General features: G+C 33.8%; 1 protein-coding gene across 2 annotated transcripts; it reads left to right on the top strand.

Moving 5' to 3' along the window:
* The first annotated feature begins 49,175 nt into the window (after positions 1–49,175).
* LOC149426868 (protein lozenge-like) lies at positions 49,176–141,022 on the top strand. Of its 2 annotated transcripts, none has more exons than XM_089638907.1 (7): positions 49,176–49,474; positions 55,807–56,274; positions 64,378–64,617; positions 81,977–82,090; positions 90,091–90,291; positions 135,815–135,946; positions 140,188–141,022. In XM_089638907.1, exons 2-7 carry the CDS (start codon positions 56,115–56,117, stop codon positions 140,763–140,765), a joined length of 1,425 nt encoding a protein of 474 aa, XP_089495033.1. In that variant the 5' UTR covers positions 49,176–49,474; positions 55,807–56,114; the 3' UTR covers positions 140,766–141,022. The 2 variants fall into 2 exon arrangements, with proteins under 2 accessions (XP_089495033.1, XP_089495041.1); XM_089638915.1 differs by having other exon boundaries at positions 49,176–49,510.
* Positions 141,023–144,179: the final 3,157 nt, after the last annotated feature.

Below are 144,179 nucleotides of genomic sequence, written 5' to 3'. Positions count from 1 at the left end.
GGTAAAAAAATAATATAAAATTTTTTCGGTTATTTGATTATAACATGTGTTAATCACCAGTAATACATTCTGGTTACGGGTATTGATTGTATTACCTATTATTTATTTTGGAACCACACAGAAAAAAATTCCCAATAATATCTAGCATAACTAGTATAACTCAATAGAATCATTTTATGCACGTACGGCGTTACAAAAATGATGCAACTATTAAATATTCGTGCCTGATGTGAGGCTTCAGCAAAAAACATATTTTTACACCGACGCAGCGTGCGTCCGAAAACTGACAAATCTGCAAACCATCTCTAATACTGATTTTTTTAACGCTTGACGTATGGTCGACTGACTAAATCCTGTAAACGTCACACTGATACGTCAAATTTGATAAATACTCGTGCAGCGGCCGACGGATAATCCCCGCACCGGAAATCGGCCGCTGACGTTCAACAGTTTATTCTCCCCTTCCTGCCCCCTTCCACTCTACGACTCTTCCGACCGGACGCGCTGAAACTTGAGTTGCATTTTCGAATTCGTTCCACATTAAAGATTGTTTATCTATCGAACTATTTATGAGATTAGCTTCGATATTCCGAACATCACCAGTGCGGCCGTGTCATTAATGATGAAAGATTTTAAAAAGAATATAATATGATTAATTGAAATCAAAGATAGACATTAAATAATTAATTACAAATGATGCACAACAGATGGAATGGATCATTTTAAGAGATGATTCATTAGGGTGTTTATTTCCATCATCGTATCTTTGCAAGTTGAAATGGTTGATAATGTGATTATGATTTAGATTAATAGTTTTCTAAAATTCTACGGAACTAGTACATAAAATTCAATAAAAAATTTCGTGCAAAGCCAGTCATATCACAGCAATAGGAAAACAAAACCCCCCAAATTGTTTTTCGCTCTAGATAGTGAGAAAAAATTCTTAAATCTATGTACTTTCAAATATACGCATGGTCGGAAAAGGTTAAGAAGGAGGTGCAATAATGTGGAATAAAATCGGAATAGCTTTACTCATACCTATACTTAAATACAATACATTTAGTTAGAAGAGGTTATCATATTCCTTACTCAATAAAAACAGCCCAACTTAGATATTCGTTATTAATATTAATCACACCATGCAACATAATTATTCTACCGTATATTTAAGAAAATCATTTTAAACAATAAATAAAATTCTTAATTCAAACATTGTACGTAATGACTATTTTTAATTTATTCATTTAATACAGTTCGTTTGTGTTTCACAGAATTTGAATAATTCGTCAAAGTAAGGTCATTTCCAAGTTCTGTAAAAGTTTTATTATTATTTCAGTTCTGTGAAACAACTGGCCAATAATAATATTTAAAAAAAAAACAAAACAAAACTTGAAAAGAACCGTTAAAGAACTCGAAAATTAGCTTTGAAATTTGATGAGTTGTTCAAATTCTGCGTGAAAAAACCCGTCACAATTGTACGGCAGATTTTTTATCCATTTATAATAATGATTTCTTATTTTGAAAGATAGTTATACAACCAAATTTTAAAGGTTATTCAAAGAGTAATTAAACATTGTATCCACTTTTTTTTATAAATATCATTCTCGGCTATGCTGTACAACTTGTAGAAGAATCAAAGTAAGATAGAGCTAAGAGAGGAGGAATTGTTATTATGTTGGTACTTTATTTTTAAAATTGTTGGTAGTTTATGACTAACTAATTCTCTATAATATGCCTCTCATCGTGTGAACAGCTTGCTATCTTTTTGTCAAAAAGCACTATCTCCGTATGGTGTTGAAAAATCAGCATTATCATTAAATTTTTATCTGCTACGTTAAATCTCCCGGTCTTAATTATTAGAGGTCCGTTTTATCTTGTTAGGATTTTTGGGTCATTTCTCAGTGTCTTCTCGGAGACAGGTTTGTCATCTCGGGTCGGCGTCAGCTGCGCTCAGTTCTTCAGCAATTTGCTATAATTAATGGTGACAAACATGCTCACCGCAAACTGTGGACCAAATTCTCCACAAAATTGCACAACAATCTTCTCTGCTTGTCTACAATAGGTATAAAAGAGACAGTAGCATTAAACCTAATTAGACCAAAACGGGACGGAGAGAGCAGACCTTAAATATCTACATCAATATTTCAATATATTTTTATGTTTTTTTTTAAATACGGAAGCCATCAATCTAATGCTTGAAACATGTCCTTTTCGCCGTCTACTTTTCCATTGTGCTATTTTTTGCACCGTTTGGGGACTTACAGGGTAGCCTGAAAATAAATCCATAATTTCGAAAGTACAAATAATGAATTATTGTTGTTAGCTAATGTCCACAATTGGCCAGTCGGATAAATAAAACATCAGGGCGTGGATAAATCATGGCAGAAAATAAATAAATGTTTGGGAGGCTGAAGGTAGTGGGGAGGGGAAGTAGATGGAGAAAAGAAGGAGGAGAAGTACCTGGCTATTCAGATATGGTCACCATACACGGCCAAAGCCATTTCAAGCAATGTTTCAATTCTGAATGGTGGTCTTACATCAGTGCGATACTATATATTATTTTGAATGAGTAATTCGTGGAATAACACAAATTAATCAAATAAAATTTACTTGCTATGGTATATGTACTTTTTTTTCAGGGTTATCTTGTTCTTATATTGAAAAATTCTTTTAAAATATTTTGTTATGTTGCTGGTCCATTAATGGAGGACTGAACGCAGTTGGCGCTAGCAAAAAATTGTCCAAAGAAGCGAAGCTAGCAGTCCACAATGGAGTGCTGGTACCTACCCTGAAGTGCGGAAGTGAGGCATGGAACTGGCAGATAAAGAATGAAAGTAGGCTGAATGCTGTATAAATAAGATCCCTGAGGGGTATGTGTGGTAAAAACCATGTACGTGTGAGAAATGTGGAGATCCCCAAAGAGTGCTAGTCTGATTTAAGCGTAATGAGTAAGATCAAGAAAGGGACGCTAAGATGGTTTGGGTATGTGTAGAGCGAATGAGCGAAGAAAGGAGTGTAAGGAGTATATACGGTGCAAATGTGAACGGAAGCAAAAGTCGGGGACGCCCGAGGAAGACATGGCACGACCAAGTGAATCAGATACTTGAGTCGGGTCATTTCAAGAGTCAGAATAATAGAAGAGTATGTATGAGACGATGTATGAATGTGAATGAGGCAAGGAGTGTGTGCCAAGACCGAGTTGTTTGGCGGGCCGTCATCTCTGCCTACCCCTGCGGGGAAACGGCGTGATGGTTAGTTAGTTGTTATGTGAGTAGTTCAAATGAGTAATTTGTAATTTACGTTCATTCGCCTACTATGCACCACTTATGAAATATTTGAACCACAATATTTTTTATGTAGGTAGTTAGTTACCTAGTGAGGTTTCACGATAATACTGATAGATGTGTAACTACTGCCAATAATTATTTATTAATTTATTTTACTTTAGAGAAAACAATACTTTACAATATGATTGGTTTATACATATGCAATTTACTTAACAGAAAAACCGATTATAGATTTTCTCATCTTCTAATTAATTATCCCTCACACATTACATAACTGATAAACAATCATTTGCCATACACTAATAATAATTATAATTATTGTGGAAATTTTTGTTTATCACGTGGTTATAATAGCTACGCAAGTTAGGATCACCCTGTAGGATTGAGAGAAAAATTCTATGTTTCGGTATCCTGTACCCACAAAACCGACACCCTGACAACTGACATCTTACTTCGGACTGTTCATTTGTTGGGCAATGCCGGACCTTTTTTTATTTGTCAACCATAATAAAATTATAATATTACCAAATGGCTAGTAATTATTTAAAAATCGTAAAAATTGAAACTAAGGCAGTCTTATCATCTCTGATTATAGCAGTGACACGTTTCTTCGATTAGGTTAATTATATAAATATAAAACACGAATGAAATGAAAATTAAACATAGGGTACATTGAATTAAAACATAATATTCATTAAACTATTTCCACTTTTGTTAGGTACAATCACAATAATAATATTTTATATAGCGCTGTTTTCGTGAAAATTCACTTCAAGGGCGGTGTGCAAATATATACATTCCAAAATAAATATTACTGGCTTACAACTAAGATTTATCATAATAACTAGTGATTTACATCTAAGACTTATGTCTAGTGACTTACGATCAAGACTTATAAGTACTAACTAAAACTAGTGACTTACATCTAATACTTATATCTGGTAACTTTCGACTAACGCTTATAACCACTGACTTAAACCTAATGACTTAATGACATACATGTTTACAACTGTGGCATAGTTAGAGACTTAAAACTAATATACTTACATTTAAAAATACATTTTTGGGTTGTCAGTGATAAGATTGATAGGTTAATAATAATAAAATAAATGCATAACGGTTAAGTTTACGCAACTGATGAACAACGGTTTACCATTAATATTAATTCATTTGTCAGTTGTGTAAAATTTTTATTTTAATTAAAATGTTTATTATTAAGATGTAAATGACTCGAATTGCACTTTGGAACTTTTGAACCATTTATGTGTAGGTAAGAGTAAACAAGTCATGCAACACTCTGACAAAACGTATTATTAAACCTTAGCAGAATACAATATTCCAGGTAACTAGGCGGTTTACTTACAGAAATCAAAGTGCTCCTCCCTTTTGTACAGATATCCACAATCCATACAAAACGCACTCACTCTATTGTTGGAATGATCTTTACCTGTTGTGCAGTCATTAATCTTGTTCAGTGTCCCCGTTCCTTTCTATGCGAATATGTAAGTAATAGCTTTAACTGTATTTAGTAACCAGATCAGTATAGCCAGGTTTCCCAGGTTCCCATTCAATTTATAAAATTGGAATATACTTGTTTAATTTCTACGCACAATATTTTTTTAACCGCAGTGTATTCATAACTAAAAATAATAATAATGTAAAAAGTTTAAACTTCCAGCTTAGATCCCCAGCGTTTTCCCGAGCTTTATGCAAAGTTTTTGAAAATAAGATGTAAACAGTGATATTTAGTTGTCTTGTTGTGAAGGTATGCAAAATTTTATCAACCTCGGAGTAAAACTGTAGATTTGTGTAGAAATCAAATATACCCCTTCTCCAGACATTCTTCTTTATATATATTAGAAAAAGAAGAAGAGAAAATTTATTGGTGATTTTTTCCATAAATATCAATTATTCAAACAATATTCAATATCCCTACGCCTTTTAGGTAGGAACTTATTAGGTGCCTATGCAATATAAAACTGTTTTATCACAAGTACCTACTTTAGTGTGTAGGTACCATATCCAAGGTTTACCGGCATTATATAAAATTATAAAGGAAGTAAAAAACGGGATAAATAGTACCTACCTTTACAAAAACTGTAATTATACCGTTAAAAAAATGTAATCTGTTCTGGCTCATAAAGTTTACGGTATTATGACGTGTATACTGAAAATTATCCAAAATTTCCCGTTTTTTACAACTCTGAATAAAGACTTTTGTAACAATTCACGAACCCTTTCCTTTTACTTCCCAATACTTTCGTTTTGAAAGTGACAGTGCTTTTGTCCAAGTCCATCCTACGTGAAGAGAGCTTTTTAAATATATGTCGTCATTATTGCATTATGTTTTGTTATGTTTTAGAACGGGATTTTTTATTAGGAGTCCCCGGATACACTTTCACCACTTCAAGGTTAATAGTTTTACTGAAATGTACTAAGAGAGAAATACCTACACAAATATTTTAAACCTTAATTTTTCCAGATTGTTCAGAAAATAAAATTTGTAAGATATTAGCTAAAAAATTTTACATTTAAAGAATAATACCTTGTTGTTCATTAGAAATAAATTATGGCACCTAAGATACCTAAACCTGTTAATCAAAAAAAAAATGCATCTTACGCAATAATATTATTATTATTTATTTATTAACGCCTTACTGGGCTTTTACATAAAGATTATAAATTAAATTAAAAATAACAGTATGACATAAACAAATTTGTTTAAAATTAAGTATAAAATATTTATTATTATCACAGTAACTTTAAAGAACACTTGAAATTTACCTACGATAATTTAATATTTTACCATCTAATAAATTAAAAAATTAATAAGATATTGTAAATAAGCCTTCAAAATATCTTTTCGTATTTATGCTGTAAGCATATGCATAGAATTGTGATTACTCTTTATTTACATTAACTAAAAGGTGCTGAACTAATTTTGCTTTGAATGTGTGAAAATTTAAATTCGTAAATATCTACAATATCTATTAGTTCATTTCCCAGTATATGTAATTTGTACAAATATATACTAGGTATAATTCAATAGTCGCTCAAGTATTATAGGTACGATAAGGACTAACGATATAAAGAAACAGTCAACTTCAATTTGGTGAGAGACGACAATATTCGCGATAACTGGGAGCTAGACCTAGAGTTACATTTAGAGGCGCTTCTTCCTACTAATATCTCGTGTAAACTTGTTAAACTATTAGAACGCGATAAGCGGTGCGCGTAGAATGGATTCTGTAGTTTTAGTTAGAGCGTTGGGAAAGGTCATTAAAAGGCGGAACCAATTTTTTCGCTTCATGTGTCATCTAAATATGATGTATCAATGTAGCCAGAAGGTTTGTGGAGAAGGTGAAGTTAATATTAATAATAAATTGATAATTTACATAGTGCGTTTTTGTGAAAAATTAACTCAAGGGCGCTAAGTTACTATGTAGGTATATATTATGTATTTTTCAGTCGTGAGTTCTTATTGATAGGGGTGAAAGTGAGTTATCCGAACCTGCCACCAATATTTTTTTTACGTTATTACATTATTTTGCATAACATAATATTTTTTACTTAAATGATTAGTTTATCTATGTTAAACATAGAGGTGTACCTACCTATTACCTACATATTTGAAATTATTTTACTATCATAAGAGTTAATCATATTTCAGGTTAGTTTCGTAAAATCAATTTGAATGCATTCACCTATTTCGTAACTAAACTGGTCATAGTATAATATTTCTATTTCGCAGTTTATAATAATAATAAACCTCAAAATAATTCAAATTTCTCCTACAGAGCTCTTTATGAAAGTGGGTTTGTAGAGTTTAGTTGTTTGGTTTAGAGTTTGTATGGAGGCTTTTTATCCACAAATGTTGTATTTGTTGTTTCTCGTTGAATATTTTTGGAAAATAAGAGTTTCATGGATGCACGCACAGAGGGCAGTGCTTACTTCTTTGACTTTACTGAACCCCTTTCACTGTTCTGAATAATAGTAGCAGAAGCTGATAGCTGACTCCACGTCTAGAGAGAGAATCGACATCATGCCTTTATAAGAGCTAGTCTGAGGTAATGCTCAGGGATAGAACTCCTTATGCCATCTATGTCGATCGACTTGTCTTGACTGTCTCTAAATCCTACGTATAGTACACAGTATTGTTGCAGTACCCATAACTTAAAACAGGTCTAAGTTACCCAATATGTGTGATTGCGCATTTATTTCAAATCGCCCTTCTTTCAGCAGTCGTAAAGCGAACAGTGAACACCTTCCGCGGGGTGCCCGCCAATAAAGCGAAATAAACTATTCTTGGGTCGAACAAATATCCCAACTCCAACCAATTTTCAATTTCCTACAAAATCCTCTTTATTGCCCATACGATAGAGATCGCGGCCTGCCGAAGGGGGGCGGTATACCGAGCCGGGGGGGCGGTCCACAGACGGGCCCACCGCCCCTACGAATACTGAGCCCATCGTCTCCATATTTAGCCCTGATCGAATGCAATATGTAGTAAGCGGGAATAATTACCACAATAAACTTTAACTGGTGAAATTCGTTTTGAAGACTTTAACTGCAGTAATGGTTAGTACCTAACCTAATCTACTGCTTTTTCCTGAGGAAACATTTAAAACCTAACCTTCCACAGAGAGTGATACTTACTATTCACTAAGAATTAAGTATGCTATTTTCTTGCTCTTATGTATGCTAAAATTACGATTGTAGGTATGTACATTTCGGTTGTATTTTTGCCCGCCATTCATGGGATGTCCCATGTTATGGAGAAACAAATTGCAATTTATGTTGTAAGATATATTAAGATAAATATGAATCTCACAACATGTCGTCTTGTCTTATGTTTTGGCAGTTAAATAGGTATTTCAAAGCTCTGTACTTGATGATGGAATCAGTGTTGCAAGATAAAATAGTATTTTTTTAAATATTATTTCAGGATAGATTTGATGTTCTAAATGGTTTAAATCACCAATTTAATACAAAATACACAGACTTGGTAATAAGTGTATTTCAATTTAATACATAATACACAGACTTGGTAATAAGTGTATTTCAATTGAATACATAATTCACAGACTGGGTAATAAGTATATTTCAAGTTAATACAAAATATACAGGCTTGGTTTTTAAATTTATTTCAATTTAATACATAATACACAGACTTGGTAATAAGTGTATTTCAATCGATGTTTACCGCCACCACTCAGTGTACAAAATAAAATTCAGTGTATTAAAATATTTGTAACAGATCGTTAATTTTTTTTTCGTGTGCACATTTTATATGTATCTATATTAATTTTTTTATGTTCTGTAAAACACCCAATCCGGCGTAATAAAGGTTTGTTAATTGTAATCGTGCTTTACAAAAAACAGTTAATTTTATTATTATTATGTAATAAATTTATTTTAACTACGTATTATATTACCATAATAAACTTCATTGTTTAACTTTCAATATAAATATCTTTCATTCTACTTCATGAGCACCTGTTATCGCTGTATTAATTTAGCTGTGTTCTGTAAATCTGGTGTAGGTTTGCTAAATACAAACATGCTTTACAACAAACTATTCATGTTTGTTTTTATAAATATCAACAAAGTTACTACACATTGCTCTGTGACTATTTTCATAGTACCTTAAGTACTTATTTTGAACGCTTGTTATTATATACAATAATTATTGAACTATTTGTACAAAAAACTCATTATGATTACTTGTATTGTACCTGCTTATATCGTTCATACTCAGTTTATTATTGTTATCTACTTATTGCACTCCAAACAACTTACCTATAACAATGTATACATGTAAAAGCCTTCATGGCATTAATAAATAAATAAAATCGAAACAAACCAATAGTGAACCTGTTAGTGGTATTGATCGGTTATATTACTGGTTTCAAGTAGAGAGCACTTTGGATTCAAAATTTGAAGATTGCGCAGTAGGTACCTACATACATACAAATGTGTATGTAGGACGAGTCTACGAGGTATGAGTCTCGGAGTAATAAGTATTACCTAACGTGTTATCAAATAATTGATTTATTCTAATGAGTAGTAATAATGAAGTGATTGATCCTCGGAGGGTCGACTGAGAAGTTAGGTAGCGACGTGACCCCGAGCTTATCTGGAGCTTATACCGTATCGGGACATAAAACTGTGTTACTTTATTTAACAACCGCCCGGCAAGGCGCCCGGTACAGGGCAGAGTTGGCACCGGGCAGTGAGCAGTGGGCAGCCCTAACTCCTGAAGCTATATCTACCTTTTACCACGGATGAAATAACCTACCCCTACTGAACTTTTAATACTCTCGGCAGCGACGGATAATTCCAGCGCGGATATATTTATTTAACTTTCAAAATATTGCTATTGTTGATACGTTTGATTGATAGATGAGATGGAATTGTAGATGCCGTGAAGAATCGACAAATATGGAGACATTTTAGAGAGGTCTGTGTCTAAAGCTGAACACTTGGAGGTAAATGAAGTAGAATGTCATAGACGATTTTTTTTTGTCTTAAGTGAATACCTTACAAAAGGTCCCGACTGTCCGGAGCCAGTGAGACTAAGGCATCACCAATTATGAGGCTGAAGAGAGTGGGTTTTGTGAATGTATGATGGGTGGATTTGTATTATAAACTCTTACTTATTGTCTACTATTGTCTTATTGTCTACTACTTATCAACGTATCTCACGTAGTCTCATGTCTCGATTACTGCAACGGCATTTATGTCAGCCTTCCAAAATATCTAATTGACAAACTTCAATCAGTGTTTAATGCAGCAGCACGTCTCATAACCGGCGTTTCAAAATATTCGCACATTTCGGAACACCTTCGTAACCTTCACTGGCTCAAGTGCCCTGAAAGAATCCAGTACAAATTTTGCTGGATGGTGTTTAAATCCATCAATCAAATGGCCACTCTACATCTCTGAACTATGCGTCCCGCAAAACACTGGTCTGAGGCAGTCAACTCTTAGATCAGCAACATCAACAGCTGTAGGCAGACTGATGGAACCTAAGCGCAAGCTTACTATGTTTGGTGATCGCGTTTTCGGAGTATCAAGGCCGAAGGCTTGGAATAAATTCCCTCCGGAATTAAGATCCATAACAAGTCTAAAAGAATCAGGTCTAAACTAAAAACTTACCTTTTTAAGCTGTCATACCCTTAAATTAAATCTACCCTTCCTGAGAGAAAGTCCAGTTATATCCAATTATGTCCTAAATCCCGTATCTAAATTCCGCTAATAAACAATTATTTAATGTTATTTAAGTGTTAATCTCAAGTGACCTACCAGGTAAGTTTTGTACTGTATATTATCTCCATATATAGTTAGTAATAACATATATCATTGTAGAAATGTATTATATATTTGTACAGCGCCCTTGAGGTGATTTTGCACAAAAACGGCGCTATACAAATCATCCAAATATTATTATTATTAAAAATGATATAGGAGACGCTTTACGTAATGTTGTGATCACTTAGGCCATAGGAACATTGTGCTATTTCCCATTTTACCTCATTCCTTTATCAGAAATCCTGTCCCTTTTATAAAGTTCACCAGGGTTGTCATTGGATATGTGGCTATGTCTTCTGATTCTTCGACAGAGCTGGACATTGCACCAAAGTTAAATTGGAGTGTCTTCATCCTCTTCACATTTCCTGCATCTGTTGGTGTTTTCCACTCCCAACAACTGCATGTGTCTCCTGTGATGGCAGTGTCCCGTTAGTAGTGAAAAATTATTAGTAGCATTTCTTGCGTTAGCATGTTAGCAGACTATAGTGGGAATATTTTTGGGTGATTTAATTTTTATATGTCTAAAACTGATATAAAATATTGCTAATTTATTAAGAAGATCTTCAAATTATTCGTAATCCGTACTACAGGCCCTTAAAAAGTGGATTGGTAGGTTTCCGGTTTCCTTTCAGTAAAACAATAATGAATTATCGCGATGTCGGAACACGTGTTCATAAAAAATATATATTATCAGGTCGGGAACCATTGGACAACCAACACCTGTGCCATAGGTCACCCCAAGTGGTTCGCTACGTTTGGTGAATTAGCAGGGGTGCTCGAGTTCATGAGGTTAGGATTGTCTAGGTCTTGGCAGTGGATGCGTCCGCCCACCTACTGTGTAGCTGACTGGATTTGGAGAGACTGGTTGAGGGAGATCTTATTACCTTTCCATCAGGACTCCCTCGACCCATCGATGACATGACATAGGCCTTGATGGAAATCATTTTCTGTGTGGAGCTAATTTAAAAAAAGTTAAATGCAGGTGTATGAACACGTGTTCCGATATATTAGGAATGTACTAAAAGTTTCACCCGTTTTTAACCGGATTTTAATAAATCAGCAATACTCATTTTTCTCGGCGTAGGTACATTTTAGTTATATTTTCACAGTTAAATTATATTTTCACGGTAAAAAGATATATTTTTCATATTGTGAAATTATTGTCTTATTATTATTCATTATTGTTAGTGTGCTCATAAGACAACAAAACAGCCGACTCGCGGTTTAGTATTGTAAAGCGATTCAACAGAATGATATTTTTCATACATTGTGTTCTTAATTCAGAGAATTTTTCGGCTATTCCCCGAGACAAACCCTTGACGACGATATGTCTGCCAGGACCAGAAACCACCGCTTCTCAAACATTCAATTATCTGAACGCCCATATTCTAAGATTTTGTACGAACCCACTTCACATTTAACGTCAAAATCGATTTGATATTTTTGATAATTCAAACAACGACCCACGTTAACTTCAGATTATCGGCCTTGTTATAACTCCCTTGTCAGCGTTTGATAGAATTATCACCAGCCTTTCAAGTATAATCGACCGGTCCAAAGTGTCGGGTTCCTGCCCAGGAGGCGTCGCGATTTTCGTCATTGCCTAGGCAACTAACAGCAGGGGTAGGCAAAGGGGATGGACCAAGCAACTCAGTCTTGGCACAAACTCGATGCTTCTTTCAGACTCATACATAATCAACAATTTGGGAGGCAGGTATGCGTACCGCCGCCCCGGATACCATTTATTGGATAACCAACACCCCTGCCATAGGTCACACCTGGACAAATTCACCTCCAGATTCCTACCCACCCCTTATACTTTTTTACTTTCTCTACTTCTTTTCCGAAAAGACCCTCCACACGACATCCCTAAAGATGTTAAAGGCCTACAAGAATAGGTCCTGAGGGAGTTTTTTTCCTCAGGGCTTCTTTTGTGGAGTTGATATAAAAATATATTCTGTTATTCTGACTCTTGATATGGCCCGAATCTGTCAAGCATCTGGTTCACTTGATCGTACCATGCCTTCCTCGGGCGTGCCCGCCTTCTATCATTCACATTCGCGTCCTCAGCCTAGACTAGAAGAATTCCTCCACAATCGCACAAGCAACATATCCCGCAGATTATGATGGTAGCAGGAGGAATATAAATATTGTCAGGTTAATCGTAACCCTCCAAATGTTTGTTTTCCTTTTTTAATTAAAAATAAATTGAAGCCCTATGCTCCGCGAATTGCGATAAACTTGGTAATTTTAAATTAATTCTCTGGGAAAAAATTCGCTCAGCTAAACGTAGAATAGTTCAATGTTTTCAGAATTTTGCTAAAATGAGAAGCACTGATGTTTTAAAAAGGCCGATCGAGAATAAAGCTATTTTTTCACTATACTCGAAGGTGACTTTATATATTTGGCACCATTCTTTGTGTTTATCAATGGAATCTCAACGCCCTTTCATGTTGGCGCAATATAGAAGTCACAGTAAAGACATCACATTAAATGTTCTCTTTTATTGCGCTCTGTGATAGAATCTATGGAGTCAGTGATTAATATCTTCGAGGCGAAATCCGCCCACCGAAACATCCATAAAGTCATTATTCTTATTTATACTTTTCTATACACTGTTTACTTTAAACATTTCGTGTATTCCTCAAAATAATTATTTTTATTTTACCGACTACCTTGGTATATCGATATACACTGAAAATTATTATTCGTTTGTTCACAAGAAATATTTTATATTTTTTCCTACAAGTAATATCTAACATTATAGAAAAGGAATTCTATCCGAATTGTTCCCTACAACAACCCTGGAGCTATTTTTGAAAGATCTGTTAAAATCACAAAGTGCAATAATAATGTACAGTTTACATCCTACGAAAAAAAATGTTTTCATGTAATCCCGCAATATCATAGTCAAATGTGTAGATCCAACGATATTACATTATTTTTTTATTCGGACATTTGCAATAATTTTACTACAAGATATAAGGTATTAAATTATGCATAGTTAATGTATCTATTACATATGTCCTTAATGCATAGTTAATGTATCTATTGCGTATGTCCTTAATGCATTGTTAATGTATCTATTACGAAAGTCCTTACATATGCCCTTAATGCATAGTATAGTGATTTAATGTATCATATATAAATAAATGTTGTAATGTATTATCATGTATTTTATCAATAAAATAAAATTAAAATATTTATTTTCTAATACGTATGTCCTTATTGCATAGTTAATGTACGAGTATCTAGTACGTATGTCCTTAAAATTTCAAGGTAATTTCGTCCGCTATGAAAATAATTGTTCTTAATCCTTACCTATGATTTAGTTATGAGTAATAATAACAAAAAAATACTAAATGAGAAGAAAGTATGTGGAGAGATGAAGAGAAAAAAAATTAAATCAATAAGTACACGAAGCTCACGAATTTTAATCGACTATTTTTTGATAGGTTGATACTTGCCATTTGTTGCGAGTGGTTAACAATGTTTAAGGTTTTTATTAGTTAAATAGGTTGTATCTACATACATTATTATATTTCTCTCAGCCCTTTAGGTGACTTCCCACAAAATGTATCGAAAAATAGCTATTATAATAAGGGCGCTGTATACATGTATTACTTAAATAGTTAATACTAGAACTACTGACTTAAAACTAGTGACCTACCTCTAAAACTTATATCTAGTGACTTACGACTAAGGCCATAACTACTACCTTAATGATATATATATATTTACATATGTAGAAACTTACAACTAAGATTAACATGTTGATAATTTCTTCAATTCTCTCATCCGAAGAAAAATAATCCATTCTGTTTTGTTTTGGCCAGCATAGTACGTCGCTACCACCTTGATTTTGAAACGTGTATATTTTAAGTATCAAAGATGGCAGGTTTTCGTGGCAAGTTTTTTACACCACCAGGTGTGATTTTGACAGTTGAACTTCATCTAGTGAGTAGTGAGGCATTGTTGGCTAAGGAACTGATAGTGGGGATCGACGATTATCCCGCGGCGATGGGTGCAAACCTTCCAACCAAGGAAATGCCTCTCCATTATTCATACAGAATTATTCTTTGATTTTTGCAGCGGTGAATGCTGGCCATTTTTTTATATTTAAGGTGCAAAGCAACACGTGGATGAAAAGACTAAAAAACGAAAAAGGTGGTGGGTAGGTTGATTGATTTATCAAGGTTTAGTTGTTTATACCATTACCTATGTAGTTTGTTCATGAAACGGCTGTCGGATTCATGTTCGAATTTAAATCGATGATGCCAACATCCGACTATAACCAAAACAGTTTGAAGTTGCATTAATAACGTTTATTAATGCAACTTCAGAAGCAGTTGTATTTATTCTAGAGATTTAAATTGAAGTTGGTAAAGAGTAGATATGTGTTTGTTTTCTAGCATTCAGGAAGTGTAGGCACGTGGGAATGTTCTAAAAGAAAAATACAGGGTGTCTGGGGTAAATTGCACAAACTTTGGGAGGTGATTCCAGATGACGGTAGAAGTAAAAAAGACGTAACTTTTTTCGAAATTCAATTGTTTTTTGTCCGAACTTTTTTTTTCCATAGTAGAATATAATTTTATCCATGCAAAAAATTCATGGTTTGTACCAGAAAACTATCTTAAAATACTGAAATTTCACAAGTTTTTCATCTTCTTCACTTGAACTATCATGTTCAGGTGAAGAAGATGAAAAGTTTTTGCACTTTACCCCGGATACCCTGTATAATAAAATTCTACAGTGTCTGTCACTTTCCCATAATATTCTTTTGTACATCTTGGCATAGGTGAGAATGTGTGAGAGATTGTAAACCATCCAAAGATCTTCAATAAATCAAGAATTCATTATTTTTATGCTTTGGACAAACGGACAAGGCTCCTTGAATTGGGTATCGGCAATTTTTCAGATTTCGTCAGATCCATAAAGACCTATTCATTACAAGAAACTCGTGGAGAGCTTATTGTGATGCTGTGATTAACTGCTGGACCAGAGATAACATCTTTATATTATTCCGAAATGGAAGCGTAATGTACTGATAGATAACAATCTACCACCAAAGTTTGGTAAAACTGGGATTATTGAATCATTGATGATTCAATAATCCCATACATTAGTTATATTTTTTTGATAAATTAAAAATACAAACATAATATAAAAATTATTAAAACATAAATGTACAATGTGCATTTTTCTGATTACCGTGTTTAATGCTCCTATACATAGATTTTTTAAATCTTTAACATGTAACTGTGTAAATAATGAAGACGATGTATTCATTAAAAATAAAATTACCTATAATATATAATTGGTCTTGCAATTTTAACAATTATTGGAATTCTGGCCGAGCGTATCAAAAGAAATAATTCGTTGATTTATGTGGCAAGAATGTTCTCAAGCGGCACATTTGTGTTTACAAAACATTTCTCACCGAAATCGGCCATGAATGAAGAATGAATGAAACATCCATAAAGAGGTGTTAGCACAATAAAACCAAGCCCATGGAAGATGATTCTGACTTCACTTTCCATCGAATAATGAAAAAAATGTATATCTTTATGAAAGAAACGAGATGGCTTTGTTCAGCGGTCACAGAAGATGGACCAAAGTCAATATTAGGAATAGGTAGCTTTGGAAATTCCCGGGTCCCGCACGCCCACCAAATGTAACAATCGGTGCATTCAGCAAACTCCATTAATATTTCACCTCGGCGTGTAGTTGCGTGATCCGGGAAAATTTATCTTTTATTATTAAAGGACCTTGACAGAATCGCAGGAACACGCATTCACACTCTAACAAACATTATTTTCTTTGCTTATTAAATTTCTTTGAATTTCTAACTTAAATTTTTTTTAAATTATTTCTAACTTATAGCTAAAAGTGAGTAGCTATAATCTTTCGATAATGAAACCATGGGCCATGAAAAATTTATAAAATACTTTTTTATTTATGGTTTCAAATATATGCACAATGAGTTATGGTAAGCCCTAAGATGGGTTGAAAACCGGTAATTGATACCCAACTTATACAAATAATATCTACCCAACCCCTCTGCCCCATCATAAAGGCATTAAAATTATAACTAGTACCTACCTACAGATGATTTTTTTGTGTTAATCCTCAATGCAATAATATCTGAAATGTATTCAGAAAATATTAAATATTTATACGAGCCGTCGAGAGTACCAACTAAAAATATAATTTTAAAAATGGTTATCCTTAGACAAATTTGTAATTTGTGCAAAAAATAAAAAATGTGTTTTACTAGGTATTAAAACATTTAAATGTAAGGTACACTTTCTTATTTTATAATTAAGTACCTGTGTATGTAATTTTTAAAGCGCATAAAATAATACGTGTACTTTATAGAGAAACGTTATTTATTTATTTTCTGGATGTCAGCAGTTTACATTGAATCTTGAATCTACAGCTTGTACATTGTTCGTACATGTACAAGCTACCTAGTATGAATAACAAAAATAACAATCGTTAACTCTAATAAGATAAAATACAAAAATAAATTAAATTTATTACAAAATAAACATTATTTTATGAGTTCTCGTTGAGATGGTAATTGCATATACCCACATAATATGTTACAATAATAATACAGTATTCAAAATATATTTAATTAAGAATAAATATAAGGAATTGATTATAAAACAACATTTTTATGAAGAATACAAGTACACAATAGCATTATAATAATAATAACGAAATATATCATTACGTAGAATTAATTAGAGGTGGCCACTAATTCTACGAACTTCCAGGTATATTCATTTTATCATTATGAGGCATGCATTTAATATAAAAGTATATGGCACATGTCGAGTGTCACATGTCGCCGCCAAATTCAGCGGACCGGTCGCTCTTGCATTTATGATTACCCATATGATTTAAAACCGGACTAAATCCTTCCATTAATCACTATTATCTATGAAATGGAGCATAAAAACACACATCATTTGTCAACGGCGAGCTTTAATATTTTATTCCGATCGGGCTTCAGCGTGTTGCAGTATGCAGTGTGCAGTGCCTAGGTGCCAGTAATGTGCAGTGTATGCAGTTTGCACTTTTATAGTAGGGCTATTAGTAATGGTAGATACAGGTACCTACTGACTGCTGGCGGTGGTATTATTTGTGACTGCGGATCGTGATTACCGGCGACAGCTTAGCGCTTTCATTATTATTTTATAAATCGCATATCGATACATTTCGTAAAATATCACAAAGCGCATTGCGCATATTATTCGCGCTAATCGGACAAGACACGTGGGGATTTTTATTGATTACGTGACACGATGGATTCCGATGACATCGGGATCACTTCTTTTGATGATAATTCATTTTCGATTTTCTCCCTAACTTCCAAAATACTCTTTCGATTTTGGTCAACACGAAAAACAACGAGTGGCAGCAAGCTGGAGTCTTTTCTCAACGGTGTGGACTTTTTCTTTTAATACTGTGGAGATTCACAAGGCACACTATGAGCATAGTTGTTTATTGACGCCATTTAGAACTTCATAAAAAGTATTTTAAGTATATTTATTTTTGAATATATAAACCTATTATGAAGTCCAGTGAGAATAAAAGTTTATGTAATAATGAGAGAGGAGAAAGAACTTTGTAAATTTGTGTTACAAATGAAGAGTACACGATAAAAACCGGCTCATCGACAAAATGATATTTTTAAGGAGAGTAAAAAAAACCGTTATTGATTGCAAAATCGGTTTAATATTAATTAGAATAATTTAGAGATATGATGCGAATGCGAATGGTAGCCGAAGTCGGGGACGCCCGAGGAAGACACGGTACGATCAAGTGAAACAGATACTCGAGTCGGGCCATGTCAATTCAGAATATTAGAAGAGTATGTATTAGACGATGTATGAATGTGAATGAGGAAAGGAGTGTGTGCCAATAACGAGTTGCTTTGTGGTCCGTCCTCTCTGCGTACCCCCGCGGTTCATCCCGGTTTTGTATTTTGTTTACATGGTTTCATTTACATCTAGAGATGTGGAATGCTTCTCGAATAATGTGCCGCTTAACGTGCAAGTTCTAACTGTGCAAGTTCTCTGATATATACTTTTAACTAATAATACTTTTCTTTAGATACTTATTTAGATCTCCGGTAAAATAAATTCTACAGAAAAATATTGACATAATTATGGTTTTTGGTTACATTTAGTACCTTTAAGGGCCTTGAAGGGAAGCTTAAATTAACAGAATAAAGTGTGCTAAGATGTTTTGTCCTACTCAGAAAAAACTTCTCGGCTTTTTGTTCTTAGTTATTTGCTACAAATCTATAAAATACATTTTGTGAAATCAGTGTAGGTACTCCAAGATTGAGAATAATAAAATAATAATAATTGGATGACTTGTATAGCGCCGTTTTTGTGCAAAATCACCTCAAGGGCGCTGTACAAACTTATAATCTATGTTCTTACTTAACTACTTATGGAGAAAATATACAGTACAATACTTACCTGGTAGGTCACTTGAGATTAACACTATTAACATTATCGAATTGTTTATTGGCGGAATTTAGATACAGGATTTAGGACTTTATTGAAAAATTGAATACAACTGGACTTTCTCTTAGGAATGGTATATTTAATTTAAGGGTACGACAGCTCAAAAAGGTAAGTTTTCAGTTTAGACCTGAATTCTGTTGGACTTGTTATGGATCTTAGTTCCGGAGGGAGTTTATTCCAAGCCTTCGGCCCAGATACTCCGAAAGCGCGATCACCAAACTTAGTATTTGGCTTGCGCTTAGGTTCTATCAGTCTGCCTACAGCTGATGATGTTGCTGATCTAAGCGTTGACTGCCTCAGACCAGTGTTTTCCGGGACGCATAGTTCAGAGATGTAGGGTGGGGCCATTTCATTGATGGATTTAAACACCACCCAGCACAGTTTGTACTGGATTCTTTCAGGGCACTTGAGCCAGTGAAGGTTACGAAGGTGTTCTGAAATGTGTGAATATTTTGAAACCCCGGTTATGAGCCGTGCTGCTGCATTAAACACTGATTGAAGTTTGTCAATTTGATATTTTGGAAGGCTGGCATAAATGCCGTTGCAGTAATCGAGACGTGAGACTACGTAAGAGTTGACAAGTAGTTTTGTTGCTTCTGTAGGAAGGTTTCTTCGGACAGACTTGAGTTGTCTTAGGTGAAAAAAACCGGTGCTTACAGTCCTATTTATTTGACTTTTAAACGAAAAGTCTGAATCTAAATTGACACCGAGAAGTTTAACTGTTGTTTTTGGGATGATATCGCTGCCGGAAATAGTAATAGGTGAATTGTCTATGAAATGTTGACGTTTGTTTGTGGCTGCCCAGAGAAACTCAGTCTTAGATGGATTGAGCTTCAGCTTGTTTGAAGACATCCAACGAGTTATTGCTTCTAGACATTCAGTTATACGGATCTTGAGACTATTGATTTCATTTGGAGCACAGTAAAAATAAACTTCCTGATCGTCAGCGTAGCAGTGAGACAAGAGATCAAATGACTCGATTATTTTGGCGACATCATTTGTAAAAAGGATGAAGAGAAGTGGACCCAAAACGGATCCCTGGGGTACCCCTGAAGAAAGTGTTGCGAAGTTGGAGAGTTTATTTCCAACCCTCACGGCTTGTAAGCGATTGGATAAATAGGATACCAGCCAATTTTTTATGTCGGATTTCAAACCAAATGTTTCCTCTAATCTCCTTATGAGGAATTCATGATCAATCGTGTCAAACGCTGCACTCATGTCTAGGAGTGAGATAAGTGATAACTTACCTGACTCTACGGCAAGAGTTATGTCTGATAGCATACGAAGTAGTCCGGTTTCAGTTGAGTGGAACTTTCTGTACGCAGATTGACGTTTTGTGAATAATTTATTTGAATTCAAGTGACTGGTTATTTGTGCGGCAGCAATTTTCTCCAGGATTTTTGAAATAAATGGTAGATTTGAAACGGGTCGATAATTACCTAAGTTATCGGCGTCTAGTTTTGAATTTTTCAGGATTGGTGTAACTACAGCTGACTTGAGTGGTTCAGGAAAGTCACCCGTGCTAAGTGATTTATTGAAAACGTGAACTAGGAATGGCGCTAAAACAGTAGAACATTGTTTTAATAACCATGTCGGTATGGGATCAAGACTGCACTGTTTGGAGAACCGTTGGGATTCTGAGCAAGCAAAACACGCGAAGTTAAACACAAGGGAAATTTGTAACTGATAGTTCGAATGTCGCATTGTCAATGCTTATTTATGTAGAAAATATATGAATAACGCAATGAATTTGTAATCAACTCGTTTTTGTTTAGTTTATGGTGGAATGAGCCTATTTTTGTACAGTTTTATACACAATGAGCTGATTTTTGTCTTCACTACATTTTCTTCTCCCTTCATTTCTTAAGCAATTAAATGTTTTTTGCTAGTTTTAATGTTATCATTCTTCAGCCCCTTTTCTGTAAAACAAATTGGCATTTAAATCACCAAAATGAAAAAAATTGCAGTGTACTGTTTTTGCTGTGCACCATTCAAATGGTAATGTTACAATAAATATCTTAAGAAAGTGTCCCCTAAAGTCACGGTCGGTATATATATCGACATATATATCGATTTATATATCGACCGTTACTTTAGTTATATATAATGAATAACGAATGGAACATCACACTCCACGCGATTAAAACGCGTAAAACGATTCTGTTCTGTGATAGCATGCCAATTTCCCGATAAAATATTAGTCATTCAGAATATGTGGAGAACACGTGTTCTTTTCCTAATAAATATCATGACGGAATACGACAATATCAGTATGTTAATATCAATATCAGTATTTGTATGAACACATGGTCCGCCGTCCTCATAAAACTCACGCTTTTAACTGATACTTTGTTAGAAACTCTTGTCAATTAATTCGCCAAAGGCCTGCATTTCCGTTCGTACAAATAATTTAAGGTGATTTTAAATAAATTAACAGTATTTTATATCAGTAAGTTTTCTCCGTGCACTTTGACTTCTATCCCAATTAGACCACGTCTACCTACTATCGTAACAAATACTTACATATGTCTATGACCTATCATAACAAACTCTTACCTATATCTATGACCTATCGTTATAAACACTTGCCAATTTCTACGACCTATCTTAACAAACACTTACCTATGTCTATGACCTATCGTAACAAACACTTACCTATGTATATGACCTATCGTAACAACAACTTACATATGGCTATGACCTATCGTAACAAATACTTACCTATATATCTATATGTTTGCCGGGTAGTATGTAACATACCTTCAATAATTCCGACTCTTACAAGACCTTCCTCAATGTATACACATATTCAATCTCTACTTTTCCCGAATCGTGTTAGATAAGGTACCAACATACTTTGTTAACAACGTTTTCCGTAACAAGGGGCTTATTTAAACAGATGGAATTGTTATATGTACAGCTCAGGGTTTTTTTTAATTAAAAAAATATATATTGTATTAAATTCATTTACAACATTGAAAAACGTTATGAAAAGTCCATAAAAGCACAAAAACTGATACAACCCATAAATGTATTATTGTGTAACCTACTTCGTCCTTTATTAAAGAAGGGTTTATTTTGATCTCCGCCATTGATTTCCTTTCGAATCCGAAACCGGAATCAGTGTTACCTTTTGATGCAGCCCTTTCAAATAAAAAAATTGAATTGGCCAGATTGAGGCTAGGGCTATCACGCCCCGTTTCTTTCTCAAGTCCTGAATAAATAATGGCAGAATTATTGTTCCTTAGAAGCCATTCACAATTCACCAGGCACCAGGCCACAGGCGCAGGCATAATGCAGGCACAATAAATACCAGGCATAATAATACAGGAGCAGGGGGAATAAACCCTTTAGTTGTTTTGACTTGTGACGAGGAGTGACGGCTCTGATTCACATCCTCTCATCTCATTCACAACAACCAATTTCATTTATCTCAATCACTTTTTAGACATTCGAGGAATGCGATTTTTTTAAACATTCCATAAATGTGTCATTTTCTTCAACGGACCCTTTTAAAAACATCGAATTTAGGATAGGTTGATATGTCTTCTCAAGTTTGTGACATATTTCTGAATTTAAAATTAATCTCAGACAAAAAGGGCGGCTTTTCCTTTAGATGTTAAGGCTGGCCGCATACATACGTTTTTCGTATTCGATTTCCGAATTCGTTTTCCGTATTCGGACATCCGAATGCACGGAATCAGTAGAAAATACATTAACTGCCGCACACGTTCGTTTTAGTTCCGAACGGAACAAATTCCTTACGCACGTTCCGAATGCGAGCCGGCGCGTTCGGAGAAACCGAATGGAAAAAACCTAATGACGTCATGTGGAACGCAGCTATTGCATAAAGTTTGTTTGTGCCGACGCAAACGTACGGAAATTTCCGTTCGTAATACAGTGTTGCCAACGGATCTTGACCTAATATCGCCGTTTCTCATACATAAGGTAGCGTAAAGTAGCCGAATTTGCTGTTAGGTGGGACATGTTTAAAATTGATGTTTTTACGTGAAAATAAAAATTTCGTGAGGGGGGGGGGGTGGCTAGAGAATTTCGGGACATGTTTAAAATTTATGTTTTTGAAGTAGCTTAATTGGCGACCAGTCGCCTTTTAGATTTTTTCGGCGCCGATTCTCGCTCTGAGTAGCCTAAATGGCGATATATCGCCCTTGTTGGCAACACTGGTACTGACGTTTATACATTCCGAATGAAGAAAAATGAACGTTTGCGCTAGTCTCACGGAATTCCGAATACGGAAAACGAATTCGTAAATCGAATACGGAAAACGTATGTATGCGGCCAGCCTAAAGGGTGTCAAGTTGTGTTTTTTTTTATTTTTTATTGTGCATAATTAATTAAAACCCCACATCAGGTTATTTTATAGAACTAGTGATTCTAACTGAAGTTCAGGTGAAGAAGATTTTGAGTATGTAGTTATGGTTACTATTATTCTTAACGCTTAATGTAAAGAGAAAATAAAATATTTCAAAAGATCTGCATTTAGATACTGTTTTTAAGAAGGTTCTTTCAGTTTGATTCGTTGCTATAGTCCGTTGGTTGATTAGTTACTGTTTCGGCTTTCTGTAAAGTTATCCGTGTCAATAATCACTAATACACTGTGCACAACATTCCAAATAACAACGTTGGTAGAGTTGCTTGAAATGGCTTTAGACGTGTTGGTTGACCATACTTTAAAAGCTCAAAGAAACTATCTCACCAAGCTACGTTTAACACTAGAACAAAGAACCAAAGATGGTGAGATTGGACTCACAATAAAATACAAAAATAATAAACCTGTTATTGTAAATAGTAACTCAAAAAACTAAAACCTATCATGGCTTACTATCAGAATATCAGAGGCTGCCGCACAAAACTTAATGAGCTAAGATCATCGATTCCAATCCATCCCTTTCATATATATTTCCTGACTGAAACTTGGTTGGATCCGTCCTTTAACACAGAAGAACTAGGCTTCACTTCACACAACACCTACCGCTTAGATAGAAGTACCGCCACCAGCACCAAATCAAGAGGAGGAGGTGTATTAATATCAGTCACCAAATCTATAACTTCATCCAGGCTAAAATGCAAACACAAAAATATAGAACAAATTTTCCTACTACTCAAGACGAACCTAGGAAAAATCATTCTTGGATGTGTTTATATTCCTCCCGGATCAATTACACAAATTTACGTAAACCACATTGAAGATGTAGAGGCCCTCAAGCTCAAATATCCGGAAGCTAGAATGCTGCTAATCGGCGACTACAATACTCCCAATACAGACTGGATTACCCATAGCGATAACTCAACAACTCATTTTAATACATCTGCTAATGCTCGTGAAATTATAAATATGTCAAATTTCCTAGGTCTTAAACAAATTAATAACGTATACAACTCTAATCACCATTTACTAGATCTTGCATTTAGTAGCGATCCTTCAGTAAAATTATGTAAATCCATAGACCCCCTTCTTCCCGAAGATTCCCACCATCCTCCCTTAAACATCACCATTACTAACAACTTCCTAAACATTTACTCTAATAGTGTTCCTAAATATTCATACAATTTTGCAAGGGCAGATTATCCACTCATAACAAAATACTTAGAAAGTACAGACTGGTCCTTTTTAGACAAAAACACAAATGTTAACCAAAATCTTGAATCTTTTTACTCCATCATCAACACGGCTATTGAAAAATATGTTCCCTTAATTCAATTCAAACCATCAAAGTTCCCCAAATGGTTTAATAATGACTTAAAACACTTAATAATTAACAAAAAAATCTGGCACAAAAATTTCAAAGAGAGCAACTCTATCTCAGACTACAAAATATTTCATAAATATAGAACTGACTGTAAAAAGCTCTCCAAAAAATTATATCAAACATACATACTCAACACAGAAAAGTCTATTCCTTCAAATACCAAAAACTTTTTTACACATGTAAACTCACTAAGAAAAAACAAACCTAGCCTACCAACATACATGTATTTCGAAGGGAAAAGTAGTAGTGATACTAATGACATCGTTAATTTGTTTGCCGACTTCTTCAAAAATGTTTACGATAATGATATCCCAAATTTCAACTTCCACCCTTTCATCCAAAGGAATCGGTCCACATTCCCGCTTTACATATAAATGTTCCTGATGTTATACGCAAAATAAAAACACTCGACTTAAAGAAAAAAGCGGGTCCTGACAAAATTAGTCCTGCCTTTCTAATTAACTGTGCATCAATAATAGCCAATCCACTATGTCATATATTTAACCAATCATTAAATTCTGGCTGCTTCCCCGACCTATGGAAAAATTGCTATCTAACACCTGTATTTAAAAAAGGCGATATTCATGATGTCACTAATTACCGACCCATCTGCATGCTCTCAACTATCCCCAAACTGTTTGAAAAACTTATCCTCGATAAAATCTCCATACATATTAACAACATCATTTTAACTAATCAAAATGGATTTATGCCAGGCAGATCCACACTAACAAATCTCTCCTTATATGAAAATTTTATAGCATGTTCACTCGAAAACAAAACCCAAGTCGACTCAATATATACAGACTTTGTAAAAGCGTTTGACAAAGTTAACCATAAAATTCTTCTCAATAAACATAGTCAAATCGGAATTGAGGGTAAACTATTGGAATGGATAAAAAGCTACTTAACAAATAGAAATCTACAAGTAAAAAATAATTCTAACCTTTCACACAAATTCATAGCTACTAGCGGTGTACCCCAAGGGTCACATTTAGGCCCAATACTGTTTCTCCTTTAAAATAAACCAAACGATATTGTTACTGTATTTGATAAAAATGTTGAAACGATATTGTTACTGTATTTGATAAAAATGTTGAAGTGCTACTTTTTGCCGATGACCTTAAACTATTTAAAATTATAAAAACAATAAATGACTGTATTCAAATTCAATTAAATTTAAATAAACTTCAAGATTGGTGCAAAACTAATAAACTTTATCTCAATATTAGTAAATGCCACATTATAAGATTTTTTAGAACAACACAACCCCTTAACTATCAATACAAAATTAATAATGTTTCTCTCGCCTCTGTAAGTGAAATTAACGATCTCGGCATTATTTTCGATTCAAAATTTAACTTTCTTTCACATGTAGAAACAAAGGATTAAAAATGCTCGGCTTCATTCTCCGAAATGGCAGAGACTTTAAAAATATTTCAACACTAAAAATCTTATATTCCTCACTTGTTCGAAGTCAAATCGAATATAATTCTCCTATTTGGTGTCCTTACTTTAAAATCCACTCCGACTCTATTGAAAAAATTCAGCATAAATTCCTAAGATACATTAACTATAAACTCGGTCTACCTATAGAATCAATAAATTACAATCACTTGATGAAAGAATTAAACTTACTTAAACTCTCAGATAGAAGACTTATTTCCGATTTGACTTTTATTTTTAAAATTGTCAATGGTATTATAGACAGCCCTGATATATTAAGCCTAATTACCTTCCATATACCCACTAGAACCACTCGATCCAAAATTCTTTTTAATTTCAATAACAATATCAGGACTGAGTCATTTAGAAACTCGCTTATACCTAGATTGCATGCAGTTGGCAATGCTTTCTCAGAAGTAGTAGATGTGTTCAACTGCACGGAATATAGCTATAAGAAGGCTATAATAACATACCTCTCTCGTAATTATCAATGTTATTAGGCATAATACCATTCTATTCATAAGTTATCACAGAACCTAAACTATGCACTTACATCAGATATCAGACAGAAGAGTGTTATCTAATAATTTTATATACTTAATCAAAACTATAATTTTTCCCAAAATTGTTATGAGATGTCTTACTGACAGCCCTGATTCAATAGAGCTAAAAATCGACATAATTCAATCAGTGACATCTATGAAAATATATTCAAAGTATAAATTTGAAAAACTTAAAACAACTGTGTATAGATATCACTTTGGTTTGGAATAAAATTATTAAAATCTTTGTTGTTTCTAGTAAATTTCGCTAATGAACACGAGAAAACACGTCAATAATATAATTTTACATTTACAGACTATAACAAATTATCGTTTATTATCATACAACGCTGTAGGATATAAAAATATAATTTTGCCTGGACCTTTAGGTCATTTTTTACAATATCGACGCTATACACATCATACAAATATTGGTACAATAATTATCTTTTACTATTACAACAAACCAAAACGATAACATTATCACGATAAACTGCAAATTGAATACCGGCTGTAGGTATTATTTTCGAACCGCTCTATTCCCCAATAGATGGCAGTAACTTTTTTTTAGTAAAAATCACAGAAAGCTTTTACGCTACTCGCCAATAGATGGCAGTAACAAATCGTTTTTCTTTTAACCAAAACTTTCTTTAAACGCTACTTGACAATAGATGGCAGTAACGTACTTTTTTTATCATATTTTTCTGCTTATTGTATGTTCACCATGTCAGTAATTGATATAATTTTTTTACATTTTGCCATGATTTAAACAGCAAAATAGGTTTTTATAATTTAATAAGGTGGGTATAATTTCTCTTTGAGTCTCTCAGAACCAATATATATCCTGTGAGATCCTACAGCGACTATGAATTAACTAACTGAAGCCGTTTTGCAGGGGTAGGCAGAGAGAATGGACCTCCAAACATCTCGGTTTCGGCACACACTCCTTCATCATCATGCATCGTCCCATACATATCTATTACTTTTTTTTATTTTTTTTTTATTTAGTTACTTTTTTAAATAATTAGGTACATTTTTGTATGGCACATGAAATAAAATATATATATAAAATTAAAACAGATCATTGAAGTCCTCCTCACTAGGAGATCCTGTGCTGAGGGGGACTATACACGGTGTCCGGAAACTCGTAGTACAAGCGGGAAACTGGAGAATCTACACCACATGGGGAACCCAAAAAAACATAATTTTTTTTGATTTGAGCATTTTCAAAAAAAAAAAAAAACCAAAAAAAAATATTTTTCGGCTATTTTAGGGTTAAAGTTTTTTCTGGTGTTTAGGGTTGAATAACAGATGTTTTAACCCTGCTAGAGCAGAAATATTTTATGATTACACCGGGTTAAATGAAGGGTGATTTCAAAATAATGCTTCAAATCCGAGTTTCTTCATTTGTTTTACTTTCAAATAGTTTTAATTAGTTGGGTACTTTGATCTTCAGTAATAATTTATAAGAATTTGATTAAAAAAAAAAAAAAAATCAACTTCAAACTCGATTTACTCGATAACGAAAGCTCAAATAAAAAAAAAATATACCTACTACAAAATCGACTCCAAATGTGATGTAGATTCACCAATTTCCCGCTTGTACTACGAGTTTCCGGACACCCTGTATATGTTAGTATACGTTTTCAGCAACTAAGATGATGTTTTAAATATATTACCTAGTTCTTCTTCCGATATTTCCTTAAGCCAAGATTTGATGACCTTAATGTAGTTATTTTTCGTTTTCCTTTGTTTGATGTTGAGAGGGAGTTTATTATATAATTTAATTGCTAAAAATTCAGAGTTTCTTTGTCCAAAGGTAGAATTACATTTAGGAATATTTAGCATGTCTGTTTGCTTATTATTATATTATATAATAATAATAAGCAAACAGACATGCATAAGCATTATTTTACTTTATTTTAAGCATATTCACATCGTATAATATAGATCAGTTTTAGAAACATATATTATCACATCGAGAAACGTCTGGACGCGAAACACAAAGCTGGTTGGTCGCTGGGAAGTAAATTATGAACATTTATAAAAGTGTCTTAACTAAATACTTAAACGAAATATTCGACTCTGAAAATAGAACCGAATTTTTTTGCCGAATTTGGACTTCGCAAATTTGTTCATAACGTGGCGAGTAATTTGCGCTCCCATGTAAAAATGTCTATTCATTCAAAAGCAGATTTTACTTTTAAGAAGTAAATGGTGATATTATAATGCGAGATGCCTATTTACTGTCAGATTGATTTATTGACGAATCACAGTCAGCCTTACTCCCTTCGTTCTTCAACCGTTGATTTTTCCCCTCGCCATTATCTTCTCGTCTATTAATTCCTGTCTGTGATAAAATTTCATTTTGGCTGAATCTTCATACAAAAAACCGAAATTTAAAAGAAAAATCTTTTCGGATATAACGTCAGTAATGCAATTTTTTGTAATATTAGCACTCTAGTACACCCAAAAATCATGCCGCCACTCCTACTGACATGACCCAATCCAAGTATCTGGTCATATCTTTCTCGGGCGTCTGAATTTCTTCTACCATACACCTTCGCGTTATAATATTCACCTTACACTCTTTCTTCGTGCTTTCGCTCTACATGCCCAAACCATCTTTGCGTCCGTTTCTTAATCTTACTCATTACGCTTACTACAAATTTATTTTATTTATTGATCGTAAGTTAGCTCACACCTTTAAATGTGGTAATAGTTTTAAAAACATTTATATTTTTTTAAATTAACCCCACTCAGAGGAATAAATTTACCTCCGGGCTTATGTCATCTTTGGGAATGATGTGTGGATGAAAGGAATGAAAAAAGTATGAGGGGTGGTTAGGAATCTGGGGGTCAGTATGTCCAGGAGTTACGTATGAATCCATCCCAGAGCGATACAAGGCGATGGGCCGAGAGAGTCCCACTGAAGACGTCAAAAATATCTCCCTCAACCGATTCCACCTGTCATGCAGTTGGTGGGCAGATGCATCGGCCGTCAATAACTGGACAAACCCCAACCCATTAATCTGGGCACCCCTGCTCACCCAAGTCACCAAACGTAGCGAAACACTTGAGGCGACCTACGGCAAAGTTGTTGGTTATCCAATAAATGGTTCCCGGGCGGCGATACCCATACCCGCCACCTAAATTAATATTTATGTAAATAAAAATTCAACATTATTGGCCAAACATAATGTATCTTTAAATATTTTAAAACTAATATTAATTTTATCCTTAGGAGATAGACATATACCAATGTGAACTTTTCTGTAGCCTTTTTAAGATATACGATTTCGTAGTACATTATTTTGATGTATCTCATAAGGTTTAGACAGCTTTAGCAATGTAAGTGCCCGAAAATATATTTTTACGACTTTACTATAAAACATTGACTTTTCTCTACTTTCTATAAATATAACATACACGTATATATATAATATCCCTAAAGCAAACAAAACTATTTTTCGAAAAGGACCACACTACATGGCCATTAAAGTATATAACAACCTTCCACGTGGCATCAAACAAATAACCGACATACTTAAATTTAAATCAACACTAAAAACATTTCTTTTAAACAAATGTCACTACACCTTAAATGAATACCTTACATAAATTAAATACCTCTGTTTTTTTTATTTTTTATTTACATGTATTTGTTAACATGTAATTGTTGGGTTATGTAATATAATGTGTATTTGTTGGGTTATGTAATATAATGTGTATTTGTTGGGTTAGCGGGAAGAAATAGGATGTAACCTGTAAGCTATACCCTTTGTACTCTTTTTGTGCAATAAATATTTTTTTGAATTTGTATACCTTTCGGAAGAAAATCTCTAAATGATAGTGAAAACCTTATCAAAATCGGGTGCGTAGTTTAGAAGAACTAAGCGCACAAACAGACAGACGCGAATAGCTACTTCATTTTATAGTATTAAGAGATTAAACATATTAAATGTACTAAATGTAATCATATTTTCAAGCTCAATCATTTCATTCGGGATTTTGTAAAGTATTATTCGCGTTGCTTTATTTTACATTCTTTTTCTTTTTCCCTTCTTTGCAGAGAAAAAGAATACTTGAACGGTAATTGAAGTGTGCTACAATGATTGTATTATATATAATCTGACATATTTCTGATTCTGTCAAGGAAATATATACTTTTTGCAATTTTTTAATTCAATCAATATAAACCTTTAGGTCCTCGTGCGTGATTTTTCTGCCCATCTTCATTTATTTTGACTTAGTTTAAATTTATTTTGACACAGTATACAAATCACTGATGACTGATTATATATTTTTTATGCTTTGTCATACGCAATATAAATCAGGGTATCATCTGCAAACAGTCTCATTTTGCATTTTTTAGTATTCTTAATGTATCACTTATAATAATAATAATAGAATTTACTAATAAATTAAATGAGATAAAAAGAATTTGGCATTCTCAGGCTATAAAGATATTACCATTCGTTATTTCGGCTACTGGCATTATACCTAGCTCTCTCATTAAAAATTTAGGCGTATTAGATCTATCAAAAAATGTATACATAAAAATGCAAAAATTAGTCATTTTAAATACGTGTAGGATAACGAAAGATTTTTTTAATATTTATGTTGAGGGATCAATCGGATTTATAGGCTCTGTTAGGAGTTCTACCGAGCCGAACCCTCTGATATGAAAATATCTGGAGTCCTTGAATTATTTTCCCATTTGATCTCTGGTGAGTTGACTTGTTGTTCTTGTATTGTTTTGTATTTATTTTGCTTATATAATGCACTTGCATAATGTTGATTGACTAGATGATCATTTGTGGATAAGTGTGTGGAAGGGTTTAGTTTTTCCTATGGGGAAGATTTAACCCGGACATAAAATAGAAAATGTATTAATTAATAAATTTAAAAATTTATTACATATTTATAGTATATAATATTTTTTTTTATGTAAGAATTTACCTATGTACAGTATAAACAATACGAGTAATAAATAAAACCAGAAGAAAATAACCGAAATGACCTCGTTATTCGAGGATAGCTCAACAATAATTACGAAAGAAACTAAACTAGAAATCTCCAAGAAAATAAATCTATTATGGAAAATATTTCGCATATGGCAAACCGGAAAGAAAAAAATACAATTCTGAAAGAAATGCTAAAAATGAAAGAGTGACCTACGCATCAGCATTAAAAACCAATTCATTCAACCAAACCATTCAAAAGAAGAAAAAACTTCCAAATTATAGTAACATCATTAAATACGAACCTAAATCAAGACTAACTCAAGGAAACAATACAGAATAAAATTAACATATCTACTCTGGGAATCGAAAAAAATAACTACCAACCGATTAATTATAACTTGCCCTAAAGAGAAAGATGCAACAAAACTGAAAAATTAAATTGACATAATATCCTAAAAAAACATTACAGCAGAAGAAATACTTATACATATATATTAATAAAAACCATTTGTAATATTCAAAGGAATACAAACAAATTTCACAAATATCGTATTAAGAGTATGAATATATATTATGTTGAACACAATCTAAGCATTTTGACTGGAATTTGTTAAGCGTTTTTAATTTAAAATAATGCACGAATGCGTGTGCCGCGTATGTAGGTACTTTCAATTCAATTCTATTTAATAATTCAGGACATTCAGTAATGTTATTTACGACTTTTTATAAAACTGCAAACTGTAAACACACAGTCAATGAATCAATTTTTGAGGAACACAGTAGCAACAAGATAATTTAATTATAAGATCGATTGTGCGATTTATAATAAATTTTTTTCATATTTATTACTTTATATCTATGTTAATAGCACATCAGCCTGCATTATTTGCGAATCTCCAAATTTACCGTTCATACATGGTTTTACCACACGTACGCCTCAGGGATCTTATTTCTACAGCATTCACTTTCATCGTTCCTCTGCCAATACACCGGGGTAGGTAACAGCACTCCATTGTGGATTACTAGCTTCGCTTTTTTGTACATTTTTTTTTGTTAGCATTCTCCTGGAGGTTTTGACGAAGATTTAAATAATATCTTGGTGGTGAGAGATATGAGGTAAATAGTTAAGGGGAAGCCCAAAACATTTCTGCCGACCGTGCGAACTAAGAAAGAAATTGAAAAGACCAAATATGTTTTCCATTTGACCAACAATGGTCAAAATTGATAATTAAAAAAAAAAATTATTCAGTTTGTTTTGGTTACTATATTGTATGGGTATGTTAAAACTACCAAACTAGGCACATGCCCGTGTCGTGGTGGTTGATTATATATACTGTACATTAAAATAATAAATCAAGTACAAAATATGGAAAAATTGAAATAAAAAAATATACAATTTAAAGAAAATAAAGATTATATAGTTTAAAATAATATTTGTAGTATAAAATTTAAAAAAAAGATATATTTAAATTCAAATTACGAAAACATGTAATAATAGGAAAAAATTTAACTGTTGATATTTTATTTTTACGAGTTTGTGTTTATGTGAAATGCATTAAAATAAACTGATAGAATATAGGTATCAAAAGATTGAAATATTATAGAATTTGAAAATATTTTAAAAAATGTATAGAATATAAGACATAGTAAAAAAAGTACAGAAAAAAAAATATTTAAGAAGTTATTAAAATTATGTACAAATAGCATCAAAGTGAGTATTTAATACTTGGTAAGCAAATGTAAAACTATGGTAAACTATTGATAAGTACGAGTATGTGCGAGTTACAGTGACATATGTGTATACATTATTCTTCAGTATTTTAAGTATAGATTCTTGTTTGAACTCCAGCTAATAATACTAGAGTGAAAAATTATTGTCAATAAACTAATACTTGTGAATAAACGTAATAATTTAATACTTCTTACTTTTGAATAAATTTAATAATTGAACTCTTCTTACTTGTGAATAAATTGAATAAATTAATACTTCTTACTTATGAATAAATTAAATAATTTAATACTTCTTACTTATGAATAAATTGAATAATTTAATACTTCTTACTTGTGAATAAATTTAATAATATGTGAATTTCGAAAGGTGAAACAATGTAATGAAAAATAAAATCGTTTCACTCTTTTTATTGAGTTATTTTCTATTTATTCATTAGCGGAGCTAGCAGGCCACAATGGAGTACTGGTGCCTACCCTGATGTATGGTAATGAGGCAAACTGGAAGAGGAAGGATGAAAGTAGACTGAATGCTGTAGAAATGAGATCCCTGAGGCGTATGTGTAGTAAAACCAAGCGTAATGAGTAATATTAAGAAAGGAACGCTTAGATGGTTTTGTGCATGTAGAGCGAATGAGCGAGGAAAGGAGTGTAAGGAGAATATATGACGCAAATATGAATGGTAGCAGAAGTCGGGGACGCCCGAGGAATACATAACACGCTCAAACGAATCAGATATGAAATGGAATGGATATCTGATGGTTAGTTAGTTAGTTTATCAACATTATAAAGACTTGTGTTTTACAAACATTCTACCAGTTAACCTATTCCAGTAGTCTCTGCAATATATATCAGTACCCAAATGCCCAAACCTACATAATAATAATTATAAAACATTTATTTGTCAATAGATTAATACGCATTCCTTCAACATACTTGGTTTTAAAACATTGACAAAGTGGTCAAGTTCTATATTACCAGTATGTCCTATATATGTAGATGTGATCCCCTAAAATGATACCAGATTAAAATATAATATGCTCGCTCCAGGGGAGGATGTAGGTACTAGACCAGTATTCTGACTATTTTTGCTGAAATATCGCAATGTGCTGACATTTACCACTCTATTTTATAAAAGGTAAATTATTTTACATATGAAATATAGGGCTACATGTTCTACAGCACGCGAAAATATGTACCTAACAATTAGAATCGAATAACACCAACACAATATATCACACAAAATCCAACGTTGCTCCCAATCGTCTGCTGCCAGAAAGTATGTTTTGGGGCTTAAGGTAGTGGGGAAGGGGAGGAGACAGGGAAGAGGAAGGTGGAGAAGTACTTGGCTCTTCAGATCTGGTCACCAAACAGAGCTAAAGCCATGTCATGCTACGTTATAATTCTGAATGGTGGTCTTACACGATACTGGGAGTATCTTCCACTATGTAACGCAAATATTCTATATATTATTTAAATAAGTAAATTGTGAAATAAATATTTTTTTAAACTGAACCAGCGGCCTCCGCTCCGGCTAAGTCGAGAGCCTTACTCCACATATTACTCCACTTAGGCACATACAATATGTATGAAATGATCATAAATTAATTAATTTAATTGTCAATACGGTCCTGAACATTTTCACCCCATATTGTACGACAATACGCGGTGGGAAGAGGGAGGGGGGGGGGGTTCATGGTTTGTTTCCCGTTTGGCTGTTTATTAAAATCCCTGCTTTCTTGTCGCAACCTTTCCCCTAATACCTTCAAAGTGGAATACCCCCGCTTATTTCAGATTCTGGCATATTTAACTTATGAGAACTTCATTTATTAACTTAATTTAATAACATACAAGCATTTATAGAAGGCTTCGTGTAATTTGGACAGGTAATGAAGTGGAATGAGCGTGCGAGGAATTTCTATAAATTGTCAGCTTTTTGTATTTTCGTAATCTGCTAACGGTAAGTCGGAAATACCTCAAAATACATGTGTTTTAATTAATTCTCGTGGTCACATTCTACTCAATTCATTTTTTTCAAATTAGGTACACGGTGATGGTATAGTGCAATAAAACATTCAAAGATTGTCAGCCTTACATATTTTTCCTTTAAACCGCATTCATTAGGAATTTGGGAGAAATCACACGTACATACTTGTAATTTTATTTGAAAGAAACGCAAAAATAACCACTGAATTTGTGTTCTGCGTAAGACTGTTGGCATTTCATACAGGATCTACTTTTTGGATCAGCATTACATAATTTCATATTCACAAATACCGCATTGTTGCGTTTCCAAAATGTATAAAATGAAGTCTACTTCAAGTAGGTAGGTAAATTTTTTTATAAATAAAGTTTACTTCAAGTAGGTAGGTACGTTTTTATAAATTAAAGTCTACTTTAAGTAGAAAGGTACATTTTTATAAAATGAAGTTTACTTCATGTAGGTAGGTACATTTGAACGCATGTAAAAATGGGTGGTAAACTATTTACTAGGTTTTAGAAATTATTGGAAGGATCAGAACCAATGATATATTATTATCTCTATGAAATATCTGGTGAGTGATAATTATATACATTTTCTACCAACTTAAATATTGTTATCAACAAGTCCCAACGACATGGTAAATTTATCATGGAATTTCGGAATGCTCCTTAGGTATCTAAAATGTGATAGATCTTACTTATTTTTGAAACTGTATAATATCTATGCTAGAAACTGTATAAAATTATCTTTGAAATATTTTCATTTGAAAAAAACATTGATCTTTCTCTAAATTAATTTTTAATATCAAACATGAAAGTGTTACAAGGACATTTTGACTCGGAACATCCGTAAAATTTGAAATAATTCTATATTTATAAAACATATTTCTTTTGTGTAGGTAATAAGTAATTAAACTGTCACTTTACTTTTTATACCGTTCATACACTAAAAAATATAAATATTTTTTTAACTTTCGACTGTCAATGAAAAAATGCCGTTAACATGCACTTTGACAATTTTTTTTTAATTTGTCCTTGTAATAGTGTATAAATATTTTATACAAACTGTGAAGAATAATTATTTATCTTTCCAATGAAGAACTATCAAAAATATCACAAATATACGAATTATACAAAAAAAAAAATTAAAATAGTTTTATAATGTATTGACGCCCGGTCAGATCTGTCCTTGATGTTTGTGGCTAGCAATGTCCTTCCGATCCCTGAAGGGTTAAGATCTAGGGAATGGTTGTATAAGAACCTGTGTATATGTATATGATCAATTGTGTTAAGTAGTGGTGCGCTGTGAGTGCGCATTGATTAAGTTACCAGTAATGTTTTTCATAAATGACTGCAGGGAGTCAATATTTATAATATGATATCTATTATATGTGAAAGAATGATAATGGGTCTTTGTGGATATTAAGCATTAAGCGCCATCATCGGATTCAAAAAGCAGCTAGCGATATTGTGGTCTAGTTGGCTCATTGGCAAAGTTTAAGCCTTCTGTAAAATAATACGAAGAGAAACGTTAGCCCCTTTGGGTCCGCAGCCAGGACAGGGAGGGCTGGACGATATAAGTCGGATTATAAGTTGAACTCGCACAAAGCAACTCAATGGACAAAGCTTTTTACTGTTCATTTAGTGAACGACGTTCGGTGTGAGTTGGGACGAGAGAGGAGGGGAGGGGTCAAGGTTTTAGTGAGGTTCTATTATTATTTTTGCATTTATATTATAAAATTTGAGATATATTTTTAATAATCGTTACGGAGAAAAATGAGTATTCATCTTCAAAATTGAATGTTGTTTGGAGAATTCAAAAAATATTTTTAACAGAACATTATTAAAAATTGGAACAGATTTAAGACTATCCCATTCAGATGAGACACGAAGCAAAAAAAATGGTTTTAATTTTTTAACCTACAATTTGACCTCCAACTCTCTAATACCGAACGACCGGAAACCACTGAATCCAGTCCAGCGCAATGCTACTCGCGTGATAATAGCGTAACACCTTGCGGCGAGATATCAGTACGCAATAGCGCCTTAATGACTATCCCGTGATTTTTCACTGGTCTGCGTTAGTATTTAAAAATTAATAATCATTTACGAAGTATCAGAAGGAATCAAATATGAATGAAAATAATAATATTTTTCTGACATGAACGGGCGCCAATAGAAAATTTCTATTAGTTTTTAATATAATATGGAACGAAGAGTTCTCGGTATCACGTTTTCTTACTGCAATCGGTTTATGTCGACTTCTTACCGACACGTGAGAGAGCGGACTATAATCAAGTCTTCTAAAAACATCTGATTAGCATCTAACTAGAATCATTTTAAATACAAAATCATCAATTTTGCTGTTATTGTTCTAACTCAAAAAATAATAATGAGTTGCTGGGTAGGTAGATATGTGTAGGTTTATATTGATATTGATATTGATAATTTGTTAAGTGAGCAACGTGAGGTACTTTATTAAAAAAACATTTTTTGTCTATTTCTAATACCATATACCTACCTACCATCAGTGGAGGCGTGGATCACCTGTTTTTCGTAGGGAAGGGGGTCTTAGTGAAAATACAGAGATTCACAATTTGATTAGATAGATAAAATATTTCAAAATTTTATAAATATTATTTTCAGAGTTTTCATTTATTGAAAGTGTACTTTAGCAATAATTAGGCAGGCCATATGTTGGCCCCCCTCTATTGACACGAGTGACGGAGTGACCACATGCTGCATGCAATACACGCCACACACTACACATGCAGTAGTCAGTCCACTCGGTCCAGCGGCACTGGGACCGATGGTGTAGGGTTTAGGGTGTGGAGTACAAAGCTCACCTGACCTAACCAACAGGCCGAGAACCAAGGCACCAGAAGGGAGACACTCGCGTGTCCACTTTTGACGTAATTGCTGCGAATTTCGTCATTATTGTTATTGTTGCAAGACTGTCGTTCGACGCTTCATGACTGTGACTGTTTTTGAATTTTCTGAAACGTATGCTTAGAACATTTATTTATATATTTTATAATATAACATTGTAAGGATGGTGTGTTGAAAATTTGAACAGAGCATCTTGCTTGATTGATGGGCGTCGAATATTCAAAGAAATGAACGTCATAATTATGTAAGAATCTATATTTTTTCAAGTTTATGGGGATATTTTAGGTATATGGCAAATTTTCAGAAGATTTCCCTGTCCCGGCATTGGCATCACCATTATGGACCTACAGTGAAAAATATTATGGCAAAAAACATTTTAACATAAATCAACACACGCCGATTCTGAATATTTAAGTTTTAAAATACTGTCCAAAAATCTTTATTTAAAAACGAATAAAACCCATCACATTGGCATCACTGCATCGGCGGTTTGTGTCATATTGAGTGTTCAAGAGTAGCTAGTTCATTCTGGTTTTGCATTCAATTTTACTGGAATAACTTATTTTAATTATTATTTAACTTTTTAATAAACTTTGAAGGATGGAAGAAGATGATACTATTACATCTAAACGAAACATGAAACAGAACAAGACACGGAAAAATGAAAAGGTAACTGTCTCAACTGATAATCGAACCCAGGATGTCTATTTTACCGGGACAATCTAATCACACGGCCATTGGGACCTATTTTTTAACGTCATTATTGTCGATCTTATATTTCAAATTCAGAATAAACAATATTATCTTCAACTAATTTTTCATATATCTTCTTGAAATATCCTCTTAAGAATTTATTTGTAACCTAGATATGTTTCGGATGAAAATATCCGATTTTTCTTTATGTAGGATTCCTATTCACATTTTCTAAAGGCCTATATGAATATTCAATTGTATCGGAATAACCTTTTTAATAACTTTTGAAGGTTATAGTCACAATACAATATATCATTGAATAATAAGATAATAATAATAAGTCTTAACGAAATATGAAACAGAAAAAGACATAAAATAATAAAAGGGTTATGGTTACCTTTACAGTAAGAACACGTTAAGACAGAGATCCTGGATTGATTCCCAGTTGAGACTGTTACCTTTACATATAATAACCTGGTAATATAGAGATCCTGGGTTGATTCCCAGTTGAGACCGTTACCTTTACAGATAAGAACCTGGTAATATAGAGATCCTGGGTTTATTCCCAGTTGAGGCCGTTACCTTTACAGATAAGAACCTGGTAATATAGAGATCCTGAGTTGATTCCCAGTTGAGGCCGTTACCTTTACAGATAAGAACCTGGTAATATAGAGATCCTGGGTTGATTCCCAGTTGAGACTGTTACCTTTACATATAATAACCTGGTAATACAGAGATCCTGGGTTGATTCTCAGTTGAGACCGTTACCTTTACAGATAAGAACCTGGTAATATAGAGATCCTGGGTTGATTCCCAGTTGAGACCGTTACCTTTACAGATAAGAACCAGGTAAGACAGAGATCCTGGGTTGATTCCCAGTTGAGACCGTTACCTTTACAGATAAGAACCAGGTAAGACAGAGATCCTGGATTGATTCCCAGTTGAGACCGTTACCTTTACAGATAAGAACCAGGTAAGACAGAGATCCTGGGTTGATTCCCAGTTGAGACCGTTACCTTTACAGATAAGAACCAGGTAAGACAGAGATCCTGGGTTGATTCCCAGTTGAGACCGTTACCTTTACAGATAAGAACCCGGAAAGACAGAGATCTTAGGTTGATTAAAACTGCCGCGAATCTCATCAAGAGTAGAACAACACTTCAAGATATTTACGAAAAGTTTTAATTTTCATTTTGCAAAACATGACGTTTTTCACTTTATTTAATTTGTTTAATCCGACTGAAATCTTTTTTTCCAGTCAATGAATGAATTGATTAAACGGTCAAACCGATCAGCCGCCATCGTCTGGTTAGTAGAAACCAGTAAACCAATAATCTAGTGGCTTGAAGAACCGCAAGCCGCCGCTGACCGTGACCAAGGCGACCCGAATGACAGCAGCGACCATCGCCGTTTAGCAGCTAATTAATCTGCGTGTTGGGGGTATCTACTCGGTACATACTGCCCACAGAATGTTCGCTGCCTACTGCCTGCTGACCCCGGCTCAGCTGAGGCCGGCTGAACCAAGATTGATTTTTAACCAAGATGTGGTTTGGTGGCAAGAAAGTCGACTGCCACCACCGACCACCGACCACCGTCACCTCCGTATCACCATCACGGTGTTAACTCTCTACTTCAGGCTCTCTTGTGTGTCAGTGATGAAAATGCTGTAGAGGTTATTCTCTAATGGCATTTCAATTATGTATGCAATAGGTAGTAGGTACCTGTTTTAGGCTCATTCGAAAGATTCTGTTTGTATTAAATATTTTTTCTTCCCCGATACGAAAATTAAACATTCGTGAATTTCACGTATGTACCAATATTACTCAGCCAGATATACACCCGGGCGGAATTACTCCTGGATGAAATTACTCATCATAAAACCTACTGGAATTAGGGGTAAAGGGGTAAAAAAAAAAACCTAACATAAGCTTATTTAGTTTTTTTGTGTAATATTGGCACGTGAAATTCACACCTGCATATTTTTGCCACGTACCTTACCATATTTGTGGTCATGTTCTATAATTCTATTCCATTTTTTCGTCGCTATTCCATTTTTCGTCGATATCCCATTTTTTCATCGCTATTCCAGTTTTTCGTCGCTATTCCATTTTTTCGTCACTATTCCATTTTTTGGTCGATATTCCAATTTTTCGTCGTTATTCCATTTTTCGTCGCTATTCCATTTTTTGGTCGATATTCCAATTTTTCGTCGTTATTCCATTTTTCGTCGCTATTCCATTTTTCGTCGCTATTTCATTTTTCTACTGACTTTACTTCCTTCCTCCTCACTTTTTTCGAAATGTTTTTCTAGCTAAGCGATAGATAATTATGGATCAAGCAATTACTTGATCTTGATTCATCTAAACAGATTTTCTACTTAATGTTAAAGAAAAATTTTCCTTTATTTAAATATATTGAAGGATAATTGGTTAACAGGGTTCGAAACAGTTTTCTCTCTGGACTACCTTAAAGTTAACTCCCCTCTTAAAGTCTGATAAGTCCAGTGTCCTTGCCTTCGGTAGTGGGGTCAGCGAGACAATTATGGAAAACTACTATAATATCAAAATTAGTCAGCTTAAGCATTCAAGGTCTAGGAAAATACCAAACCCTAGATAAATATTAAAATAATTATTTAAATAAGGTTCGTAATTCAGAAGGTGACTTTCAAAAATGAGTCACGCGACTGAAAAATTCCATTTACTTTTAATCCATGATACGCTAAGTTATTAGAGCTGTTTTTTTTTTATGTTAAGCCTTACCAAACCTGACCAAAAAGCATTAATAACTATTGGTAAATAGTCAAACAAATCTTTTTCACACTTTGTAATCAAACAAAATCCATATTGACCAATCGAAAAGTACCGTAACGAAAGTTTTCAACCTTATGCTGCATGCTCTTCAATTGTATGTACAATCTCTCGCCATAATATTATAGAGATCTGTTAACACAATTCAAATATAATACTTTATTATCGTTTAAGAAGGTCATGGACGGAAATAAAAGATGGAGGTATGGAGGATCTGTCAACGCAGCCGAGAGTGGCCATGTTCCAGAATGCAGCATTTGGTAAGCGAGTTTTCTTTGTTCAATTGATTACTCACGGCAACTGTTTCGGGCATGGACTTTCGCTGTTGTGCTACGGGCTATGCTAAAATTATATTGAATCACCATAAGTAGGAAGTAGGACCCATATATATATTTAAATATTAATTATGGGGGTAAGGTGCCTTACGCAATATATTATAAGCTACCAAACTTCGCTAAGTAGGCAACTGTGCCAGACTTCCGGGATGGAGTGGTAAGGTCTTCGGTTTTGAACCCTTGAAAGGTTGTGGGTGGGTATATGAGGTTTGTAAACATGTAGACATAAAATAAATATAATTACCTTCCTATAATATATATTCCTATACCTGGCAAGTATAACCTTGGTGAGAGACCACCAGAAAGGAAACGTTGTTTTGCATGAATGACTTTAGTTATGCTTGGTACTTAAAACCCCGCATTCCTAAGTTCTACCAATTTATAACATATTTCCCTTGAACACTTTGTGTTTATAAGATTTTTTTTCGAATTTCATTAATTTTTTAAGATAATTGAATTTGAAAAATAAATATATGAAATTATCCCGATAGAAAAAAATTGCAAAGTATGCTCCAAAAATGATTTAAAACAAATCTGGTTCAGTTATTGAACATGTCAAAGTTATTGAAAAATATGAATTATTTTTTCTTTAAATGCTAAGTACCTAAGACATTTGCCGAGAGATGTTTCCTCTATTTAAAATAAGTCATACTTTATTAAATATTTTTTTCGCCTTACTAATTAAAATCTTTTTGTTCATATATATTATCACGCTCCCTCTAACATTCGTATTTACATATCTCCCTTTCAAACCATCTTCTTCTTTTTTAAAGTTTACTACAGTCTTAACTAAATCTAAGTATTCAGGCAAATCACAACCCTCCATTTCTACCTTTTCCAGACTCAAAGCATTCCCAAAATTGAGATACCATACATAGACCCACTGATTTCGGGCAGTAGCTACAAACTTTCGCACATAAAAATAAAGCATGCCTGAACCTATATTTTAACATAAGGTCTTAAAGCGTACCTTGTGGTAATCCAGATGTTTCCTCAAGGTTTTGAGTTGGTCTTGCGCAAACCACATAACATTCCACATACACAACACATACGTGCCAATTTCAGATAAATTCAACTCTTTATCCCTTTATTTCCAGCTGCCAACAAATGGGCATTATCTTCTTGGGATCACGAAATGTGAAGTAATTCATCAATTTCAGAGATCATTACCATCCCTTCTTTCTTCGCTTGTCTTTTTTTATATTATTAACAAACATTGGACACCGTCCACACAACCAAAGTACCTAATGACTCCAATAAATACCTAACTAGATCCTATCGTTTAATATAATAAGTGTTGCCTGTACAAGTTTTAGCAATTACGCTTAGCCAATGAAATTAACGATTATAAACCACACGAATTTATAAACGGCTGTGGTGGAACTAAACCATGAGGTGAGTTGGTCAGTTTAGGCTGTACCTAGTAAATAGTGAGCTCACTCGTTAAACCTATCTTCATCATGCAACTGCACTCATTCAGACAGATAAGTTATGTATTATTGTACACCGTTTATCTTAAAATACCAAAACGGCTGTAATAAAAAATTTACATATTATGTTAACTGTTTTTCAAATATTATTTTTACATAACTAACTAATAAGTAAATTGTTTTGGAGATGGACATTATTCTAAGTGATACCATTATATTAGTTAAGTCTAGATACCTACCAGCTGTTTTTGTGATAAACTTCTAAAATGAATAACAAATTAAATGGACACGAGCATTACTCTTCTAATTATAATATAAATATATTTATAGCAATGTTCAAATCTGTTGATACGTAAACGGAGAAAAACAAATATTGCTGATTTATTAAGAATCTCTATAAATTATTAGTATTGCGGTTAATAACGGGATTGCACACCTTACGAATGAATTAACTGGTTTCCTGATAAGCTTTTAGTAAATTACAAATGTATTATCACGATGTATGCACGTGGATTTGTAATATATCACGACGAAATGCAAAAATGTTCGGATTTTCATGAACATGTTTTCCAAAAACTTGATATTCGTAATTTAGTAAAAGTTTACTAGGAAACCTGTTAATTCGTTATCCCAGATTAACAATTATATGAAAAGATTCTTAATAAATTAATCAATACTCATTTTTCTCCGTTTATATATATATATTTTTTTTTTCAGCTGTTGTTGATGTTGCATTTGAAAAGTGAAACGCATACCTGGTAAAATAATTTTAAATGACCCAATTCACTAAAAAAATATAAAATGGTTACGTCAACATACAGACTTATTTAGAAGACACCAAAAGGATTCTTGAATGGAACCTTGCTTCCTTATTCGATTACCCTAACCACCAAATTTGCCACTGATTGAAGAGGAACAGGTTGGTTCACAGCCTTCACCAGAAATGCCACAGAAATCCACCAGAAACCTAACCAGTAACCAGTACCTACGTAGTAAGCAGTAACCAGTAAGCAGCCACTGCCTCGACCTGATGATGGAGTGCCACAACCGCAGCAGAGAGGAATGCCACAATCCACGTTCTTTTCACGTTAGTCATTCCATTCATTAAATACTGTGGTTGCTAATTGATGAGGGAGAACTCTTTGTGCCAACACCAACGCGTCTGGTCGCCTTTCCACAGGAATAATAAGTTGTGTGTTCGTTGCTCAAAAATAACCAATATCCATTACTTACCACTAACTAACCAATATTAAATTACGCGAGTAATTAGGTTGGTTTTTATTTTCAAATTGAGCGAAATGTCAATCGTTTCTTGTGTGTTGGTTTAGGCTTGATTCAATCTGTCAGTTTCGTATTTTATTTTTATAATATTTTCAAAGTTGACTGCGGTCAGATTATTCCCAGCCTACTCCTTCCTTACTTTGAAACTGATTGTGTTCATTTTGCCCCGTGTATACGAATCCGTTCAATCTGGATGCCATAGATAAAATTATACGCTAGCTTATCAGATTCCTGTTGACCAGTGATGTAGGTAGAGTCCATAGAAGCTGTAAAACTATGCACTGTACACGCTTCAAGAAAACAAATATGATAAGTTTACAAATAAACGTTATGATAAATAAAACTTGTTTCGTAGGTGGAAGTTCTTCCCTTTCTTTTCTTAGTTCATGCCCAGCTATTCGGAATATTTGAACTGCACGCCCAGCGGATTGACAAAAGAGTGGTAGCATACCAGTGGTACTTACTTATCGTTTAACATGCCATAAATATAGACCTTCTTGACAAAATAAAGGAGTGCTACATCTTTTTTAAAGTAGGTGCTTATTTTTAAGTATTGTGGCATGTGATTCCTCTTAGTGCTGTTATCATAATATTATTATTATATTCAATGGTAGACAAGGCCGATCCTAAGCAGGTTCAATTGGAGCAGTCCAAGAAGCCAAGGAGCCATGGCGTTTATCATACCTAACACCTAATACAGCGCCTTGAAATTTTTACTGGCGCCAGGATCCGTTTGGCCCGCGGCTGATACTGCGCGGATCCCTGGGTAGATACTGCACGGAACATGTTTTATGGAGAGGAAAAAGTGAACCCATGTTACATGAGGAAGGAAACGCAAGCGCCGTGCACGGTTTCTCTGTCAAATCAACGGTTAAAGACAACGATATGAGTGTGAATGCATGCGAACTTCCCGATAAAATATTAGTAATTCAGAATATATCAAGAACACGTGTTCTTTTCCTAATAGATATCATGACGGAACACTACAATATAATTATGTCAGTATATAATATATATTAATATCAATTTTTGTATGAACACGTTTTTCGCCGTCCTCACAAAACATTTGCATCTTGACTGATACTTTGTTAGGAAGTAAATTAACAGTATTTTATACCAGTAAGCGTTTCATAAGCGTTTGGGTGTCTCCCAATAATTCCCTACGTCAAAAGAATCAATGACGATAGTTCATCCAGAGCACCTTAATTTTAAATATTAGTAAAACAGACATATAAATCCAATCGGGCCGTTAAGAGAGTTGTCAGATGGATTTCTTTATTGCGATGAATTAAGTAAAAATAACGAATTATCCAATTCTGAAGAATTTCTCTCAATATTTTTAAGCCTTCGTCAATGTCACCATAAAACAAGATGATATTTATTATTTTGTCTCGGCGTGCTACGATCGTATTTCTCAGTAATTGGATTTTCAGAAAATGCCTTTTTTGAGAACATTTCCACTAATGAATTTATTTCTATAAGAATCTTAAAAACAGACAGAAGGAAAAAAATGAATTCAATTAATTAAATATTAAGTGTACCTATTCGTTTTATCATTTTGTATTAGTTTAATATAAATAACGAAGCACTAATGAAGTCATCGTCAAACAAAAGAATTCTTTATGTTGATAAAGAATTATTCAAAATCGTGGAATTTGACATTTCAGAATCTAACAAATAATCAGGTTCGCGATACGGCGCTTCCTGGAAAGACGCCAGGAAAACACTTGGGACCAATGGAGAAGGAAACCCGCTGTTGCCAGGACGATGCGCTGGGCGGAGGAAGGCGGGGGGGGCGGCGGGGGGCGTGCCGAGCCGAGCTCCGCCCCCGCCGCACCACGCCCCACAAGTGTGCTGGCTTTCTTCAACAAGCACTTCTACACACCTCGATCCTCATCGCCTCAAAGCCTCCTGGGATTGCAAGCAACAAGTATCAGAGATCGAGTAACGTTACTCAATACTCAGTACGTAGGTAGGTACTTGCTGAGATAAGTGCTTGAATAGATGTGCAATAGTGCATATAAGAACAAGATCTTAGCTTCAACTAAGATTTTCTTTTATAGCAACATCTTTTTGCAAACTACGTGACAATAATATAATTTCTAGTTATACGTTAAAAAATGGGAAGGAAGACTTGTACATATCTTCTTATAGGTGTTAAAAAAACGATTCAAAGAGACACAGAAAAAAATAAATTCCAAAATATTTTATTTTTAACACATAACAGAGTGTAGAAACAACTTATTTATAAATGATTATTTATATGAAAAATATTTTCGTGCAAGTATTTTTTTGTGAATCCGCACAAAAGTCCCAACTACTCCCAACCGTTTGAAGCCAGTGAGACTATGGCATGTGAGATTATACATGGGGTATGTTGTGAGGCTGAAAGTAATGGGAAGGGAAGGAGATGGGGTAGAGCAAGGTGGGGAATTACCTTGCTGTTCAGATCTGGTCACCAAACGCAGCCAAAGCCATTTCAAGCTAGGTTTAAATTCTGAATGGTGGCCTCACACCTAGGTGATACTGACAGAATCCCCCACCCTGGAACGTGAGACAAAATACTATTTATTATTTTAGATGAATAAATTGTAAAATAACATAAATTGAACCCACTACCTCTGGCTTGCTAGTCGAAAGCTTTACCCCTCAACCACGGAGACGGTCAAGTTTTTATTTATTTCTCATTAACGTTACAAAAAATTGTCCTGGTTTGAAATTAAATGTTTTAATACATTTGAAGGCGTGTGTATTCATGTAGTGTAATTAAATCTATGTTTGAATTTTGAAGAAATTAATAAATAATTTAATTAAGTTGTGAACATCTTTTTTTAATTTATGTAAGACGTAAATTATAATCTAGCACATAGAAACCAATTACTACATATTTGATACATGAAAGATCTTTGATTGAGATTTTTTTTTGATTCCTGAGATAGCTATGAAATAACAAATAACTCTATTTCTAATTAGAATAATGAAACACCTGCCAATAAATAACCTTTTCCCCGGTTTGTTAGTTACTATTATAGTGCCTATGACCAACGTCAATAACGATTCAGTGCCAGAGGGCACCATTATATGTATAAGTAACTTGTTGATGACCACTAATCATTTACAATCTTTACTTTGCAGGAATTAAAAAAAACGTAGTTTATTAAAAAGTTCGTTACTTCTTTAGTTCCTACTTTCTACTTTAATCGACTGCAAAGTTAAGATTGTCAAACGTTGAGTACCGGTCTGACTAAAATGCAAAGGAATTAAATCTCGTGGATATCCATTTTTTCAACTGTTAAGTTCGTAACGTTCAGAAACAAACAAATGTTATTTTCTGCGGAATTTCTATGGAATTTTTAATAAACCTATGTTTATAGTTATCGTCGTCTCTGTCTAACGTTGTAGAGCTCAACGGCGGTAAGAGGGATTTACTTTTTCCGCGATAATAAATGTTCAAATCCATGACCGATATTAATATTTAAGCGTGAATTCGATATACCTACTCTCAATTCAGCACAATCAACTGGGCGTTAGTCAAAGTGAGAAGGAAAATAGTAGTACTCTTATCAAAAATGTACACAAATATTATACCTAATTAATTTTCAACTTCTAAAATTAGAAGCTAGGAGAGAAAATGAGGTATTTTTATAATTAATAACTTATTTATTACTAGCCATTACCAATTAGAAACATTGTTATTAATCTCAGTTTTTCCAATAATGTTGTTATAAAAATAATCACCGTATTGAAACCAAAAGACTTTTGTGCTTTTTTCTCGTTACAGTGTTTTTTCTTCATGATTAATTTTTTGATCGAGTATTTTTTTCATTGAAATTAAGAGGAACCCTGAAGTCAGTGAATAAGTTAGAACACAAACTTGGCCGAGATGGGTTATGTAAGTTGTGTCTATTTGCATTAGAAGTAGACGGATATTCCGCACAGCTCACGGGCTTTACGTAGTATCGAGTATGGGAAAAGCGCATGACGCTGTGAGCTGAGAGGCTGCCGAGACTTGCTTGGCCGCTGGGAGGAGGCTGTACTGGGCGTCTAGGCTGGCGAGGCTCGGAGGACCGGGTCGGGCGGCAGGCGGCAGGCAGCACCGCTCGCAGCTCGCAGCGTCCCCGGCTCAGTCCACTCAGTACCGCTCGAGCGCTCGGCACGATACTAGCGCCGGAACACTTTCCCGCCAATATCCACGTCACTTTGACAGCGGCCCGCGTCACTCTGACAGCCGGTTTGTTTCCGAGATGTGTTGTCTTCTAAGAACCGAGTAATTGACTCACCGATCCGAACGATTCAGAGGTGCTCGCCGGAATTTAAATATAGACAAATTATTATTATTATTGTGATCGATCCGATCAACATCGTGTGAATAACTTTCCGTGTCTTGTACACAAGTACCATTAGCGGGTACTGTTAACTTATGTGAGTGACATATTATTATTGACAAGTGACAAAACGGTGAGGTATTTTCAGTGACGTTTTTCGATTGTAGATGTACATCTTTTGTTGCCATTTTAGTCATCAATAAACAACGAATCATACCAACTTCTGGATATGAAATACCTACCTGTAATAATGCATTTACTCGAGTATCCATAAGTACAATAATAAAACAATGAAATAACTAGTTCAATGACGTCAATTTGATTGATTCATAAATCTAATATGAAGCCAATTATAAATATATGGGTACGTCGGTATTAATTTTGAGAAATCTAGCAGCATTTTCTTAACGTATCAATTCTGTAACATTGTATTACCTTAATGATTGAATTATTGAACAAATATAGAATACCTATAGTATAAACAAAGCGCAACAATGTAATTTCTATAGAACCTCTATGGAAACAGGACAAACTCCGTGGCCCATTCCGAGAATTGTGCCGGTCTCGGCCCTGAAGTTAGCGCTAATATTTATTAATATGATGAAGCCTTCGTAGACACTATCATAAACAATTCCTTGTTTTTTTTACACACAGCGGTAAAATAAAAACCAATGGTTGGCATATTTAGCATTTAATGAAAAATTACACAAGTAAATAAACTGAAAGCCCAGAAGCACCAAGCCTAGATGAATTTAACAGGAAAATCAATCATTAGAAATAATTATTTTCTTAATTTGTTTTATTTTTTAATTACGCAAATCAGTAATAATCTATAGATTGTTACTTACTTGTTGAACAACTACAGAAATATATTATATTTCTTCCATCGTGTTACTTTGGTACTACATACTTCTTCATAATTCAGATGATGTTATCAAAGGGGTGTGGTTTGCATTGTACTGTTATTAAATATTCAGAAAAAGTTTATGACCATCGAATTTAAAATTATAATAATGAATCTTATAAATAAAAGGAGCGAGGAGTTCTGGCTTTCGATTTCATGTTAAACAAAAATAATAAAACTAACCTACTATAAGTTAAGAGTAATAATCTTCAAACCTACAGCTTGACCGTTTAATGCATGGATATGTTTATATTTTCAAAATCTGTCCACAATTTCGTTAATCCGTATTTCAATCTATATATTAGGGTATTTTCCCCAAAGTTTGTACATTTCGTTAATCCGTATTTCAATCTATATACGAGTATATTAGGGAATTTTCCCCAAAGTTTGTACATTTCGTTAATCCGTATTTCAATCTATATATATTTGGGCACTTTCTCCAAAGTTTGTACATTTCTTTTATCCGTATTTCAATCTGTATATATTAGGGCATGTTCCCCAAAGTTTGTATATTTCGTTAATCCGTATTTCAATCTATATATGTTAGGGCATTTTCCCCAAAGTTTGTACATTTCATTTATGTCATATCCAACGATTTTGATCGTTTTTTTTCATAGTATCGTCTTGTTATAGAATATTGGAAATTTACATATTTTTAAAATGCAAATTTATTCATTTATGTACTTTATTTAGTCAGTTAAACACAACTGTCGAACTTGTATATATTTTTAATTAATTACTTAGATAAAAAAGAAGCGTACTTTTACCAAGTCCCATACCTATCTACGTTCATTTAACCTAAGTCTCATTTCGTATTTGATTTTAGGTATTTAAGATAATTTTTTTTGCGGTTTCTTAAATAGCTTGCATAATATATTTTTGGAAAATGTAGTTTTTTTTTGATTTGCCAACGTTAGAAAAAAATTAAGTTAAAATTTCTGTTAAATAATTTTTTTTCCGTAGGAATAGTTTTTAAAAATAGTAAAATTATATTACTATTAAACTTTTTTCTATACATGACCGAAGGGTCCCAATAACAATATTTTCTATTAATTACTTGATAAATTGAAGATGTTCACTAAAGAATCCACTCCACTCCATTAGTATTCTGGGCAATCAGGAATACATATTATCATGGTAGTTAATCTCGGAGTTTCTGTACTGAAGATATAATCCTAACTTCTAGTAATCTGGTATTAGTGGAAACTCATAAATAAATCTTAAAAGTAACGAAATGAAAAGTCAAAACTTATGAAAACATGTCAGAAGTTTGAGGAAAAAGCTCATTAATATCCTATTTTTCAGTAATTACGTAGACTGTCAATTCCACAAAAAATAATATATTTTATTTAATTGACTAGTATTCAAAATCAGTTGGTTTAGTCTGTCTCCGTTACGACGTAAGTAATCTTGCTTCCTACCTAGAGTTGTATCGAATTACGCCCCGACCGACCCCCTCTGGGTGTTTTTATCTCACTGGTAAGATAATACTCTTACGAAATCCACGGCTTGAGACACCGTGTCACAATATTTATGTCACCTTATAGTGCCAGGATTGCGTTTGGAATATTTACGTTCATAAAGCAGCACTTGAGTAATTTACCATTTACCACACACCAGGAGATCAGCCACCATTTTATTGTCAGGTCCCTTGGCTTACCTAGGACAATAATATATTTAAAAAAAATTGTCATCCAACTTGAATGCTGAGAGTGGGATCGGCAATTTCAAATATTCTTATATTTTATTTTAAATAATACGAGTTGCATTTAACCCTTAAATGCATGATTTATTTATTTTTCTGGAAAAAATATATTTTGTAGATATTTACATGCATATGCAAGGAAATATAAAGAATTTTATTTTTTTGTAATTTTTTAATGATATTTGATTAAAAAATAATTATTGCAGGTTTACAACACCATGTATTTAATAAAAATTAATATGAACAATTTACGTATGAAAAAAAAAAAAACCTAAAAAATATTCTCAAAACTAATAAGTGTACCGGAAAAATACGAGTTAATACATATAAGTATTGTATTATTGTATCTACTTACCTAAGAAAATCAAAATAATAACAGCAAAACAAAACTGTAATTCTAACCTCCAACCAATTTTCGAGAAATCTTCACTTTGTTAAAGAAAAAGTGACATTTGACATTCGCGAAAGAAAAAAAAGGTGATTCCACTCGATAAAATATATTACCGTGAACTTGATAATTCTAAAACGGCATGCATTAAGTATACACCAAAGAGTTAAAGGTGGTTGAACGGTATGTTGCAGTTTTGCAACAGTATGCATTTAAGGGTTAAGACCAATATTTTTTTTTAAAAATTACATTTATAAGTGCATTCTTGACCATATTATATGTACTTCATCACTTGTACCTGATAAGGGAGCCACGATTCTTGCTTTGATTGGTATATAATATTTATTTTGCTTTAATTTATGAACGTTTTTTAGAAAAACGTGTTTATTTTTTTTCTGATTGGTCATTAATAAAACGCAATTCAGTAACAGTGTGTGGTGATTTTTGTCAACATTGTCGCTTCTTCAGGCAGCTTTTATACACATCACCTTAAAAACCTTTCTATCCAATACGCATGTTCATGTTCAAACCATAAGAATATATACTATATAATAATACATCATGTTCAAACTTTGCAATTTCAACCAATAAAAAAAATTTAAAATATTCCATTTAAAAATCTTTACACTTTGACGATTGTTTTATGCAGATATCAACAATGTCATAAAAATGGAATTTTACAAACTTAACTTATATTTATCTAATCATTTTCAGTCTGACTGCACTCGACTACATTTGCAGTCTGACTGCACTCGACTACATTTTCAGTCTGACTGCACTCGACTATATTTTCAGTCTGACTGCACTCGACTACATTTTCAGTCTGACTGCACTCGACTACATTTGCAGTCTGACTGCACTCGACTACATTTTCAGTCTGACTGCACTCGACTATATTTTCAGTCTGACTGCACTCGACTACGAACTGTATAGTAATAATTATGTAGAACGTAGATTGCATTGCAGAGAAAATTTATTTTTCAAATATTTTGTTTTGACGGATTTTACCATCCCGGCATCGTGAGTTCAATTCCTCGGCTGGCTAAGTCCGCCATTACGACACAAGTAACATTTTCCGCTTACTGCGGTGGTAGCAGGAGATTTTCAAATATTGTCAAGTTGACGAGAATGCTTGTCTTTAATTAAAAATAATAAAAAAATCTAGTTATCTACAATTACACAACACAATTATCCAAATTAACTTAAATAGTTTTTTTAACAAAATAATAACATGGAAATTTATTCAATTACCCGGCTAAAAAATGTAATACAATTGAGTTTTTTACCAGCACCAGTAGCTTTAAGTAAATTTACAGTCAGGGCCTGTGCAGGTGCAATTGGAAAAGTCTGCTCCAGGCGCCGCCTTGCCAAAGCGCCTAGGAACCTAGACGCTGATAATACCTTACACCTAACACAGCGCCCTTAAGATGTTTACTAGCTCCAGGCGCCGATTGGTTCATGGCCGACCCTGTTACACTTTTAATCAGATTTTCACGCACAAAACAATAAAAAAGCCTGTTGCTCTCCGATAGGGGTTTGAAAGGGAGTTCAAAACATTACAAGAAACGCTTTGATTTAAATTTTGGAACTTCACCAGGGGTGTAATGGCATTAGCTTCCTCTCCCGAACAAGGTTCAAGATTATAACATTTTAATTTATTTAATACCTTTTAAAGATAAGCCGATCAATCCATTTTCTATATAGAAATACCTACAAAGTCATTTCAAATAGTAGATATCTACCTACAGGATTTTCTTCTCGAAGCTTTCGTATAACCACTGCCAAACTATTATTACGTGCCCTATAAATAAGATTTGTTTATTTTTTTTTATATTTAGTACAGGATATTCAAATCATACATTATATAATATTTTGACTGTCCAACTAGGAGGATTTCCTGTTTTAGTATAGTCAAATTTGAAGAATCTCTTCAAATTATTGTTAATTCCGTTTAAAAACGGGATTGCAGGCCCCAAGATTGCAGATTCTTAATAAATTAGCAATAGTCATTTTTCTCCTTGTATGGCATACATATTTTGAACAAAAAAAATAAAGAAAAAAAGGATAAGATAAAAAAGAATAAAAAAATAAAAATAGGTTAAGACATAAAGTTAACTGATGTTTGTGTAGTTTTAAAATAATACTGATAGTATAATAATTGGTGCGTATACTTAATAATAAAGGATTAAAAAATATAGGTAGTCAATTGGTGTTTGCTTTACATATAAATTAATTACTTAGTCCGGAGATGTATCCTTTGTTTTATGTACCTTTCTTTTATCACCCTGAATCATTATTTAAAATAAATCATTCGAGCTCAATTGGTATCTTGGACCTTTATAAGGGGGCAATAACAATATAGTCAAACCCATTTTTTGTAAATAATACACTTTAAATGCGTTTCGACTTCGAATCTGGAATGGTATGAAAGTTAGACAGATATAGATATTTGGGGAGTCAGTGGCCCCAATCATGTCAATTATCTCTCCATCATTGCACGATGGTCCAGCAACCCGGCAGTCCAGCACTGGTGGCAATCCACTGGCCGAACCCATTGCCCATTAGCATAGCCAGAACCATAAACTATGCTCGCGGTACTATTAGGTACTGCCGATAATTGCAGCGAGGTTAAAATGGTTGTTTCTTTGTATTATAACATTTACGTTACGGCCACTATCGACGCAATCAAACTAATTGTTTTCCCGACTCAACGTGTGCCATTTAATCATTGAAAAGCTTAATTAAAATTGAAATTCGCTTTGGTATAACATGGGACGCTTAGATGAAATCATAAGTTGGAAACGCCACAGTTAAAAAGCAGTTGAGTGGACAAATGCGTCGGGTTCAAACACCCAACTAGGCGTCGTGGGCTCAATTCATCTGCTACCTAAAACCTCCATCATTGCACGAGTAATATTCTCCTAATATGTGATGATACACGGAGGAAAATATATTACTGATTTATTAAAATTCTATTAAAATAGGGATTGCAGGTGGTTTCCTGAAAAACTTTTTGTATATTCCTAATATATCAGATTCATACACCTGCAATGGTTTTTTTGAACACGTATTCTAAAATCGCGATACCACATTCCTTTTTTAATAAAAGTTTGACTGGAAACCTATCAATTCATTCGTTTAGGGCTTACAGTTCCATTTTTAACCGGATTACCAATAATTTGAAGAGATTCTTAATAAATTAGCATTCATAAATTAGCATATTAGTAAGTTTTTTCCGTGTGGTAGAATTAAATGAATTGTTGTAGTTTAAACTCTTTAAAAATAAATTAATACTTGAGTCTGGTCAGGTCAAGAACGAAAAAATAAAAGAATATGGTATAGGACGATATATGATTTATATTTTCAGTAATTTCCGCTAGTAAAATTAACAGCACAAATACATTTTACTAATATATGGAATTAATAAATTCATGACGTTTAAACATTATTTTATTTATTTATTTAAAGGACTGAAAACTAACTGAAAGAAACGTAAATAAATCGCGGCAAAGTGAGACTGAAAACCAACAAAAACTGTTATTATTAAATAAAATAGTGACCTCAAGCTGCTCTATAATCATCTCTTCAAATAACTGTGTAACTACTGAAACTTTTCCTGAAATAAAATTGAAACTTGCTGAAAACTGATTGTGAAATAAATAAAAGTGTTTAGTGAGGCTGGAAGTGATCTATTCTAAGTAATCGTGGTGTGGTACGGAGGGGGCGGCGGCAGTCCCGGTCCCGCGACGGTGCCCCCGTGCGGAGCCCCGGCCCCCATGCACCTGCCGGGTGGGGGCTGCGGGCGTGCGCCTCCCTCCCCGCCCTCGAGCCCGCCCGGCACCATGGAGCACCCGGGGGGCTCGCCGCCCTCCCATGATTTGTGGTGGACAGAGGGACTCATCTGCGAGGCACAGCAAGAGCATCCCAATGAGTTAGGTAAATAATTTACAACTCTTTTTTACAGTACTCCCTACAATTTTGTCTTGTTCTTGTTACTTTTATCAAATACCCTATCAAAGATAGTGTTTTAGCAAAACCTCCTAGATCACAAGGCCGGGACACTCATTCAAAGCCGCCTCCATTCAACTTGTATGGGATTTTATAAAAAAATAAAAAATTTAACGTTTTTTTGTTTGTTTTTCAAATTATTAATTTATATTAAAATATTTTTAAATGTTTTAGTTAATTTAAAAAAAAAAATCATTTTTTGAGGTTCCTATACAAGTTAGGAGGCTGATTTGATTCAGTATCCTAGCCTTATGATCTAGGAGGTTTAAGCAGTAAGGTTGTATGTAAGATACCTAATTTTTCAAAAAAAAAATTTTCGATTTCTATAATTTACTAACGTAAAATAAAGAAAATAATTTCAAATAAAATCCATTAAAATGTATGAGATAAAACCAAGGCGCACGACTCACACCGCTAGGAGGCGCCAGTTTAGCATATTGCCATCAGAATGTATGGGAAGCGCCAGAAGTTGGAAGTATTAGTATTTGGTTATGCGAATGAAAATTACCTAGATGATGTTAATCGTCCCCTTATATGTAAAACTCACTGTGCCTTACTAGCTATACGACATGTAGTGATTTTTACCTGTAATGGTACATAGTACCTCTAGATATTATAATTGTATGGTAGGTGAAGCTAAAAGTTTTTATAAGAAAAATATTGTAGTATACACACTGACCCCCGGATTCCTACCCACCCCTCATTCCTTCTTCCTTCCAAGAACTTCCTCTTCTTCCTTTCCTAAAAAGACCCTCCACACAATTTCTCAAAATTGAGGGGAATTATTTTCGTCAGGGCCTCTCGTATGGAGCTAAAGTAAAAAAAATACATCTACAAATTAACCTATCTAGTGTTAGTTAACTTGAAAAATTACGACATTTTAATATTGGACCCGTTATATTCATATTAATCGAACAAAAAATGAACACCGCCATTCAAAGAATATGTATATGAACGGGGTGCTAATGTATGTTCACTGGACCTAGTTCAGTGAAACCACGCGCGTTGTCAGTAACATATCTTAACTTTAATAATGAATCTAAGCATCTATGAGAATTTGAACAAAATATATAAACATTTCAAAAAATTATTTTTCATTCATATTTATTAAAACATCTTAAAAAGTTTTAGTTAATTTAAAAGAATAAATAAAAAAAAATTAGGATCCCATTCAAGTTAGGAGGCTGATTTGATTCAGTGTCCTGGCCTTGTGATGTAGGAGGTTTTGGTTTTAGCCGCTTAAAAAAATTTTAATGTTTGAGCAAAAAAGCAGTAAGATCGTACGTGGAATACCTAATTTTTCAATTTATCGCTTGTCTGATGTGATAAGTAGTTCTAATTTCGAAAATCAAAGGTTCATTGAAGTTGGATGATGTTTTACATTACACAAGAATATTTTAAAATACTTAACCCATGTTTATCTCAACTATTCCTTCAGCTTCTGATGAATTCAATGAAACATTTTCAATACCGCACATTCTTTCTTGAGCATATTAACAATTTCATTTGCCTATCTGAATGAAGGCCGGGAAAGGTCACATGTAAATCGGTGACAGCAGATTTGTTTCTAATCCGTTATATGTACCTATATTTACCACTTAGTAAATTACTAGTAGTTATTATCTGTTCATTTATTTTTACTATCTTATTCATCGCTTTTGAATTTTTTATGGATGAAAACCCAAAGGAGTGTTTTAGCCTTAGTCAAGTAGATAAAAATTTTAAATTTGATAGTTTGTAACTTCCTACATCCATCGATAAAGAGGGTAAACTCAAAAGATGGCGCTAATTTAATAATTTAACTAAAATATAATTTTGCTAGTCGTGCTATGGAATATTTATTTATTTATTTATTCTTTTTCGGGAAATCGACAGTTTACATTTAAGCAGTTTGTACATAAGTATTACATAGTAAAATAAAACCAATTATGGATTTCCTCCTTGTGAATTTAACTGAGACATCGTAATATGGAATAAGTTATTTAAATTTGTGAGAAAGGAATATGAATTAAAAAAATTATACAAAACAAAAGAGTATATAAAACGAAACATTTATAGCCATGGAGAGATGTTGTAGATATAAATCAAATCATAATAGAGATATAAACAATATAGACATAAACAATATTCACAAACCATCAGAGAAATATTCTTTTATGGTTCACAACTGAAAAAATCAACTTTGGATAATACGCTATTGTTATTATGATGAATTATTTTTTTGCCGCTGTAGATACGCAATATGAATTTGAATATGTAGTTTTGTCTTTAGAAAAACTCTATTCTTTCAAGAAAGGCATACAAATACAGTATTGATTATATAGATTCAATCCAATATTATATTTGTAAGCATTTCTTGAATGAATTGAGTTTTTATACGGACAAGAATATTTATTCATATTCATATTACATGGGTACGGGCGCAAACAAATAATTCGTCTTAAGAGGAAGCTACAAGCCAAAAATGTGTTAATTCTTGAAATACCTTATATTGTAGGTAATAGACATTAAAATCGATTGACAAACGGAGTCTAGAAACGTTCGATTTCAAGCACAAAATTGGTTTTCATTTATTTTGTAAATAATTTTATAAGAAAGCAAAAAAGTTAATCAAGTGAAACTGTCAGAAATAATCTTAGCTATAATACTGTATTTTTTAAAGTTGTTTCCTTTATGCGTTCATACATTTCTATTGAAAAAATATTTTTTTTAGTAGTTAACATTTATAATTTCTATTGAGTTATTTATTTTTTATTTGTATTCTACTCAAGTGAAACGATAGGAAAACCTTCAATTTATTTAAAGCATATTTTTAGGTATTCATAATGTACACCAATTCGTAATAAAGATTAATCAAAATAGTGATTTGGCATTAAGCTTCGCTTTAAGGTTAAACGCGACGCTCGTTGTAATCTAGGTGCTCGTGATAGCGTTTATTAATTTATTTTATTAAAATACTATTTTTGCAAGGTATTGCTTTACAATATTAAAATTATGTTTTATTGTTTGCGGCCGTACATACGCAATATGAACTTGATTAATAGTTTTAGTTTTCTGTAAAGAAAGTCAATTCTTTCAAGAAAAGCATACAAATACTACATTGCATTAAATCAACGACACGATATTGTATTTGTATGCCTTTCTAGAAAGAATTGTGTTTTAAAATGAACAAAACACAAGTTTACCTATAATAAAAAATAATTTATGTTAATGTTGTAAAGTAACATTAACAAAACGCAAAAAGCGAATGTTTATAAAAACATTGATTAACGCCATCTATGGACACGTAGATTATAACGAGCGTCGCGTTTAACCTTAAAATTTTAAGACTTAACTCGCAAAAAGTGTATTTCAATAAAATTATTAAATTAAAGCTACCTATGAACTTGTAGATTATAACGTACGTTGCGTATAACCTTAAATTGAAATTAAAATAACCATTAAGGCGATGCACTACGCCGTGTAATATTTTGAATTGAGCCACTATCAATAACACTCCTTACGTAGATGGCGATAAGGTTTAAATTCCCGTTTAACACCATCCGCCGGTTTTGATTTATTTTTTAACATGGCCAAAAAGTGTCTTTTATTTTATTTTGTGGATGTTCAGGCATAAATATTTAATTTTTTTCCGAACATTTTATAAATAACTTAATTTGCAACATTATAAAATAAAATCATAACCGAAAATGGGTTCGTAAGTAGGAGATTTTGAACTTTAAAGCAGTTTTCATAGGCCTTATACATTACTATTACTTATACTCGATTGTTTTAAAGGCCAGGATGTATTCTACTCGCAGTATTTAATTAAAGCATCTGAAACATTTCTAGGTGACCAAATTTTCAAACCAAAAACACATGATTTTGCATTACTACGTAAGGCATCTCCTTAAAATGAAGTTCTTGCCCGTAATATTTTATTTTTATTTTATCCGTGTGTGGGTTGCTAATACATATTGTTTGCACCGAATCATTAATATTGTATATATAATTCAATTTATATGACTAATAATTTCTGCAATGATTTTTTCAACTTTAAAAATAATATTTTTTAATCCCTCGCATTGTGTTATATTTTCTCATAAATATTTATGTATTTATAAGGATTATGTATAATGACAATGATGTCATGTAAAATGGTGAATTCTAAGAAAATATTATATTATCAAAGAATTTCTATTTTGATATTATCATATGAGATGTCCTCATATCCTGAACATTGCGACACATTCGTATAATTTTTTTTTATTAATTTAAAATTTCTCCTTATCAATAAATTTTGTTTGTAATATATTTGACTCGTGAGCTCATCACGGTGGATGTCAATTTTTCATTATAATAATAGTATTTGGAGTTCCACAACAGTTTCCTTATAAAATCTTTTTAGCAGTAAAAAAACTATTTTATGGGACGATACTTTTAACGATTTTTGCCAAATGTTGATTTAAGCTTAAAAAAATTACCAACCTTTTAAATGGTATCTTACTGCACTTACAAAATAATTAAACGTGTTATTTTCGGTTGTCTGTGAAATATTCCTATGTAATGAACTTAAATTTCATTTTAATTTTTAGAAATTTGGAACTGACGATTGTATGAATTCAATTAAGCGACGAAGTCGGTATCGGAAACCATGAATTGTTTTATTTTTATTTAATTTCAATTCTGCATTTGAAATTTATTCATAACATTTGTTTTTGAAAGAAATGTAATCCTTAGGCAAAATACTTTCAGCTTCACAAATCAAACAATTATATTATTTCATGATTTTTCACGGTTCTGCGCTAGTATCAATACTAGTTGTTACCTGTTACCTTATCATGGGTCTGCGCTAGTATTAATACTAGGTGTTACCTATTACCTTATCACAGGTCTGCGCTAGTATTAATACTAGTTGTTACCTGTTAACTAATCACGGAACGTAACTTCACTCATCAAGATGAAAACTGAGCAACTGTGTTTTTAATAGAACCAAAAATGTAATACTATAACTAAATAGGTATTGAATAAAAAAATACAATAGGACATTATGTACAATAACCTACCACTTGAAGTAATTAAAAACCATTGCAAGCTGTACGCACGCATAAAATGCAACACTTCTTGCTAAAACTTCTACATGTATATGTATTTTTTGTTTATTTTTAAGGGGAGGCAGGCCCCTTCCTCACTTCTGGGTGAGTAGAGTCGTGAAAAACGAGTTTGACGGTGTAAAATTTTTCAAATACAGTACTACTGAGTTGAATTTACGTCACTTCCACAAAATTCCGTTAGGTCAGAAATTTGTCGTTTTTTCCATTATCAGCAAATATTAGTTGACCGTCACCGTCTAAATCTCAGCAAGTTTGGCTAAACACCGTCCAGCGCCTGAAGTAATGAACCATTAAACCGCACTTGGTGTTAGCTACTTCTAGTTGCCTCCAATCAGGCAATCGGGTGCCTTGCGTTTAGAATTCGCCGATTGTAAATTAATATAAATAATCGGATGAGCTCGGTCGGATGCTGTATAACGTCGTAATTAATTTATACTACAAAAAATACACGAACTGCTTCGTTAGCGTTACTGTTCCGTCTTCTGGACTTGGGTTATTTATTGTGTCGAACCTCATTTATTTACACAAAAAAATAAGATTCTTGTAAAACTATACAGGCTAAACTATTCTTCAGAAAATATTCCAAGGAAATCTTACTACCCGAGCTGACAGTAAATTACCTCTTTCTGCATTTCAACAAACGAACACAGTTAGGCGAAGCTTAATGCCGAATCACTATTTTGATAAATCTTTATAGCGAATTGGTGTACATTATGAATACCAAAAAATATGCTTTAGACAAATTAAAGGTTTTCCTATAGTTTCGCTTGAGTAGAATACAAATAAAAGATAAATTACTAAATAATAAATATAAATGTAAACTACTAAATAAAATATTTTTTCAATAGAAATGTATGAACGCATAAAGAAAACAACTTTTAAAAAATACTGTAATATGGCTAAGATTATCTGTGACAGTTTCACTTGATTAACTTTTTGCTTTCTTATAAAATTATTTACAAAATAAATAAAAGCCAGTTTTGTGCTCGAAATCGAACGTTTCTATACTCCTTTTGGAAATCGATTTTAATGCCTATTACCCACAATATAAGGTATACCAAGAATATACACATTTTAGGCTTGTAGCTTCCTCTTAACGCCTGCTTATTTTATGCGTATGATGCAGTTGCTACAGCTTTTGTGTAAATTCCACTTGATTGTTGTTATTATTGTCTAAATAACAACAGTCAACAATTAATTTTATTTATTTTATATTATTTAGGTATCTAGAACCTGCACAATAAAGAGTCATTTGACAATCTCCTGTTGAATGAATTATTATAAACTGACCCATTAAAACGGGTTTGATTGGAATGTTTTTATTTTCGAACAATTGAATGTTTAACTTAATTTTTAATAATTTTAACAAAATTCAGCATCAACGTCTGGAGATGACTTTATAAATAATCTTCCACTTTTTGCCTTATCTTGCCAAAGTAGTTTCAGCCAGGGAATGATTAAAACGTGCAAACATATAAAATTTCGTATGCTATGGATTTCTACAGAGTTGCGATGAGTGGATAGATCATAACTTTAAAAGACTTCCCTGATAGCTTTCTCCGAATAAAATTAATTTGTAACCAATTCAATAAGATTTATCAATTGATTTATGTAAAATTATTTACTACCCGAACTGACAGTAAATGACCTCTTTCTACATTTCAACAAACGAAAACAATTAACGCCTGCTTATTTTATACGTAAGATACCGTTGCTCCTTTTTTAACCCCCAGGCCTAGGCAGCGAGTCTATGGCTTGGTCGATTATTATTAAGGTCGTAGCAATAATTTAAATTATCTGATTTTAAACGCTTTATACTTTGCAAGTGCTAGTCTACTGTCGTTGTTCTCGTATCCTGGTTTCATACTATGGTCCTGGAATGCGCAAGCTAATATAACTTTCATCTTTTATTAACATCATAAACCATGCAGTTTCTCCCGTTTCTTTCTCCTCCTTTGACCCGTCCGGAAAATAAAAGCGTTCCTTTTCATAAGATAACCCCAGTTACAGAATACAATTGGAGATTAAAAATTCTACAATTATATTGTCTGCAACTGGATGCTGCTTTTAGGTATTCCTGACTCGTTCAAGCTATCAGATATCATTGAGGTATTGCTGCCCGCGCGCCTCTTTACCTCAATGAACATAGTAATGGTAGATTCAGCAACTTACGGCCTCCACAGCTTTTCTGCGTGCGAATGTGTCTATTGCATATTTTTTGACAGATCAGATTGTACGTTTGCCAGGTGTAAGATTCCATATTCTCGTTTCATTCCTGCTTTCATAATCTGTTGCACTTAGCTGATGGCTGATGGTAATTTGCTTATTTTATATTTCCTCTATTCTCTCGTGTAATTAAATCAATAATTTGGCATGAATTGATTCTACAAATCCACTTACTTTCTTAAGCCTTCTACGATATAAGATTCCTCGTTAAATTAATCAAGCAAATTAAATATTCATCGTCTTTTTGTTGTTTTTTTTATACTAAACAATTCAAATGCCTGAACCCTTTCGCAAACTGCAACATTTGTAGAAATTTAAATTCCAAATCTCGATTCCTTTGTAAAACCCTGTTAAGTTTTAAAATAGGTTTTTTCTATCCAGGTACATTTTACTGAAATGTCTCACTTTCTATTAACGACATATAAAACGTAAAGATAAGTTGCAGAGCCAAAGTTTTATAAAGTGTTCCTGAGGGAATATCTTTTCACACAAAAGTTTCTGTAGATAAATTAGAAAGGGAGATCTGGCTTGGAAGCGTGCCGACTGTCGTTGAACTACGAAACTGCACGGATTATTAAAGTAGCGAGATGCTACTTCCTTGATACACTTTGTTAGACTGATTCATAATTTTAATGGTTCATGCATGATTATAATTATGAATCTCTTGTTTGTATTGTCAATGAAAATATTAAAGGTTTTATTATGTTCACAGTAAGAACGGGCAGTCCCTACTTCCTGTGCTCAGTGCTGCCCAACCACTGGCGCTCCAACAAGACGCTGCCCGTGGCCTTCAAGGTGGTGGCGCTGGGAGATGTGGGAGACGGTACGGAGGTGACTGTCCGCGCTGGTAATGATGAGAACTACTGCGCTGAGTTGAGGAACTCCACCGCTGTCATGAAGAACCAAGTGGCCAAGTTCAACGATCTGAGATTCGTCGGCCGGAGCGGCAGAGGTTAATATGTTGATTAATTCTTATGTTATTTAATTATACTATCTCTATCCGGTGCAATTAGTCAAAAAAATCATTAAAAAAAATTAAAAAGCAATATTCAGTATCAATAGTTAACGCCGCAAAAGAAATTTCAGGGATTTACCGGGTCTGAGATTTTAAAGCCGGGATCATCCGCTGACGAATGCTTACTAACCGTGAGTTCGCATCCTACAGCTAAATTTAATTTTTTTTTAAATACAGAATCGTGCCCAACATATAAGCTGCCAAAAAGTAGATATTTGCGATCAGTCGAAAAGTTGGTGACATCGCAGTACGTGCGTGGCAGTAATGCAAAGTTCTTAAAATACCCTCCACACCGCATCACCAAAAATTGCGTACGACCTGGGTATTGCGTACGACCCTGTAACAAAAATAATCCAAAGTAGTCATTATACCTACCAATAAAGGTCTCGACACAAACCAATATATCTCTCTATTTTATTGATATTTTAGCACATATTCATCACGATGTTATTAGGTAAAACTTAAATGATAACATTTATGGGACAAGTCCCCTTTTTTAATTAACGAGATTAAAATGTATTTATTTATTTATTCTCGCCATGAAGCCTTTTCAATGTTTGAAGTATTTAATAGAACTATTCACTGTGTCGGGAATCACACCCGCAATCTCCCGACTCAACCAACACGCTACAGAAACTGTCAACTGTCAACGTCAAGCACGGTCTTCCGTTTAAATTCATAAAAAAACTTACCAGTGATATCACAGATAGTGGTGATAATTTTCATATAATACATAATTTAAAACATTTTCTTCCTGTAGGAGAATCTAAAACGTCAGAATGAATTATTAAACTTATTTTACGATGAGACTTTTTGATGAACCCACATCAAATACACGTCGGTGCATTCATGTAGAATGGTGGTTGGGCATCGCTATCAATAACAAATTTCATCTCTACTAATTATGTTTTCATCAAATTCGAATCCATCAGAAACACTTTCAAATTGGAAATATCTCTAAAACAAATTTGTCCCGGTGCCGCGGTACTAGGGCTGTTTGGTGTGGGTGGGGGTGGAGGGTGTCTGGGGGTGGTATCGGGTGGCGGGGGGCCGCGGGGGGCCACGGGGGCATGTCAGCAGCAGCGCCCGCGCTTATTACCACCATAATTACGGCAACAGTGCAGGTGCGCACATAATGTGTCTAATTTTCAGTTTTCCCAACGAAATGTCGCATCGGGAAAGTGCAGCACGAATGCAAATAGCGAACGATGAAATCAAATAATAATAATAATGATTGGACTGATTTAGAATTTGTTTCCATAAATTTGTTAAGTAGTGTGTTTCCGATGCAGCTCTGCCAGTATTGTGATGATAATATTGGTAAATATGAACATCTGTTTCGAGGATTCACCGAGTATCATTATTTTGCGTGGGTACTTAGCATTACTTTTGTGATACGCACATTATTTTCATTAAATATGGTTGCAAACCAGGCTAACGCACTGTATAATTATTTAATGTACATGTAAATAAGTCTAAAATTGGTTAAAATTTATCTGTCCATACCGATTACTTTTATATGATATTATGATTAAAAAATTTGAGGGAATTTCACCACGAAATAATAATAAAATTCGCAAACAAATATTACTACCCATATTTAAAAATACCTACTACCAAAATCTTATGATCATACCTCGAGGCTTGTGACAATTTCTACTGCTCTCCAAAAGTCTGTTAGTAAACATATGTGCAATAAAAATGTTGCAACATTATTCCAAATATGTCGTTGACTATGTTGCTAAATGACGTATTTGCACTGATCATATTAATGAATTCCTTCTATAAATCACCTCGGGGGCATTATTTTTATTAAATAAATTCAATCTCGTGTGCATCCAACAATTTAGACCCTTTTAGGCAGATCCAATGTGACACTTCATCAATAGAGTGCACAACAAAAAAGGCCTACATATATGCCTACATTCAGTTCGCAAGGATCACAGAATTCAAAAATATGGTAATCCACCGCAGCTGTAATAATATAGTCTACATAATGAAATAATTACCATCAGATTTCTCATACACCTATGATATAAAACAAATGGGACCCAGCAAATACTCCTGCAGTATACCACAGCTTTAAGGTGCTGCCACACGCAAAGCTCACATCAACAGATAATATAAAGCACAATAGCGCTCGCCATACAATCCCATACAGACCCGACACACGTAAAAAGATAACGCGCTATAAGTGTGGTTCTGAACTTCGCTAACCGAATTTATTTTACGTAACCGCTCCCGACGCGATATTTGAAAAGTTATGCGTCCCCCTCTCCGTCGTAAAAAGGAGAGGGGGTCATTTTAATTACGGAGCTACCAACTAAGTTCCGTGTTCCCTTTGACAGCCATGACATAAGCAGCCTAATAATGCATTTCTTATTTATTATGTTAGCTCATATCGTCATGTGTGCTAGTAAATTTAGAAACATAAAAAAAACCTTATTTGGCAAACATACTTAACATATATTTAAAATATAATCAATATTTGAATTTGAAGTAAACAAATTTTCGCCCTTTCAAAATTAATCATATTTTTAACTCAGTATGTTTATATGGTAATATCATTCGGTTTTTTGATAAAGTTGGACGGCCTGATACCTACATAGAGAAGCTTCTAGTTTGTTCGTTTGTTGATTGTTTTCAATTGTTTTCCTGGGTAATCTGGTTTGCTCTCGTCAGCTCTCGTGCTCTCTTCTCGTTCCCTGCCCTGGTGTTGGTCCTTGCCGCCTTTGCCTTCGACATTTTTGGAAATCGACGTGAGCTTATTTTACAATAATTTATTATATGTCGCTTTCGTCGATCGGCGTGCGAACTGCGAATTTCCTGATTCGACGGAGAGGTTATGTCAGGTTATGTGAAAATGCGCTATTTACGCGCAGATTGTTTAAAATCTAAAAAGTTTATAAATAGCATTTATAATTATATAGTTGGCGGCATCATCATCTGAGGATGAGCTGTCCAACAGATCCAGCAATAGGCGACAAGTATCATCCATTTCGAAAACGTGCTCAAGCTGTCAGTAAGTAAAGTTGTCACTTTGACAGATGAAATTATGTTCCTCGGCCGCTCTCGAATTCAACTGACCCCCTCTCCTACCATAGGAAGAAATATTTGATAGCGTCGTGTGTCGGTAGAAAAGATGATGCGCTGTACATTAACTTTTGATGTGAGCTTTGCGTGTTGCAGCAGCTTTATGCGAAATCAATTGGCCTCCGAAAGCTGCTGGCTGGATTCTCAGAATTCACTGTATCGAATGAAGGACTTATTTCCAAAGTTTAATTATGTATTAAAACAGTAAAATTTATTTATTAGAATATACTTATTGAATATTAAACTCCGTTTTCATATTACATCACTGAAAGTGATGTTAAAAATGATCAATGAAAATATGATATTAGAATAAGACGCCGAAAATAAAAAGATAAATGTATCAACTGGGACTCGAGCCGGACTTACCGGACTAGATATTCTGGGTTCAGACTAACACTCACTAAAACAATAAAAGTATTTATCGATCTCATAGTTCAATTTAAGAATTACTGACATTATCATCAATATTATATTGTTATTGGTCCCTGAAAGACTAGAGGATATGGGTTCGAGTGCCAGTTGCGATCGTCATCCTTTTATCGGTGTCTTTTTATTTTTACATATGTTCATTGAGAGTTGTTTTCAATCGTTAAATATGAAAATTGAATCTAAATCATCCCATTTTCATTGATGGATCTCACATTCCGGTATTCAAAAGGTGGATTCCGAACATCGCATTGTGTACTTCGAAAATAATATTATGTCCATTCCTTCGCAACACGCTCTTCCGAAGACTTCAATGTAGGCATATTGAAGGAATCTCCACACGCTCGCCCACACACACACGACAAGATGTCCAACAAAGTCCAAATGCCCAATGACTGTCAGCAATCAAACGCTTCACAATCCAAGTTACCACACTCTTTCACTTCCCAGAGTTCGCTGTTCGCTGTTGGCACTCGGCGGCTGCGATGATTTATACCACAATAATGTTTGTAACGAGTGGATCTCGTGAATTTTTCTCGTTCCCTAACGAATCTCAAGCTCACATGTGCGTTCCTATGATATATTTTTCTTTTATGTTGGCATATTTTAATTTTCAAACCGCATGTCGCGGTTTTGGCGGGCACTGGAGACGGTTCTCCGTTTTGTTGCTCATTGTGTTGGCATCATGGCGAGGCGTCCATATTGCTAGGATACACATTTTATTTCCTCTGTACTTTCGAAATTTAACTGCACGACCGCAAATGATTATTTATTATTGAAAACGCTTCGTAAATACGTTCAAAGCTCGGCGTTATGACGCATAGAAATTAAAGAATGCTCTTAAAACAGCAATACAATGTTTCTATATTGGTGCCTTCATGTGAGGCTGTAGGCAATGCCCGAGGAGGTACCCACTTGCCTAACATCAATACCTGAACACTGAACACTAACATTTCATGTAGCAATTGTACTGCCTAATGAGAATATTTCTACATACCTAACATAATAGCAGTTAAACTGAAATAATTTAATGCAATTTTGGTTTTTAGCAATTTGCAGCATCTTCATGCCTTGGCTTGAATAGCGCGTTTGCGGTTGTGAATCTGTTCACCCCACAACAAGCAGATGAACCCAAGGGTTACGCGGCTAAAGTAGAGTAGTCCAGATTGACCAACTTGGTGGCTAGTTAAACCACTAGCTACTGTTACTAGCACTAATTTTGTTCCTCTTCAACTTATTAGTGGGTAACTGCTAAAATTCAGACTATTTAAATTTACTTTCTCCTTTCTTTTATATTATTTTAATATAATTATATTATTAAATTATGTAAATATCACTCTCTATATTTATAATATCTCCTCATTTGATATAATGGTAAATTGTGCGTTATTTTGCAAGTACCTACTTACTAACTGGCAGTCAGACTTTATACTAAAAACTTTTTTGTTAAACCTAAAACTGGTTTCGAAAAGTTTTAATCACACTTATAAAGAAGTTTAAATTATTGAAGTAGGTATTTTATAATATTTTTGGTCTTTCATCAACAACATCAACAAGATAATATTATGAGCTTTTGAGTGAATCGTCCTTTAATAAAGGCCACGTGTCCTGCATTACGTCCCCTTTTGTTCGTGAACTTATAACCCGTGTTCACCCTTCAATTCACAGACATTGTGTACTTTGCATTTACAATATTTAAATATAATAATAATAATGATTTATTGTCTTCTTTTCTTAGTAAAATATAGAGATAATGATATCCTCACTGGGATCTCCCGTGCTGAGGATTTCATTTACATATTATAATTTAATTATAAGAAAATTAATATTACAACAAAGTACATATGAATCTAATTATGAGTATATATCATGTAGTATAATTTTTTTTTAATAATTTTAAAATAAGTAAGATAGTGTTTTTTTGTATAGTTCAGTTTAGTAGATTCTGTTTTAGTCTGTGTTTGATATCAGTATAATTTTTATTTCAGATCTCCCTATATTAAGTATCCAGCTTTTTCTTTGAGATTTAAATGTTATAATGTTGAGGTTTTTGAGTGAGAGTGGTATTTTATTGTAGAGTTTAATACTATGATATAAGAAGCTTTTTTGCCCAAAAGTTGTATTAGTAGTTATTTGTTGGATAAGTTTTTGACCATGAGATCTAGTGTTTCTATTGTACGTGTTTGTTGTTATTTCTTGGCTTTTGTACTTATGAATGTAAATGAGTGTAGTTTTAGAATATAGTTGTTTGATTGAAATGATGTTAAGATTGGTGAAGATTTCGTCAGTGCTAGTTCTTACAGGAACTTTCAGTATAATTTTCATTATGGCTTTTTGAGTTTTAATTAGTGGATTTAGTATATTTTTATTTGCACTGCCCCATCCGATAATACCGTATTCTAACAGTGATCGGCAGAGAGCCATGTAAATTTTCATTAAGTCTTTTTTAATGAGCAAATTCCTGATAGTTTTGAAAAAATAACTTAGTTTTTTAATTTTATTATCTAAATAGCTAATGTGTTTGGTCCATTTTAAATTTCCACTAATTTTTAGACCCAGATACGTTAAATAGTCAACGTTTTCTAATGAGGGACAATTACAATGCTCATTTAAGTGATGCGGGCTATGAATTTTCAAGTTAAGGTTTTCTTCAGAGTTTTTTGTATTTTTTTTTATTTTTAAAGTGATGAATTTGGTTTCATTAGCATTTAGCACTAATGTAGGTAGTTAGGCCTCCGGGGTCGAGGGTAAGGCTCTTGCCTAGCAATCTGGAAGTCGCGGGTTCAAATCCAGGCGTGCGCAAGTAAATTTTATTTTATTAACTTGTGATATTTCACTCATGTAAAATAATATATATTATGTTTGTGGCACGTTCCAGGGTAGAATGTGCCACAAACATACTCTCAGTATTGCTCTGGGGTAAAATCACAATTCAGAATTGAAACGTTGCTTTAAATGGCTTTAGCCGTGTTCGGTGTCCAGATCTGAATGGTCAGGGACTTCCCCACCTTCCTCTTCCCAATCTCCATCCCTTCTCCACTACCTTCCGACACGCAACATACCCCAATTGGGGATGCCATAGTTTCACAGGCTCCAGACGGTTGTGAGCAGTTGGGACTCTTGTGCGGTATTCATATTAAAAAGGTACATCAAGGACATATTTTTATAAATTGTTGGATCGGTACCTCAGCTCTTTTTTCTCACAATAGATTACGACATGACACCATTTTTTTTCTTATAAGGTAAACAATTTTAAAATAACAAAATACTTTCGGACGTTTTTTACAATTCAATTAAAATTAATATAACAAATCACCTGGTGATACGATTAGATACGATTAGATACATAAAAGTGTTACCGTTTGAGAGATTTGCAGCTGTAGATTTTTACTCAAACACGGAGAAAAATGACTATTACCGATTTATTAAAATTCTATTAAAAACGGGAAAGCACGCCGTTTCCTAATAAACATCTGTGGAAACACTGAACACAATGACAAAATGCGATAATATTAAATTTTTATCGACTTGCCATAATACATTCAAACAGATTTTCTGCATGATTCTAACTTTTTTTATACCTCCGAAAAGCCATAATGACTTGTCTAACTACCAAAATAATCGTATATCAGACGAGCAGGTCTCTATTGACAGTAAAATAAGCGTGTCATCAAGAGAAAAAATAACGTATACGTAATTCTCGTAATAATAAAGCAACGTAGAAACGCAGCGCGTAGACAGTACAGACACGGGTAGACTTCATAAACATTTTATACGCCCAAACGAGTATATTCTCCATGACTAATTTCTTTGTTAATTTAATATTCCTTAATCCCTTATTGTCCCATTCCCTTCCCATCGTTTTGTTGAATTCCGAGCTTTGAAGTCAACCTTTGTTTGCTTTATTACTAATTATCAATCATTATTCTCTCGCGTGCCTTCTATGGCATTTCATTAAACTCATTAAAACGCAATATTCCTAAATGATGTTAAACTTCCTTCTGTAAAAGTGGAGCGCGAGCAATAGCAAAACTTGTGTTCTTGGAAGCCAAACGAAGTAAAGATTGAATTTGCAAAATATTTGTGATGTTCAATATTAAATGCGCAATAATATTCATTAAGAGGAAACAGCGCCTAATAGCAATAATTTATAACTCTTGTAAAAAATGTATTAATTAATATTTTTTAAATTTTATTAAGGCAAGGAAAAAAATGTTTACAGGCTTATTAACCCTCCAGGTTCAAATCCCAATGACACTTGAAATTTCATAGAAGATCTTTTCATGGAATAGCTCCTTAGGTATCTAAATTTCTTATTTTTGAAGAAGTTGTAAAAAAGAAACCATTTTAGGAAGTAGAGAAAAGTATCTTTGAAATGTCAACTGTCTGTCCATCTGTCAAATGTCTTTGAAACTCGGAACAGGCTCAGCCTAGTGAGGTGGATTATACCAAAAAAAATGTATGTTAATTTATTAGTTAATAAATAATAAAAAAATGTTTGTATTTGAAATAAAAATTGATATTTTGACTCAAAACGTTCAAAATTTTGAAAGAATTCGATATTTTGAAAACGTATTCCTTTTGGGTAGAAGATTAGTAAGAAAACTTCACTTTTTATGCCGCTTATACAATAAAAAAACATTTTTTTACATTCATCTTCACGAAAAATCCCGCCAATTTGTAATCATACCTACATTTGACAGTTTTTATGATTTTATCCATGTAATATGATAAACTGAAAAGAATAATTATTTAACTTTCCATACATTCGCCATGGTCAGATCTGTCCTTCAGTCTGTAGAATGAAGGACAGATCTGACCGGGGCGTCCATACATTATTAAATACTTTTATAATGTATGGATAGTTAAATATTTTTTTTACATTCATCTTCACGAAAAAATCCCGCCAATTTGTAATCATACATTTGACAGATTTTATGATTTTATCCATGTAATATGATAAACATTATAAAAGTATTTCAGTATTTCCCCGGTCAGATCTGTCCTTCAGTCTATAATGGAATATGATTTTTGTGGCTAGTAATGTCCTTCCGAGGCATGAAGAGTTTTAAATAGTACAGTAGAATCATTTTAAATATATTCTTGCTTGTTTTATTGTGTACTACGTCATAAGACTACTGCATACCGGGTATTTTAAAATATTTTGGACTAATTTGAGCAACAAATACCTACATTCAAATTGTTCAAAACTACCTGTTAAAATTAATTGATTTCCAATACAAAACTTTTGATACATCGACATTGCGTTTTGGCATAATCCAATACGTGATTTAACTCGTATCCACGAAATTATGAATTAATTAAATCATACAATAACCGATTGCAATGAAAGCTGCATTCAAAGTGTAAAACAATACCACATTATTATTGAAGAGGCTCCACTTTATCCGTGAGCTACTTATGTACGTATGATGTACAAATAATTTGACGCTTCAAATATTAGTTAAAATATTATTTATAATTTCAAGGGAGCCTTTTGAAACTACAGATTGAATTAAATTTGTTCATAAAAAAACATTTGTTCGAATAATTAAAATGTAAACATGTTAGGGTGCCTATAACATTTTTTTAAATATTACATAAGTAAAACATCATCTTTCGTGAGCTTGCTCAATAAGAGCTTTCCCTCTAACATAAAATTGATGCAGCGCTGCTTAGAAAAAGCTCTATTCTATTTTTATTGAGTCCTTAATGCAGAATTGCCCGCGTAAACACCCTTTAATGATGACCGAACAATAAATTACCTGTCCGAATTGTGTCCGAATTTAAAGCTTTCCAATTCTGCCTCGTAGTGGCGCATTGTTGGATTCATATAGAATGTTGCCAGGCCGCAAATTGGCTTTCATATTTTATATGTAGCGGATGTCATCGGTTCTGTGTTGGAAATGCACGTCGCCCCACAGGTACCTGTTCGGAAATAGCTAATCAATGCGAATGTGTGGCAACACTAGAGCAGATAGCGCGACTTACGGTGGCTCGGGAAATTAAGATACTAGATATGAACGCTATTCTGACTCTCCCGTTGTCCACCAGGTGTTAATTGAAGGGTGGGTGAGTAGTGGTGGCTATTATCGAGAGATTCAAATACCCCTTTGATTATTTCTAATGCATGTTAAAAACGTTTTCCTAGATTTACCTATTTTCATAGTTAACCTTTCTCACATAACTTCATACTTCCATATTTAAATTGTCCCATAACATTAAATTGCTCTGGAAAATGATGTACCTACCTAAGAAGGAACTTGTATGAAATTCCTTCTACAAAAAAATAAATTATACAATAATAATAATAATTAAGTGTTCCTTCCGGCATGTGTGTGCAACAATTTACCTACAATATGTAAAAGGTAAGAATATACAAACAAAGAATTTTTTTTTTCTAAATAAATATAAATATAATATTGAACTTTAATTCCTTATCAATTGATTGAATAAAACACTAGTGTTGCTCTGTAAAAACAAATACAAAAAACGACATTAAAGTTTATTGAATAAGTTTATTTTTAACGATTGGCTTAGTTTGGTTTGGTTACTTCAATCATGTAAAAAATCTGACGCAACATCGCCATCTTGATTTTCGTTCTGTTTTGTTTTCCACGTAGTGTATCATCTGTCAGTTCAGAAGCTCTGCTTTTTCGGCAACGCGGAACGCGAACCAAATAAATTTCCTTAACATATATTTTCACGGAACAACAAAAATAGACGTTAATGATCTTTGTATAGCATTTGAGATTGACGAGGTCAATAAATTTCTCCAGTGTCTTCTTCTTCGATGGCGCTACAGCCCATATCGAGCTTTGGCCTCCTGCAACAGTCGCCTCCAACTCCTCCTGTCCTCAGCGGCTGACTTCCAGTTTGTCACCTGGAGAAGCTGTGCTGCATCCCCTCTTACCTCATCTTCCCACCTCAGTCTGGGTCTTCCCACTTTTCTCTTTCCACCTGGGTGACCAGTCAGAATTCTTTTTGGGACGCGTGTATCCGGCATTCTCTGTACATGACCAGCCCATCTCAGCCTGAGGAGTCTCATGTGTGCAGAGATGCTAGGGGCCTTATATATATCGTACAATTCTCTATTGTGCCGGATACGCCACTGTTCGTCCTCTTTCACCGGTCCACATATTCTTCTCAGCACCTTTCTTTCAAAAGTATCCAGCATTTCAGCCATCTTTACTGTCAGTGTCAGCGCCTCACATCCATATGCCAATACAGTTCTTACAATGGTCTTATATATGGTTATTTTGGTTTTTCTGTGGACACTACGTGACTTAAACACTGGCACCAAAGAGAAGTATGTTTTGTTGGCTGCTGTGATTCTTCTTCTGATTTCTGCTGGATCCTCATTGTTCTCTGTCAGGCTGGAGCCCAGGTAGGTGAATTGATCGACCACTTCGTATGAGTAGTTGTCTTTAAATAGTGCACTACTTCTTCTTCTGTGCGAAGGGTTCCTGCTCTGTACCATCATTTTTGTTTTGTCACCATTAACTCGCAGTCCTACTTCCCGCGCCGCTATTTCTAAAGGGTCGAAGACCTCCTTAATGGCTGAAATTGATCTTCCGACAATGTTGATGTCATCCGCATATCCGACAACTTGACTGCTCTTGAAACAAATATTGGAGCCAGTGTCTATTAGTGTTTTTCGTATTACATGTTCGAGCACAATGTTGAAGAGAGTGGGAGCCAGACTGTCCCCCTGTTTAAGTCCCTGTGATACTGTAAATAATATAATAATAATTTCTCCAGTGTGCCAACTCGAATTAAGAGATGGATTCTATTATTTTTTTTAAATTCTTACCCTAGGGTCGTGCCATAACATTACTCATCGATCTATATTTTTTAACATTACATAATACTTTATTATTTTAAGGCGAAATTTCATTCTAATACGTTGACATTATGTGTTAATGTTTTTGTGATTTCCATTTAATTAATTTCGTTCAGTATTCAAATAATGATCTACAAATAGTCGCTTACTAAAATACGGAGAACACCTACTGATAAAAAAATATTGATATTATTTTAAGAATCTCTTCAAATTATTCGTAATCCGGTTAAAAACGGGATATTAGGACATTAATAAATGAATGGTAGGTTTCCTGATAAACTGTTAGTTAAATACTAACGTATTATCACAATGTCGGAACACGTGTTCATAAACATCATAATATTTCCTCGTTTCGACATTACATATTATCAAGGCAAATTCAGGGGCATAAACACGTGTTCCGATGTGTTGGGAATTTACTAAAAGTTTTTCAGAAAAAAACTGTTTTTAACTAGATTACCAATAATTCGAGGAGATTTTTAATCAATTAGCAATAGGTACTCATTTTTCGCTTTCCACGCGAGCTGAAATATGTTGTAGGAACTATCTACGTATATGAACCTGATCCGTGTATCCTTGTATATGACATCTGTAATTTCTTCTCCGTTGCTTTCAGACTAGCGTTGATACGAATCTTTATCGATAAAATGTGGATCGATACACTCGGTTTGCATAATATGAACTGACATGCATGTAATGATACGCCTATATCCAGCATTTTATTGCGCCCTATAGAGCGATGTTCTGATGTCATTTTATGTTTAATCCTGTAAGTTGGCAGATGCGAACATTTGCCATGCAAACGTTGTTTACGTGTCATTATATATCTTAATTTAAAAGCGTATCGTAAAAATATTAAAAGGCTATTCGGCGTTGTTGCAATAAAATATCTCTCGCGTTTTATTGCCCACATAAGGAGAAACAATCCCTTCACGTCACCCTGGACAGGTAGGTTCGTAGCATGGCAGGATGCTCCAGAGTATTGGGTATATGTATATTGGGTATACTACGTAGTATATAACATTGAATGGTGTAAAGGTCCTGATAGCCTCGCTGCACTAAACCTGTCAGCGGAGAAGCCTTCAAAGGTGGCCACTGGCCATGCTCACTTTTTCACATCATTTTAATCGGTAAACTAACACCATTTACGATAATTTTGACGGAATTGTGTAAGTGATGTTGAAGCTAATCACAAATATACTCGTGACAAGTAGACGAATAATTAATATTTCAAAAGTTAATCAAAGCTGTGATTCAGCACAAGAGTTCCAATGGACGGTAGTCAAAGATGTTCCCATTATTTGAAAATATTTTGACAAAGTTTAGAAGCTGAAATGAAATGTACAGAAGTAAATCATCGCTACATTTCAAAATGGTGTACTTTTACCACAGCGATTGTGTTTCGATCAGGAACGAGTTGAGAATAATTTAATATATTCACCTACCTTAAAAACAAAATCTTTATGTTAAAAAATATGAAATAAATAGTTAGATTCATTTTTTTTTTATAAAAAATGGATTAATTAATATGTATTTGGCAAGCAAACGCCAGGTTTGGAACACGTGACATCTGGGTTCAGAATCATAAAACTGCGGCACTGTCATGGAGGTCATCAGGTCATTATTCAAACAGTAATCACAGAAAACGTCATTCAATATTTTTTATTTTCATAAAAAACGTTTCAACATCGACGCACTCTAAAGTTCACACTGATGTGGGAAGTGTAAAAATAACGAGATTTTGATGTTATTTAGACAAGTATTATTTTAAAAAGCGCCATTATAACAAATGAAAGAACACAATGACCACTTGCGGTAGATACTCTATATTATATATTATACTCTCTAGACATTTGACATATATGGTACCTGACGGATATGATTCAGTAACTGTAACTTCATGATGGCTGAAAACAAACATCTGGAATTCTACCACCCGCACATTTGACAAACGCAGAAGTTAATTATGTTATATTATAAATTAATGTTGATTATCTTTTGATTTCTCTATAAATTGACACAAGTGAAAGAGTGACAAGTCTCAGAATTTCTCAGGTGTGGAATGCCCTTCAAAATAAATGTTATTTTATTTAACGACTTAGTACGTTCCCTTTGACGGCTCTCCCAGCCCGGGCCGTATTTCACAATGTCCGCCCCTGAACTCTTCATATCAATATTAACGATTGTGAATATTTCACAATTTAATTTATGATCTGCTAATATACGTGAAATGTGATTCTTTAGCCCGACTATGTACCCACGCCATACAATCTCCCTACAGGGGTCGGCAGCCGTTGGGCTGAGAACTGTTTTAAACGATTTCATACTATTCTACAATCAAGCCATATCTCAAATCTTAAACTTGTCTATTCATGAGGATTCGACTTTATTCGTTTAATTTTGGAAATGTGATGTTATAAATACAAAATTATTACCTACAATACTTTCGGGAAATTTCCACTGTTAGCGATAATTTTCAAGAAAAGGAAAAATCTTTAAAAAATGTAGCAATCAGGTATAAATAAAAACGATAAGTGAAGATAAGCTCCCCCGTACCCAATTTCTACCGATTTATAATAAGTTTTTCCCTAACTCTTTAAGTTTTTAGGTTTAAAAATATAAAATATATGTTATTTTTTTATAATTATATGAAATTCCCTCCATAGAAAAAAAATCGCAAAGTAAGCTCCAAAAATTATTAAAAACACGTTTTGTTCTGTTATTTAACATATTATAGGCTTTAAAAAAATCAGTGTTTCTTTAAATGCAACTATAGCATTTGTCGAGAGAATTTTGCTCTATTTCAAACGAGTCGTGTTTTATTAAATATTTTCACAATTTTCGCTTCATTATTATCATTTTTTAATATTCACATTCATATTTACATATCTCCATTTCATACCATTTTTAAACGCTTACTACGGGGCATTAATGTTATCAAAGTTATTTTAAATAAAGAGTAAGAAATTTCCTATCTTTTTGTGCAAAATAAACTTATTTATAGTGAATAAATTCATATGCCTAATGATTTTAAAAAATACATATTATAATACAGTTAATGTACCTACTACGAGATTGTTAAAAAGTATCGAGTATTTAATCGTCGTTTAACGAAGAAATGTATAGTATTACATATTATGTAGTATCATAAAGACATTTTTTAATACATAATTTAGCTCCAGTTGTAAACAATAGTACCTAATGGTTTTCTTTATTTGCACAGGTGACCGCAGTTAATTCATTGAATGAAGAAAAATGTCACGATTGGACTTACTCACTTTATTACATTTATGGTTCAGAGTGCTTAAAAATATATTATTATTTTTTGTACCCATGTCAGTTAAACTGAGCCACCGCTAAGTTAAAATTCAATCTACTACTTAGATGTTACCGACGCGGCTGAACGTAATTTTCGCTCAGCGGTAACCTCACACATTTTTTATACTTGTTGAACTCCCAAAGTTACTTTCAAACAGTTTTTTTTTGTTTTATTGTTTATAATTATGGTTTCCAAAGTGTCATAAAATTAAATAAATGTATCTATTTTATCAAAAAATTTGGGAAACGGGTAAAGGTACCGCCGCCCGGGAACCATTTGTTAGTTACCCAACACCCCTGTCATAGGTAGCCTCGAGTGGTTTGCTACGTATTTTGAGTTAGCAGGGTTGCCAGCGTTCATGGGTGAGGTTTGTCTAGGTAGGCGGTGGAACTACCACCTTCTGCGTGGCGAGCCGGATCGTGACAGACTGGTTGAGGGAGACCTATGCTCTTTCTGGCCGGACTCTCTCGATCCATCGCCTTGCACCGCAGTGGGAAAGATAGATTCATACGTCCGTCAATCTGGACACACCAGATTCCTACCAACTCCTCATCCCTTTTTTCTTCCCATGACTTCCTCTCCTTCCTTTCTCTAAAAAGACTCTCCATGCAGCATCTCCAAAGATGCCATAGGGCTTGAGGGATTTTTTTAGGCTAATGTAAAAAAAAACATTTATTGTAAAATAAAATATCTCTCAACATTCCCCGCACCTAAAGGGTTCTCGCAGTCGAGTTCGGAACAATGGATGTCCATCATAAAATATATATGTGCGTTCATAATGTAGTCCATTAGTATAAAACTATGATTTATACATAGACCGCAAGATGCAACTATGTTCCACAAGAAAATAAACACTGAGCTTGCGGGCTGCCATCAAATAAATACCTACGGCACAATAAACTACATTTATAAGGTGAAAACTATACTTGGCTTGTTTCACAATAACATTCTAAATATATGATTGTTTAGCCTTTTTACATAATTGGTGTTATACATATATCGAATTGAACACAGAAATTTATTGAATTAGTTTGTTTAAGTTCAAAAAAATACACATTTGAAAAAATATAAAATAAAATCTGTTCTGGATCAAATTAACTCAAGGCAGCCAATTTATCAGGACACTATTTTTTTAGAAAGACAAATATTCGTGGATTACGAATAACCTGACAATATTTGAAAATCTCCTCCTACCACCACAGTAAGCGGAAAATGTTACTTTTGTCGTGATGGAGAACTATGGTTATCGATGACAATGCATTCAATCAACTTTTGGTGGTACTCATGTACACATACGCGCGCACGAACGCATTTTGGTGGCAATGACGTACACACATAAGGACATATACGATTTTCTGATGACATTATACCAGTTATATAAAATAATGTCGGTCCTAGCCAATTGGCGAGGTTGGTAGAATTGCCGACTCCATTTCCTGGGTAGTAAGGTTCAATCCTGAATCAAACCAAAAAAATATTTTGAAACAGATGTATTTTAATATATTATAATAAAACAAATAAAAAACTTTGGGTATTTTAGTAAAAAAAACTTTGGGTTGTTTTTTTTGACACTGACAATGTTTTCCTATTTTGACTTATCTAGTAATGGTTGTACTGATGGCAACATTATACAGCATCACGCTCGTGTGATACAATGTACCTACCTATGTATAGTTTTATGTTATTGACCGAAGACCTGGTGTTACGATGTGATTGCAAAGTTCAACCTTAATATATTTGCAACCAAAAAGATGACATCCAAAATATATGGGAATTAGGATATTGTTAGTAATTCTTAAATTGAAATATGAACTCGATGAAAATGACCGAATGTAATTAGGTCTTAATCTCTCACGAATGTAATTAAATGTAAATATCTTGATAACGTAATCAGGTGTTAATATCTTGAGAATTTAATGAGGTGTTAATATTTCGATATTGTAATTAGGAGTGAGAATCTTGAGAATGTAATTAAATGTAAATATCTTGATAATGTAATTAGGTGTTAATATCTCGAGAATGTAATTAAGTGTTAATATCTCGATATTGTAATTGGGTAATAATGGGGTATTTTTATAAAATATGAATACAGTTAAAGTATGTTGATGATTTAAAGTTTATTTTTCTGATTCTGACGATTGTATAAAAAATGTATAGTTTTAATATTGCATTAATAATGATTGGGTTTAAAAACCACGCATTACGAAACGGTTCCAACTGGCTACAACTGGAAACCGCCACTCTTTGGTAAGACGGCTGTCATCTACGTTGCCCGGTGTGACGTCAACAATGCCGATTTCACAAATAAATTTGTCGTTTTGGGGGCAAATAAAAAATGGTAAATTTTAAATCGTTATAGCTCATTTATTCCTCAACATAAAAATAATATCAAAATACCGTCATACTTATAATTTTATCTTTATTTTTTCTAAAATTAAGAAAAACTGTGAAGATACCTTATTGGTAGAGCCGTACGCGGTAAGACTGGAGGATCTGAAAAATAAATTGGCGGAAACTGTGTAACTTTATGAACGTTGAATGATTCTGTTCAGATTATTCAGAGTAACGTAAAGATTTTAGAATGGTTTTTATATGTATTTTATTGTTTATTTCAGGAAAAAGCTTTTCAATAACCATCACAGTTTTAACCAACCCGCCGCAAGTCGCCACCTATCAAAAAGCCATCAAAGTCACTGTTGACGGACCACGAGAACCCAGATCGAAAACAAGTGAGTCAATTTTTATTTTATTTTAAGTAACTTAATGCTTTAAAATGTTTAATAAATGGTTTTGCAGCGTTAGGGGTTAAACTATTTGATGACTATTAATACAAAGGGCACACAAACTCCAACGGCTCGGAGGGCTTTGAAGCAGAGAATGGACGGTTATCTCGAGAGTATTTCCTCCTGGGGTAAAAATAATCTCGTCGAATTTAATGTTTCAAAGACCCAATCCTGTCTGATTACGTCTAAAAGGGATCCAAATGATAATCTAGTCTCCTTCAACGGAAGCAATCTTCCGAACAGGCCTTCCATTGATATGCTTGGTGTAACTATAAGTGACCAGCTCAGGTACGGGGGCTCCATCGAAGCTAGAGTAAAGTTGGCCTCTCAGAAGCTGGGCGTACTGTACAGGGCCCGCAGATACTTTAATAGTACACAACTGCTCACCCTGTACAAATCGCAAGTGCGCCCTACTGTCGAATTTGGCAGCCATCTCTGGTCTGGAGCCCCAAAATACCTGAAAAAACCCTTGACTCTGTGCAGAAACGGGCGGTCCGTTTGATAGATTCCCCAATCTTAACAAACGGACTGCAATCTTTAGAGCACAGGCGTCAGGTAGGTATGCTGTCCTTGTTCTATCGGTATTACAATGGAAGATGCTCTGAGGAACTAGCGTCATTGATCCCTTCGGCACCGGTGCGTAGTCGGGATACACGCCAAACGCGCGCCCAACATTTGTACACAGTTGACACTTGTCACATGAGAACGGGTCGCTTCTATGATTCGTTCTTAAGTTCAACAGCTCGGCTGTGGAACGAACTGCCGGCCTCTGTGTTTCCTCCCTCCTACAACATGGGACTCTTCAAGACCCATGTTCACTCCTTCCTCTCCACAAAAAGACCCTCCACACAGCATCCCCAAAGATGACATAGGCCCTGAGGGAAATTATTTTCTTCAGGGCCTCCTGTGTGGAGTAAATATAAAAAAAAAAAAAAAAAAAAAATACGAACAACGATCATTCAAATTGGTGAAGGAAAAAAAAACCGACAAACTGACTTCGGTATCTCCCAATTGGAACTAAGTTAGTACGTGGTAGGTACCTACCGAAGAGCATGATAGTTTAATCACAAAATTTCCAGTACCTACTTAACTGAATTTCGTCCCATATTCACAAGTCGAGTAGGTAGGTACTGGCACAGGCAGTAGGCAGCAGTCAACCTCCATAAGCCACACATCAGAATGCCACTCGGCGTACGGTTTCCCACACTGATAAATAAATGTTATCGTAACTAATTTGTGATTGTTGTTTTAAAATACGTACCTACTCGAAAAATCTCTCGTGTGGTATCAATGGTCATATGCTTTTTGTGTCCACTGTTCAAATTGTGTGATGTTTCAATATCACGTATTAATCTTATTTAAATTTGACAAATAGCTTATCTGTTTGTACGTCAAATTATTTTGTAATGCTTTTGGGGCAACAGGATTTTTTTTGGTTCAGATTAAACAAAACTGTTTTCCTAAATGCTTTTGTAATACTATGCAGTATGTGTAGATATGTAAAAAAAAGAATTGAATTTGCAGGCATGTGATGTCATATTCCTTTTGAACATATCATTGGCCTACTTTTACCTTGATTAAAACTATAATACTTCTGGCGTACTTTTAATACCTACCTTCTGTATTATTATACACTAACCTCGAAATCTGTGGGCGAATAATTAGTAGGTAATACTATCTACTTATAGTCCTGTCATCCAGCTGTCTTCCGAGGGATTGTGATATCCGTTGTTCCTTAATTAAATTACGGGTACACGGAGAAAAATTAGCATCGCTAATTTATTAAGAATCGCTTCAAATTATTCGTAATCTGGTTAAAAACGGGATTTTAGGCCCTTAACGATTGAATTGATAGGTTTCCTGTTAAGCTTTTGGTAAAAGAGGAATATATTATCACTTTGTTCCGACATTTCCGTGTTCATAAAAATCATAATATTTTCGCATTTCGTCATTAAAGGCAAATGCAGGTGCATGAACATTATATTAGGAAAGTACTAAAAATTTATCAGGAACCGGCTGCCAATCCCGTTTTAACCGGAATTCTCATTTTTCTCCATGTATCTGTTGCCTTCACGAACATTTTTTTATTTGTATTTTTTTAAAAGATTTTTTGACATTGGTTATGGAGTGAACCTTGTTTCCCATAATAATTTTAGTAAGTACTTACTTAAATTTAAATTTCCAAAAGAGTCATTATGCATTATATACCTACGTGTATCAACTTTTCAACTTTATTTTTAATTTAAATTTTAAATTACTCATATACTTTAATACTACATACCTGTGAGGGAATTTTCATCAATGTAATTACAGACGATATTCTTTATGCGGCTGTTATTAAAATTGGATCAACTTAATTATCAACAATTTACAACTATAGGTACCATTATACAATCCTATACGCCTAGAATCTGTGACCCACAATAACGATAAACACGTCCTTCTTTAACACGATGAACAGCGGAAGTTAATTATGTAAAATATATCCACTCGCTAAGTAATTTCCAAACAAGCCCTGCTTTTCAGGTAAAATATTAACAATAACAATGATAATTAGTGTGTCGGTCCAAGTTCCCGCAATTCGGGCACGAGGTAAAAGGTGTGAGACGTCCGGCATGGCTTGCGTGCAATTTCGGCACTTCACGCATTATTCTTCCAGGTAAAAAGAAAAAGAGCGACGGGCCCGGAACCAGGATTGGTATACGTGAAGAGTTGCACTGTGCGCAGGCGTGTAATGTTGTTCTTGCGTATTTGACGATCATCGAGATCCAATGATGCATGTTAATTACAACCGATCTTCCTACTAACTTATAGATGTCAATCTATTCTTGTAACAACCAAATATAGGAGTGAATTATCATTGAGGTGAATAGTTGCATTTGTAATTTTTGCACGCTTTTAGCTAAGTACATTGCACCATGTGCCTACACACAGTGCATCTAAACAATTGACACAAGTGACAGTAGAATAGTTTGGTATTATTATGGTTATTTAAAGTATCGTGATATGTTATTTCATAGGTTGGTTAAGTGCCCTTTAGGTGATATTATATGAAATAAAATCTACAATAGGTAAGTACTTACCTACCCCAATTTTCAGTTTATTACAGAATAAAACCTTTTGGTTCACATTTTGTACCACCGCGAAAAAATATTTAATCATATTATACAACTTTTTGAAATGGAAAAAAATATGTATTCCCATTCCTTAGACATTTTCAAATAAAGTAAATTTTCCCAGACAGCTTCACATCCACAGCATCAAAACATTTATCTTTTCGGGTAATAATTACCAAACGAAAACGTTTATTCATGGAAACTTATTATAAATAAAAAATATATATCACTGTACACCATGATTATTAAAGGGGAAACGAGATATTGGTTTAATAAACTTTGACTATTTGTCATTTTAACGTATTTTCCCTGAATGCCTCCCCCCAGCCCTGGCAGGATGTTATGATGTGCGCAGGCGCCATATGTCAGGCCATACAGGGTGCAGGGTAGGTACTGGGTGGCCCGGGGGCAGGGCCATTCACTGCTAATATTTTAATAGCTCGGCCAATTTGTGCGAGTGCCTTAACAAAAGGAGACACCCATTACCCTGCCCTTCAAATGGAGCAACAGGAAATCTTTCTCGTTGTATTGTGCCCCGGTACCTATATTACTGCATCAGGTTTCTTGGCATCACGCCAAGTGGAGCTTAGGATATACAGACTTAAATCCATTTATTGTAATAAATTGCTAGTAATTACATGTTTTCAAATGTTTAAATATACCATCTTAAATTACTTTTATTGTCAATGTTAATGTTGTGTCCCTACAGGCAAATAATTATATAAAATCACCCCTTATCATGTTAACATTAAAGCGATGCACTACGTCGTGTAATATTTTAAATTGAGCAGCTATCAATAACAACCCTTACGTAGATGGCGATAAGGTTTAAATTCCTGCTTAACACCATCCGCCTGTTTTGATTTATGCAAGAAAAAAACATGTCCAAAAAGTGCCTTTTATTTTATTTTGTGGATGTTCAGGCATAAATATTTAATTTTTTTTAACATTTTATAGATAACTTAATTTGCCACATTATACAATAAAATCATAACCGAAAATGGGTTCAGAATTAGGAGATTTTGAACTTTAAAGCAGTTTTCACAGTTCTTTACATTATTTTTTTCTGGGCTTATAAAAATATTAATCTAAAAAATACTCGATTATTTCAAAGGCCAAGATGTATTCTACTCGCAGTATTTAATAAAAGCATCTGAAACATTTCTAGGCGACCAAATTTCTAGACGACCAAACCAAAAACACATGATTTTGAATTACTACGTATGGCATCGCCTTAATAATAATACACAAAAATCTTAAATTTTACACGGCGCAAGTTTTAGTAGTATAAACCTTTAAATATTATACATTTAAATGAAAATTAGTATACACCACATTTTTTAATTTATTTTTATTGTTATTTAATCCAGCACGACTAGTAGGTTAGTGCAATCCCAGTTATCCACATTACATGATACATATCTCGTACAAGAGAAAACAAGAACAGTGACAAATAAAAATAATATGAAGAAAAAAAAAACAATTCAACATGTTTCAAAACCAAAAGTTTCTTCTGTAAGATTCAAAGTATGTATTTTATTTACTATCAAAGATAGATATTTCTAGAACTTACAGACAAAGGCGGTTTTTCTCCAGGTTCTACCATTTTTCTTTAATTTACCAAACATAACCCTATATAATCGTTTGTAACTTTAGTTAAATTAAATTTCACGATAATGTCATTCAATGACATTTATCATGTTTCCAATATTCCTCTCCTGGTTTATCATTTGAGTAAATTTTTTCGATAGGTATCTCAAATTTAAGCACACTTGGGCGAGTCCATTTTTATGTTTTTTTTTAATACCTCCATGTCAGTTTGTAAAATTTTGTAAATCGAATACAAATAAAATAATTGGGTAAGTCCATTTTTAAATTGCCCGAGTCAATGACAGTGGCATTAACGCTTTTAAATCACTTCCCGGTAAGATACCGGGAAAATGTAGGGCGTTTGTTCATAAAAAACTATACGTGTTTACACAAAACAATAAAAAATGCACACTTTTTCCACATTTATAAATTTTGTTAACAGGAGTTATGTGAGAATTTAGAATCCCCAAACAACTCTTGTCGAACACTCCTTGCATCATTCACACTCATACATACTCTCTATTATTCTCACTCTTGACATAATATTTTTTATTTATTATATATATTTACCTTATTTTGCATATTTTTTTCTTTATATGGCAGACATAACAACAAATAAGAATAAAATATCAAACCATGCAACATAATATAATATCAAAGATTCCAGGTGGATATTACGAAAAACATTAAACGGTGTTTAAATGAAAAAAAAAACAGAATATAATAATATTTGTATTATTTATTTATATATACCTAAAGAGGGAAAATAGTACCTACTGTGACTAGTGTGTAAATAATACTGGAAAATTGAACATCCCTCTGAATTATGACATGGTAATTAGTAATTACGAAAATACCGTTTTAAGCGATCATTGTTGATAATATTGCAGTAGTTATTTTCTGCACGCTACCAAATAATTTAGTTTAGTTTCCGCATTATGCGTTCATATTAACCATTATCCCTCCGTGGTGGTCAATTTATTGTAGGGTGTCCCAAATGAAGTTCTCGTGATGAAAACCTTTATTTTGGTTTTGGCATTTTCCAATACATTTCAAGAAGCAAATAGTATTTTGTTATTATTGTTTATTGCTATTAATATTTTTTTTGTTCATTGTTCTTTAAAAATATTATCATATTAAAGGACAATAATATAGCAGTTTGTCGGCAGGATTTTCAATTAACTACTTGCGTACGCCGGGATTTACACCCGCGACATCCAGATTGCTAGTCGAAATCCTCACCCCTCGACCACGATTCGATTCTCGATTCTCGACGAAGACAGTCCACTCGAACAACGAGTGGTTCGACCCACTCGTTGTTCGAGTGGAATGACTTTTGACGTTTGGCGTATGTAAGTATGTACCTTTGACGAGACTCAAGAATAAAAATGTTGACCAATGAATGTGCTTTCGACGGTGATCGTGAGCGGCCTGGATTGGAGAATCGATAGGTTAATAATTGGTGATACATTGGTACTAGTTAACTACGATTATGTGTATGGCTACTATACTATATAGATGTTACTTTTGAAGCTGTCATTTTTTGACATTTGATAAGTAGAAACTACGCCATTAATAAAAATGAACGATACACGCTTCAACAACACATTGAAATTATTAAAATTCACTTGAGTGAATCAAATGTAAATCATCTTGAGTGATGAGGCCCATTTCTACCTCGGTGGCTTCGTCAACAAGCAAAATTGTCGCATCTGGGTTATTGTTGAAAAACCTCTCTATCCTCAACTGTCAATCTGTTTGGTGCGGTTTATGGTCCAGCGGAGTTATTGGACCTTACTTTTTCGAAAATGAGGCTGGAGCAACAGTTACGGTGAATGGATTGCGCTATCGAGAGATGATTAATGATTTTTTACTGTCGAAATTGGATGGTATTGATCTGGACAACGTTTAATTTCAACGATACGGCGCTACGTGCCACACAAGCAACGAAACCATTGATCTTTTACGATTGAATATCAAAATAACACCTCTTAGTGGAAAACCCTGTATTTACCTCCTCGGTAGGATATGCATTGTTTCTATGGTACACAACAATAAAACAATCACAGTAAAAAAGGGATTGGTAGATACTTTGGTTTATACTTCTCATATACAAGCAAAAACTTAAAACACAAATAGAATAATGGGAAGATCTCTCAATCGGGGGATTAATTCGTAAAGCGTTTGTTCAAAATATGTGACTTGTTGTGCGAATCCTGAGAACCTTTAATAAATGTCGGTTATTTTTGTGAATACTTGCGTAAAACTAGTCCTTTGACAAACGAAAATCGGGTGTAACGTTCCTTCCTTAGAGATGTGTGCTGAAAATGAAAACATGTGTGCGGATAATTTTTAACAGGTATGCGGCCGCACCCCCGCACACCTAAGAGAGAAAATTGCTTAGGTGCCATTATTTGAGCACAATATCTGACTCTAATTATTGGCAAATCATATTTTTTTAATTACCTGGTAAAATTATGTATATTTTAGACACGTTCCACTCCAACATTTGGGGTCCGTATTTATTGCTGGGTATAATATTTTGGTACGAGTATGTCTTCATTCTTTGTGAACCTAGTCAAATATTGTAACGTTATTTCTTTAAATAAGTAAATATGTGCTCATAATTTACATGTTTTGCGATCCATTTTTTATTTATTTTTTATGATATTCATTAAATTTTATGCAAGGAAGCTTTTGAATATCCAACTAGGAAGGTTTCCCGTTTTGGGACAGTCAAATTAACAGGTTTCAAATTATCCTAGAGGTATACAGGTATACATTTAAGAATAGAGAAAATTAGTATGTAAATCGAAGATTACATTTTTTAGAAATGTTTCGGAATCAGTCCTGCCTAGATCTAATAACCATTTTGTTATTTTTGGACCGAAGGATGACAATTCACACAGTTTCAGTTTTGAGGGTATTTTATTATATATTTTAGGACCGAGATATGAGAATAGTTTTTGATAAGCCGCTGTGTTGCTCGTTGGAACGGAAAGGTATAAATAAAATAATTTTTCTACCGATCCTACTGATCCGATATGCTAGAGAAAAAAAAACAGTTATTACATGTAAATTTTGAAAGCGCTACTTACTAATAAATAATGACATAAAAAAGTAACTCTTTTTAATTTTTTTCACTTATTTATTTGAAATTAACCGTTTTCGTAATCCAGTTTTGATTAAAATCATAATGCTTTCACTGTGTATCCGTCTATATCTTTTTTGTATTTGAAGCAGACGAGCTGGGCAACCCGCTGTGGGCCGGGCAGGCCAGCGTGCCCGGGCAGCTCCGGGGCCTGGTTTCCTCGCAGCCCCCGTCCGCCCCCCGCCACCCCCAGCTCCACTACCCCGAGCACGCCTACAGGCGGCGCCTCCCCTCGCAGGGCTCGCAACACTGCCAGGACTACAAGCCCAACGCCAATATACAGCCCAATGGTGAGTGCAAATAATATCTGAACTAAACCCGTGACTATCTGCAATTTTTAGAGCACATGCATCAGATGAGAATGTCAGTCAGTCCTTGTTCTAACCGTACTTCACGGAAACATACCAAACGCGCACTTATCGTTTGTACACTGTTGACATTTGTCATATCGTTTCTACGACTCATCCTCGAGTTCAACAGCTCGACTGTGAAATGATTTGCCGGATTGTGTGTTTCCTCCTTGCTACAACATTGGTCTCTTCAAGACCCATGTTAACTCCTTCCTCTACTGAAAAAGGTCCTTCACACACTATCCCCAAAGATAACATAGGCACTGAGGGAAATTATTCATGTCTCATGTTAATGTTAAATACATGAAAATATATGTTTTTTAGCGAGTTATAAAGATTGAAAATACCATATGACATCAAAACATTAACTATTATCAACATATCAAATCTTTGCTAAAATAAACCGAAACAGATACATTTTTCATTAAAGTCCACAGTCATCTGCAGGAAGTAATATTGATTTTTTAAGAAAGATAAACATTCCCGTTTTAATTGAACACACTACACCTGGCTGGGACCCAAACGCGGTGTAAACTCAGCCATTTGGCTTAAAACTTCCAGTGAAAGTCTCATATTTTATTATATTTTTTTGTTTTCGTTTAAACTATCGTTTCTTTATTTTTATTTGACTTTATTGATATATTTTATCTTAGAAGAAAATTTATACCTTCATACTTATTTTATCGTACCATATAAATGTTATAATATCAACAATAACACCCACGCACAGGCTTTCCCTTTGTGGGATTTGTTGCTACGTACTACACTGTATTTTTATTTGTATAACTGTTCAATGTTGTATCAAAAAAAAGTAACAAGTTAGTAATCTGCACTAAGATGAGTTCCTACATTGTAACCGTCTTAAAATTAGATTCTCACCCGCCAGCACAACGTTGGTGTGGTAAAGCCGGCCTTGAGCCTGGTTTAAGACAATTTGAACCACACAAACGCCATGATAATGAATTTTAAAGTAAGGGGGTAAATCACTTAATTGGTATGTTAATTGTGATCGACAAAATCATCACGTTTATTTATGTAGAACACAATATACAGTTGTTCCTTTGTACCCAGAACTTCGTAATTGTTTAATTTATGTAAAAGGTTTTTTGACACTTCCATTTGACACGAAGATATTATAATAACTGGATATTTACTGAGGTAGTTAGTACTTTTTGTTACTACGTGGGTATATACGTTTCATTGTCCCTGGAATGGCTTCTCTATAAATGTTTTGCTCTCAAATAATTATATCGTAAGAAGTCGAACAAAAAGCATCGAAATAACCACCTCTCCAAAATGTTCCCACCAGACAGACACCGGTCATTTAGTTTATTACACGTTCCAATTATTATTTATTATATTTTGTTACGGTAATTTGTGCGTCTATTTAAGCTCGCCTCACATAGATGGGGCTGTAAAATATATTAGATTTAGTTCTACGTGACATCGCTACCAGGTTTATTTCAGATGATTACATTGGAGTTTTATTTCAGCCTGTTAGATTAGTTTTTTTGACCCGGTCCGGCTGAGAGCTGTGATTGCTGCGATATACCTAACCTGTGTTTGATTCATGGCAGTGGTAGAAACCGCAGAGTAAGTGAAAAAACACTGTGAACCAATGATCTGGACCAGGACTTCCCAAACTGTTCCAAAGAGCGACTCACTTTTTAGAGAGATAATACCTAACTGTAATCGACAAAAATAAGGGATTTCAGTTAACGCATGTTTAAATTAATGCTTGGGATGAACCAATAGGACAAACGTCTTTTTCCATAAATTAACTTTTATAACAAGTAAAAATTTTTGTCGTAATTATACGCTCTTACACATTTAAGATTTTTTTAAACGAACATGAATATCAATTCCTTGCCATTGTTTTCTGTGTAGTTGTTGAAATGGATAGATACTAGATAGCTATTTATCTTTGTAACAAGCGTTCGTAAAACTGGCGAGTTTTAATTTATTTTATAAATTGCTGATTACGTGTTAATATATTATTAAAGAGGAACAATAGTGTAACCAATCAATATGTAGGTACCTCCTCAATTTTATCTAATCGATGCAGTTTCGGGAAGTGATTTTTTTCGCAATACCGTGAGATCTTTTTGGTGTGATTTTTATTAATTTGCTTGACTTCTGCTGAAATTGGTGTAAATATAACACCAAAAGTGTTAAAAAGAATAAATTTAATTATTTTTTTTGTAGTTTTCGCGAGCCCCGATTTTGGAAGCTTCGATCTAAAAGCATTAAGTTTTGCCTAGGGAATGGCTACCGGTTTATCTATTATTATTCTAGCGCTGGACGATTGTGGGGCGATTAGCGGGGAGGGGCTTTCGATTGCCTCTGAAATTCACATAGAAAATATAATTAAATTTAAAAACTAATACAATTCCGGCAGTCGGAAATACATTCCTTTCCCAAATCCAATTGCACCGTTTAAGCTCGTTTAGCGCTTATGCTGGGGCAAGTACCCTAAGGAACCTGTCTTCCCATGGACCTATTTTTTTTTACTTCTGATGTTTATATTCACTTTTACGTAGACCTGCCTGTAGGTATATTATGTATAGCAAAATTTGTATGTATATTATACGAGTTCTAGCGCATACTCGTGAAAAATCAAGAATAGTCTGTATTCTCGACAAATCAATTCCAATTTTAAAATGGCATTTAAAATAATTTTCTGTTTAAATATTACATTTTAGGTAGGTACTTTATCGCGTGTCGGAATTTCTCAAATAAACACATCCATCTTTTAAAATTATAACACTTAAATTCAAAAGCAAATCGAGTTTTAGAGTTCAAACTAGACTTAACAGATTCACAACCGAAATTACTAGTTTTTAATAACATCATTCCTAATAAAATATTAGTCATTCAGAATATATCTGAACACGTGTTAACGCAGGAAGCCTTGTCCGAATAAATATAAAGGTCGAGATGCGATAATATTATTATTTCTAAGAACACATGTTTCGACTTCCTCATAACATATTCTTGCTTCACTAAGAGTTTGTTATGAAATTTGTCAAACCATTCCTTTTTAAGGCGATGCCATTACGTAGTAATGCAAAATCATGTGTTTTTGGTTTGAAAATTTGGTCCCCTAGAAATGTTTCAGATGCTTTAATTAAATACTGCGAGTAGAATACATCTTGGCCTTTGAAATAATCGAGTATTTTTGAGATAAATATTTTTATAAGCCCAGAAAAAAATTATGTATAAGGCCTATGAAAACTGCTTTAAAGTTCAAAATCTCCTACTTACGAACCCATTTTCGGTTATGATTTTATTGTATAATGTGGCAAATTAAGTTATTTATAAAATGATCGAAAAAAATTAAATATTTATTCCTGAACATCCACAAAATAAAATAAAAGGTACTTTTTGGCCATGTTTATTTCTTGCATAAATCAAACAGGCGGATGGTGTTAAGCGGGAATTTAAACCTTATCGCCATCTACGTAAGGGATGTTATTGATAGAGGCTCAATTTAAAATATTACACGACGTAGTGCATCGCCTTAACAGGAAAATAAGTAATTTTACAAGATTTTTAATAAATTAACAATATTTCGTATCAGTAAGTTTTCTCCGTGTACGATATGGAAGGTTTTTGATGGTGTCTAGGTACACGGAGAAAAATAACTATTGCTAATTTATTAATATCTCTTCAAATTATTGACAATTCCTGTTAAAACTTAATAATCTTGTCAAAAGATCTCAATCATGGCATGGAAAATCCTAATTAGAGTGAGGAGGGGATTCTATGCGATTGGTGGAGAAGTACCAGGCTCTTCAGATATGGTTATTAAATACGTCTATAGCCATTTCAAGCGACCATTCAATTCTACGTTGCTGTGAAAAAACTGTTTTCATAAGTAATGCGGGGAAAACTTTTCATACGTTTTCAGATTGATCGAGGGTTAATATAAAATATTTAAATCTGTTATCTTAGTGACTGAATGATTACTAAATAACTTTTGTTTAATTTTGGGGTTAATCATAAAAAATAAGTATTTTGTATCTATTTATTGCACTTACCTACAGTCTTGTAGGTTCAGATATCTGGATGGGGTGGCAGTAGTATTGTATAAACCAATATCAATTTCGTGTTTGCATCAATGGAGGTTTGAGATAGCAGCTGAGAAATAAATGAAAACAAAAGAAAATATTTGTATCGGCCAGCTTGGGTTATTGGCCCGGTAATTGACCAATTGCATGAATATATATCAGCCACTGTTAGCCACAACACATTATTACCACGGCTTACCTTGTTCGGCGTTCATGAATGTGCCTCCATTTTCAGACCAGTTCCTACATAATATATTTTATATGATTCTAGTAACATTGCTAAAAATATAGTACCCAATCTATACGTCTAAGGAGTCCTGTGAACAGTGGACCTCGCTTACAAAAAAGTATATTTGTAATAATTTTCTCTTATTTAATAAATCAAAACCAAAATTTCGTCTGAAATAAGATTTGTAAGTACGTATTATTTTACGTAGGTACTTAAAGTTTTTCTTATTTCAAATCGCACAATTTATCCAAAGAAATGTCACCATCTATGACCTCAATGACATTTTATTCAATGTTTGTTCAGGCCGGTAGGTACCTACCTACCATATTATTGGTTATTCCGATTTGAGAGCTCGTAATAGAATCATGATCGTGCGAATGGGATAAAAAGTCAGTTTCCAACACGGCCACCATCTTGAAACGGAGCCGGAACGTAACAAAAAAGTACAGACATTTGAAATGGTCGAGTTATAACCGGACTAATAACAAATAATCATTGATTTATTTGGAAACATTTTTCTGAAATTTCCAATGTACAACAAATTTCTGATCAAAATGTCTTTCTTCCATAAATTTGGTAAGAAACAATAAAATAACAATCAGCGGAAGATGATGATATAATAATCGTTTTCAAAAATTCAATGCACAATATTCGTACCCAAACATGAAAAATACACATAGGTAGGCCACATTTGGTCACAGAGCAATGCACGCCACTGAATAATAGTAATTAGTATTACTATAGAAACTTTTTATGAGTAGGTAAGTAAGTACCTACGGCGCTTGAGTCCCAACGGCCCGAAGTCAGACGAACTAGGTCATCTCCAATTAGTTAAGTTGTGACACTGTTCTGGTTAAAGTAAAGCCATTAAGGCCCCGGAGTAAGCGTCCAAAGACGGTTTGAAAGGGAGATATGGAAATCCATATGTTAGTGGGAGCGAAAATCTCTCAACAAATGCTTAAGTTGCATTTAAAGATACACTGTGATTTTTTTCCATAACCATAACATATAAAATAACAGAACAAAACGTGTTTTTAATAACTTTCGGAGCATAATTTGCAATTCTTTCTATCTAGGGAATTTCATATAATTAACGTTTCGGCATAAAAATGTATACATATTATGTTGAAAAATAACTTTTTTATTTGGAACTTTAAAACTTGTTATAAATCGGTAGAAATTGGGTATTCGGGGACTTCATTTCTGAATTGTGTCCTTTCGCCAGTGTGATAACGAGATCAAATGGGTGAAAATGTAGTTATTTAGGTACATTAGGTACTTGTACAATTTAAGTACTTATACCTATTCAAGTTGGATAGGCTCCAGGGCTCTAAGCTTTCCTCGGTGAAACCGACATCGTTTTAACCTTTTCCACTCTGACCATGACCTGGCGATGCACTACGTCGTGTAATATTTTAAATTGAGCCGCTATCAATAACAACCCTTACGTAGATGGCGATAAGGCTTAAATTCCCGCTTAACACCATCCAACTGTTATGATATATGCAAGAAAAAAACATGGCCAAAAAGTGCCTTTTATTTTATTTTGTGGAGGTTTAGGCATAAATATTTTTTTTTCGACCATTTTATAAATAACTTAATTTTCCACACTAAACAATAAAATCATAACCGAAAATGGGTTCGTAAGTAGGAGATTTTGAACTTTAAAGCAGTTTTCATAGTCCTACATATTATTTTTTTCTGGGCTTATAAAAAGACTTATATATTAAAAATACTCGATTATTTCAAAGATCAAGATATATTCTACTCGCAGTATTTAATTAAAGCATCTGAAACATTTCTAGGCGACCAAATTTTCAAACAAAAAACACATGATTTTGAATTACTACGTATGGCATCGCCTTAAGCAGTTGAGTCGCTCTGTTTATTGGCGCGTTCTGATAGGCAGAAGTCCTCGCTTTCGGAGCATATAAGAGTGCATGGGATCTCCCTCGAGTATAATTGTTAGGGACATAAAAGTTAACCTCTTTCAACATAGGCGGATTGTGTATTGTACCAGAGATTAAGTTAAAAAAGTGTTTGCCTAAAAATATTTTTCTGCGGGCTTCTAATGTATTGAAATTTTGCATTACTTCGTATGGCATCGCCTTAAATACGAACAGTATACTTTTTTCCTTACCAGATAAAAAACGTACATAACAGTCAAAGGTTTTCACTAATCACTTCGCGGCTTCTGCAATGAAAGTCTAACAGGAAGCTTCCGGTAAAATAGACCCTCGAAATAATAATTTCAAACATTCATCGGAAAATATCAAAGGATAATAGGTATTGATCGCCAACCACAACATTGATTTAATTCTGAATATAAAATATGCCACACACAAACCTACACGGAAAAGGGGTACATATCAAATTATAGAACAGTCCTAATTATTTCCATCTTGTTAAAGGATTCGGCTTCAAGCAATATAATTTTATTACTTATCCGAAACGGTAATAGCGGATGCAATTATTATTAGTCTATGTATTGTATTTTCTAAATCTCGGCGGTAAATTCCAATAGAAAATGTGTTTATTACTATTATTATCTCCTCCTAAATTCTACGACTCTATTGTACAAAAAAACGTTATGAAAATATATTTTTTTACATATCGGATATGTAATTATATATGGATATGTTTTTTACATGTACAAACTGTGGGTTTATTATACCTACATAGCTTAGGGGTAGCTGGAGGTTAACTAAATTATTTGTGATAGCAGATAGGCAGTTATACCAGACGGAGAAAAATGTGCATTGCAAATTTATTGCGAACCTCTCTAATCCGGTTAAAAACGTGATGATTGACACGAACACGTGTTCCGTCACCGTGATAATATATTTTTAATTTTTTAGTTTTTTAAGTTAAACTTGTTAATTCATTCGTAAGGTCTGCAATCTCGTTTTTAACCGTATTATCAATAATTTGAAGCGATTGTTAAAAAAATTTATTCAATTGATGCTCAAGAGAAAAGGTCATTAAACATACTAATTTCCGTTGTCGGTACATGGGTGCAAGCGTGATTCCTGGTAATGCATAAAATTCCTCAAGTTCAATGTACTTTCAATTTTCAAAATTGGAACTGAAAAGTATAAATCATATCAAACAAGATAAAATACCTACCAAAATTGTTTTATTGAAAATTGATAACTTTATTTGAAATGTGTATTTGTTTTGTTTAAAATTTTTGACAGATTAACCTGGCAGGTAAATTCAAATAAACACACTTTTATTAGAAAGTTTAATCTTGGAAAAGATGGGACGCACGCAGAGCTATATTAAAAATACTGCATATTGTATGATTTACAGTTGTTATTTTATCATTCATTTTAATTAATATCATTACATCTTTCTAATTTGTCAAAAAAATATATACATTTAAAAAAGTCAATTGTTTTAAAGTAATGAGATTCACAAATCCTATAGATACTAATATAATATTAGTACAATATTTTATAATTTTTGATGGGTCTGCGCTAGTTATTAAATAAATATTATTATTACTGTATAGAGTTAGGAATTCAGGATTCGTTAGCATTAAGTTTCAAGCCTTGAATTAATTAATCGTTTGAAGATACGTTACTGACACAACACGCGTGCTTTCACTAAACTAGGTCCAGTGAACATACTTTAGCGGGACTTTCACACTACTATTTCATTCGTACACACATATTCTTTTAATCCATTCCTACATAACCGTTTCATAAACGGTGCTACATTTTTTCGATTAGAATGAATATAACGTGTCTTGCAGTTTTTTAATGTCATTGTTTTCTGGTTAACTTAACCAGTATCTAACCTCCCTCTTTCTCCTGCCACACATTTCGTTAATCCTTCAGGGCAATTTGTTCGCTTTTGTAAACAACTCGTGTGGTATCACAGAAATCGTTGTAACTTCCACAATTCTGTGGTGAGAAATGTGATCTAAACGGTTTTAGAAAGAGAAAATACCATGCTTTATATTTAAATTTCAAATCTATAAGTTAACCACAGAGTAATTAAAATATACACCTTTATGAAACCAAAGGTACCCACCGCAATTTGAGAAAAACTTATGATACTTTCTGCATTTTTTTATTACATGTGAATCGACAAATAGAATAGGTGGTAAATGTGTTTTTTAATCTTTTTCGTTTTCAGTAATTTTGTTTTCGAAAAACGTAAAAAGAGCCTCTTTTGTACTCAAAATTTTAGTATTTGAAAATATATATGTTATTTTCTAAGTATGGTAGCGTATTTCATCACATTTCTAAAACTGTTTTTAGGTTTTGTATATGTTCAGAAATATTCCATTTATTTGTATTTATTGCAAAGCGGAAATACTCCAACCGTCTGACAGAACAAGGCCTGAGTGATGAGTTAACTGTACAGCATTCCCAGCGAGCCACAGTCCAGCCGGCTCTTATCTAAAAATGTCTTATAGCAATGCAACGCTTACTGAATATACAAAATATTTTTGAAATCACGTCACATAAATGCAATAAATGCAGAATGTCTCCATTTCACCCGCAAAAATAATGATAGTCAGACATATCAGTATCACGTAGGAATCTATATTGACTGTAAATAATGTGGTCAATCATGTTATTGTCATTTGATAACATTTATAATTTATTCCCGGTTGAACGTAATTAACTGTTATTAATAAACCATAACTTTATTGAATACCAAATTATAACGTAGGTACCCACGTATCATGTCAATATCATCAATTTCTGATTAATATTGAATACTTAAGTATAAAGTAGGTATCTTCGTATTATGTCAATCTCATCATATTGAAATACCATTTATTTTACTGGCAACATTTTTACTCTTCGTCATAATCATGATATGTGATATTTTTTAAATGTTCAGTTACTACCCGGCTTCGCCCAAGCTTTTCCTTTGGTTCACTTGAAAAATATGGAACAAACAATTTGGCGTTTTATCTCATTTTATTGTCAGATAAACGGAAATTCAAACACCGCAGCTCTCTAAAAATAGTTATGATGACCAATAAATCTATAATAAATATCCCAAAGCTCACTAATCCAAAGTTTTTTACTGCGTTATGTAAGTATGGTGTCAGATCTCAAGCATGCCATTCTTATTTATTTATTTATAGCGGATTTTTGCAAACGATCTCACTTACGTGAGAACAATCCAATTATAAAACTCAGTTAATACACAAATAGGTACAACAATTACAAAAATCTACCCAGACTTAGGATACATTAATGTTCATAAATCTTAATAAAGATTAAAATATTTAAAACAAATACAAAAATTATATAAGCTCACTCAAATGACAAATAGTAAGTAGCAATAGCAAAACATTTTTTCTGAATCTGTATATATTATCGATGAAAATGTCTACTTCAGCACACTCTATCTCACTATACAGTCGACATATTTGGATTAGAGGGCTAAAATAGGCGATATTATTTTTTGTGTGTATAGGTGAAACATGCTGTGGCATCTTAAATAATGGGAATTGATTTTAATTCAATATTTTTAAGAATAGAATTATTAATAACATTGAAAAAATCCTTTTTAATTCTATTTCGAGTTAAGTTTAAGGTGTAAGATTTTTCGACATCTAAGTGCATAACATTGACAGTTATTGAGTGTGACCAGATCATTTTGAAGCAGTTGATTGAATTTTACGTAAAATTTTAAGATCATCGGCAAAAAAGCATGATAACCAACACCTCTGCCATAAGTCATCCCAAGTGCTTCGCTACGTTTGGTGATTTAACAGGGGTGCCCGGGTTCATCGGGTGAGATGTACAGAGGCTGTTTGGGGAGACCCTATGACCTCTCCAACTGATCTCTAAACCCATCGCCTTGCGCCGCAGCGGGAGGGATGTACGTCCATCCTGGACACACTGTTCCCCAGATTACTAAACACACCTCATACCTTATTCCATCCCAGAACTTTCTCCTTTAAAGGACCCTCCACCCAGCATCTCCAAAGATGATATAGTGCAGTTAATTTAAAAAGGCACTAGTTGTGTTTTGCTATATAAATATGATTTCACACAGCGAAATAGGTCTCCATGTATTCCCATTTGATCAAGCTTTTTTAGTGAGTGTTTTACTTCATCAAAAGCTTTTTGGAAATCGGTACAAATTGCATCTATTTTTAATCTTTCATTAAAAGAATTACACACATAATTAAAAAATTCCAAAATATTTTAATTGATAAATCTGTGAGAAACAAATCCATGTTGCCTGGCGCAGAGAAAGGGTTCAAAGTGTGAAAAAAGTTGAGATTCAAAAACTTTGGCAAAACGTATAGTACTAATTAGTTAAATTAATTGGGTGAAGTTCCCTTGGTTTAGAAACTACTTTCGTAAATAGTAATGAAAATTAAAATAGGTATTTTAAAAAAAATCGTAAGTATACCTATATAAACTGTAACTTTAATTACTCAATTTATTTGTTAAGCGCCTATTTCATAAGTTAAGTTGCAGTTCTCTCTCAATAGTCATCAAGTTAGTTGCAGTTCTCTCCCAATAGTCATCAAGTTAGTTGCAGTTCTCTCTCAATAGTCATCAAGTTAGTTGCAGTTCTCTCCCAATAGTCATCAAGTTAGTTGCAGTTCTCTTTCAATAGTCATCAAGTTAGTTGCAGTTCTCTCCCAATAGTCATCAAGTTAGTTGCAGTTCTTTCTCAATAGTTAGTTATCAACACGTATCTGCCAAAGTACTATTAATAGTAAGTATTTACCTACACCTAGTACAACGGTTATAAGCTAATGGCTAGTGGCGAGACTGGCGAGTGACCCATGTCATTGTAGTGTCCCCAGAGAAAATTTAAATAATATCATGATGAATATTGCAGTATTATTTAAATAAGAGATAAATAATAACAATAGGAGTTACTGCATTTAATATTCTTCTAACGTTATTGCTTATTTCCGATAATCGCTGTCTGTGTCATCTCAAATACCCATTTTCCATTGTTAGCGAGACAGAGGTGACAATGAGCTTTGACCTTGATTATTTCGCATTATCTGTTATCTTTATTCTTTACAGGGTGTTCATTTTAAATTTGTAGCGACTTATACCAAAAGTTTTATAATAGGCTAAAGCATCATTTTTGAGGCAATTAACACATCAAGGACGCTTTACAAATCCATAAAAAAAATATATATATTTAGTTCAGAATATTTTAAATGTATGAAAGCCATTTCTGAATTATTAATAGTATTTATAATCGGTGTTTAAATATTTATGCGTATTTTGTACGGCGTCCGTAGTCTAGGGCTAAGGCTCTCGACTAGCAAGCCCGAGGTAGTGGGTTCAAATCCTGGCGTGCGCAAATAAATTTATTTTGAATGAATTAATTAATTAATTTTATTTCACAATTTTCTCAATTAAACTAACACATTGAGTATAATCGATTAAAATAGATTTAAAGATACTCTCAGTATCGCCCTGGTGTAAGACCACAGTTCAGATCTGAATACTTAGATACTTTCCCATCTTCCCCTTCTCTCTACTTTCAACCGTAATACCCCAATCTAACAACCCCACCATAGTCTCTCTGGCTCCAGACGGTTGGGAGCAGTTGGGGCTCTTGTGCTGTTTCACATAAAAATAAATAAAATAAAATAATTAAAGTTTCTGTCTGACGGGATAAACTGTCAAAATGAAATGATGACCATGCCTTGGATTTCCATACATGCGTCGCGGGTTCAATCCTCCGCTATCTTAGTCGTAAAAATAAAATCTGTGATCTAACTAGAAATAAAAAAAGGTTTGTCAACTTTATTCTACTTTTATGGGCATGAGTCTCTGAAAAGGTAAGTTTTTGGCTTCGCTCTGAATTATTACAAGCTTGTAACTAAGTTTCCGTTTTGTTTCTACATAATTTCATTGTATGCTTTACATTTCCTACCTCAGTGACATGTTATGGGGTAAGTAGGTATGTACACGGAGAAAATTTACTGATTAGTATTGCTAATTTATTGAACATCTGGTCAAATGTTCGTAATCCTGTTGAAAACAGGAATACAGGCCTTTATCAAATGAATTGACTTCCTTGCAAAATATCGAATAATTAATAACGAATTTTTTATATATAAATAAATATGTATTTTTTTACATTAGCTACATACACTCATGAGACCCTGTGAAAAATAATTCCTTTGAGAGTCTTTTTATGAACGGAAGGATGGAAAAATGGTACGAGAGGTGGGTAGGTTTCTGAGGGTCAGTGAGTCCAGGAGTGATGGACCTATGAATCTATTCCTCCCACTACGGTACAAGGCAAAATATCTTTGATACAAGGCGATGTTCCAAGAGAGTCCTGTTGGAGAGGTCAAAAGGTTCTGAGGATGTAAAAATTACTATTATCATAAAAATTCTAATATTTTCGCATTTCGTCATTATATTTACTAGGACAAGCGCAGCTGCAAGAACACGTGTTACAATATATTCTGAATTTACTGATATTTTGTTAAAAAGTGGCGTGCCGTCACGTTTTAACAGGATTTTAATAAATCTGCAGTACCTACCCATTTTTCTACGTGTACCTTCTTATATAAAATGTAAGCTATTTGTATGCAATAACCATGTATAAATAAATTAGGTAAAATTACGTAATTACTTTTTAAAAATGCCATTTGATATTGCCAATCGCATCGATAGTGATTATAAAAACCGTTTTGAGAAACTACTTTTATTTGCGCTTATAGCCAAGGTTATTCATGTTACTCAGTGGAGTTCATATAGCGCCCGGTGGCAATGGGTTTTACGGTGAATCACAGCTTGAGAAATTCTGACTGAGTTATTATAATTCAAGACGGCTTCATATAATTCGGTTGGGCAACAAATGATTGCCTGCATCCGCGAGTTGCTGGGAATTAGGAAGGCATTTAAGCACGTGCCAACGGCGAAATGACTTGCTTTACTTAGGAAACACTTTGGTGAATTGTAGTCGGAAGATGCGACGTGTTTTTCACCTACGGTATGTAAAGAAATTTGTGATTATTTGAACTCCATCGCATTCTACCAAGCCAATTTATTTATTACTCAGAAAACACTTGTAGATGTGTGGGTACCTACCTACTGAATGTGGTTGTTAATTAATGCAATAGGTTTAAACAGGATAAATTTTATCAATCATATCCGAACGATCACTAAGTTAAGGTTAAACGTAATGTACGTTGTTATAATCTACATGTTTTTTCATACACGGCGTTAATTTAATTATTTCATGAAAATACACTTTTTTCAAGTTATGTTTACGTTATTAAGACGAATTATTTGTTAACGCCCGAACATACGGAATTTGAATAAATAGTTTTGTCAGCATTTTACTCACTTTTAAATTAAACACTGATACAATATTGTATTTGTATGTCTTTCTTGAAAGAATTGAGTTTTTGTACGAGTAAACCTATTTTTTTCGTATTCATATTGCGTATGTACAGGTTCAAACAAATAATTGTTCTTATTATTTTAAAGCATAACTCGAAAAGGCGTATTTTCATAATTAAATTAACGCCATCTATGAACAAGTAGAATACTAAGTACGTTACGTTTAACCTAAGTGAAAACTTAACCTTAGCTTAAGCTCAAAAGAGTATAACTATTTTTTCTTCCTGTTCTCGGTTGATATATAGTAAACCTATTACAATATAAACCTTCGATACCATTTTAATTATTTATGCAATAACCTATAATTATATATACAATACGAGAATGACATGAAGCGTGATAGAGTTTTTTCGTGTCTTTTTATTTACCACATTAAATATGTTGGTCCCATCTAAGATTTTCATCAATTACTACCCCGAGATATTTTATGCATTGTAATTTTTCTATAATTGGGCATTGACATTGAACATTATTTTTATGACATTTTATTTAATTTTAGTTCGAATGATTTTACTGGATGGCCCCTTGAGTTCATTGAAAATGTTATATATTTAGTTTTGCTTAGGTATATTAAGGGTAAGTGAGTTCATTTTCAGCCAATTTACAAGTGTACAAAGCCTCTGTTCAGCCACATAAAATGTTTCCATCCAGTTTTCTTCTTTAAATAATATAACGGTATCATCTGCAAAATTATGTTTCCTGTAATGTTAAGGTTAGTGATATCATTTATAAAGATATTAAATAGAATTGGTCACAGTACACTTCCTTTGGGGACGCCACAGTTTAATGGCAATAGTTTACTCTTTTGTTTGCCAAACTGTACTTGTTGTTTTCGCTCTGTTATGAATGTCGTCAACAGGTTCATTGTCGTTTCGGCCATTCCTATTTTTTTAGTTTAGACAGTAATGTTTTATGGTCTATTGTGTCAAAAGCTTTCAGGAGATATATGAATAAAGCCAAACATTTATACATATCTAATATATTTTAATAGTAAAAATAATCTTACATGTTTTGCAAGTTGGAATTTTTATTAATATTTAGTGACCACAGAATGGCTCCATAATATGACTAAAGGTCAGTGAGGTTACCTGTATAACAAGTCGCATTTTAACATTTTATACGTGTATAAATTAATTATTTTTAATCGTTTTGTAACAGAAGCGTGTAAACATAATTTCTGCGTTTGTGTAGACGAGGAAAGAAATCTTCCGAGAATTGAGTTAGTGTAATTCTATCACCGGTGCCGTACGCGGCAAGTAATTTCAGGTCGGGATCTTCACCGGTTTTGGACAAAGGAATTACAATTAACAAATGTATTCATTTATTTAATGCATACATTTTTTTAAAGACTAGTTTACGAAAAATAATCGAGTTGACCAGAAAAATTCGCGTAGGAAAAGCTGTAGTGTTTTCCTGACATCGACGCTGGCCTTTAGAATTTTTTTCAACATATTCAGATTTTTCCTATTTAGTCATGTTGAAGTAGATACGTAGTATGTACATACTTCCGAAATAATGAACACGTATTATTTAAAATATGTCAATATAATCTAATTCTAGGCAATTTTTGTTCCCAGGGCCCGACTGTGGCTTGTTATCTTCGAATGTGGTTATTTGTTCAAGCATAGTAGAAAGTAGAAGGTACCCTTAAAAGAAAGTCTAATTGGACGTAGTTTTGGTATAACCCCTGTGAAATAATCGTAAAAGGAAAACCAGTATTTTACCGTTTCCTTTAAATTGCGAGTATGAAATGTTAAACACATGGCATGTTTGCACTTTTGTACGAGAAAGTGTGTATATACGGTGACAAAATGTTTGTTATTTTTCTTTCACAGTTACACATATGTAGAACTTTTGACTACCTCGCCATGCCACACTGAAAACCAGACTAGTCCGAACCCCAAAAAACTTTATTAGATGATATGTCGTTGCTTTTAAACACTCATTCTTGCCAAACATAAGCTTTATCAAAAATATTGTTTTCTTATGCTGTTATCAATTCAAGGAATCATTTCGTTATTTAATAATTGTAAGTTAGACAAGTCTGGTTCTCATCCACACAAATCATCTCGCACATAATATTTGATTTTCTACGTTTTTGCCTCACAAAATGACTCAACTCAGGATTTTGATTCTTCCTTCCTGGTGCTACTCCCCCACCTCCCTCTTCCCCGTCTCTTTTCCTTTCCCACAACATTCAGCCTTACGACATACCCCTATGAGAGATGCCACGGTCTCACTTGCCCATGGTATCAGTTGGGGCTCTTTTGTGGTATTCAAACTAAAAAAAAAGAAACAGCGAAATAGCCAGATTTAGGTTAGTACAAATAAATTTAGCTCATTGGCCTTCTTGAACCTGTGCGGAAACCCTAATTAGGGAAAAGTTAAAAGTTAACCGCAAAGCTCAGTGCAATTTTATTGAATTCGTATAATGCGCATTAATAATTTGAAAACAGTCGAATACCCAGTTTTAGGTTTATGCAAATAAATTTCGCACATTGGCCACCTTGAACCGGTGCGGAAACCCTAATTAGCGACAAGCAAGCTGCCATTAAGCCGGAACACGAACCCGCGCCCAACAAGTGTAATCTGCAGCGGCGGCAGCGAGTCTGGCCCCTCCTCATCAGCCTATAATTGTCCCCGCTGCTGATGGGCTGACTGGCTGCCTGGCTGCCTGGCTGACTGAATGGGCTGGCAGGCTGCGGGTTGATAAGGTCCTCGGGCAGACTGCCGACAGGCGCCACCGAACGCAGCTTACGAGTAGTACCCACGCCGACGGACCGACTTCTGCTGACTGCTCGATGATGTTCGCACTTCATTATCACCGCGTAGGGAAGCGCTAAGATTTTGCGTTTTGTGTAGTTGTGTCAGTATAAATAGAAATAGCTATACTAAGGGCCAGTTATTTCACAGAACTTGAATAATAATAAAACTTAAATATTTACTTTGACATTTGATAAATTGTTCAAGTTCTGTGAAATAACTGGCTATAAACCAACTACACCAAGAAAAATTACAATTGCTAATTTATTTTACCCCCGTAGGGCTTTTACATATATTTTTTTATTTATTTACTATCAATATGTAAAGTTTTTACAGGTGGATTTCGATGTCTGTCTCACTAGGATATACCTATGTCGAGACAGACAATGACATATATGTGGTATAATTTCGACAGCATGACCAAGAAATATGAACATGAGAAATAAATATTAAAAATCAAATTACAATACATGCATGAAATAAAAATATAACAAACAAAAAAACAGATATCAGAGAGACAAACAAAGGTTCAAAAATAGGCTTGGAATTTGTTTTTAATATGATACACTGAATTCACCAAGTTATCATTAAACATGTCAATATCACCTAAGTATTGATTTCCCATAGATTATTAAGAATTTCTTAAAATTATTGGTAATTATTGCAGACTTTACGAATGAATTAACAGGATTCCTGATAAAATTTTAGTAAATTACAAATACGAATGATATCGGAACACGTGTTCATGAAAATCCGAATATTTTTGCATAACAACGAAAATTCTTTGTATCGTCATGATATATTATCGAGGCAAATCGATAAAACATTCTTAAATTCATGTTTTATTAATAAGGCCTGTTAATTTATTGTGAAGGCAAAAATCGATTTTTTTCACTTGCATTAACAAGGAAGATTTTTAAATTTGAATTTAAAATTGCGTCCTCAAAACATCCTAGACGGAAAGGGTTACAAATCTAGAGTCTCCGCAGAGTTGTTCCGGGCTGTATTCTGCATTACCCAACCGATAGGTAAGTAAAAAAAATCCAGTTCTAGAAGGAACCTTTAAATCTCAGTCCTTCGATGTTCGATCTTGTGTTAAGAATCAAATTAGACCATCCTTTGTAAGTCTCACCTGAGGAAATACCTTACCTTTTTTAGCGTCATCGATACTCTCCCAGAATCCGTATCAATATTCGAATTACGTTTTGATGAATAAACACGCAGGGCCCTTGAAGCTCAAATCCTGTTTCTTAAAAGGCAATGGGGCCGGGAGGTGGAGAGGTACAAGGTGTGGGTACTAGGGCTTCCTCGGAGATTTTTTCTTGGTCCGGATTGTAATTTCCTCAGAAGCTGGAGTATGGGAGCCGGTACAGAGCTGTGGTTTGTGGTCTGTCCTCCTCCGCTTACCCGGCATTGCCCCCGCCCGTCGCCCGCCACCACCACCACCACCACTACCACGAAGCACGATTTCTTTTATTAGGGTTAAGCCTTTGATTTGTTGACCGGTCAATATACCGCACTTACGTAATGATTCATCCCCACAGCGTTTTGTCAATGGAACCTGCTTTCATTCACTAAAACGATGGTTCTCTATAAACCACCACAATCACAGCTTTATTTTTTATTGTATCGTATCCTCCGGTTTAGCAAGAATTTGGGTTAAGCCTTTTTTCAACGAAGCCTGTTTCCGTTATCCGTGAACACCCAAAAATCGCTACTTTAATTCGATTATATCACATTCTCAGGTTTGGTAAGAATTTGTAGTAAGGCTTTAATTCGTCGACCGGCCAATTCATAAAAACAAAGAATTTGAGATAAGGCTCAGATTTCATGATTCATCCCATGGAGTTTGATCAATGAATATATTCTCATTCACTAAAATAGGTTCTCTATAAACCACCATAATCACCGCTATCATTTGATTCTTTCACATCGGTTTAGCAAGAACGTTTTTTTTTAACTAAGATACTGATTTATCTTAATATTTTCTCAGAAATATGCGATTCGTTTGTAAACTTAGAAAGACCGGCGAAGTTAGACATTTGGCATCCAACGGTTCTTTAAATGAGCCAATGTCCACAATTATAGTGTGTCATGATTTATGTACGCATTATACCTACCACATAGATAAATACCAACTATCTAAGAACAATATCCCATTTGTCGGCGAATAACTTAAAGATGGGAAGAGCCGAAAGTCATTTGTCTTTCAACAGGTAATAACGTCCCTCGGTATCCGCTAACGAAACTCACAGGTGTAACTACCTTTTCAATTTACAAAAAATGTGTTTCGTATACCTAACATTAGTTTTTTTAATGCATAGGTAGGAATATAATATTATATTCCTATATATATATAATATTATATTAACACATATTTTTTATTAGAGGGTAGGAACCTTTTTTGTTTCTGTCGATAAGAATTAAATTTAAAACCAAATAATGTGCTCGCAATAGGGGAATCAAGAGTGGACTGTAAAATATTAATTTTGAACTTTGAAGTTGACACAACTATAGTTGGAGATGGTGAACACGAAGTAAGGAAAGAAAGCCGACTTACCCCTTTGATGTTCTTTAAAGATGATGATGGTATGATTTCACTCACAGGAGATATGATTTCACGCACAAGCTTCCATAACATCCAGGTTGGATACTGAGGGAAACGAATATGTTGACTGCACAGGCCTTCTACCCTGAGTTGATATTAATAACAGCACTGAAAACAAATAGATGTTCATCAATCAGGCTCCATCAATAAAATGGCTTGAATTTTGGCACTTAGGTAAATATTTTACTTGTTATATTACTCAATCACTCAATTATTTGTGATATTGTTTGTCTTTATACTTACGTTAATGGCACATGTTGTGCCGTATGTATTAAAATAAATAAGAGATCAATCAGTGTGACATAACTTGCAAATTTTTAGCATTAAATACTCCAGTGAGTATCGACATATACTACTTTTGCGATGTATAAGATAAAATCTCTGTAATATTATAATTATTATGTACATACAGATATTTTTTTAAATAACCATGTAAGTTATATCCCCAGATCGTGGTTCAACAATATCTTTATTACTGGGCATAATTTTCCACATGAAATTAAACTTCATGATAAATATTTTTGGTTAACTTGTATGGCACCGTTTTTACGAAAAATTACCTTAAAGGCGCATATGTATATATATCTCATATAAACGCAATTAATAATAATAGGATGAGAATGCTTGGCTTAATTTTTCGAAATATATCAGGAATATTTCAATGTTATAAATTTTATTATGTATATTTAGTATACATCTTAATTTCGAAGCCAAGTCGAATATAACTCCTTAATCTGGTCCCCCATTTTAAAATGCATTTTAAGATTCAACCGGAAAAAAATCAACTTAAATTCCAAATACACTAACTACAATTAATCGAAAAAATAATTAATTTCATAAAAACTCGCAGATCGAAGAATTATATTCGACTTTTGTTCAAAATTTTTAATGGTAGTATAGACTGCCCTGATTTACATAACCTCATTAGATTATTAGACATATCCAAGAGAGCTAATCGTTCCGAAATATCGAGACTGAGCATTTCGAACACTCCCTTGCACCTAGATTGCGTGAAGTTTGAAATATATACGTGAAGTGGCGGATCTATTTCATAGCACGGAAGCTAGGTACAAGAAGGCTATACTATCATATATCTGCAACCAATACATTCTTTGTATTTTAGTTTCCATTTACTGTGATAGTTACTATTTTTGGTATATTTATATGTACCGTTGATATTAAATAAATCAATATCTAGTTTGATAACCTTAAAATCTCTTTAGATTTTGCCCTTTTAAATAACTGTGTAGTAAGTAGGTATTTTAAGTACTAATTAGGTACATAAAGTGCATTCTAGTGACAGTTTCTATATATTATCAGATTTATTTCACATCCAGCATTGCCCAGTTGTCTGAACACGGAATATGAGTGGTGACTAGTGACTAGTGACTAGTGACTAGCGACTGTGCCTAGTGACCAGTCTTCTAGTAGTATCAGATAGGAGACGGGAGTACCGCCGTTGTATGCTTGCCGTGGTGAACTGTAAGAAGCAGGTGACCTCAGTAATCATGTGTCAGAAGGTATTGCGGTTTCATGCTTTATTCCTAGGGGTGCTAATTGGTGGTGCACGAGCTAAGCAACATAAATATTATGTCTCAAAATTGGTGCATCTTAAAAAAACGCACCCACTCTACTTAATGTACGTCGGTAACTTCTGAAAGTGCTTATACGAATAACCGATCAATATTTGAAAATTTCGAACTATATACCATTACCGTAAGCAGGAATTTTTTAGGAGGACTTAGCCAACCGAGGAATTGAACTCCCAACTCATGGTTGGTAACCAGACACGATGTCAAATCACCTACTGACCGGTCCATTATTTCGACAGTTCCACTTATGGTGGAAATGGTGTTGCGATGTTTGATTATTTACAAACTATGATCTTCCATTAACATGTTCGATCAGTCTGTTAACTCTGTTAAGTTTGCGACCCCTGCTTTATTCTATTGATATCTCCGGACACATTAAGTCTGCTCGCCGTTGCTGTGATCTGTGAATGTGACGGAATCCACCCGGGAACATTTTTACGGCCGATCTGGCTTCTAATCTTGCAGGAAATCAATAGCAACCAACGCTTCGGTGCTCGCAGACCTAATACCGATAAATACTGCATCTTGCCTCGTGCAGAGTGGAATTGTTATTATGAGCTGTAGTTAATGGCCCCGTCTTTGGTATAACTAAAGGATTCACTGTCGTGCGCAATATTTCACACATCATCGAACATTGATTTTATATAAATTACACTTCCTTGATATGGAGAAATCTTTGTATTTTGGCTTAACTCCTCAAGCTAAATTCTTCGCTGCTGGGAACAGCTTGGATGGTCTTATAGAAATTGTTATGTCTCCCTTCATGACATGATTAGAAATATGATGTTAGTTAGGTGTTAAGAAGACAAAACACCAGTCCAAATCTAGAAGTTAACCACAGAAGAATTTTTTGTACACCTCTATGAAACCAAAAGTTCCAACTGAAATTTGAGAGAAATTTATTCAACTTGAATTTATATATTAATTGATTTTGTATGAGGTAACAATAATGTTTATAATACATTTGTCGAATAATTAGTGTGTTTTTCACTTTCACTAATTTTAGTTCAGTGTTTAAACAAAAAACAAAACATTTTGATAACTTTTTATATATTTCAAATACCACATATATATTTATTTGGAATAATAAATTTTCTAAGTATATTTCATCACCTTTTAAAATTCATAATAATTCCATTTATTTGGATTTTATTGCAAAGCGGTAAGACCTTCTGACAGAATATGCCAGAGGGGTTAACACAATCTCTCTAATAGCTCAAATTGTGTTGACTTAGAATTTTACTGCATTTTTAGGTTTATAAATAATATGGTATATTTTTTGATCTGCGTCATGTACCACGATTTGACATTGATCAAATCGCCATTTTTAGTTTTCTGTTGTTGATCAAACAAACCAAATTAAACGTTGTTGGTTTGATCTCTTTCTGAACAATAAGTTTCATAAAAACACAAAATGACCATTGCATCTCTACTAACTCATTTTTTGGCTGATCACACAACCCAAATTAAAATTTGATCAAAATCTACCACGTCACTGACGATTTACGGCAACCATTCAAATGAGGTCAAATCAATGTTTATAAGTGCAAAATAGGTATAAAGTGTAATGTACCTCTCACATTTTTAATAACGCTTTAATGGTCGCCATAAACCAACGAAAATCAGTAAATATTAGATTCTCGCACCAATTGATATGAAAACTTTCAATACGAGCACATAGTAACGTTAGCATCATCCGACGGAAGCTTGTGTATACTGAATTTGAATGTAATTTTTATGGACAGGCATATTATGTCGGATCCCATTTCGGGGCCCATTTATATAGCGGCAATGCCCGGCACCATAAGGCCTTCTCCTGATGATGATGATCACGATGATAACCTACAATTTTGGCAAACCGCGAAGCGTCCACTTCCATAACGTGCATCAGGGCAAATATAGCATCATTTTAACACCTCGTTATTCTGAATTCAAATCTAAATTCAATTTAGGGCACACCTTTGTAGGTAAAGGCGCGGATATTTGAAATCATCATTATTCCGCGTCGGGTTATTGGAATTAGATCGCGGAGTGGTTTTAGAATTATCGGGGTCCTAGTATTTACATAATGTATGCAATTCGACACCTGTAATTAGTAATTAGACAGGCACGTGCACGTATTGCGCGAACCACTGGCGAGCAATGAATGTCCTTTCCTGCCGCTCCGATTCCGCTCAGACAAAAATAAATCATTATAGTATATTTTCATCTGCCTTATTTATTTAATTTGTACTTACTATAAAAATCGAGAGATTTTCTTCCTGCTTAAAACATGTATTTATTATATTAAAACGTTATTATAAGTGACAAGTTTTTTTTTTGGAAGGAGAGAATTTTTCACAATAAGAAATTCTCTTTATAGCTTTTAAATTATTATTACCTAAAATGCCACTATTAGACACCCCACGGGAATTTTAAATATAGACGTGGCTTATTCTTAAATATCTATAATACCTATCTGGTGCTTTTTAACGCTTTTCATTATTTTTCTTTACTTTACATGACAGCAGGTAAAAACGCGTTGAAAAAATATTTGCCATAACATTTTTGTTTTTTTTTACGTGAAACCGCAAAAAAAGTCCCAACTGCTCCCAACCGTCTGGAGCCAGTGAGACTATGGCATCCACAGTCGGAGTATGTTGTGAGACTAGATGTATTAGGGAGGGGAAGGAGATGGAGTAGAGTAAGGTGGACGTACCTGACTATTTAGATCTTATCACCAAAAACGGCCAAAGTGATTTCAAGCAACGTTTCAGCTCTGAATGCTGGTCTATATCTTGCACTCTGCTAAATCGAACATAATTTTTTTACTGTTGAGGACAATATTACGGGGCCCTGGGTTCAAGTCCTAAGTTATTCAAAAATATATAAAATGTTTTGTTGGTGCACGGAGAAAAAATTGTACTGCTAATTTTTCAAAAAACTCTTTAAATTATTGGTAAACCGGTTTAAAATGGATTTGCGGGATTTGCGAATGAATTAAAAGGTTTCCTGATAAACTTTTAGTAAATCACGAATATATTATCACGATTTCGGAACACGTGTTCACGATAATCCAAATAATTTCGCATTTCGTCTTGAGATATTATCAATAAAAATGCACGTGCATGAGAATATATTCGTAATTTACTAAAAGTTTATAAGGAAACATTCATTATTTAATTCCTGCAATACGGGTTTTAACCAGATTTCCAATAATTTGAAGAGATTCTTAATAAATTAGCAATACTAATTTTTCTTCGTGCATTTTTGGACACTTTTCGTAAGCCACGAGTGGATCTTCTACATCGAACAATAATAATAATTGTCACCACCAGTGGGGCTGGAGGTAAATTTACCTGGCTAATAACAGGTCCTGCATACTGGTTTCGGGAGAATTATCAGTACGAAGTCCCATTTAGGTATACAGGGATTTTAAAAAAGTAAAACGATTATTTTACCATATATTCAATCAAAAAAGAAGCTAAAACCATCTTCTCAGATGCTATACAAAACTATCTTCTTAAATGCCATACAAAACTATCCTCTCAGATGCCATACAAAACTGTCTTTCCAGATGCCATACAAAACTATCTTCTCAGACGCCATACAAAAATGTCTTTCCAGATGCCATACAAAACCATCTTATTAGATGTCATACAAAACCATCTTATTAGATGCCATACAAAAGTATCTTCTCAGATGCCATACAAAACTATCTTCTTTGATGCCATGCAAAAGTACCTTCTTAGATGCCATACAAAAGTATCTTCTCAGATGCCGTACAAAACTAAGAATGCGAAAATTTCATCACAGGTATTCAATAAAAAAAATATTTAGCGAACGTGGCTAATTGTAGGTGTGTATTTACATGAGAACATAACTAGGCCCATTTAAAATAAAACTATGACAAATTGGTATCGTAAAAATAAAAATAAATAATTTAAATATTTTTCCTTATTTTCTGAGCGTGGTCAGTGATTTGTATCGGACATCGTTTAATTTTCTGTTAATTCCACTAAAACCACAACTTTTCTCGAAAAACACCTCACGTCAGAGATTATTCTTACCGCAATTTCCACAAACGGGGACCGGAATAAGATTACGTTAATCGTAAGGAATGGTAAAAAACCAAGCTTAAGTAATTAGATTATTAATTCTTTTAACAGTTAAATCTAATAATACCGACAACAATTAAAGATCAGTGCAACATACAAATATTTATAGTTTAATACTAGCGCAGAACTGTGAAAAATTAGGGAATATTATAATTGTAAGATTCGTAATTTAATTGGTTAGCTTAAAAGCGCAAACGCTTGAAAAATGAAAAAAATTTCGACGGCACTTGTCAAGATTAACCTTAAGAAATTTATACACCAGAAGTATTAATTTCAAATATAGAATTTATCATTGAAATAATTTTCTGGTTTTTATTTACTTTGAGTTGGTACAAAACTAGAAACTACAGAAGTTTTTCAAAAGAGATCTGGTGAAAAAATATTACGTGGACTGATTTATCGGTTTATTACGAACCGTTGAAATTTTGAAAATGACACTTAAATTCAAAGCAAATCCGAGTTGTAGAGTTCTTCGAACCGTGTTACAGACATACGACCGAAATTGGTATTTTCACACTTATATATTTTTAAATTTCAGATGTCTTTTGTTAGCAAATTAATAGTTAAACAAACAAATTAAACATCCCACGACTTTTTACTAAAAAAAAATTATCATACGTACCTTGAGATATTTGTATTTTCATAGGAGCCAACGCCCTGAAAAAGATAGTTTTATCACCACAATTAAGGTGTTAATATGTTGGGTGCAAAACCAGGTTTGTAACCGAACTTGTTCGACAGGGCTGTATAATTAGTGACAATATAGTACAATCCTGGTATGCACAAGGAAGCCTTTTCGGCTTTTATATAAAATAAGAATCAAAGAATCGGATCCACGACAGGTTTAATCAGATGGGAGCGGTATCGGAAATAAAAAACCCGCATAATTTGTAATTACCGGTTGCTAAATAATTAGGTTTTTCCTAGGTTGATTAGATTATGAAATAAATTGAGTCAAGTAGTGCTGTGCTACGAAGCACCCGTACAGTTGATACTAGTAAAATGTCAGTTAGAGTTGGGAGGAACTGGTCGAGACTTGGGGTTCAGGATATTAGGAGACCAGCGCAGGCGCCGCGGCGGTTTCTAAGGAAAGAGGATGTGTGTACAAAACACGCAGCGGATATTCGATAAGATCCAACTAAACATACGACAAATAGAAAAATAAATTAATTTTATCAGTTAGTCGAAAAGCAAGTCGTTATTTTTTCTGTGGAATAATTTCTTGATAAGATAATCACGCGCTGATTGCGCCCTTTTACAATAGCTAAACAATCTTTTGTATTTTTCAGATAAATATTTGTGATAACGGCCTTATGTATTGTAATATGTTATTATTAGTTGTTATGGTTAATAATACGAACACAATAACCGCGATAATTATTATTATTGTTGAGTTTGGGGAAAACATGTGTTCGAAAAACCCCAGCCCATATCGGGTTACATAGGAGATAGGAGTAGATTTTTATATATTTTATTTAAAGCAAATCAATAATAATTAGATGCAAATAAAATACTTTGTGCACACCACTATTTTATCAAAAAGAATAGACATGTTTCAAAACCAATGGTTTCCTCGTCGGAATAAACTTCTATAAAGATATATATAATAATTATTGTGTAACTTACTAAAATAATAATTGAATAACTATAAGACAAACTATTAAACAAACTGTTCCACACTTTACTAAAATTGAGAAAAATTCTTAAAAAAGAATACTACAGAAGGTTATACTACTATGCACTAGCCCAATCAATTATCCAATACGGAATAATAGGTTGGGGAGGAGCATATAAAACTAACTTAACCCCACTGGAAGTAGTCCAAAAAATAAAGTAATTCTAAAAAAACGTCAGATTACTCGACTCGTGAATTATTCAAAAAAATTTTAAAGTTTTAAAATTAAGCAGATCTCTCAAAAAAATCTTCAAATCCACAAAGATATACTAATAATAGAGTCATTGAGCAACAGACCGAGAAACACGGGACAAATAACAATAACTAAACTCAATACAAGCACAACAACATTACACATACTCAGCCATTAAATGTTTTAACAAACTCCCTAACGAAATACAAAATGACAAAAATTATAAAATTTTTAAGAATAAACTTAAAATACACTTTACCTCAAACTAATTTGGTTGTGTGGTACATTATTGTATTAAAATAGTGTTTAAAATAAATGTATATCCTACACATAGGAAATTTTCGTTCTGTAAACTTGTTTTTTTTTGTAATATTTACCGAACCCTCCATTACTATTACGGTTAAAGATGGGATAAAATATATTATTATAATCTATACCACAATATATTATTATAATATATACTATAGTTTTAAGCAATGATAATTAGCCTGAAACACGTATATAAATTGAAAAAAATCTTCCGAGAAAAAATACATGTCGACGGCGGTCCTCTGATTGTCAGTCAGGTGCTCTACCAATTGCGCTACATCGGCTTATTCAAAACCCGCCAAATTATTCAACATGTGCTGGTATTTTTCATTCAACAATTATTCCTTATAAGATTTTTTATTTAGTCGGTGGCATTTTTTTAGTCTGAAGATTTTTTCAATGTATATAGGTGTTTCAGGCTAATAATTATTGCTTAAAAATTATAAGCTAACCTTTGTGCTATGCATAAAAAACATTGTGTCTTAAACATTTGTTTACCACTTAAAAAAAATATATATATACACGTTTATCCTGACGAAGGAACCATTGAACGGGGGAAAATGAGTATTGCTAATTTACTAAGAATCTCTTCAAATCCTTGGTATTCCGGTTAAAAACGGGATTGCATGCCTTTCAGGAATGAATTAACAAGTTTCCTGATAGACTTTTAGTGTTCGTGATAATATATTCGAAATTGTCAAAAAAAATCAGGAAACCTGTTAATTCATTCGTTAAAGGTCTGCAATTCCATTTTAACCGGATTTTCAATAATTTGAAGAGATTTTTAATAAATTATTAGTACTCATTTTTTTCCGTGTGGTTTTGAAGTCGAAACTTTTGGGATTAAGTAGTGGTATATACAAAATATTTTATTTTCATATAATGAAAATGACGCCACAAAGTGATTTTGCAATTATTAAAGAAGCAAATATAATAATTTTATTTATTTTCAAGCATTTTAGTTATAATTATTATGACAGCTGTTTCGGCGTTCGAGGTCATTATCAAACTGTGGTTAGGTCACATAGACGACTTATTAATATAATTTTAACCCTAGCCTGCTTTTATTTTTGTAATTTTTAAAATAATTTACTACTATTCGAAAAAAACAGATTTGCTTGGAAAATCAATTGCGAAAATTGAAATAATGTATCAGTGAACTTAAAATTACAATTATTTTTTAGAAGCAATAATTATTCGCCTGAAACACTCATCCACATTGAAAAATCTCCTGATAAAAGATACATGACGCCAACGGGACATGTATCTTTTATCAGGAGATTTTTCAATGTGGATGAGTGTTTCAGGCGAATAATTATTTCTTGTAAAAATAATTGTTACCCTTTGTGCTATGCATAATAAAATCTTGTCTTAAGCATTAGTTTACCAAAAAAAAATAATAACTTAAAATTAATCTGCTTTTTACTTTTAACAATGGTGGCAGGTTTGTCCTAATTGTTTGACAAGTAATTTGATTCTCCCAATTAAGTACACATAGGAATTAGCATTTCTCAGCAGTAAGGAATCAGTAGATGGTAAAGATCTTTGGACTAGATAAACAATAAGTAATACCACTAGTTCTAATGTGCTGACAACAATTTATGAGGGGTGAGGAGTATTTTACAAACTAGAATAATATTTACTAATCGTTTGAGTATCGTCTACGAGCATGAAAAACAAGAAGCCATTCGACTAGTCATTGTGTTCTGACCCTAATTATATAAAGGAAAAAAGACTGTGCAGTAGTTTGTAGTCAGTTGGTAGGTACTTGCATACATCATGAGATGAAGCGGCGGCGGGCACGATCTCGCTCACAGTCGCTTAGGGATGATAGCAACAAGCTTTATCATTTTATCGTAATTCTGGTTACTGATAGTTTTACCCGAATTTTGGGAACCGGCTCTTTTAGAACGTCCCAAAATCTGTTTTTGAAATAGTATCACGAAAGATTGTGGAGAAACTAAGTTAGTATCTGATGGCTTCCTGTCTGTTTTGACACACCCCGTACCTACTTACACAGTACTTTTACATTTATTTAGATTTGTCAGCATACCTAACGCGTTTCTTATAAAATTTTTCTAGAAAGATGAAGTAACATTTACAAACGTTTTATTTCATTTCACATTCACACTAATTTGAACGGCAATTAGGCATATTTACCTCAAAATTATTTATGTGTAGACATTGACTGTACAAACTAGCGGGGTTCAGATTTAAATATAGAAATTGATTGTGCAAACTAACGGGGTTCAGATTTAAATGTAGACATTTGTTGTGCATACTAACGGGGTTCAGATTTAAATATAGACATTGATTGTGCAAACTAATGGGGTTCGGATTTATGTGATCAAGAATGAAAATCAAAATTTGCACATCGGTACAAAAAGAAGCTTTAATGGTGTAATATTATAAAATTATGACATTACAGTTGATCTCTGAAATAATGTTTTTAAAACTTTCGTATAAAGCAATCACTTTGTTCATAGGCAAAATATTTATAATTTTAATTAAAAATATGTTTGTTTGAACGCCACTTTTTTAACATAGTGGTGTTTCAAACCAAAAATTTCAACAAAAAAATATTTTCAATGATTTATAAAGTTTTTCAACTTTTCATATATATTTTTAATTTACGGTTTTTTGATCTCTGGGGCGATTCATTTTCCTTTTATGTGTTTTTTCAGAAGAAAATAATCACAAAAAAGTTTTTTCTCCTGTATTTTCACAGTCGATACAATATTGTAAAAATATCGGACTCATTATATAATATTGCATCTGTCCCCTGTCGACCTACAATCAAAATATGTATGTATCTCGTATTTACCAATTTGTTGCTAAGTAGAGGAGTTCCAAGCGGCAAGTTGTGAATACATTTGTGAACCGTCAGGTCCGCCACTTGCACTGCCGCTGGCTCGGCCCAATAAAAGCTAAATGCCATTTTGCCACTGTTGAGAAGGTAATGGCCATAATGGTTTTTTCGTCTCTCACTCGGGCTTATTTCAATTTGCAATTAGCTCAGATACGATAAATTCACATTCGGATTGTAGCGAAGGCATCTGCAATTACCTACTTTTTTTTAAAACATCGTAAAATGTTTAGGTACCTACTTATTTGTACAATGCAGAATGCAAAAAAAAAATAAAAACAAATAATTGTTGATACTAACATCACTGAGATTCTTCTTTGGATTAGTCCAATTAATATTAACTCTTTTTTTCTCGAATTATAAACTAGGATTTTTCCATTAACAATGATTCCCTAAGAGTGTCAAAAGTCAACCAGTAAGTTAAGGCCTGATTGTTTCTACTGAGGTTCTTTTTTTTTAAAGAAAGACAAACATTTCCGGGTTACGAATAACCTTAGAATATTTGAAAATCTCCTACTACCACCACAGTAAACGGAAAATGTTGCTTGTGTTGTGATGTTGGACTTAGCCAGCCGAGGAATTGAACAATTGTCAACTCAGCCAGCGACCGGTCAGTGTTAATTTGGTAATTTTCCCTAAACTTATATTTCCATCATATTTTTATTCACATTCTAAAATGTACAGCTATTTTTAGGAATGCTTTACCTAGGTCCTAGGGTTATGTGAAAAATGTTGAGTTACTACAATTCCATGATTTTAAACAGTTCCTTGATAAACTTAACCTCCGTAACCTATTTAACATAATGTTTATTTCAACACTTCTTGTGACTTTACATCACTTTTTATAAAAACGACAATTCAACATTGTCATTTTTATGAGTTATCCGGTCACCATTTTAAACACCCCTTTAGCCATGTCACGAAACAACTGGGCCTAAGAACAAGTATATCGGTTAAAATTTCTAACCGTTAAACAATATTCAATAATAATTTATTTTTTGTGAGTAAATTCAATAACTGGCCTGGGTTGGCGTGCCCTGCATGTAACTCAAGAGAGCAGTGGAAGATAATATGATCAGACAGTGTTGATATTACATCAGGCTGCTGGTGGCTGTGAGGCTCTACCTTCCCTCTTCGTGCAGCGGGCATCGGGCTTTTTATTGCTCCACATCCAATAACAAACAGCATCTAGTCTATCATACTACTGGATTGACGGACTCTTATTTCAAATAATATTATGTACTGCCTATAGCGTAACCGTTGGTGGCTAACATAAGTCAGTGGCGTGGTGAACGCCCGGCCAGACTAGTAAATCGCTCACGGGTGATAAAAAATGATGTTCCTAACCAGCTTGTTATGTTTTTCTAATACTGGGTGATTTTTACTCTTATATAATATTTGTTCCGTCACGCCGATTTGCTTTTGACAGGACGTGTGCTGACGAATAGTATGGTCAGAATTTGAACTGTACAGTTTGAATTCACACACGTCAAATATAATCACGGAGTGCCGTGAGCCGTACAATCGCGTCGAAACGTTCGTCTTGTCAAAACCAATGTGTGTACTCTCGCCGGTTATTTATCGGAATAATCCCTTAAAGGTATTCTATCGCAACTATCGCAATCCAATTCAACATAACGAGTGCTACCGTACAACGATCACCGTTCCAGTGCTGACATATGATTCTCGAGATGCAGATTTCGTTCGCCACCCGGCAAGCTGACTGTGAATTAACCTTACAAATTGTGTTATCGCATTCGCCTGTCATAAGCCATAGGCTTTATCAACTCTTTATCTGTGTGGAATCGCCCTTCAAAATAGGCTATCCCAACCCTTGTTCGTTCCTCGAACAATATTTGTTATGTAATCCGCTTAATTAAGTAATGTGTTTCGCTTAGATTTTTCCCATGGAGTACTCAAACTTCTTTGGTTTACTCAACTTCTTTGGTCTGGATTTTCAAGGTCAATGCAACTATTGACAGCTAGCAAAGTATTTTTCATCATGAGCTGTGGCGCTATAAGAAAAAAAATAATTCATCATGATTTTTCTCTTTAAATGTAGATACTAATTATTGTTTACTTCGCACTCAATACGGTATATCTAGATTGCACTAGATTATCTTCTCAGTCCTGTTGTATTAACAACTTAAATAAAATATAATTGTATGCCCGTCACTCACACGGAGAAAAATGAGTATGGCTGATTTATTGAAATCTATTTAAAACGTAATTGCAATTCATTTGCTAATAAACTAGTAGTCTATTCAGAATATATCGGAACACGAGTTCATACAGGTGCCCTTTTTCTGATAAATATGATGACGAAATCTTACAATCCGACATCCTAAAAACAAATTCTCGTTTTACAGACAGTTTGTTAGGAAACTTGTCAATTCATTCGTTGAAGGCCTGCAATCCCGTTTTTAACAAAAATACGAATAATTTTACCAGATATTCAATAAATTAGAAATATTTTTTATCATTAAGTTTTCTTTTCTCAACGCAACACCTCCAAATCAACTGCATTCATTCAAGAATGTTGATCAAATTTCGTAACTCCAGAACACATCGATTGTAAATTTTTGCTGTTTCAGAATTATTACTCAAACAGATCGGCTTTATAAGTATCAGTAGTTAAGAATTTATCTATCACTGATGACACGATGTCAGATTATTTTACAGTCACCTATCATATATCATCATGTTAGTAATAATATTATAGTCATGTTCACATGATATAAACATGAAGGTAGAATTCTACGACGTTCCTAATAAGGTTGTAAATGAATATGGGGTTCTCATTGCATTACCATGCGCCGGAGATAGGCAACACCTTTTTTTACCATCGTCTTATGGATCCTGGTTTTAGTTTCCAATCAAAAAATTAGACGAAATCTCGTTTGTAAATGAGATGTGTTATTTATTAAAAAAACAGTATTCTTCAATAAAATCATAAGCTGCCTATTTCACTCCCGGAATACCTGCGAAGAAATGTGCAGCTTCTCTAAATAGTATAATATAAAGTCGCTATCGGCGTCTCTCTGTGTGTGCGCTTAGTTCTTCTAAACTACGCCACGGATTTTTATAGGGATTTCATTTAGAGAATTTCTTCCGGAAAGTTTATGTTTATAATACATGCATATTATATCTATAGAAAGTAGAGAAAACGATATTTTATGATCAAGTCTTAAAAATATATATTTGGGCACTACATTGCTAACGCTAGCTAAACCTTATGAGATACATCAAAATAATTTACTACGGAATTGTATATCTAAAAAAGTTCAAAATTCCGCCATGGTATACGAGTATATCTATCTCCTAAGGATAACCCCCAGTAAAGCCGGGTACACGTCAGCTGGTTACAATATAAGTAAATAAATATATGTAATACGTATTACAAAGTACCTGTGTTGGCTTATCAGCCACAATCTTGTGGTGACCTTACTGAAAATGACAAGAGGGATAGTATTAAATCATAAGCCGCCATCTCCTTCACGGAATACCTATGTCAAGATGTGCAACTTTACAATTTCAGTAAATCAATAAAAAATATGAAATACAATACTGAAAATATGAACCTACAAAATTATTACCAAAATAAACAGTTATTCAAACTAAAATCACAGCTGGTCAGGAAGTTTAAAGTTGGTAACAATAACATTCTACTGACTAAATAAGTATTACAAAGTATCTGTATTGGCTCATCAGCCCCAATCATGTGGTGACCGGTTCCACGATATTTCATCAAAATGAATATTCAACACACCCATAAAAAGTGATATAGAGTCATTAAAAGTGATGAAACAAAAACAAAAACTCTAATAATTACCTATGTAACCTATTTATCCTAGCTGTTGTTTCATCACTTTTTATGACTTTATGTCACTTTTTGGAGGTGTATTGAATTTTCATTTTGATGACATATGCGGTCACCGTGGTTACCATATTGACAATGACATGAGGGATAGTATGAATAATTATTAACAATAAATTAATGAAAATATTTAAATATAAGTAAATTAAGTACATCATAATAATAGAATAATAAAAATATGAAAATGCAAAAATCAGAAATTTTAAATACATGTACGATAACGAAAGATTTTTTAAATATTTATGTTGAGGGATCAGTAGGATTTATAGGCCCTGTTAGGAGTTCTACCAAGCCGAACCCTCTGATATGAAAATATCTGGAGTCGCTGAATTATTTTCCCATTTGATCTCTGGTGAGTTGACGTGTAGTTCTTGTATTGTTTTGTATTTATTTTGCTTATATAATGCACTTGCATAATGTTGATTGACTAGATGATCATTTGTAGAAAAGTGTGTGGAAGGGTTTAGTTTTTCCTATGGGGAAGGTTTAACCCGGATATAAAATCGGAAATATAAAGTAAATAATTATAATAAAAAAATATAAGTTAATTAAGTATATCATAATAATAAATATATATTGTACATAGTATTTCCACAAACATTTCGTGTATTTTCTCGATAGAAGCGACGAGTTCAATCATTTGAGCTGCTACTGGGAACGCATTGGATATACCTATTTTTGAAAATTGATCAATATTGAAAGTAAAGTGGTCGTATTAAGTTAACCACCATTACTCCCATTGCATGTACAATATGTACAGTGTACAGTACACGTACAAGATGCTCCAAGCAACCGCTTGCCAGTATTATTATTCCTTCGTCCAGTCCCAGGTGTGCTACTTACTTACGTTATTATAGGAGATTATCTCAACATAAAGATTCTCAGGTTACGCCAATTTGATGCGCGTTTAGGTACCTACGTAGTTTTTATATGTGAAAAGTTCTGTACTCGACGATCCTTGAAAACATTAAGTCTTCATCATTATTGTATCTTCGAGCTTAAGTTGGCGACCAGCAGTGTGAACTCCTGATTCAATTTCCTTCTTCCAGATATCATCCTCTCGACGATGAATACGGTAAGCTTGAATTAATCAATCAGGGTGACCCCTTTTGTACATGTTCAAAGAAGGCAGTCTCACGTGATCACGTCTTTCTATGGATGCAGGGAATCGTTAAATTATAAATAATATCTGCATTATGGGTCGTCTTGCTCACAACCTGGAAAAATAACTTCCATTTTCACATCTGGACTCGCCTTTTAAGGACTTGTAGTTTTTTTCACTGTGTAAAATTTTTATACCATCAGAGCTTTTACATACCAATACAAGTTGATGGCCTCCGTGGCTGAATGGTTACGATCCATGCATACAATACCGGGTCGCTTTTGGAGTGCGAGAGAGAAACTTTATTTATTTCTTATTTCACGCCCGGCTGGGCTTTTACATGTTATTTTTTATTTCAGAACAGACTTTGTCTAGTGAGGAGGGTAAGGAGAAAAATCATGTATGTACATAACTAATAATAAATAAACGCCCGGGTTGCCGGCACTGAAATTGAAATTGAATTGAATTTATAACAAATAACGTGTAAAAATTACAACAACATCAAAAAACAAATACAAAGCAAGATCCAAAAAAAATCAAAGCAAAATCAAAAACAAAATCTAAAACGAAAACAAAGTCAAAAACGAAATAAAATCGAAACTAGATACACCACCAGACAAAATGGAAAAATACAACACTAGGAAAATTACAATACATTGGTAAAATAAACAGAGCTACGTAGTTTGTATAGTTAAATTATATTAAATTTGATGTTCTTCTTTCTGAAATAAATTGGGTAATGACTTGTTTATATTTGGTGAATGATGTGTTGAATATATCAACAACATCTTTATAGTCACTATCCAAATTTTGTATACGGCAAACGGGGTTATAGAATTGCGATTCTGTGTTGGAGAGTTATCATAATAGAACGGTAGATAATGCCTCGATGATGGTTTGTGAGGATATGACAATGTAAAGAAATCAAGTATAGTTCAGGGCTGTCAATTATTGAATTTATGGTTTTATATAAACATGTTAGGTCATTAACTATTCTACGTTCAGATAATTTTAATAAATTGAGTTGACATAGTAGATAATCATATTTGACACATTCCCTTGTAATACCCATTCTGAAATTAATAAATCTTAAGAATTTATTTTGAATTCTTTTTATCGTGAGTGAATGACTAGCATAACTAGGTACCCACACTGTCGAGGTGTACTCAATTTGACTCCTAACCAATGAAATATAGATTGATCAAATCACAAATCAATTACATATAGATTTTAGATGAATCCAGTGTTTCTAATATACATGTGAGTTGTTATTTCTTGTATTTTGTATTTATGCATATAATTAAGTATTGTTTTAGAATAGGGTTGTTTAATTGACATGATGTTTATTAGATTATTGAAAATTTTGTCAATGCTTTTATACAGGAACTTTCAGAATTATTTTCGTTGTGGCTTTTAGGGTTTTAACTGATGATTTTAGGATATTCTCATTTGCACGACCCCATCCAATAATCAACGTTAGATATTAACAAAACCATTCTTCTTTCGGCATCGTGTGTTGATTATTACTAAATGCTTGATTCTTGATAATAGCAAATTAATTAACTTGTGAATGGTAATAAAGGCAAGGGGCTAAAGTTTACACCCCAAGTGGTATTTTCCTGTGACTTGTTACATAGACGTTAGCTTAAGTTGCTATCTACTCGTACGACTAAGTGGGTGTACATGTATGCCAAGTGTGGTTGTTTGAACTTATTAATATTGTCAAACGCAGGTGCTTTCACTGCCTTCACAACTTGCAAGATGGGTACTTACAACATATTCGTAAAACATTTGTTAATGTTTGATGGGTGCTACTGCCTATTAGGAGTAAATATAACGCTTTTGGGATCTGGGCGTCTTGCGTTAAACGGGCTGTGTTCCACAAGGAATTTAATATTTCACAAACTTATCATAATTTGTAATACACCTAAGTAATTCGTTTTTAACTAAGCAGATTTTTTTCCAACAAGAGGGAGTTCTGGGAAGGCAAAAGGTATGAAGAGTGGGTAAAAATCTGGGAGTCAATGTTTCTAGCAATTTCGGACGTATGAATCCATCCCTCATACTGTGGTTCAAAGCGATGGGTCGAGAGAGTCCGGCTGGATAGGCTTCTCTCAACCAATCTCTTTCGATCCGACCCACCACGCAGCTGGTGGACAGATGCGTCCGCCACCAAGTCATAGACAAACCGAACCACTTGGGATGACCTATGACCGAGGTGTTAGTTATCCAATAAATGGTTGTGGTACCCAAATTACATAATAATTTATTCCGCTTACTTTCCTGCCATCAAATCACCTAATATTTTCTAAATGAAGGTATCCTAGAAGGCTGAGCCATTTATACCTAAATTTTTACATGTTATAAGTAAATATATATAAGTTATTAGTATCTATTACTCGTGCATGTTTGAATATTGAACAATCTTTTAGCGTAAATTAAAGACGTCAAAGTGTATGAGAAGGGAGATAATAGCTAATTTATTGGCACCGAATATAGCACGAGGAACGCTGAAGTTGGCTGAAATTATAATGTTCTTGACAGTTTCATTATTAATTGAGTTCATAAGGACATTATTCTGTGCTCCTTGGAAAATCAGCCCAAGATAAAATTGTGTATCGAACAGCTTTGGTATTTATGTCGTAAAATCTAATTTTATTTGGAAAATGCTTTCCAGAAAACATTGCATGAAATTGTTGATTATATTTTTAATATGTCGACGGCTTTTGAGAAATATACAACGTCATCTATTTTACAACCCAGACTGGCATACGAAATATGTATGATTTTTTCAAACGTTTTTCTAAAGTCACAAAAAATGAGACAACGCCAGAGGTCGGAGGGTGCTTTTCTTGGTGATCAAATTTTTGAAAAATAATTAAACATTTTCAATAGTTTATATACTTTTTCTATAGTAGTAGGGTTGTACAGCGTGCAAGTCTCTGTGCACAAAGTAAGGTCAATTTTACCTTTCTTCTAAGAAATTAATTTTCATGGTGTTTCTGGGGCCTAGGAGTCGAAAAGTCTCATTTAAATTGACATATTATCCATTTTCTTTCATATTGGTATAGATCTCGCTTATAGGATGTTTTCCATTCAATTGGTTCGCTATAGGTACGATGTAATATTAACGTGAATGTTAGAGAATTGCGTAAGAAATATATATTCATAGAAAAATGTTGGTGATGTTATAAAGTGCAATGTCAAATAATCAATTCGCATTTTATAAAATTAAGGAAAATCAATCGATAAAGTGTTCGGTTGTAATACATTTCTTTTTCCACGTATTCTTTCTAAATTATACCTTCTCCTGCTGTAGGTAGGAGATTTTTAGATTTAATAGATATCGTAGTACCTACGTAAAGTCCGGTGGGCCAACTGCAACTAGAATCCGGGGGAAAAAATCCGTGAAAGTATGTACCTACCTACTTAACGTGATAATCCGGGACAGTTGCCAATCCTATTATCTTAGTGCGTAGGTACTTGGACAAGGTTTACCTACCTAACTGCATAGAGCTAGGTCGATTGCGCTAGGGCTGTCTCTCCGCGGGGGTCGCAGTGGATGTGACGGGAGGGTAATTGCCTGCATCACTCTTCCCTATCAGGCGAATACCAATTCAAATACACATAATTAGTCAATATTATATACGCTGCTTTTAGTCCTTAACGTGATTCGTTGACCCGGTTTTAACTTATCAAATTTATTTTTAATACGATTTAATACGATTTTTTGATGATAAATACAATGATTAGAACAGTTTTTTGTCATACTAAAGATGGTGTCGGTGGTGTTTGGCAAAATGTTAATTTAATATTATTTATGTTTCCAATTTTAACAAAAAGAATTAAAACATAAAAAAGCTCATTCTTATTCCGTACGGAGCTTTAAACTTAAATTAAAAATACTAATATCGGTAGTGTATCTGTCTGTAGCCCTGGTTTGGACTGTGGAACTGATTGTGTGAAAAATTCAAACAAGCGATAAAGTGGGTACCTACCTACCTATCTATATAATAATTGAATAGAAAATTGTTTTAATTGCCTTACTTATTTGGAATTAAAATGTCCCGTGATTTTTCGCGGGTCTGCTCTAGTAATAATAATAATACCTGAAAATAAAATTGAAAACACTAACATGCAATAAGAAAGAAGACGCCCCTGTACGTGACAGAAAGGTAACTACCTAAAAATCTTTTTTTACATTAACTCCACACAGGAGACCCTGAGGAAAATAATGAATGAATAGACCCATATTGTACGAGGGAGGAAACACAAAAGCCGGTAAATCGTTCGACAGCCGAGCTGTTGAACTCATGTGACAAATGTGAACCGTTTACATATGTATCTCGACTATGCACCTGTAGAAGGGATCATGACGCTAATTCCTCGGAGCATCTTTCATTGCAATACCGGTAGAACGAGGACAGTATACCTACCTGACGCCTGTGCTCTTAAGATTGCAATCAGCTTGTTACGGTTTTCAAAATGTGGTCGGAAAATTCATAACAATAATAATTATTAAAACACGTTAAATGCTCATTAACCCTAATATTCAAAATTTATTCAGAGTGATATATTTTATTTAAATTAAAATGATGCCACAAAGTGAATAAGCAATTATTGAAGAAATAAATATTGTGTCACTTCAGATTTTACACAAAATCCTTATATATTATAATACTATCTGTATTATGATATTATATTATAATCCCCGCTCAAATATTTCGTATACCTAACTAATTAATCCCAAGCTCACCTGTTATTCAAGGGCACGGGAGACAGTACCTGTTGAAGCGCGCATCATCAGGTCTGTGTCCGTGATTGCTGATTAGTGTTAGTACCGATGATGGCCGAGTGCCGTGTAGTCAGTGTCAGTAGTCACGCTCCCCTGGCCGTCGCGCTCCCCTGGGCAGGGGCCCGGGCCCTGCCACGTTTATGGGCCTTTCTTCCCATAATACCTCGCAAAAACACCAATATCAGAACTTATTCCTACCCGTTATTACGATGGTCATATCCGATAATCGTTAAGTTGATTGTTTCGAAAAAATATCTGTAAACAAAATATATTTTTCATTTGTTGTCGTTAAAATTGACATTGTCCGTGATGTTGTGACTAATAACAAAAAAAATATATGTAATTTATTGCGAGGTACAATAGGTGTAAAATGTCTTTATTGTGTAGATACACGGATAAAAATGAGCAATTTGAATGTCTTCAATTTATTGATAATCGGGTTAAAAACGGGATTGCAGGTCGTTTACCGATATTTTTTTGTAAAATCCTTATAAATCTGAACACGTGTTAATGCACGTACATTTGACTTGATAATAGATAATGAAAATATTAGAATTTTTATGAACACGTGTTCCGACATATTGATAAAATATTAAAAAATTTACTAAAAGTTTATCAGGAAACCTGTTCATTTATTCGTTAAAGGCCTGCAATCACGTTTTTAACCGGATTACTAATAATTTTAATAGATTCTTTATAAATTAGCAATTCGAAAATGAATTCATGTCATCTAGGTATTTCTGGAGTAGAAAGATATTTGGGAAAGGAAGTAGAGAGGGAAGAAGTAGTTTTGTAACTACCTGGATATTCAGATCTAGTCATATAGCATAGTTATAGCCAAGTCAAGCCACACTCATGTTGTGCATATTATTAAACATTCATACTATTTTCGGTTGTCGGTCCATGTAATCCGCAAAATTATTCAAGTTCAATGAACTTTTAATTTTCACAATTGGAACTTATTAAGTATTATAACTCATATCAGATAAGGGATAAAATTGGTACTTACCAAAATTATTTAATTAATTTATATTTCTTTATTTGAAATGATTATTTCTTTCGCTGACTTCGCAATCTTGGCAAATATATATATATATATATGTTTTTAATTCTTTCATATATTTTTCACGGTTTTACATACATTATGCCTTTATTATTGTATTAACATGAAAAACTAAAAAAAATTATTAAAAATGCATTATTTGATTGCTTTGATTTTAAACCTCAACCTTGGATTAAGAGCCAAGAAGCTGACCGCTAAACCATGGAGGACGTCAAAAAATAAACACGCTTTTTTGTAATTTTCCAGAACACGTGAAATAACCTAAGAACTTTATTCAATGACTGCCTAGTTTCCAAATATGTACATCAGAGAAAATGGTATGCCTAGTTCTGCTGTCGAGATATTTATTGAACATTCAATGTTTACATCACATAGCATCTCCCATCTTAGGCATAAAGTCGTTGACGCGGCTTTGGGAAATCCCAAACTTCGCCTCACGGTGAATAACAGACATCATTTCGCCAAATTAAGTTTTCAGGACACGTATGAAACGAATATTGAATGCAGCGACAGGACTTGCATAATAATCAGCCACGTTTGTTATACTCAGGATCCTGATAGCAATAAGGTAGACATTATAAGTATGGTACACTCTGTTTTATCAATCTTAGCGGTGTGCTGAAGACACGAATTGTTTAACATTGTCCAATGAGGTCGCAATTATCTAAGAAAATTGAAAAAAAATGCGTAGGCATTAAATGAAAAGTTTAAGAAATTGAACGCCATTATGGTATTTATAATAATCTCAAGTAATTAGTCTTACAAACAATCTTTCAAACACTCACTTCGGGGAGTGCATAATTTTTAGTAGAAAAGATAAATAACTTTTTTCGAAATTCCAACGCTTTTAGGTAAAAAGAAAGTTGAACTGTTTTTATGGGAAAATAAATATTCTTCTTTAAAAAAATATTTTAGTATGGGAAAGTAAGTTCATCTTTTTTACTTCTAACTTCTGACATCAAATCACCTCCCAAAGTTAGTGCGCTTAACCCCCGGACACCTCGTATAAAAATGAATGTTTTTTGTTTGTGCCTTATAGAATCCAAAACTACTGTATCGATTTCACTGAAAATTTCATAGTTCAAGATGTCGGGGACATCTATATATACTTTATCTAAACAAACATATTGTTGGGAATTAATTATTGCACCTGAGGCGATCATGTAAAATGTGGACTTTTTATGCTGAATACCTACATTAAAACCCAACATATTTCAATCTACACTGATCGTGACAAAAAAAATGTTACGCTTTGTCATGAATGCGTTTAAATTAGGTCAAAGTTGACCTACGTAATGCATTGTTCAGCTTGACTTCACGGAAGAATCTGAAGACGTGTAAGTGTAATTTGTCTGACACCGGCAACTAAAGCCTTCCCATATTTCTATGGCATCCTTCACTCAACTTGTGGGGTCCGTAGATTAAGGCTTAATGTGTACGCACCACGGCACTACCTGTATGAATACATCGACATAACCTCACCACCCCCGTACCACACCCCACTTCACCTGTCCTGGTGTCCCGGAAACTGCAGCTGATGGGGGGGGAGTATACAACCTTCCTTCCTATGTGCAATGCAGGTTCTATGTAGGTATTAGGTACCCTTGTAGTTATGTGATGTGTAATTGATACCGAAATCAAATCAGGCCACCTCGTTTATTTTATAATTCGGTATCAAAGCTAAGTTGAAGTTAGAATATCCACGACGCATGGAGTTATTTCAGAATGAAAAAAGAGATAAATCCAAACAATCTAATTTACTACTTAATATGGGTTTTCGAACATCTTTGTATCGTAAAAGCGTGACGACCGCGACAGTTTAAAAAATCTATCCCTAAGAAACAACGTTTTTTTTACTATAATACGTCGATTTTCGGCCTAGTTGTGCCATCTCTCGAGCCAGCTAGAAGCCAATTTAAAAGATTTTTTTTTGTTTGACTGAGGATTGAACCTTCCTCCCCAGAGACTGGAGTCAACCGCGCTAGTAACATCTCCAATTCATGATTAGTAGGACCAACATTTATTTCGTATAACTGGTGAGTTTTCACGAAAACTCACCAGAAATCCAATTTCAGAGAAATACATATATGTCCGCGTGTGTATGCATGATTGCCACCAAAAGTTGATAGAATGCATCGTCATCGACAAAGAGTCTATTCGCCAAGTTTCAGTTCGATCGGATATCGTAAAGTGGGTAAATTATCATTTCCCATATTAAATCATGATTTTTCATTTCCCATATTAAATCACGAAAATAAAATAGAAATTCAAATACAGAAATAAGAAGAGTGTTGAAAGATCTCTCGAAGGCGACTGGTAACTACTAACAAGTCTTCATATAAAACAAACACTCAAGATTCATCAGAGTCGTAAAATATTATTAACAACCTAAAAACCCTCAACCCCTTGGCTACAGGTACAAGCAAAATCTTTTCGTCGAAAAGAGTGGTGTTGAAACAAAGTATCTTTAATACAATTAAATTTGGAGGCGCCTTTGTGCACAATTACCTTGGTACTAATTAACTGTCCAATTTGATCTTATTCATTTCTCGGTAAACAATTAACCAAATTTTTCTATTGCATAATGAGGATTACCGTATCGTAAATCATCTTCTCTTTGAGCCGAGTTCGCGGGGCTCGTACAATGCAAGATGGGTCTTACAACAAAAGGTCCGCCAGTTTAGGTAATGACAGGGCGCTAGCTGTGACCGGTGTAGTCCTCATTCTTCGTTGCGCGTTCCTTGTTCAGGTATAAACTAACTTATTATTTCGGCGGCTTCAATCACCGCAGGCCGAGTATGTTTTGTTCCATCAGATGTTATGTAATCATTCCGCATTATCCCCACCGAACAGGACTCATAATAAAGTGGTATCCAACCGAAATCCTTACCCTTCCTTCCTTCCTTCCTTGTTACCGAATATAATAAGCACACATTATATTCATTTATACTGTTACTTACAATTTTTTATAGCAACGCTATGCCGTAATTTCTCGTAAACACACCAAACCGCTGAATTGTGTTTGTGTTGTGCATTGCATTAGGTCGATGTGTGTGCAAATTGGTTTAATTTAAGCCAAGTGCATTTTAAATTGTTTTGTTTTAAAGACAACCCTACTTACTTTAACTTTGATAAAAATTTAAATGTTTTTATTGTGCGTTAAGGCGATGCCATACTTAGTAATGCAAAATCATGTGTTTTTGGTTTGAAAATTTGGTCGCCTAGAAATGTTTCAGATTCTTTAGTTAAATACTGCGAGTAGAATACATCTTGGCCTTTGAAATAATCGAGTATTTTTTAGAAAAAATCTTTTTATAAGCCCAGAAAAAAATAATGTATAAGGCCTATGAAAACTGCTTTAAAGTTCAAAATCTCCTACTCACGAACCCATTTTTGGTTATGATTTTATTGTATAATGTGGCAAATTAAGTTATTTATAAAATGATCGAAAAAAATTTATATTAATGCCTGAACAAAATAAAATAAAAGGCACTTTTTGGCAATGTTTTTTTTCTTGCATAAATCAAAACAGGCGGATGGTGTTAAGCGGGAATTTAAACCTTATCGCCATCTACGTAAGGGGTGTTATTGATAGCGGCTCAATTTAAAATATTACACGACGTAGTGCATCGCCTTAAGAGATTTAGATTATCTGATAATAATAACTAACTCATTATCTAACATCATTATCTCAACTCGTTACAAAAAGAAAGACGATAAAAATGTATTATTGTTATTATACATGGTTTCCGAAAACTAACTTATACGAGTGGGAAACTGGTAAATCTACATCACATGGAGAACTGAAAAAAAAGTCTTTTTCATCTTTTCAGTTATATTCATGTTTTTTCGGCGGTTAAAAAAACTTTTAGCGATGCGTCTACGCTAAAATGCTTCTACGGTGCATTTAAAAAAAATAAACAGCTGATAATAACCCCGTAGCAATTGATATTATTCAAATGTTATCCCAAACAATTCCCACTTAGTACTCGATTTACTCGAAAACGAACGCTAAAAAAAATGTACCACAAAATCAAATCCAAATTAGATTCGCACCAGTTTCCTGCTTGTGCGACTAGTTTCAACTTTAACATATTTATTAGTGAGGGGTATGTGTATAAAAACATAAAATAACCGTGCTAATGTGAGGTGCACGGAGAAAGTTCTCATTCATTTTAATAAGAAATTTCTTTAAAAAAAGATCCCCTTTTTAACCGGATTTTAATCCGGTTAAAAAGGGGATCGATGGCCATTTCCAAATAAACTCCTAGTACATTCATAGTATATCAGAACATGTGAGCATGCACCTGAGTTTGTCCTGATAATATACAATGATGAAATGCGAAAATATTATGTTTTTAAACGTCGCGATAACGAAAGTTTATTAGGAAACCTGTCAATTCTTTCGTTAAAGGCTTGCAATCCCGTTTTTAACGTATTACGAATAAATTGAAGAGTTTCTTAAAAAAATAGCAATATTTTATATCATTAAGATGTTTTCATGTAATGATAAGTACGTATTCAATGTGTAGTGACCATTGGTGTCTTATTTAGTCAATGGTAGTGACCTTATATTTCATCCAACGTTACTATTTACATTATTTATTATCTACGAATGAATTCAACGTTTTAAAATTGGTGAAATTACTTGATGGTGTTGTGGTAGGTTATTAAATGTTAAACTGACGTGATATTAAGGTACTTTTTGTAAGAGAGTTTCGTTTGTTTTTGAGATTAGCAGATTTTTTTCTGTATTTTATTTAGAATAGTAATATGTTTTACGTTGTATACGCGTATAGAAGTAACTATTTATTAAATATATTTAAATGATTTGTTATTGTTTGTTTCAGAAACGAATATAATGGGTGCCGCGGAGTGGTGCGGCTACAGCGGGACCCCTGGGGGGCAGTACGGATCTTTCTCCCCGCTACAGTCGTACTGCGACACGATTGACCACCCCGCCTCGCTGCATCTTCCCACAGGTAAATATGACTTTTGATATATTGGCATACAGAGCTTCGAGCTAAAGAGGCCCCTTTCTCTTTCATAATGAATTTATAATAATTGTTGTTTAAAAAAATCTTCATTTTAAGTATGTTGCCATATGGAAAGAAAAATCTTTACGAAGGATATATTTGGATATGTACGTTTTGAACGTACCTGGTTAGGCAATTTATAGACGCATTTTCATGGGTGGGAAGTCCCGCATAAAATGTTTCCCCGAGACTTGAGTTATGTTTTTTTAAGGAGGGGGACTTCAGAGTCTCGGTGAAGTTGGAAAACCCTTATCCACTTGGGGGCTCCCTGGGCTATGCGTATGGGTTTATTTTGAAATGTTTGGTGATTTTTAAATGAAACTCTGAATCGTGGGCCAGATGGGCTTGCATATGTTAGTTTTGGCCTTATCGTTGATTTGTAAATTAGGAGTTTGTTTTTGCTAATAGTTTATTATCTCTACATACTCGTGCTGTCGTACTTGCCAAATCTACATAGTCATATTCCATAAGCTATGGTAAGGAATCAAATATAATCTCTCACTCATCCCTTTCTCTAAAACAACTTTTGATCAAATTGATTTTAAATACTTTGTAACTATACAACGTGTTCGATCATCAGCCATGACAGATCAAAACATATTTTTTATATATTTCGTTTTTCCAATGTTACAATGCTGATTGTCTTTTATTTTGTAATGTAATATGGTGTTGCTATTTTTGACATAAACTTCTTATATTATTTTTTTTTAATCTAATGATTTTTCCAGTATACCTAATTGTATTTGTTTAGAATAAAACCACAAAAAATAATGTAACAATGTCTTATAAATACATAATATAGTTCACAGTGGTTCGTTTTAAAAGTCAAATTCGTAAGAGTACTTATACTGCTCTCAGCACAAGATCTCCCAGTGAGACAAGCACAGTACAACCACCAACGTAATATTATAAATAAAGTTTCATAAGTTAATAAAAAAATTCAAACATATACCGATATTATATACATAGGAATATAGATTTCTGCATTATCCGTCTGTAGCCAATGAGACTATGGCATCTCCAATTGGGGTATGTTGTGGGGCTGAATGTAGTGGGGAGGAGAAGGAGAAGATAAGAAGAAGACGATAAAATATCTGGCTATTCAGATGTGATCATCAAACACGGCTAAGGTCATTTCAAGCTACGTTTCTATTCTGAATGGTGGTTCGATACTGAGAGTATCTTCCACTCAGGAACGTGTCTCAGAAATATTTTTAAATAATGAATTGTCAAATAGCACAAATTAATCAAAAAAAAATTACCTACGCACACAGGGATTTGAACCTGCGACCTCCGGATTGCTATTTGAAAGGTAGACGGGGAAGAGTTTCATATCCGGCGAAGGGTAATTTTACAACATCAAAGTAGTGTACTTTTCTGTTTAATTTTTGAGAAATCTCGCTATTTAATAGAATATACCTACATCTGGTGCTGATATCTGATGGGATGATACAAATATTTATGACTAAGAATAGGAACATTACGCGAAATGGTTTTAGCGATGTTTAGTAACCTTCCCATCAGTCGTATTGCCTTTTCTCTACCCCTCCCCCATTTGTTTTAGCCTCACGACATTTCCTATTGGGGATGCCATTGTTGTAAATGCTCCGGGCCTCTAGATCTCTTGCGCAATATCATAAAGAAAATATAGTTTCCTAAGTACGCACGACCGGCACGAGTAGCAAGTTATTAAATTTAATTTTTTGGCCTTTCTAGTAGTTTCTATGTGTAGGATGCCGAAGTAATCGTTTATAGTTCCTAAATATGAAAGCATATTTACATTATTGATTGCCAGATATAATACATTGATGCAAACTCATGACTCACGACGAATTTCATTCATAAAAGTATCTTTGCAAAAATACCCAAGATTGTCAATAAAACAACTTCATTATGCAACGATTGAGATGACTAACTACTACGGGATCTACTTGATTCCACTATCTTAACGTACGTAAATATGACTATGAATTGTGTGCCACAGGTTTATCGACGAACGATTTAATCGAGGTCACCTTTTCCCTGAAGGCCGATCTTACACCTCGTTAACTTATTACCTGCACTATCATTAATTTATAACCCAGTCTCTGCGAAGGATCAAGCCTGGAAATGTGGGAATCCCAAATTACAGCAATTATCGATGTAAGAATCTTAACGTGCCTTCTCACAATGTACGTCAATACGTGTCATAGCTCGTCGTGTTTCCATTCACTTTGTTCAAGGATATATATTATCGGAGATCGATCTATATTATAATTCAATATAGACTACTACCACTTCTGGACTGTTCAGTTCTTGCATAAAGTAAAGCACGTGAAAATTTAACAACAACGGTGACACTGCACAGCTTTCTATGATAACCCTCCCGCTATTATAAATCGCCATTTGCTCTAAAATAAGCAACACACGTACATACACGCAATTGTCTGTATAAAAGTCGTCATCGTCGTAAAATTTAGAATTACACAAATAATTGAGACAGAAATCAATTTGTTTATTTAGATGTTAAATTGTTGGTTAGTTTAGTTGGGTTAAGTTCATGAAATAACAGATTTTAATAATTCGGCTAAAGCTTCAGTGAAAGTCATATAAGTTCATAAGTAATATAGAACCCAATATAAGGTTGCATATAAGAAAATCTGAGCCATTTATTAATCCGTTCAGTTAGGTACCTACTAGAATATACGTTTGGTGTGAAAAATCACTTAATGGAAGTTTAGAATCTGAATTTTTGGAATTTCTAACAATTATCATTGGTGATGGTAGAATCTTAAATCTACTCACAATACCCGGTAAAGCCAATTGTATTCCCATTACTTTGATGAAAGGTCTTTATTATCAGGATCGATCGTAGTTAACCCGGACGGGGAATGCGCATTTCCGCCCAGCCTGGTCCCCAACAAGCCGAAAATTGATTCTGATGGTCATCCGAGGGAATGTATTAAGTTCCGGTCGACACCTGTCTCTTTGCATACCACCGGCCTTACCTACAGAGACCTGTACATATTGCTTACCTATCTGTAAACCAATCGCTTTCCGCTGTTTGAGAGGATTCGTCATTGCGTCGACCTAATTCTTGTTTCGCAATTATTGCATCGTACGATGTCCATAATCTGGCATGTTTCTCATAAATGCTAATTAATTCAGTTATTTCAATTTCATGACATTAATTGCCGCGGTGATAATTTATACAACTTGACTAATGGGCGTTTCCACTATAAAAAAAATTTCTTACACACAAAGATATAAGAAATAAATCTTTAAAAAAACATTGACTCCTAACAGGTTTGATTACCTAAAGAATAATATTCTAACGTTAAAAATTGGTTACTTTTCTCTGTACTTTGTTGATAAAACTCGCATTTACATTGCGATTAGCACCGTTGTTGTTATATTTTACTTTCGGTGCATCGTGTGACCTTGAACGGAGTTTCCAAATTATATAGAATTTACTATTAATTAATATTCAATAGGTGTTCACGTTCACCAATGTATATTTTGGACACGTGAACAAATTGCTCGCTCGTGACAAGCGTGTGGCAAATCATTCAAGAGAAAATTGTTACTGTACCATAAACAAAACAGGCCGGACAAAACCTTACCAAAGACAGAAACAGTTGAGTGATTATCTGAAGGCACTCTAATTAGCAAATATTCATGAAGGTGTATAACATCTACCTAACCCTCTCAGATCCAAAATAAAACTGGCAGTGGTAAAACATATTTGATGTTTGATAACAATTGGTAGACTTATTTAAAAATGTATCGTATTTGTTTTCAATATTTTAGAAGTTATTCCTACTTTCATTTGTAAGGATAATATTAAAAAATAAAACTGTTTAGGAAAAATATAAGATTATTTTAAATTTAAAAATATTAAGCATTGAAAAAAATTCCTTTTAAGCTTCAAAAAAATTCGGTCGAGATTAAACCCAAAAATTACATTTAAAAGTTTGAAAATGGCTATCGAATGAACTAGTAACAAAAAATTAATTAAAAAAAGTTGTGTGCAAAGTATACGCGAGGAAGAGGCGAGGAAGTATAAATGTATTTTTAAATGTACACACGGTCTGAAAGGGTCAACTGCTCAAATCTAATAAAATAGTAATAAAATTATTGGTAGCGAAGCAATATCTTCCATCAAAATACAATTTACTAAAACTATAATTTTCCATTTAATTTTCCAGTATTACCAGACAGCAGCTGCAACCAGGCACAGGGCGAGTTTGGCACGGGTTCCCCGGGCTTGGGGGGCGTGGGGGGCTCCGCGCGCGCCCCCTACCCAGCCCTCACTGAGCTGGAGCCCCTGCTGGCGCCCCGCTACCCCGCGGACCCCAACACCTACCCAAACAACTGGTCGGCCAACGGCTACAGCACCTACAACAACTACCAGTACAACAACGTGGTCACCAACAACAACCTGGCCTGCGCGCAGCCCCAGGGCGCCTACCTCAACCCGCCGGGGCCCACCATGGTGCTGTACCCACATCTATACTCCACGGTTAACCAGAACCAGATCCACTTCCATCTGCATGGCTCCACGGATAAACTGGACCAATACTTCTCCGGCGATAGCTCTCTGACCATCAGTTCTGGGCCCTCTCTGAAGGGCAGTATTGAGATCGGGATCGGGGTGCCTTCCCAGAACCACCTGGACGGGGATGGTGTCCCACAAGAGCCTCAAGACAGTGACGTCACTCGCGAGAACCCCATGGCAGTGTCTAACGCCCTACCAGACCCATCTAGTGTATGGAGACCCTATTAACATAAGTGACTAGTGACTGACTTTACTAAATTGTGATTCGTATCATATTTATTATTATCCCGTTCATAAATTAAATAATCATTCCTAAAAAACATAAAAGACAATAATTATTGTATTAGATAAGCATTAGATATTATTTTGATTACATGCTACCTGTGTTATAAAATCTACATGTTTTCTTGAAAACATTGAAGTGGCGAAAATTATAATAGGTACATAGATATATATCGTCTTCAATTTTACGTTATTTGTAAGATACTGTTCATTTTATTTAAGTAGACATGTACAACTGTACTAGTTATTATTTTTTTTATTAAATACCTATCAGTTAATACGAAGTTACGATTTAGTTTTATTTTCACATCCCTTCCAACCAACCAAATAATTCATTGTTTACTACTTTATGACATCAGTTACCATTTAGATATCCCAACGAATTTCCTGCGTACAGGGCCGTTCAGACAACCGACCGTCCCAACACCCGCCCTTGAGATTATTTTTCACAGGAAATAAAAATCATCCGAATATTATTGAATACAGTGATGACCTAGTTTTCACAAGGGACATCTAAATTTTAACGACGTAAGTGACTAACTAACTAACAACATTATAATTCACTACACCATAACCCGCAGAGGAATAAAAGGCCACACACACCTCTGCCCGTGGTGCTGGAACTTGGAACATAATAATGAATAACTTATGAAAAACAAATTTCATTTTGCTTTCCATTTTGGGGGAATCAGAGGGGGGGCATTAATAGATAGATGTCTGACCTGATGATCTAAGGATTACTGCCTGAAGGCTTCAACTGTGCGTGAGCCATCAAAATCTTATCAAATCAAAGATGGACGACAGGAAAACGGTGAATACAAGTTTGATTAGCGGCAATCGAACAGTTTTATTTGGATTTTTTTTTCTAATCAAAACTGAATATTTATCTCATTTTTAACTAAATTGTCGCTTACGCCCTTTTGCCTTTCCAGCGTCGATATTATATTTCATAAATCATAGTGCAAAAGGAACATATTTGGCTTCAAAAGATAGTACAGGGTTTTCCAATAAGAGGTGTTATTTTGAATAGCCCGCTATTTCGGTAGATGTTACTTTTGAAGCTGTCATTTTTTGAAATTTGACAAGTAAAAACTACGTCATTAATAAAAATGGAACGATACACGCTTCAACAACGCATTAAAATTATTAAAATTCACTTGAGTGATTCAAATGCAAATCATCTTGAGTGATAAGGACCATTTCTTCGGGGCTCGAAAAACCCGAGAGTTATTGTTGAAAAGCCTCTTTATCCTCAACGTGTGACTGTTTGGTGCTGTTAATGGTCCGGCGGAGTCATTGGACCTTACTTTTTCGAAAATGAGGCTGGAGCAACAGTTACGGTGAATGGATTGCGCTATCGAGAGATGATTAACAATTTTTCATGGTCGGAATTGAATGATATTGATCTGAACAAAGTTTAATTTCATCAAAACGGCGCTACGTGCCACACAAGCAACGAAACCATTGATATTTTGCAATTGAATATCAAAATTACACCTCTTATTGGAAAACCCTGTAGTACCACTTTTTTGCACGATTTTATAAAAAAATATATTTGGAAAGTGAAATCTGACCAATCTCTAGCGATACCGCTATAATATAATATGTGGACACATACTCGTATGTAGGTATCTAATTTGGCAGAAAAGACAAGGAGGGTTCAATGAATTAAATAAAACTTCTAAATTTTCTCCTGCAGCACTAACATCATATTGGGTCTCAAATCAGACAGCGATTGAATAGAATAAAAACATTAAAAAAAACACCAGAAACAAAAAATATTACCTCTCCACCATAAGCTAGTAGGGTCACGAACATTGATTTTTCTCAAATTAAGCGAACACGCTTCCAAGAATTCCAAACATAACGAGCTAAAAGCTGATTTTTTTGCACCATTTTTTAAACTACACTTATGTTACTGTGCCTATTTTTGGTACATCCAGAATCGCTAATTATCGTTTAATACGCACTAATTGTGAACATTTTTAAACTTCATTATAATTTTGCATAAATTGGTTAACAATTGGCTTTTCGACTTCGAGATAGTCGAGAGCGAACATATTCTAACTTACAGATAAACAACAAATGTTTAGTACATTCATATAATTATTAAAAAAAAATTGAATCTAGACCTAAAATACTCACCACACTTCACAAACTCAAATAATATGTACCATAAACACGTCTTTAATCAGTTAAAATAATAATTCTTACACATCATAGAAACAATTGAAAAAATAAGATGCTTACCTAACTTACCTCTTGTATTGTAAACATGGAAGTAATTTGCACAATGTTATTAATGAAAAAGTAATTTCTTCGATGATTGAATGTTATGTATTTGTGTTAGATTACTTACTTCATGTGGATTAAACCTATCAATTTTATTGTCCTGAAACAGGAAACTTTCCTAGTTAGACACTATAAAATTCACTACTCAATAAAAAAAAAATTAATTCGTAAAATGTTCACTGTAAGAATTTTTTTAGGAGAGTGTATGTTTTTGTTGTTTAAAATAATGATTACGTCCGTAATCTGCAACACAATCTGCACACCTACTAACTTTGTAAATATTTATCAATATACAAATTAGAAAACGCAAAACACCCCCACAAAATAGTAATATCACTTATTATAAATACGTGCAGACAGTCCGGAAGAGCAGAAACACGAGCCAATAGAGGTGCAATTGTATCATGTTTAGGGTTGCTATTCGTCCTAATATATCGGGACTTTCACCATTGTTATCCATGGACCTAAACGAGCCCTCTGTCTAACCTATAATATCCCCAATTAAAAACCAGCACAATGCAGCAATGCTGTTATTACTAAATAACATTTTCTTCGGCCGTGCTGATTTCCGATGTTATCCATCCTTAGCTATCTGGCAATCTCTAATAATAACAAATAATATTTGGCTAATAATAATAATAATAATAATTTGTATAGCGCCGCTTTTGTGAGATATCACCTCAGGGGCGCTTGAAAGCGCCGTTTTCGTGAAAAATCACTTCAAGGGCGCGTAAACTTTGTATTTTGTGTGTTTTTTTTTCATTCGCCCAATCAAAATACTCAAAGGCATACAAAAAAATCCAATATTCGATTTTATCATCGATACATTATTATAATTGTATGCCTTCTCAGAAAGGATTATATACGGACCTTTGTACAGACAAAACCATTTATTCATATTCACATATCGTACGAATAGGAGCAAACAAACACCTTTGGAAGCATAACAAGTTTTTCTTACAATTAGCGCCATCTATGAATGAGCAGCTTATGAATAATTTTACGTTTACCCAACAATATGCCTATGCCATTTGACGAACCGAGCAACGTTTTTAGTAGTGCCATCTA

This window comes from Hesperophylax consimilis, chromosome 1, assembly GCF_061612785.1.
Source record: "Hesperophylax consimilis isolate HC1 chromosome 1, BYU_Hcon_1.0, whole genome shotgun sequence".
In the NCBI taxonomy this organism is placed as follows: Eukaryota; Metazoa; Arthropoda; class Insecta; order Trichoptera; family Limnephilidae; genus Hesperophylax; species Hesperophylax consimilis.
This window is presented reverse-complemented; position numbering and strand designations above follow the sequence as displayed.

Bases quoted from the DNA above. Each gene is read 5' to 3' on its own strand.
- LOC149426868 (XM_089638907.1), top strand. From the start codon at position 56,115: ATGCACCTGCCGGGTGGGGGCTGCGGGCGTGCGCCTCCCTCCCCGCCC. The intron at 56,275-64,377 runs GTAAATAATTTA...TTATGTTCACAG, and splicing joins AGAGCATCCCAATGAGTTAG to TAAGAACGGGCAGTCCCTAC. The intron at 90,292-135,814 runs GTGAGTGCAAAT...TGTTTGTTTCAG, and splicing joins CGCCAATATACAGCCCAATG to AAACGAATATAATGGGTGCC.